The sequence below is a fragment of the Phoenix dactylifera genome, chromosome 7 (assembly GCF_051530095.1).
Source record: "Phoenix dactylifera cultivar Ajwa chromosome 7, Ajwa_hap1_PhDact_Kaust_v1.1, whole genome shotgun sequence".
Taxonomy (NCBI): Eukaryota; Viridiplantae; Streptophyta; class Magnoliopsida; order Arecales; family Arecaceae; genus Phoenix; species Phoenix dactylifera.
Window position 1 is genome coordinate 16085164 of NC_143196.1, and position 144179 is coordinate 16229342.

At 39.6% G+C, this 144179-nt stretch overlaps 3 protein-coding genes across 5 annotated transcripts; 2 read left to right on the top strand and 1 right to left on the bottom strand.

Moving 5' to 3' along the window:
- Window positions 1-50707: 50707 nt before the first annotated feature.
- LOC149753154 (uncharacterized) lies at window positions 50708-55079 on the bottom strand. The gene is made up of 5 exons (XM_089924053.1): window positions 52831-55079; window positions 52500-52575; window positions 51332-52379; window positions 50873-51104; window positions 50708-50711 (listed from the first exon to the last, which is right to left on the bottom strand). The coding sequence occupies exons 1-5, from the start codon at window positions 55077-55079 to the stop codon at window positions 50708-50710; spliced, it is 3609 nt and encodes a 1202-aa protein (XP_089780179.1).
- A 2946-nt stretch (window positions 55080-58025) lies between these two features.
- On the top strand, window positions 58026-70531 carry LOC103696076 (transmembrane 50A-like protein). The gene is made up of 4 exons (XM_008777592.4): window positions 58026-58350; window positions 58446-58542; window positions 70016-70168; window positions 70252-70531. Exons 1-4 carry the CDS (start codon window positions 58215-58217, stop codon window positions 70286-70288), a joined length of 423 nt encoding a protein of 140 aa, XP_008775814.1. The 5' UTR covers window positions 58026-58214; the 3' UTR covers window positions 70289-70531.
- A 2319-nt stretch (window positions 70532-72850) lies between these two features.
- Window positions 72851-118720, top strand: AST91 (sulfate transporter 91). 3 transcript variants are annotated; one of them, XM_008777593.5, is made up of 13 exons: window positions 72851-73305; window positions 73403-73451; window positions 73526-73733; window positions 73820-73991; window positions 74128-74193; window positions 88288-88401; window positions 88508-88624; window positions 89307-89433; window positions 89551-89837; window positions 89927-90117; window positions 90234-90313; window positions 118242-118318; window positions 118399-118720. In XM_008777593.5, the coding sequence occupies exons 1-13, from the start codon at window positions 72982-72984 to the stop codon at window positions 118543-118545; spliced, it is 1959 nt and encodes a 652-aa protein (XP_008775815.4). In that variant the 5' UTR covers window positions 72851-72981; the 3' UTR covers window positions 118546-118720. The 3 variants fall into 3 exon arrangements, with proteins under 3 accessions (XP_008775815.4, XP_026656567.3, XP_026656568.3); XM_026800766.4 differs by having other exon boundaries at window positions 72942-73305; window positions 118427-118600; XM_026800767.4 differs by lacking the exons at window positions 88288-88401; window positions 88508-88624 and having other exon boundaries at window positions 72942-73305.
- Window positions 118721-144179: the final 25459 nt, after the last annotated feature.

Below are 144179 nucleotides of genomic sequence, written 5' to 3' on the forward strand. Positions count from 1 at the left end.
AGCAAAAGACGTAAAAACTGAAAAACCAACATGCTTTCTTTGTGGAAAGAATGGACATAAAGCCTACTCTTGTATTCAAAGAAAAATCCAAACTAACAAGAATACATTTGTAAAAGCTAAAAGCATAACTAAAGTATGGGTGCCTAAGGGAACCAACTACACTAACCACGAAGGACCCAAGAAAACTTGGGTACCTAAGAGCTTCACATGATCATTTTGCAGGTATGCCTTGCAGCCGGGAATAAAAAGAGAATGTGGTATCTTGATAGTGGTTGCTCAAGGCATATGACCGGTGACAAGAGTCTCTTCGTCACCTTGGAATCAAAAGAAGGAGGAGTAGTCACATTTGGAGATAATGCTAAAGGCCGAATTATTGGTATGGGTAAAATCTCCATATCACCCTCCTCATTTATTGATAATGTATTGTTAGTTAATGGACTAAAACATAATTTATTAAGTATAAGTCAATTTTATGACAAGGGCTTTAAAGTGTCATTTGAATCATCACTATGCATAATTAGTAGTCCAAATGATAATGAGATCATACTCATAGGACATAGGCATGGAAATGTTTATATGGTAGATCTTGATGATCTCACCATGAAGGATGGCCAATGTCTTGTAGCCATGAATCCCAAAGTCAATGAGACTAGTTGGTTATGGCATCGTAGGTTAGGGCATGCTAGCATGGACTTAATCTCCAAATTAATTACAAAAGATCTAGTCAAAGGACTACCAAAAATAGACTTTGAGAAGAATAAAATTTGCGCTGCATGTCAATTAGGGAAACAAACAAGAAGTTCCTTCAAGTCTAAGAATATAGTCTCAACAACAAAACCCTTAGAACTAATTCACATGGATTTGTTTGGACCCACTAGAACTGCTAGTCTAGGGGGTAAGAAATTTGGTCTTGTAATTGTTGATGATTTTTCACGTTTTACATGGGTTTCATTTCTTGCACATAAAGATGAGTCCTTTCCTGCTTTTATCAAGTTTCATAATAGGGTTTCGAATGAACTCAATCTTAAACTAAAAGCAATTAGGAGTGATCATGGTACCGAGTTTGAAAATCAGCACTTTGAAAAGTTTTGTGACGAAAATGGTATCAATCACAATTTCTCGGCACCTAGGACACCCCAACAAAATGGGGTGGTAGAAAGGAAGAATCGCACACTAGCAGATATGGCTCGTACCATGTTGTGCGAATCGGATCTACCAAAGTATTTTTGGGCTGAAGCAATAAATACTTCATGTTATATCTTAAATCGTGCTTTAGTTAGATCCATCTTAAAGAAAACACCGTATGAGTTGATAAAAGGTAAGAAACCAAATATAAGTTATTTTCATGTTTTCGGTTGTCGATGCTTTATTTTGAACAATGGAAAGGACAATCTCAGTAAATTTAGTGCTAAATCAGATGAGGGGATCTTCTTAGGTTACTCCTCATCTAGTAGAGCATACAGGGTCTTCAACAAGAGAACTCTCGTTGTTGAAGAATCCATTCATGTTGTTTTTGATGAAACTAATGGAGATTCTTCTAGAAAAGAAGAAGATGGTGATGTAGGTATACTTGAAGACCAAATGAAGGAACTCTCCACTCAAGACAAACAACATGAGGATGAGATCAAAGAAGATACAAATCAGCGAGATGAAGAAGATCAACCTCCATCAAGAAATCAAGATCTTCCTAAAGAATGGAGGTATGCACATGGTCATCCAAAGGATCTAATCCTTGGTGATCCTTCACAAGGTATAAGAACTAGATCCTCTTTAAGAAACACTAGTAATTATCTTGCCTTCGTTTCGCAAATAGAGCCTAAATCACTAGAAGAAGCTGAAAAAGATGATAATTGGATGAATGCTATGCAAGAGGAATTAAACCAATTCGAAAGAAATGAAGTTTGGACTCTAATGAAAAGACCTCCTAATGTTTCAATTATAGGCACCAAGTGGGTGTATAGAAATAAACTAGATGAAGATAGAATAGTAATAAGAAACAAAGCTAGGCTAGTGGCCAAAGGATATAATCAGGAGGAAGGAATAGATTTTGATGAAACTTTTGCTCCTGTTGCTAGGTTAGAGGCTATTAGACTGCTTTTAGCATATGCATGCTTCATGGATTTTAAACTCTATCAAATGGATGTAAAAAGTGCATTCTTAAATGGCTATATAATGGAGGAAGTTTATGTAGGACAACCTCCAGGTTTTGAAAATCACTTACATCCAGATTATGTGTATAAATTGCATAAAGCATTGTATGGACTTAAGCAAGCTCCTAGGACATGGTATGAAAGATTAAGCAATTTCCTAATTGAGAACAAATTTAAGAGAGGAAATGTAGACAAAACCCTCTTTATTAAAAGAAAAGGAAATGACTTATTGCTTGTACAAATTTATGTGGATGATATAATTTTTGGTGCTACTAATGATAGTCTTTGTCAAGAGTTTGCCAAGCTTATGCAGGGAGAATTTGAAATGAGCATGATGGGTGAGCTCAACTTCTTTCTTGGGCTACAAATAAAACAATCAGAGGAAGGCATCTTCATCAGTCAGTCCAAATACATCAAGGAAATGCTGGAAAAATTCAAGATGAAGGATGCAAAGGAAATCAGCACACCCATGAGCTCAAGTTGCAAGCTTGACAAAGATGAAAAAGGTAAAAGTATAGACTGCAAATTGTACAGAGGTATGATAGGCTCTCTACTTTACCTTACTGCTAGTAGACCAGATATATTATTCAGTGTTTGTATGTGTGCTAGATACCAAGCATGTCCTAAGGAATCACACTTGCAAGCTGTTAAAAGAATATTTAGATATCTAGTAGGGACATCTAATGTAGGTTTATGGTATTCTAAACAATCTGACATAAACTTAATTGCTTATTCCGATGCTGATTTTGCCGGGTGCAAACTCGACAGAAAAAGCACAAGTGGCACATGTCAACTCTTGGGTGCCAATTTGGTTTCTTGGTTTAGCAAGAAACAAAATTCAGTTGCCTTGTCCACAGCTGAGGCTGAGTACATTGCAGCTGGAAGCTGTTGTGCCCAAGTTCTTTGGATTAAGCAACAACTTGAAGACTTCGGTATCAAAATGGATAATATACCAATTAAATGTGATAATACAAGTGCAATTAACTTAACAAAAAATCCTGTCCAACACTCTAAGTCAAAGTATATAGAGATTAGGCATCATTTTATTAGGGATCATGTGCTGAAAAATGATGTGATGATTGAATATGTATGTACTGAAAATCAATTAGCTGATATCTTTACAAAGCCCCTTTGTAAAGAAAGATTCAATTTCTTAAGGAATGCCTTGAGCTTGTATGATCCAAGCAAATGAGTTGAATTTGTATTACATTGCTTTGCTACTCAAACTAATAATCAACCTCAAGGTAAACATAAGTGAAAACATGAATTCATCTAAGCTAAATGACGAACTGTTTGACTTTCCGGAGGATGGTTACCCTCCCTTGGACTCTTCATGGAGATATTTTCAGAGCCTATTTCATAGGTATTCGAAATTTGGTCAAACACTCCTCATTTCAATATTAATAATTCAAAAATCATTATCAAATTATTATAGGATGTATCATTAAGGGGGAGGATCACAAACAAATTCACTCTAAGTTTATCAAAAAAAATCATGTTGATTAGGGTGATTAAACAAAAATTGGGAGAAGATAGAATTCAGTCTGAAATTTTTCAGTGCCGGAGACGTCTCTGGCAAATCGCAGAGACGTCCCCCCAGGGGAGACGTCTCGCCTTAGTCGCGGAGACGTCTCGGGGACCGAAGGAGGGCATTTTAAATAGGTCGAAATCGCTCGAGCCGACTCGAGCTTTCTCCTTCATTCCCGACCAAAACGAAAAACCCTAGCCTCCATTTGCTCTCCACCTCAAATCCTAGCCTCCGTTTGCTCTACATCACAAACCCTAGCATCCATGGCACCAAAGAAGGCTAGGACGACCCGTGGAAGGCGGCCTAGGGTAGCGGCCGACGGTGAGGAACGACGGGAAGAACCCTCCGCGCCGTCTCCTCCGGTTGCTCCGCCAACCACGACTATTTCCTGTGCAAATCGCACAGTCACGACAGGAAGGTACATAGATTTCTCCTTTTTAGATCATGAGGGGTTCTCTATTGGAGAGAGACTCCGAGCCCAAGGGTGGGAACACTTTTGTACCCTCAATACCTCGACCTACCCCGGCCTAGTTAGAGAACTTTTTAGCAATATGGCCTTAGGGGACCTAGGGTACACTGGATATGTCCAAGGGACATTAGTAGAAGTCAATGAAGATGTCCTATCCACTGTCTTACAAATTCCTAGGGACGGTGAGGCTCCAACCTCACATCCTCAAAGGGAGTCAGCCCTAAATTTACTTTTAGGAAGAGAGGACTGCGGCCCTCTTGATGTTGTCAATTCCCAGGACCTAAATGCAGAGATGAGACTTCTCTTAAGTATTGTCAACCGGGTCCTATTTCCTAAAACCGGTCGCTTCGATTTTGTTTCGGAGCGAGACTTAGTTATAATGCACCACATCCTACTAGGGATCCCTCTAAACCTCCCTAGACTCATGCTAAATTACATTGCCCTATGTCATAGTTATTCTAGGTTTAGTATACCCTATGGCATGATCTTTACCTTAATCTTTAAACACTTCAAGGTTCCCATTCCAACAAATGAACCTGCAAAGCCCTTGAGAAACACCGACTATTACAATGAGGGCACAATGAGAAGAATGGAATTTCATAAGATAGATGGATCGTGGGTCAAGGTACCAAAGAGAAAAACCCAAATCCTAGAGCCTGAGATCCCACATCATGAGTCTGACCATCACTCTCCTCCACCTAGCCACATGGATATCCCTGATATTCCCTCCAGCTCAGCTGGACCTTCCACATCCATGCCACCACCTCCTCCAGTTAGTGGGCCCTCCTTTCTGTCAGAGGATCAGATGCGCACCTTAGCATCTGCCATTTGCCAGCAGATGAGGGAGGAGATGAGATCCATGATCTCCACAGAGTTGGCCCCCATCAGAGCTTCACATGAAGGGCTTCTACAAGAGATGAAGGATATTAGAAGTCAAATTGAAGCTACAACACAAGAAATAATTGGTGTGGGTGCCACCCAAACCATCAGATCATTAGAGCTCAAGGACAGCTTGAAGAGCATTTCCAAGAGTCTTAAAGAGATAACAAAACCAGATGGCAATGTGAGCACCTTAGTTGCCCAACTCAGAGGAAGAATTGAAATGGCAACTATAGAGTTTGAGGCACTTGTGGCAGGTTTCCACAAGTCACAGGGAGATCAATTTAAGACCCTCATGGATTCCATCAACACATTCATAGATGCAGCTTGTAAGGTTTATGAACAAAATACAGCTGGTAGGGCCCATGAGCAACGTCGCCGATGATGGATATCTTGTAGGATCTTCTTTTTGTAAATCCTAGGCTATTTTTGAAACACTTTTGTATTAGAAATCAATACTTGTAATGATTTCTTCTTTTTGACTATGTACTGACTTCAAAGGTTCACAATGATACATGAATACAATCCCTTTTGAAAACTGTGTACATTGCCAACTCTATGTATATGTTTCTATGAATGTGAATGTGCCTCTTGATGTGTCATAAGAATCTCATAACATACATTAAGTATTCTGATTTGGCACAACGTATCAAAGCATATGAAACAGGGGGAGCACAACCTGAATATCAAAGGGGGAGTAAAATGAACACTGAATATATTGAATATAGAGATAATTTGTCCCCTTCATTGTTGATGACAAAAAGGGGGAGTAGATATTGAATGTAGAGATAGTGAAAGGGGGGAGCAGTTATATATATGGATATTGAATATGGAATGCAAAATTTATAATCATACTCCAAAGTTGATTTAGAAAAGATAAAATTGAAGAATATTGACCTTAAGATAATTGCCCTTCTGGAAAAGAAAGGGGGAGTCAAAAAGAATCTAGCTTTCAATTATCCTCAGCATCAATACTTCATTTTAACTTGATTCAAATTCAGTTGATATGCTAAAATCATTTAAGAACTATAAAGATCAATCTTATGCACAAGGAAAGAACTGAAAATTGAATACTTTGAGTGATGCACATTGTATCTAGTTCTAATCAAAACATTATACTTGTACATCTGATCAAATACTGTGTATATGTTTAAATCTCAAATTTTGCATATACTCAGTGTTTTGTCATCATCAAAAAGGGAGAGATTGTTGACCCCCTAATAGATTTTGATGAATACAAAACACTAGAGTAAAATTCCATTATATCTTAACAATTTAATTGAGGAATTCATGTGTCTTATTAAGAATATTGTTAAGAAATGTCTAGGCAAGTTCCCATAATTTTTATGAATTTATTGAAGAATATTTTGAGTTAAAGAAAACAGATCAGGGACAGCCGAGACGTCTCCGGATAGTTTCAGAGACGTCTCTGGCACAAACAGGAAGAACCGGCACACTTGGAGATGTCCCCGACACCTGCCGAGTCGTCCCCGCATTAGCGGAGTCGACTCTCTCAGTAGCGGAGTCGACTCTCTCAGTGGCGGCAGAAAGGCAGTTTTCAAGAGATATGCGCGAGACGTCCCCACAGTAAGCCGAGTCGTCCCCGCAAGTAAAAAGGAGACTTTCCGAGTCGTCCCCAAGATAGCGGAGACGGCTCTCTCAGGGTTTTCCAGAGAATGGTTTTTTGGGTGATAAGGAAGCGGAGTCGACCCTGAGACAGCGGAGTCGTCCCCATGCATAAAGTGCAGACAACCCGAGACGTCCCCTGAAGGAGCGGAGTCGACTCTCTCAGGAAATACCAGAGGACATGTTCTTCGGAGATAAAGAAGCGGAGTCGTCCCCAGATCAGCGGAGTCGTCCCCATTCAAAAAGTGCAAACAAGCCGAGACGTCCCCTGAAAGTGCCGAGTCGACCCCAGACAACGGAAAAAGTAAAATCTTGTAGCCGAGACGTCTCCCGTTGAAGCGGAGACGTCCCCGGAGTGACTGGGACGCGACTGACAGCTTTTCAGGTTTGGTTTGAATTTCAAATCCTTCTTTCTTTGTCTCTAACGGCTATATTTGCTTTTTGGGCTATAAAAGGGACCTCTTAAGTGCTTCTCAACAACTCTTCACCAACCCAAAGCTAGATCATTCAAGAGAGAAGTAAGAAAGAAAAGTTCAAGGGAGTGAGTGCATTCAAGTGAAGAAATCAAATGTTTTCAAGCTTCCCAAGTGATTTCAAGCTCAATGACTCTCGTGCGCTTGAGATTCAAAGCTCACACTCAATCCTACGCGCTCCACATCGGAAGAATCAATATCTCCCACGCTTCCAACGGCAAAAGGATTCTTCCGGGTTCTATTGTTCATAATTGCAATATTTGCTTTTTAGAGCTTTTCCTTTCTTTTGTAAACTCTTTCGTTGTGGTGCTTGTTCCAGTCAAGGGACTTGGAACAAGGGAAAGGCGTCCCAAGCCTAAGTGAAATTGGGGATTTTAGGGTTTGTTGTGAGCCCGGTGTAAAACAACGAGTTGGGTAGTAAACTCGCAAAACTACCGTACTGTAATCGTAGATTATAGTGGAAATTCCCAAAGGTGATTTGGGGAGTGGATGTAGGAGCAGTGGAAGCTCCGAACCACTATAAAACCTTGTGTTTGCGATTGACCTTTCTCATTCCTCCTTCTTTACTTTAGTGCATATATTCGTGTGTTTTATTTTTATTTAGTCAAAAGTTTTTAAAATACCCAATTCACCCCCCTCTTGGGTGACCATCTCTGGGCAACAATCCTTCTTCCTGATAGTCAACTTTAAAGACCACGCAATAGCACGTATCTGGTAAGATAGTGATTACGGGTATCGATCCACAGGGATTGGGGTACAGTTGTTTTTCTTTTAAAGAAAAATAAAATATTTAAAAAGAAAGAGTTGGTGAAGAAAATTAAACTAAGGAATTTTAATAAAGCAAAATGCATTTAAAAGGATAGCAGTTTGAGGAAAACCTGGGGCAAGGAATTCACCACTAACATCGGAACAAGGGTTATTTATATTTTATTTCGTTCTTGGATTAACATGCAAATTGGCTACAAGCCTAATAAGCATTTAAATAAAAATTCACAAAAGTAATTTGGGCATAATCCATCTTCAGTTGGCATGAAATGTCTACCCTAATCTAAGGTGGCAGCACATTGCATCTTTCCTAAGCATGGACTATCTTATATTTACTTAGTGATCATGAAGAACAGTTGTACGAACATCATACTTAAAATCACAGAAATTAAATATGATTCAAAAGAAGATATTCATTAAAAACAATAAGTTCATACAACTCCAAGAATATAAAATTAAATATAAAACCCGTGTCCCTTTATTAGGGCTGCATCCAGCCCTGGAGAAGAGCTCAGGCTTCCATGCAGTGGTGGACGGCGGCAGCAGCAAAGCAGCAGCAGATCCTTCCTTCTTTATTTCTTCCTTTGGGAAATATTCCCTAAATACCCAAAAGGTTTCTCTCTCCTGGCTCTATGGGATTCGGCCTGTGAACCCAAGCTTCTTCTTCTCCTGGTGGACTATGTGGGATTCCGCCTCTGAGAAGTGATGATGGGAGCATCCTCCGGTGGGGGAAGAGGGAATGCCCCCCGGTGGGGAAGGAGGAATGCCTTCCATGGAGAACTCTCCTCCTTTTATAGGCTCAGCATCCCCTCTCTCTCTTCCTCTCTAGTTGTTCCGATAAGGATGAAGACGTGAGCTGATCCGGGCGTTTGGATGCGGAACTGTGGAAAGATAGGAACAGAGGATTCTTCCGTGATCAATGGGATTAATCCGAATGAGAGGTAGTTTGGATTCGATTGGCAGTTTGGTGAAGAAATCTTTGTTTCGGAATAGAGGAGGTGATTCGAAATGCTAGAGATGGAAACGTGAGAGGATCTTGGCTTGCTGGGTGGAAGTTTGGGATTTGGTTGATTAAGGATTAGTCGGTATGGGATGCAGGGGATGCCGTGAAGGTCGGGAGAATGGAAGGATGGAGTTGTTCCAAAAGCTTTGGAGATGAAGACACGAGAGGAATGAGCTGGGAATGGCTGGCTTGATTCTGTTCGTGGGAGACCTGAGAGGATAAGCATGGGAAGAGGATAAGCTCTGTTTCAGGGTTGATCTGATCCGCCGTTGGGAAGATAAGCTAGGATCTGGAAAAGACCGTTGGGAACAGGGGAGTTGGGACGCAATCAATGGAGATGGAAATGCTGGAGATGGAGCTAATCCAGATGCTGGCCATGGGATAGAGATGAGTCGCCGGGAGGAGATGGATTCGGCTCTGTTTTCTTGGAACACAGGAGAAGAAAAGATCACGGTTGAAGGAAATCTTTGGATTTAGTTGTTTGGAATGCTGGGAGGATAAGATTGGGAAGGATGATACGGTTGCTTTGAACCGTGAGCTGGGATTAATCCGAATGCTGGGATTTGTTTCGAAGAAGGGATAGGATGCAAGCAGCTGGATAGATGTTGGGAGGAGAAGACATGGCTTTGTTTATGGACGTGTGATCGTGGGATAAGGCTTGGTTTGTTCGTGGGAGCTAGGGAGTTGGAATGCGATCGAGATGAAGCTGGGACGCTGGGTTTATGCGGTTAGAAGGAATATTGAGATGCTGGGAGATTCGTTGGGAGAGACGTTGGAACGTGAGATGAAGGAGATTGGGTCGACTCGGGAGGATGTGGGTCATGCACGCGTGAGCTTCTTCCGTGATGCTCGGCATGGCTGGAAAACAGGGGATGCTCACGGGATGAGGATGACTCCTGGGATCAAGCCGAAAGATGGGATTTGGGTTCATCTCGTGGATCATGGGACGCTATTTTGAGATGCAGGGAATCATGTGGTCCTGGAACATATCCATTCAGCTGGGAAGAAATCTAGAACAACTTTGTTCTTCGGACATGGGAGGGAAGGAAGAGTCTCTGTTTGGGACATTTCATGGGATCAAACGTGGATGCTAGGATGAAGCCAAAAGAATAGGATGCGGTTTGGCTCTATTTTGAAGCAGGGGGCTAGGACAAGATCCGTGCACACATGGAAGAAAGGGACTTGTTTTAATGAGTGAATGATGTGAAGAAATTAAATGCGAATGGTTGAGATGTGATGTAGAAGAATTGAGATGAATGGCCGAATCAGAACCGAGAGAATCTACTTCACGGGATGCATGCTATTCGGGTTCAGTGATCATCCCACATGAGTTTGACTTGACCTGTATACATTAGACTCGATCAACAAATAATCAAATCAAACTTGAATTACATCTAATTTATTAAAAGGTGTTGATGAAAGTAATACATTTTTTTTAGTTAAATTTACAAAATATGTGAATTAAAATAATGATAAGTGCTATGAATAAGATATTAATTTATGCATTATTTAGCACTTATCACACCCCCCAACCTACATTTTGCTAGTCCTCGAGCAAAATAAAAACTAACTCACTTTCGCAGGAATCGCGATTGCATTTACCGTTTGCAATAAGGCTTTAAACCCCTAGGTAGCCCTAGTGGACGAGTTTTGTCTCGTAAGGATTTCCGGCTCAGATACCCACAAACTGCTGTCGAAAGAATTTATTTTATTATTTTATAAAATCTAATTTCAAATGCATAGGTGCTAAAAATTTCAAAAGCACACAAAGTTTTAATCACTAAGTCAGCCCAAATCCTAAGTCAGTATGCAACTTAAGTTGAAGTCATTAAGTTTCCGTTAGGAAGTTGTAAGACTTATTTATACTTGGGTGCTTGGTGATATCTGGACCATACACAAGCTAAAGCTTTAGATCTCCAAAATACTGCTAAAGCTGGTAGTTTCCAAGAATTGGTCAGATATGACCTAATCACTGATTCAAAATCATTCTATCTTGCAGGATTTCGAGAGTTGTGGATATTTACTTTAATACCTCATGGGCTTTATCTGTAATATTCCAGTTTACTCGAATTTTTACAACGACGGCTTTCACACTATCATTTTTTCAAGGTCAATATTATTTTCTTTTTTTCTTTTCTTTTTTTTCTCTTTTTTTTATTTTGTATTTATAAATAAATTATGCACTTTTACTCTTGTAATGATTCCTCCGTGTAGCGAGCATTCAGCAACAACTCCCATGCCAGATGGCATAAGGTGTTGGGCATCAAGACTCCCCTACGGACCTATGCTCGGGTTCATCATCACAAGCCCGCTGACCTTTGACAATAGATAGCCCTTTTCGATGTACCTGACTAAATTCACTTTTTTTTCTCTTTTTTTTTATATATAAATATGGGATAATAGTGAATTAGATAGGAATGATTCATCAGGACTCAAGGTTGCTACCAGACTTAACAACATAATGTTGAACCTAACCCTTAGAAGTGCAGGCCATGTGTGTTGTAAAATTCCAAAGTAAAAAATTATCTTACAACTCGCTTAAAAGAACTTTTAATAAAAAGAACTCAAATTGACTTACTCCTGACTAGTTATTGGGCTTTTTTTAGATTTTATATACTTTCTGTATTCATCATTTCAGCACTAAGGCATAGAAATTAGGTTTTTTTTTTGAGATAAAACTTATTTATTTTTTTTTGAGATAAAATTTATTTAAAAATACGAAAACTTTCTTCAAATTCGAATCCTATACCCCCCAACCTAGATCAGACATTGTCCTCAATATTTTTTTTTAAGTATTATTATTATTTTTTATTTTTTTAATAATATTATATTATTATTTTTTTATTTTTTTATTATTATTTTTATTTTGGATAAAAATATGATGCATATGGAGGATAGAAACATTGTACCTTAGTTGCATTAGTAATATGAGGACTTCTGAAAAAAATACGACAAGAAAATGTGCAAAAATAATCTATGAAAATTGGGTTGCCTCCCAACAAGCGCTAAGTTTAACGTCTTCAGCCAGACGCAGTGCATCCTTAATTATATCATGCCGGGTTCATGCCGAGTTTTCCAAAGAAAAAAATTTGTGGGAGACTGATTGTCGAGCACGGAGTTGACTACTCCTATGGTCTTGTCGATATCAAAGTCAAAATGGGCCAAGCATGCATTAAAAGAAAAACACATCAATTCCTTATATTTATCCTAAAATCACTAGACAGCTCCTAACTGGTTTGAAGAGGGCACCTAAGCCTCCAATCCGGTCTAATGAACTAAGTTGACCAGGTAAGCTCCCAGGTAAGTGGGGGGGTCACGATGTGTTGCAAAGGTCCCACTTAAAAACCACTTGCCTCGAACAGATGAACTGTCTCCCTTAAAGGGACAAAGCTCGCCTAGACATCAACTAAGCCACAGAGCGAAATTGGTGCAACTTTCGGTGATCTTCATCCTATTGAGCTCGAATGTCCCTAGGGGCCAACGTCTAATTGATTTTAATTAACGTGATGGCTATGTGAGAATTGATTCACCTAATTTGGGCAAGAATCTGGTGATGAAATCCAGTTCTTATCTTGTAGGGGTGATTGCCCTTACTATGTGCGGATTAATTGGTGTATGTGTATTAAGCATGCATTCACACTTTTGCTGAATTTAAAATCAAACAATCGCAATAATATTTCAGGCTAATTGGAAATCAATTTAAATAAGAAAGGTTCAGATGTTACCAAAGGAAATTTCCCCAGCAATTTTTTTATTTTAAAGCAAACCTCTACAGCCTCCCTTTTCCAGCAGTTCTCTTTTTGATTGTCTCAGATGCTCTCTTTGATTCCTGATCAAAAAAGAAAAACCCACAAATTAGTAAGAAAGAAAAAAGGGATAAGTAAAGTAACAAAAATAGAAAATATTTTTATTATTATTTTTAGATATATATATATATTATTATTATTATTTTATTATTATTTATTTTTTTTAAAATTTTTTTTTATGAAAAGAAAAACAACTATGCTAGCAATTCCCGGCAGCGGCGCCAAAAATTGATAGTCAACTTTAAAGACCACGCAATAGCACGTATCTGGTAAGATAGTGATTACGGGTATCGATCCACAGGGATTGGGGTACAGTTGTTTTTCTTTTAAAGAAAAATAAAATATTTAAAAAGGAAGAGTTGGTGAAGAAAATTAAACTAAGGAATTTTAATAAAGCAAAATGCATTTAAAAGGATAGCAGTTTGAGGGAAACCTGGGGCAAGGAATTCACCACTAACATCGGAACAAGGGTTATTTATATTTTATTTCGTTCTTGGATTAACATGCAAATTGGCTACAAGCCTAATAAGCATTTAAATAAAAATTCACAAAAGTAATTTGGGCATAATCCATCTTCAGTTGGCATGAAATGTCTACCCTAATCTAAGGTGGCAGCACATTGCATCTTCCCTAAGCATGGACTATCTTATATTTACTTAGTGATCATGAAGAACAGTTGTACGAACATCATACTTAAAATTACAGAAATTAAATATGATTCAAAAGAAGATATTCATTAAAAACAATAAGTTCATACAACTCCAAGAATATAAAATTAAATATAAAACCCGTGTCCCTTTATTAGGGCTGCATCCAGCCCTGGAGAAGAGCTCAGGCTTCCATGCAGTGGTGGACGGCGGCAGCAGCAAAGCAGCAGCAGATCCTTCCTTCTTTATTTCTTCCTTTGGGAAATATTCCCAAAATACCCAAAAGGTTTCTCTCTCCTGGCTCTATGGGATTCGGCCTGTGAACCCAAGCTTCTTCTTCTCCTGGTGGACTATGTGGGATTCCGCCTCTGAGAAGTGATGATGGGAGCAGCCCCCGGTGGGGGAAGAGGGAATGCCCCCCGGTGGGGAAGGAGGAATGCCTTCCATGGAGAACTCTCCTCCTTTTATAGGCTCAGCATCCCCTCTCTCTCTTCCTCTCTAGTTGTTCCGATAAGGATGAAGACGTGAGCTGATCCGGGCGTTTGGATGCGGAACTGTGGAAAGATAGGAACAGAGGATTCTTCCGTGATCAATGGGATTAATCCGAATGAGAGGTAGTTTGGATTCGATTGGCAGTTTGGTGAAGAAATCTTTGTTTCGGAACAGAGGAGGTGATTCGAAATGCTAGAGATGGAAACGTGAGAGGATCTTGGCTTGCTGGGTGGAAGTTTGGGATTTGGTTGATTAAGGATTAGTCGGTATGGGATGCAGGGGATGCCGTGAAGGTCGGGAGAATGGAAGGATGGAGTTGTTCCGAAAGCTTTGGAGATGAAGACACGAGAGGAATGAGCTGGGAATGGCTGGCTTGATTCTGTTCGTGGGAGACCTGAGAGGATAAGCATGGGAAGAGGATAAGCTCTGTTTCAGGGTTGATCTGATCCGCCATTGGGAAGATAAGCTAGGATCTGGAAAAGACCGTTGGGAACAGGGGAGTTGGGACGCAATCAATGGAGATGGAAACGCTGGAGATGGAGCTAATCCAGATGCTGGCCATGGGATAGAGATGAGTCGCCGGGAGGAGATGGATTCGGCTCTGTTTTGTTGGAACACGAGAGAAGAAAAGATCACGGTTGAAGGAAATCTTTGGATTTAGTTGTTTGGAATGCTGGGAGGATAAGATTGGGAAGGATGATACGGTTGCTTTGAACCGTGAGCTGGGATTAATCCGAATGCTGGGATTTGTTCCGAAGAAGGGATAGGATGCAAGCAGCTGGATAGATGTTGGGAGGAGAAGACATGGCTTTGTTTATGGACGTGTGATCGTGGGATAAGGCTTGGCTTGTTCGTGGGAGCTAGGGAGTTGGAATGCGATCGAGATGAAGCTGGGACGCTGGGTTTATGCGGTTAGAAGGAATATTGAGATGCTGGGCGATTCGTTGGGAGAGACGTTGGAACGTGAGATGAAGGAGATTGGGTCGACTCGGGAGGATGTGGGTCATGCATGCGTGAGCTTCTTCCATGATGCTCAGCATGGCTGGAAAACAGGGGATGCTCACGGGATGAGGATGACTCCTGGGATCAAGCCGAAAGATGGGATTTGGGTTCATCTCGTGGATCATGGGACGCTATTTTGAGATGCAGGGAATCATGTGGTCCTGGAACATATCCATTCAGCTGGGAAGAAATCTAGAACAACTTTGTTCTTCGGACATGGGAGGGAAGGAAGAGTCTCTGTTTGGGACATTTCATGGGATCAAACGTGGATGCTAGGATGAAGCCAAAAGAATAGGATGCGGTTTGGCTCTATTTTGAAGCAGGGGGCTAGGACAAGATCCGTGCACACATGGAAGAAAGGGACTTGTTTTAATGAGTGAATGATGTGAAGAAATTAAATGCGAATGGTTGAGATGTGATGTAGAAGAATTGAGATGAATGGCCGAATCAGAATCGAGAGAATCTACTTCACGGGATGCATGCTATTCGGGTTCAGTGATCATCCCACATGACTTTGACTTGACCTGTATACATTAGACTCGATCAACAAATAATCAAATCAAACTTGAATTACCTCTAATTTATTAAAAGGTGTTGATGAAAGTAATACATTTTTTTTAGTTAAATTTACAAAATATGTGAATTAAAGTAATGATAAGTGCTATGAATAAGATATTAATTTATGCATTATTTAGCACTTATCACTTTCCGTGGTAACCGGTCTCTCCGCATATTTTGCAAGTTGGACTGAAGGGGAGGGAGGAGGAGGAGGCTCTACACGTGTCTCACCTTGTGGAGGCACTGTAGAAGACTCTGTAGCATTTCTATCAACACGGGTTGTCCGTGAAACCCTCCCGGATCGCTTAGCCACGGCTCGTTTGGGTCCCATTCCTTCAAGATCTTGATCTAACTGCTTGGGGAAGCTTCCTTCTACAGTTTGGAGATGATTGGAAGAGATTTGAGAGTGGGAAATAGGATTTTTGGAAGATGAAATAGTGCCCTAGAATGCTCACGGGTCCCCCTTTTAAAAGTGGGGTCCCGTCGTTGGGTCGACCCAAGCCAGTTGGGTCGACCCCATTCTGGCTTGGGTCGACCCTAGTTCAGAAATTTTTCTTTCTCTTCCTTTTTTCTTTTTTTTTTTAAATTCTTCCTTTCCTCCAAACCTTACAAATTCTTACTGAGACAATGATACATTAGTAAGGAATCTATAGATGACTAGTTTGACTAATGTTTCATGGGTTTTTCGAAATGGGAGGAGAGTATCATGAGACAACTTGCTCCTTTTTATATCTCCTTAATCAAAAGGATCACATATACCTAATTCCCTCCTAAGCATACAGAATCTATCTTCACTCAAAGGTTTTGTGAATATGTCAGTTAATTATTTTTCAGTACAAACATGCTCAATACATATGTTCCCATTTTGCACATGGTCTCTAATGAAATTGATGAGAGCACAAAAGTGCGACCTACATGTTACTAAAATTAGTGTTATTGTTAACCGATAATGATAAATTCACTAGATTAATATTATATTTGGGTTTAACATAGATTAGTATAAATTAGAGATAAAATGCACATTGAGTACAAATTTGACTTCAAATCGGGTCCGAGTCGGGTTCGGATCCGAGTCGGGTTTGGGTCCGAATCGGGTCCATTTCTTTTGTGCTTTTGGAAAATAATTTTGGGCAAATCTAAATTGGCTATATCATAACTATAAGGTGTTGGGTGACCCATGACTTGAAAGAATTGCACTTGACCTCCAGCCAGAATAGATGACCCGTCTACAAGCCAAATTTCATATCACACTATTTTTTTCTATATGACTAATTGGATGGAACTTGGTGTCTCCCAGCTCCTTCCAACGCAGCTATCCTCCTTCCCTATTCAAGCCGTGATCCAAGCTCCCAGCGATCGCATCCGGCTCCTCGCACCAGCCCGCCTCTCAACCAAGGTCCAAAGAAGGAATCCCGAGCCGGAATCCCAGCCTCCGACGCCGCATCCGAGCTCCAACAATCATCGACGCCTTCCTTCCGTGATCCCGAAATCCCAGCACCATTTTCGCTCCTGCCGTCCGCGTTTCTCCCACCGCGTGCCAGCAGCCCACCTTTCGCTTTAGCTCCCAGCAGCACCCGAAGAAGGAAGCCCCAGCGTTCACGGCGTCCTCCCATCGATCTCGGATCGCCTTCCATTCCATGTGCGATCTCGGATGATCGCTTCTTCCATTTCAGCGCATCCCCAGCCGTGATCCACTCCTCCGCATTCTTCTCCCAGCAGCCGTCCACGAAGCTTCCGCCCGTGATCAGCGATCCAGCCAGCTCCCAGCGCCCGAATCTCGTCCGTGATCGACTCCTCCCCGCGTCCTCACTGCGTCTGCCATCTCCCTTCCGCATCAGGCGTCCGTCCGCGGCTATAAGAGGAGAAGGAAGAAGAGGAAGGGGGGTGTGCTCGGTTTTGGGGTTGAGGCCAAGAACCGGGGAAGGAGGGAAGAGCTCGGCTGGTTTTTGTCCAAGGAGAGGGGAACGTTCTGTTTGTGAGAGAAGAAAGAAGGGAAGAGTAATGCTCTGTTTTCAGATTTGAAAACAGAGCATCAAGCTTCCTTAGTTTTTTTTTATTGTTTTTGTTGTTTATTTTTTTTTAGAAGTTATGTTTTTAATTTGTGTATTAGTGATTTTGGGCATTATGTTGTTCCTATTTCTTTAGTTTAATTGAGAGCAATGTTTTAATTTTTTAGTAAGAGTTTTATTTTGAAACATGTTATTTTGGATTTTTTAGATTTAGTTTAAATAAGAGTTTTATTTATGCTAAAGTTTTTAATTTATGTTGTTTCTGTTCCTCAGATTCTGTAATCTTTCTTTAATACATTAAAATTTCTTTCATGAAATTGATGTTCTAGTCTTCAATATTCCTAGCACTGTTTTCATCTATTTTAGTTCAGAGCTTTCTTTTTTATTAAATATATAAATGCTTTTTAAATCTAAGTATATGTCCTCTAGTTGATTTCAATAAAAAATAATTCTCTGGTAGACCAGGAAATCAGTCAATATCCCCGACATAATGTTTTTTCTTCCATCATTCAAAAGTCGATTTTGAATCCGAGTGAATGTTCTAATTTTTATGCAACTCCAATCGCCTCCCTGTGGATCGACCTCTTACAACCGCTATTCTTCGAGTAGAACAGGTAAGAGTAAAAATTTAAATTTAACTTTTGATCTGTTTAGCATATTTTTAGTTAGACAGGAAAAGACGAACAGAATTTTGGCGCCGTTGCCGGGGACCACACACCCCGGGACTTTCCTGGTCACTGATTACTGGATTGCTTAACTGGTAAGCTCAAGCTTAATCTGAAAGGTAGATTAGGAGCTGTCTAATCTAGGAGAGAATTTCAGAAACTTTTTAACCTGATACATCTCTGTGCAACTAGATTTAAGAAGCTACTAAACCTCACTTAGTTCTAAGACTAATAGGGTCAAATTGTTGTGTGGTGTTGGTTGTGGTCATCTGTGTCTAGCCCTTCTCTTTTTTCAGGATTTCGTTCATTGTAGGAGTCAAATCTAATGAAGTGTTGATAATGTATGCATGGTAGAAGGTCATTAAGGGATAAGTTAACCCCATTTGATCCTGAGATTGACAGAACTTTTCATCACAACCTGCGAACTGTAAACCAACCGTCGATCTCTACAATGGGTGAACATATTAGAACCCTAAATGAATTGTTTGCACCCGCATCCGTTAGTCCCCCTACTTGCATAGTATTACCAATTAATAATGCAGCCCAATTCGAGATTCAGGCTGCAACAATAAACATGTTACCCAAGTTTCATGGGTTCGAGAGTGAACAACCCTACATTCATCTAAACAAATTTTTGACAATTTGTCAAACGTTTAGAAATTAAAATTTAGATGAAGAGGGTATTAAATTAAAGTTATTTTCCATGACTTTAGAGGATCGTGCTGCTGCATAGCTGTATTCCCTAGCTTCAAATTCCATCACATCATGGGAACAACTATCTAGGAAGTTCATGGCTAAGTTCTATCCCATGGTAAAAACTGAAAAAAATAAGGATGCAATCAGAACTTTTAGAGGAAAATCTGAGGAGGAATTTTTCCAACTATGGAAAAGATTCCATGATCTTTTGGTCAAGTGTCCCCACCATGGGCTTGACAAGGCTGATCTAGTACATTTCTTTTACAAAGAACTACCTCCGGCACATAGAAACATGATCGAGTCCATGCACAAAGGTAGGTTCATGGACCAAACCCCGAATCAAGCCTATGAATTTCTTGTTGACTTAGCCGAGAACGCCCAAAATTGGAGTAGCTATGGTGAGGAAGTAAATAGAGATGAGTTCGGGTCTAGAAAATCAGGTAATTATGAAATGAAAGCAGACCCAGAACTCAAAAATGTCATGTCCAATCTGGTAACTGGAATGAACAACTTAAATAAAAAGTTTGATGCTTTCACTGTTTCCACTAGTCCGAGTTCATATAAAGAGTTAAATCCCATCATGAAAGTGGATCACGAGTCACATAGTTTATGTATCTTGTGTAATAGTTCTGAGCATCTAGTGGAGTGTTGTCCTAGTTTATCCAACATTAAGGCTGAGCAGGCAAATGCTCTTAACTCATATAGTGCCTTCAAGAAGCCCACTCCCAATTCATTCAGCCCAGTCTACCACCCTGATAATAGGTTCCATCCAAATTTCTCATACAAGCAAAATGAACCTATTCAACATCAAGGTGGTCCACCAGGTTTTCAGAAGAATTTTTCCAGGATAGGTCCATCACAAATAAACCAATCATTGGCTCCACCTATTCCTACTTATAGTACCCCTATCCCTCAGCAAACTACATCATTAGAAGCCATGATGGCTAACATGATGAAGCAGCAACAAGACTTCATCCAACAGCAACAACAGACCAACATAGCTCAAACCCAGACTAATCAATTCCATGTGCAAGCGATTGCAAAACTTGAGGTTAGTCTGAGCCAAATAGCTAACTCTCTAGGGGATAGGAAGAGAGGTGAATTGCCAAGTCAGCCAATACCTAACCCTAGTAGGCAACAGAATCAAGGACCGAGAGGCCAGTTTCAGATTGATTCAATGGAAACCCTAACCATGAAGTCCAGGCAATTACCACTTTACGGTCTGGCAAGCAAGTGGACAACAAAGTCCAACTTCCTATGCAAGAAAAAGAAGAAAAGCATGAGCCAAACCCCATCCAGAAAAAGACACAAGAACAGGGAACACAAGGAATAGAGGAGAAACCAATAGAAACTTACACACCTAAGGCTCCCTTTCCTAGTAGACTACAAGACTCAAAGAAAAAATCTCAGTACGATGAAATCATGAAAGTCTTTAAAAATGTCCAAATAAATTTACCCTTCCTAGATGCCATCAGACAGATCCCCTCCTATACAAAATTCTTAAAAGACTTAACCACGGTGAAAAGAAAAACCAGTATTCCTAGGCAAGCTGTGATGGCTGCACAAGCCTCATCTCTTATTCAACAGCAGATTGCCCCAAAATACAAGGACCCTGGTTGCCCCACTGTTGAAATTAAAATAGGAGAAACCATCATTCGGAGAGCCCTATTAGACTTAGGAGCAAGTGTAAACCTATTACCCTATTCTGTCTACACCGAACTAGGTTTGGAGGAATTAAAGCCCACAAACATTACTTTGTCATTAGCAGATAGGACTGTGAAGTATCCTAAGGAAATTGTAGAGGATGTAATTGTAAAGGTAAATGAGTTTTACTATCCTGTGGATTTTGTAGTCCTCGAAACTGAACCAGTAAAAAACCCAGGAAGTCACATCCCGGTAATCCTTGGTAGACCATTTTTGGCCACTTCAAATGCTGTGATCAGTTGCCGAAATGGGATAATGACCTTAGCATTTGGAAACTTGACCGTCCAACTCAATGTCTTTCACAGTAGTAATCAACCATCTGAGATGGACGATTTAGAAGAAATTCACATGATTGAAAACATAATCAGCAAGTCCTTCGAGGAGTCAAGTTATTCTGATCCACTAGAAAAATGTTTGGCCCAATTCAGTCAAGATTGTGAGGAAGGAGAGACGAATCAGGAGGTTAATGCATTACTAGATTCCATTCCTGTAATGGATACTAGCAGATGGGCTACTAAATTTGAATCATTACCTATACCTGAATCCCAGCTAGTACCTTCAAGTGTCAAACCTCCCCAGCTTGAACTTAAAGATCTGCCTGAAAACCTAAAATATGCATTTCTAGGGGACAACAACACCTTACCTGTTATTATTGCATCAAATTTAACTGAAGAACAGGAAGAGAAGTTGTTAAATATCCTTTAGAAAAATCAAGAAGCGATCGGTTGGTCTATAGCTGATATTAAGGGGATTAGCCCTTCTGTGGTCCAACATAAAATTCATCTAGAAGAGGATGCAAAAACCTCTAGAGAACCACAAAGGCGACTTAACCCAGTCATGAAAGATGTAGTTCTAGCTGAAATCATTAAACTCTTAGATGCAGGGATTATATACCCTATTTCTGATAGCCAGTGGGTGAGCCCAGTTCAAGTTGTACCCAAGAAATCTGGAATTACTGTGATCAAGAATGACCAAAATGAGTTAGTCCCAACTCGAATCCAAACTGGATGGCGAGTATGCATCGACTACAGAAAGCTGAACGCCATGACTAGGAAAGACCACTTCCCACTACCCTTCATTGACCAAATGTTAGAACGTCTAGCTGGCCACTCTCATTACTATTTTCTTGATGGTTATTCTGGATATAACCAAGTTCCAATTGCACGTGAGGATCAAGAGAAAACCACATTCACCTGTCCTTATGGCACTTTTGCCTATCGTCGCATGCCTTTTGGGTTATGCAATGCACCGGCTACATTCCAGCGGTGTATGATGAGTATTTTCTCCGACATGGTGGAGAAATTTTTAGAAGTTTTCATGGATGATTTTTCTGTATTTGGATCCAATTTTGAGGAATGTCTACACCACTTGACACTTGTTGTAGAACGCTGTAAACAGAAAAACTTAGTTCTTAACTGGGAGAAGTGTCACTTCATGGTAGAATCAGGTATTGTTTTAGGACACATTGTGTCACAAAGGGGAATTGAAGTGGATAAGGCCAAAGTAGAATTAATTGCCAAGTTACCACCTCCCAAAACTGTTAGGGAAGTCAGATCCTTTTTAGGGCATGCGGGTTTTTACCACCGCTTTATCAAGAATTTCAGTAAATTGTCGAAACCCTTATGCGATTTGTTGGCGAAAGATGCTACTTTTAATTTTTCCAATTTGTATAACTGCTTTCGAAAGACTAAAGTCTGAACTAACCTCAGCACCCATCATAAGGTCCCCTGATTGGAATCTGCCATTTGAAATCATGTGTGATGCATCTGATTATGCAATAGGTGCCGTCCTAGGTCAGCGAGTGGGGAAGCTTCCCCACGTGATTCATTATGCAAGCAAAACTCTGAATGACGCTCAACTTAACTATTCTACAACTGAAAAAGAGTTGTTGGCTGTTGTCTTTGCTCTTGACAAATTTCGTCCCGATCTGATAGGATCCAAGGTCCTTATTTATTCTGATCATGCCACCCTTAAGTACCTTCTCACAAAAAAGGATGCCAAGGCAAGACTCATTCGTTGGATCCTATTGCTTCAAGAATTTGATCTTGAAATACGAGATAAAAAGGGATCTGAAAATGTTGTAGCTGACCACTTGTCCAGATTAATTGTCGAATCATCCGGAGAATCCATGCCTGTGTCCGAGACCTTCCCTGATGAACAATTAATGATGATTTTCCATACCAATGTTCCATGGTATGCTGATGTAGTCAACTATCTAGTTACTGAACGAATGCCCCGTTCATGGACCAAACAAGAGAAATTCCGCTTCCTAGCTCGTGTAAAATGGTATTTTTGGGATGAACCATACTTGTTCAAATACTGTCCTGATCAAATCATCAGACGATGCATCCCTGAACACGATCAAAGGAATGTCCTTTTCTTTTGTCATGACCATGCTTGTGGTGGTCATTTTAGTGGGAAGAAAACTGCTGCAAAAGTTTTGCAGTGCGGATTTTATTGGCCCACACTTTTTCGAGATGCGCATGACTATTGTAAATCTTGCGATCGATGTCAACAATGGAAAACTTTCGAGAAAGAATGAGATGCCCCTGAACCCTATCTTAATTATAGAAATTTTCGATGTTTGGGGTATTGATTTTATGGGTCCTTTTCCTATGTCGTTTGGGCATCAGTACATTCTTGTGGCAGTTGACTATGTATCAAAATGGATTGAGGCTATCGCGTGTAAGACCAATGATCACAAAGTGGTGATCAAGTTCCTTAAAGAATCTATCTTTGCTCGTTTTGGCACCCCTCGTGCTATCATTAGTGATGGGGGGAAACATTTTTGTAATAAAATCTTTAAAGCCCTTATGAGAAAGTACAACATTAATCACAAGGTCAGTACACCATATCATCCACAAACAAGTGGACAAGTCGAAATTTCCAATCGGGAGATCAAGACCATCCTTGAAAAAACTGTTCATACATCTCGGAAGGATTGGTCTCTTAGGCTAACAGATGCACTGTGGGCATATCGGACGGCTTACAAAATACCAATTGGAATGTCTCCATATAGAACTGTCTATGGCAAGGCCTGCCATTTACCTGTTGAGTTAGAGCACAAGGCCTATTGGGCTATTAAACATTTAAATTTCGATCTTGACAAAGCAGGAGAACATAGGAAGCTTCAACTCGATGAGCTTGAAGAAATTAGAAACGATGCTCACGAGTGTGCCAAAAAGTACAAAGATCGCATGAAGATCATGCATGATAAAATGATCATTCGTAAGGAATTTCACCAAGGACAAAAAGTCCTTCTATATGATTCTCGATTACATCTATTCCCTGGAAAACTTAAATCTCGCTGGACTGGCCCATACACAGTAGAGAAAGTGCACCCGCATGGTGCAGTAGTAATATGCAATACCAAGGATGGTAGGTCCTTTCAAGTCAATGGACATCGTTTAAAACCATACCTTAAGTATCTGAGTCTAGAAGTTGAGGAGACACTTCTGACCGACCCTGTTTATCATGAATGAATTAGAATTGTCTGGCTGAAGACATAAAACTTAGCGCTCTTGGGAGGCAACCCAATATATAAATATCATCTATAAAAAAAAAATTATTACTAACATGCAGGTTTGGGGTATTTTGCTCCAATTTTCAATTTACCCACCCATATCAGGTAACCTCTCCTCTGTCCTCTTACTGCTTTAAATTTTCTTTAACATTGAAGACAATGTTAGATTTAGGTTTGGGGGTATTTTTACGCATTTGAAATTTTATAAAAAAAATTAAAACAAAAGTTTTTAGTTAAAATTTTTGAAAAAAAAAGTAGGTATATATATATATACACAACACACAAGGTATATAAAATCTAAGAGCCCAATGACTAGTTGGAAGTAGTGCAAAATGAGTTCTTTTTATTAAGTTCCTTTTAGTGAGTTGTAAGCTAATTAGTGCTTTGAATTTCACAACATATCTGGCCTGCATTTTCTAAGGTATAGGTTTGACATTGTGTTGAGAATATGGTAGCAACCTCGAATCCTGATGAACCATCTTTTTTTGATCCAAAAAAAAAATGGTGGATTTAGTCAGGTACATCGAAAAGGGCTACCTATTGTCAAAGGTCAGCGGCTTGTGATGAGGAACCCGAGCATAGGTCCGTAGGGGAGTCTTGATGCCCGACACCTCATGCCAACTGCTGTGAGAATTGTCGACTAATTGCTCGCTACATGGAGGAATCATCACAGGAGTAAAAGTGCACAATATATACATTATCATTTCTCTTTAATGCAAAAAAAATGAAAAAAAAATGTATATTGACCTTAAGAAAGACAATAGTGTGAAAGCCGTCGTTGTAAAAATTCGAGTAAACTGGAATATTACAGATAAAGCCCATGAGGTATTAAAGTAAACATCCACAGCTCTCGAAATCCTGCAGAAAAGATGATTTTGAATCAGCAAATAGGTCTTGTCCGACCAATTCTTGGAAACTACTAATATTAGCGATATTTTGGAGATCCAAAACCTTAGCTTGTGCATGGTCCAAACTTCACTGAGCACTCAAGTATAAATAAGTCTTACAACTTCCTAACGGAAAACTTAATAACTTCAACTTAAAGTGCATACTAACCTAGAAATTGGGCTACTTAGTAATTAAAACCTTGTGTGCTTTTGAAATTCTTATCAGTTATGTACTTGAAATAAGACTTTCATTTCACAAACCAAATTTTATTTTGGGATTGAAGTTTGTGGGTAACTTCACTGCAAACCCTCACGAGACAACACTCGTCCACTAGGGTAACCTAGGGGATTAACGGCTTGTTGCACATGCTAAGTGCAATCGTAATGCTCTACGAAAGTGAGTATTTATCTTAGGATATTTATATAATAAATAACACTTTTGCTCTCTTATTTTATCATTTTCGCACTGAATTGCTAGAGACTAGCAATAAGCTAGTTGGGGGTTGTGATGAGAGCACAAAAGTGCGACCTACATGTTACTAAAATTAGTGTTATTGTTAACCGATAATGATAAATTCACTAGATTAATATTATATTTGGGTTTAACATAGATTAGTATAAATTAGAGATAAAATGCACATTGAGTACAAATTTGACTTCAAATCGGGTCCGAGTCGGGTTCGGATCCGAGTCAGGTTTGGGTCCGAATCGGGTCCATTTCTTTTGTGCTTTTGGAAAATAATTTTGGGCAAATCTAAATTGGCTATATCATAACTATAAGGTGCTGGGTGACCTATGACTTGAAAGAATTGCACTTGACCTCCAGCCAGAATAGATGACCCGTCTACAAGCCAAATTTCATATCACACTATTTTTTTCTATATGACTAATTGGATGGAACTTGGTGTCTCCCAGCTCCTTCCACCGCAGCTATCCTCCTTCCCTATTCAAGCCGTGATCCAAGCTCCCAGCGATCGCGTCCGGCTCCTCGCACCAGCCCGCCTCTCAACCAAGGTCCAAAGAAGGAATCCCGAGCTGGAATCCCAGCCTCCGACGCCGCATCCGAGCTCCAACAATCATTGACGCCTTCCTTCCGTGATCCCGAAATTCCAGCAGAAATGATATCTTATTTCAATATATTTGGCTTTAGAGTGTTGAACTAGATTCTTGGTAAGGTTAATGGCACTAGTGTTATCACACTTAATAGGAATGTTATCTAGTTTAATTCCATAGTCCTCTAGTTGTTGCTTGAGCCAAAGTACTTGAGCACAGCAACTGCCAGCAGCTATATATTCGGCTTCAGCTGTTGACAATGCTACTGAATTCTGCTTTTTGCTAAACCAAGATACTAAGTTATTTCCTAAAAATTGACATGTTCCACTAGTGCTCTTCCTATCTAATTTGCAACCAGCAAAATCTGCATCAGAGTATGCAAGCAAATCTAGACAGGAGTCTCTTGAGTACCATAATCCTATGTTTGTAGTTCCTCTCAAATATCTAAGGATTCTTTTAACAGCACTTAGATGTGACTTCTTAGGATCTGATTGGTATCTGGCACAAATTCCCACACTAAACACTATGTCTGGCCTACTAGCAGTAAGGTAAAGCAAGGATCCAATTAAGCCTCTATAAAGCTTCATATCTATACTTTTTCCTTTTTTATCTTTGTTTAGTTTATTAGTGGGATTCATTGGAATGCCTATTCCCTTGTGATTTTCATTCCCAAACTTCTTTAATATTTCCTTTGTGTATTTAGTTTGATGAATGAAGATACCTTTCTTAGTTTGCTTGATTTGTAATCCGAGAAAGAAGTTTAATTCTCCCATCATACTCATCTCGAATTCTCCTTGCATTAAATTAGCAAACTCTTTGCAAAGATTATCATTTGTGGCACCAAAGATTATGTCATCTACATATATTTGTACCACTAGCAGATTTTTATCTTTCCTTTTGAGAAAAAGTGTTTTATCTACATTTGCTCTACTGAAATCATTATTCAGTGAAAATTTGCTTAGTCGATCATACCAAGCCCTAGGTGCTTGTTTTAATCCATATAACGTCTTATGTAATTTAAACACATGATTTGGCAATTCATGATTCTCAAAACCAGGAGGTTGTTCTACATATACTTCTTCCTCTATAAAACTGTTTGAGAAGGCACTTTTCACATCCATTTGATACAATTTGAAATCCATGAAACATGCAAAAGCTAGAAATAATCTAATAGCTTCTAATCTGGCCATGGGAGCAAATATTTCCTCAAACTCTATCCCTTCTTCTTGATTGTATCCCTTAGCCACAAGTCTAGCTTTATTTCTTATAACTACCCCATTTTCATCTAATTTATTTCTAAAGATCCATTTTGTTCCAATTACAGAGTTATGCTTTGGTCTCTCAGTTAATGTCCATACATTACTTCTTTTGAATTGATTTAATTCTTCTTGCATAGCATTTATCCAATTGGTGTCTTTTTTAGCTTCTTCATAAGTCTTAGGTTCTAATTATGAAACAAAAGCAAGATAATCATTTAAATTTCTAAGAGAAGATCGAGTTCTTACCCCTTGAGATGGATCACCAATAATTAAGTCTTTGGGGTGTCCATGTGCATACCTCCATTCCTTTGGCAAGTCTTGAGATTGTGGTGGCATGCAATCATTTTCTTTATCTTGATTTGGCACGTCATCAAGATTCAATTTTTCAAATTCAATAATTTCTGCATCATCATCAAGAATATTTTCTCTCCTAGGAGAATCACTATCAGACTCATCAAAAATGATATTAACTGACTCTTCAACTACAAGAGTTCTTTTATTGAACACTCTGTATGCCCTGCTAGATGTAGAGTATCCTAAGAAGATACCTTCATCTGACTTGGCATCAAATTTACTTAGATCCTCGTTGCCATTGTTTAAAATGAAACATCTACATCCAAATACTCTAAGATATTTAGCAGTTGGTTTCTTATTCTTCCAAAGTTTATAAGAAGTTTTCTTGGTTATTGGTCGTATTAAAATCCGATTTAGAATATGGCAAGCGGTACTTATAGCTTCAGCACAAAAGTACTTTGGAAGATTTGACTCGCACAATATTGTGCGTGCCATTTCTGCCAAGGTCCTATTTTTTCTTTCAACAACTCCATTTTGTTGAGGCATTCTAGGTGCTGAAAATTGATGTGAGATACCATTTTTATTACAAAATTCTTCAAAGTATTGATTTTCAAATTCAGTTCCATGATCACTTCGAATTGCTATTAAGGTGAGCTTCTTTTCATTTATGATATTTTTATAATATTTAAAGAATGCTGAAAATGCTTCATTCTTATGTGCAAGAAATGAAACCCATGTATACCTTGAAAAATCATCTACTATAACTAGTCCATACTTCTTCCCTCCTAGACTCGCGGTTCTAGTGGATCCAAATAGATCCATATGTATGAGTTCAAAGGGCCTAGTGATCGATACTATATTCTTTGATTTGAAGGATGATTTTATTTGCTTTTCTAATGAGCATGGTCCACAGATTTTGTCCTTTTCAAAGGTCAATTTTGGCACATCTTTTATTAATTCATTTTTGACTAGTTTTGATATTAAGTCCATACTCGCATGTCCTAGTCTATGATGCCAAAGCCAACTTGTTTCATTTTTCTTTTCTTCATTAGTAATTAAACATAATCCATTTTTCTTGCCTAATTCATGAAGATCTACCATGTAAATATTTCTTTGCCTTTGTCCTATAAGTACAATGCTAATATCTTTAGGATTTGTGATTATGCATACTGAGGCTTCAAATATGACTTAAAACCTTTATCACAAAATTGACTTATGCTAAGTAGATTATGTTTCAAACCATTAACTAATAAGACATTTTCTATAAAGGTAGATGGAGTAATAAAAATTTTACCCTTTCCAATGATATACCCTTTTCCATTGTCTCCATAGGTTACTACTCTACCCTTTTTAGATTCCAAGATGATAAATTGTTCTACGTCACCTGTCATGTGTCTTGAACAGCCGCTATCTAGATACCATCGTTTATCCACCTTATTAGCTGCAAGACACCCCTGCAATCAAGATCAAGAATAAGCTTTAGGTACCCAAACTATGTTGGGTCCTTTAGGATTAGTACTTGATGTTCCTTTTGGAACCCAAACTTTCTTGAATTTAAACTTATGATTATTACTCAATTTGTTGTTGCTAGACTTTCTATAGTTACATTCATATGCTTTATGTCCCAATTTATTGCAGCAATGACAAGATATATTTTCATTTTTGGCTTTCACAAATATATTCTTTAAGTATTTTTGTTTTCTATTTGTTTTATATCCTAATCCAGCTTTATCATATACGGCTTTTTGACTATCAAGAATCATATTTAATTTGGTTGAGCTAAGTGTAAACTTGTCTACTAAGGATTTGTATTTTTCAGCATCTTCTTTTAACTTGACATTTTCAGCAATTAGATTCTCGGCAACGGCGCCAAAAATTGATAGTCAACTTTAAAGACCACGCAATAGCACGTATCTAGTAGGATAGTGATTACGGGTATCGATCCACAGGGATTGGGGTATAGTTGTTTTTCTTTTAAAAATAAAAATATTTGAAAAAGAGAATTTGTGAAGACTATTAAACTAAACAATTGAATAAAAAAATGCAATTAAAGGGATATCAATTTGGGAGAACCTAGGGCAAGGAATTCACCACTAACATCGGAATAAGGATTAATTATATTTTAATTTATTCTTGGATAAACATGCAAATTGGCTACAAGCCTAATAAGCATTTAAATAAAAATTCACAAAAGTAATTTGGGCATAATCCATCTTCGGTTGGCATGAAATGTCTACCCTAATCTAAGGTGGTAGCACATCGCATCTTCCCTAAGCATGGACTATCTTATATTTACCTAGTGATCATGAAGAACAGTTGTACGAACATCATACTTAAAATCACAGAAATTAAATATGATTCAAAAGAAGATTCCATTAAAAACAATAAGTTCATACAACTCCAAGAACATAAAATAAAATATAAAAACCATGTCCCTGTGTTAGGGCTGCATCCAGCCCTAGAGAGGAGATCAGCCCTGCATAGAGTTGGAGACTGCAGCAGCAGCACAGCAGCGGGCTTCCATCTCTTCCTTTCGCCGGCTTACTCTCCCTCTTGAACTTCTATGGAAATTCATTTCCAAAATGCCCAAAATGTTTCTCTCTCCCTCTATTTTTTATTTATTCTTCTCCCGTGGGACTTGCCTCCGAGAGCTAGGAATAGCCTCCCCCCCCCCCCCGGTGGGGGAAGAAGGAATGGGATCAGCCCCCTCCCCTCGTGGGGAAGAGGAGGAATGCCTCTAGCCTGCATGCATTGATTCCCTTTTATAGCCTTCACAGCCTCTGTTATCACGCAGGGGATAAGGATGAAATGAAGCGAGATGCGGTTGAGAAGATCCCGGCTCTGTTCCTTAATCCTTGGACGCGATGAATTCGTTGTTGGCTCTGATCTGGACGCTGGGGGTTTGGTTGTGCTGCCGTTGGCTGGATGTGGCTGTAACAGAGGATTTAAAGCTGTGAACGGCTTGATACGCCAAGTTTGAATCATCCGGACGCTGGAGAATGGGAAGAACTCGATTCGTGAGCTAAGAAGAAGTTGGAAGAATAAGATCACGGGATAAGATTTGTTCCGCTGGAATCAGAGGGGAACTCGGACAGGAGCTGCCGAAGAGGTTGAACCGAGAAAGCAGGGGATAAGCTTGGAGGAATTTGAGAGGGATTCACGGAATGGTTGGAAGGCGGAGACTTATCCGTGGATAAGGGATGGTTCAGATTCGTGAGAGGAAATCTAGGACCCGGAAGATGATTTGAGTCCGCAAGGGGAGCAGCTGGCAGTTGGTTGCTGGTTAATCCGAACGGGATGATGGTTGGTTGCTTGGAAGCGGAGAGAGCTGGGATGCTCATTCGGCTGAGAGAAGGTGATCCGGAAGCTGTTGGGATTCAGAGGTGAGGATACGGGAGGATGAGGATGAATACGGTTGAGCTGGGGGATGAGCTTGGATGCCGTGAAGCTCGGGAAGATGAAGTCGAATCGTGAACAACGCGGAATGAAGTTAATCTGGAATGTTTGACTTGCAGCTCTGTTCCTCGTTCTGTTTTGGGTCCAAATGAAGGCTTCGAATTAGGAAGGGGCACACGGCTTTGTTCCGAAGGCTATGGACACGGGTTGATATGGAATAAAGGGGAATTTGCATGGTGATATGGCTTGTTTGAAGACTTTAATTTGGTTTGGCTGGGAAGATGGAATTAATCCTATTTGGCCGGAAACATGTGTGGGAAGAACATTAGGTGACTAAGATGTAACGCAGGGAATTTTTGTTGAGCCAAATATGGGAAAGAAACAAGGGAAATTGGGATGAATCTGAAAGGGTCTTGATTTGCAGGGTGTGTGCGATTTGGGTTCAGAGATCATCCTAAATCAATTCGACTTGACCTGCATCCATTAGACTCAACCATTAAATAATTAACTCGAATTACCTTTGATAATTATTAAAATGCAATGATGATAGTAACACATATTTTATGGTTAAATTTACGAAATATGCAAATTAAAATAATGATAAGTGCTATGAATAAAAGGTTAATTTATGCATTATTTAGCACTTATCAGTTTCATTTGTGAATCTCCTAATCAATGTTTCATAGTTATTAGATAGTTTCAGCTTATCTTTGATAAGAGGCTGATTTTCATCTTTTAGAACTTTATTTTTATTGATTAGTTTTTTGTGTTCCTCCATGAGTTCTAAAAATGCATCATGTAATTCTTCAACAGTAAAATCACATTCAAGTTCAAAATCTACCTCATCGTCATTAGCCATATGGCAGATTTGGGCCGTCTCTTGTTGATCTTCCACTTTCGAACTTGACACCTCACTTTCACTCCATTCAGCCATGAAGTTCTTCTTCTTAAGTTTTCTTGCCATCCACTTCAATTTCGGACAATCTATCTTGAAATGCCCGGGCTTGTTACACTCATAACAAATTGGTGTTTTCTTTTCCTTTTCTTTGTCCTTATCCTTTTCTTTGCTTGAGCTACCTTTGAAGAAGGGCTTCTTTTTATGAAATTTCTTCTTTCCTCTCATAAATTTTCTGAATTTTTTTCCAAGCATAGCCATTCCTTCTTCATCAAATTCCTCCTCATCATCAGATTCTTCCGATTCAGTTTCGTATTTTGGAGTGGTAGTCTTTAATGCAATGGTCTTTCTTCTCTTGACCTCATCTTCTGAATTTTGCTTCATGGTCAACTCATGGATCATGAGTGATCCTAGAAGTTCCTCCAATTGCAGTGTATTGAGATCCTTTGCTTCCTGAATTGCTGTTACCTTGGCCTCCCAAACTCTTGGTAGAGACCTGAGAATTTTTCGCACCAATTCAGAGTTAGTATAAGACTTTCCTAAACTCTTTAGCCCATTTATGATTTCTGTGAAATGAGTAAACATTTCAGTTATGGACTTAGTGGATTCCATTTTAAACAATTCATACTTATGTACTAATATGTTTATTTTTGACTTTTTAACTTGATTAGTTCCTTCATGTGTGATCTTCAGTTTATCCCAAATTTCTTTTGCAGAGATGCATGTAGATATTCTATTAAATTCACTTACATCTAGTGAACAGTAAAGCACATTAATTGCTTTAGCATTTAGTTGTGCTAGTCTTCTATCACTCTCATTCCAATCCATTTCTGGCTTGGGAATAATTGTGCCCTCTATACTAATTGTGGGTGTGTAAGGTCCTCTAGTTATAATATACCACAATTCATAGTCTAGAGCTTGAATGAATATCCTCATCCTATCTTTCCAGTATGTGTAATTAGTTCCATTAAATAGAGGAGGTCTATTTGTGGATTGACCCTCACTCATAGAACATCCTACTTGGGTTGTCATGATCTTTGTCTCTTGATTGTGAGATCAACAAAATACTATGTGAGCACCTCGCTCTGATACCACTTGTTGCCCAAGGTGACAAGCCAAGAGGGGGGGGTGAATTAGTTTTTCTAAATTTTTGCTATCTTACTTTAGTCAATTGATGAGTGAGTGAAATTAAACTAATACACAATACAAACATACAATAAGTATAGTAGTTCGATGCTCTCCTAAGCACCTACGTCCACTCTCCAAGCGACCCCTTGGGAATTCACTATAATCCCACGGATTACAGTTGGATTGTTTTCCGGGCTCACAATCCAAAACCTTTACACTTTGGTTTTTCGGGATCACCAAGAACCTATGTTGGTTTTACGGGCTCACCAACGAACCTTCACAATTGGTTTTATGGATTCACCAATAAACCTACACCATTGATTTTGCGGGCTCACCAACAAACCTTTACAAGGTGATTAACAAAAGAAAGAAGAAAGTTGAAGCTCCTAGATGAGCAAATATAACAATTATAAGCTACAAAGAAGAGTTTAGAATATAGTTATCGCTTGATGAAACTTCTCTCTTCTTTGTCAAGAATGTTTTACTCTTCAAGGGTGGATGGAGCTCTTAATATCTCATGGAATCTGCTTTACCACCTCCTTTTGACTCTTGAGTGAAGCACTTGGATGAAGAAGATTAGGGCACTTGTCTCTCTGGTGTAAACTTTGATATTTTGCAAAAAAGAATCTTTTCTCTGATGAATAGTGTCCCTTTAAATAGTTTTCCTCATCCATTGGACACCCCACATTGGTCAGATTTCAAAAACTAGCCGTTACTTGCTGTTGGAAGGACAAAAAGTACTTCTGCAGAACTAGCCGTTATGCTTCTGCCCGTGCTTGGGTCGACCCAATCTTTCCTGGGGTCGACTCAAACCACTGTTCATCAGACTTGGGATCGACTCAACTTTTACTGGGGTCGACCCAACTTTCACTTGGGTCGACTCATGCAACATTGGGGTCGACCCTCTCAGGAAACACAGAACCTTGTATTTCAGCCTTCCTTCACTTGGGTCGACTCAACTCTTTTTGGGTCGACTCAAGGTTCAGTTGGGTCGACTCAAATTCCACTTGGGTCGACCCTCTCAGGGATTCCAGAGAACCGATTTTTGAATGACATAGCCTTTGGGTCGACTCATGTTCAGTTAGGGTCGACTCAAGATTGGGTCGACTCAAGTTCCATTTGGGTCGACCCTCTCAGGGATTCCAGAGAACTGTTTTCTTGAGGCTTGAAGATGGGGTCGACTCAGCCTTTACTTGGGTCGACCCAAGTACTGTTCATCCATGTCATTTTTGCAGAAGTGTGCCAGATGGTTCCTTGATGTGCCAGGGTCGACTCCACCAATCTTGGAGTCGACTCATTCCACACTTTACTGCAACTTAGGGTTAGATTCATCCATATAATCAATGAAATATTCTTCAAGCAATTTTGAATATATATCATGGTGGTGCTACATACTCTTAACAATGAAAATTACTATTGTCCACTTAAGAGTACGTTTTACTTGAACCTTTGCCGAATTAGAATTTAGAATTCACTATCCCTTTTCTATTGCAAATTTTATCTCAATATTAATCATTGAAATACATCTTGATCTCATTCTACTAATGTACCGAGAGTGACGGACTTAGTAATGATGTATCATATTACCTTGTAATATTCAATTAGATATTCCTTCAATGGTTGTGTTAATCATCAAAATACCACTATCATCCTCAATCATCGTGACAAGTTTCCTATAGGGAAGTCTTGGCGAGCCCCGAAACCTCTAATGTTGGTGCATGCTGATTTATGTGGCCCAATGCAAACTCCTTCTTTGAATGGCAGTAAGTATTTCTTAATCCTTGTTGATGATTTTTCAAGGATGACTTGGGTTTATTTTCTAAAGGAGAAATTTGAAGCTTTTGAGTATTTCAAGCAATTTATAGCTACTATAGAGAAAGAAAGCGGTCTATCCATTTCTACCTTACAGACTAATCACGGTGGTGAATTTACATCAACAGAATTTAGAATGTTTTGCAGCTCTCATGGCATCCGGAGATAATTTACTGCTAGTTACACTCCGCAGCAAAACGGGGTCGCAGAACGAAAGAACAGAACTGTTGTTGAGGCAACAAGAAGTATGTTGAGGGACAAAGGGCTTTCAAAAAAATTCTGGGCTGAAGCTGTAGCAGTTGCAGTATACTTACAGAATAAATCTCCGACTCGAGCTGTAGAAAGGAAGACACCTTATGAAACATGGTATGGGGGAAGACCCAATGTAAGTCTTTTAAAAAATTTTGGCTGTATTGCATATGCATTTGTGCCTGCTGAACTTAGAAAAAAGTTAGATGATAAGAGTGTCAAATGCATTTTCATTGGGTATAGTGATGAAACTAAAGGCTACAGGCTTTATGACCTAGAATCTGAAAAATTGATTGTTAGTCGTGATGTTGTCTTTAATGAAAATGATGCATGGAATTGGGAGAGTTCTGAACCAACACCAACCATTATTGAAGTAGAAAATTCTAAATCTGAATCATCCAGCTTGCCGTTGTCTCCCTAATCATCTCCAGAAAGTACTCATAGGAGGGTAAGATATCTAGAGGACATTTATGCTTCATGTGAATATGCATGTTTTGCCATGGAACCTACTTGTTTTGAAGATGCAGTGACACAAAAAGAATGGTGTAGAGCAATGGAAGAAGAAATTGAAGCCATAGAGAAAAACAAAACTTGGGCCTTGGTGGATCTACCACCCAGGAAGGAAGCAATTGGCTTGAAATGGATTTTTAAATCCAAATTGAATCCAGATGGAACATTGCAAAGGTATAAAGCTCGTTAGTTGCCAAAGGTTATGCCCAAGTTCCAGGTATTGACTTTACTGAAACTTTTGCTCCAGTTGCTCGGTTTGATATTGATAGAACTATTTTGTGTTTAGCAGCTCATAATGGTTGGCCAGTGTGTCAATTGGATATTAAATCTGCATTTCTATATGGTGAATTGTTGGAAGAAGTGTATGTTGAACAACCCCAAGGCTTTATAGTGGAGGGGTTAGAAAATAAGGTGTATAAATTACACAAAGCACTCTATGGGCTCAAGCAGGCTCCGCGAGCCTGGTATAGCAAAACTGATAATTATTTTGCTCAAAATGAATTCCAAAAGAGTGCTAGTGAACTTACCTTATATGTGAAATGTCATAGAAATGATTTTTTGGTTGTATGCTTGTATGTGGATGACATGATATATACTGGTAATTCTCCACAAATGATGGAAGCATTTAAAAACAGCATGAGGAAGAATTTTGAAATGTCTGATTTGGGTCCTTTGTATTATTTTTTGGGTATTGAAGTTGTGCAAGATTTGGATGGTATTTTTATTTGTCAAAAGAAGAATGCAGCTGATTTATTAAAAAAATTAGAATGGCCGATTGTAATCCTGCCCCGACACCATTGAACTCAAATGTGAAGCTTTTACTGCATGATGGGGTTGAGAAGACTGATGCAAAGTATTATAGAAGCTTGGTAAGAGGTCTCATGTATCTTACTCACATAAGGCCAGATATAATGTATTCTGTAAGTCTTCTTTCCAGACTCATGCATAGTCCAAGCAAACACCATTTGGGGGCAGCTAAGAGAGTTCTCAGATTTATTCAGGGAACTACTGATTACGGCATCATATACTAATGAGAACCCAAATAATCTTCTTGGTTATACTGACAGTGATTGGGCTAGATGTGCATATGATAGCAGGAGTACAACAGGTTATGCCTTCAGTCTTGGTTCCGGTGTCATCTCTCGGTCATCAAAGAAACAAGACTGTGTGACCTTGTCGAGCATTGAAGCTGAGCATATTGCAGCGACAAGCACTGTATGTCATAAAGTGTGGCTGAGAAGAATTTTAAAAGACTTGAAGCAAAAGCAAGATGGACCAACAGTGATATTCTGCGATAACAAGTTAGCAATCGCATTGTCCAAGAATCCAGTTCATCAAGGGAGAACCAAGCATATTAATATAAAGTACCATTATATTCGAGACTTAGTTGCCAAAGGCAAAGTGGAGGCACAATATTGTAATACTGAAGACCAACCTGCAGACATTCTCACAAAGGCACTAACTGAGAAGAAGTACAAGAAGTTTCAAAGCATGCTTGGAGTATAACCCCTCGCTTGAATTAAAGGGGAGAATGTTAGATAATTCAGCGTTGGTTCTTTGGGTGCTGGAAAAAAAAAAAAAACGTGAACTAAAGATTGGTCTTCTAGACTTAATCTCCTACTAGTTTATTAGTTCCTAATTTTTAGTCACTTAATATTGAGTTGTTATTTGTTGCAAGTAGTTGGAACTATCTAGGAGGTTGTTTAGAAAGTTTAGGGATTTATTTAATATTCTTGTAACAACCAGCTTGCAGCAGCCTATATAAACCGTGCTGTGTAAGCCGAGTGAGTTGAGCTTCATTATCTATCAAAGTTTTTTTATCTAGCAAATATTCCTTTGAGTGTGTGATTACAAATATTGTCTAAAGCCCCTGTTCTATTCAAACTCCTTATATGAGAATTTGAGATTTCTATCTATACAATTTTTAGTCTGTTTTTTCTTCAGATGATTCCATCATCTGAGTGCAATTTTAGTGCGGTGGAAGAGTAATGATAGACGATCCCCACAAGGTAGGTGAGCTGAACATCGCCAGGCTTGCCTAATTACAGCTTGAACTCTAGGGCAAAGTAACTGGAATTTTTCAAACCGCAAAGGCTTGGGCCCAGTTACATGATGAGATGACATAGAAAGCAGTAACGGGCAATGATCCAAAGCAAACCTGGCCAAATGAAGAACCTTGGATTCAGGGAACGAGTCAAGCCATAGTTTGGATGTTAGGGCCCCATCCAACCGTTCCCAAACTCTAGGGTCTTCTACCTTTTCTATCTACTGCATGCAAAATGTTATTAAAATCACCTATCAAAAAATTGGTTAGCCCAAAGAAAGCACTACTTCTACTAACTACCACACTGTCCTATGTATAAGCCCACTCGTACTGGCATAAACCACCCCTAGACTCCAAGATGGACAAGCGGGAGGTGTGACAACACCATAAACCAGAATATCCCTCTATCGCAGCAGTTTTGTCAGATTGTTGTACTTGATTCTACTGGCTATACCCCTACTAGAATAGGGTGAGCAGTTGTTGTATCAAAAAAACAAATAACAAAAAAAAACATAAGTAAAGGTGAATTGATTTGCTCCTTTTACCATATGACAATAATACCCTCTGATGGACCATTAGCATAAACCTTAATTAAAAGTCTTCCAGAATGGACTCATCAAACTTTGGACTCTAGGCAAGGAGTCCTTAGAACGTCTGGTCTCCAAAAAACAACAAATCCGGATTATAGGTTCCAGCTAACAACTTAGCATAATTTATAAAGGGCGTTTTGAGGCGCCCCTATAGTTCCAGAATATAAGGTTCATGGTGAACCACCACCTTAGTAATTAGGAGGGCTTAGAGATCTATCATATTTATATGCACTAGGCTCCCTTAATTCCAAAGAGCGTCCATCAAACCTAGGAGGTTTGATCAGCTAACCCCCATCCATATGTACTACTTTACTAACTTCTAAAGCACATTTCAGTTGGCCAAAATACCATGAGTTAGTATTAGCATTATTACCAGAAGCAACCAAGGAAAATTGTTTCTTCGATGGTATGGGACTGGGCAGTGGTAGATATAGTGGCACCCCCATCAGATGTTGGGATTTTAGTGTGATGAACAATCAGTTGGAATGTGGATGAGTGGGCGTCACTTACAACACCTTCCAATCGCTGCTCCTGCATATGGACCTTAGAATCTTTGGGTTGACCTCCCTATTCCACTGCAACAAATACCTTCACATGTGGTGGCGAATCAGATGCTCTTGAGCGACCAACCCCTTGAGGTTTTGGTGGAGACCGCTTGTGCTTAATAGTCTGACTAATAGGAAGTAGCCTGCCTTATTATCAAGAAGAAGGGGCCAACTCCATTGGTTGACCTCCTTCCCCATCACCCAGGTCCTCTGCCGCGAGTGGCCCAAAGCATGTCTCCTTGTGAGCATTTCCTTTACTAGTGGAATTGGCTAGAGAGGTCGGAGGCGATCGAGACCCAGTCCACTTTGGAGTACTCTGGCCATCGAGTTTAATCGACAATTTGTCCCTACAAGCCACTAAATTTGTGCTTGCTCCCTCTGCCACTCGAGGCTAGGGGCAAAACAGAGGTTTGTCATCTCCCACCTCCCTCGTGTTCCACATCACAACTTTTGGCTGAATGACCAAGCATTCCACATTTATAGCACACCTTGGGCAGGTCTTCATAAGCGAATTCCTGCCAAATGGATGTATCCTACACCTTGATTGTGGCTCCAGGACAAATAAGGTAGAGCAAATCTACTTAATGCTGACCCTTGCAAAACCTGCCCGAGCAATGGTCTCTATCCATTCATTAAGAAGTTGTAGCTCACCTGTCATGGCAGCAATCTGCAATTAGCCCTGCTTGGTCGAGGCGGAGGGCTTGTATCTTCTAGGTCATCCCGATCTGAGAAAGTCGGTTTGCTCATCAAGTCCTTAGCTTGGAGGCGAGTATCTCTGCTTGGGCTGCTCTAACCTGAAGAGGTCAATTAGCTCACCAAGTCTTTGACATGATGGTCGGAACTCTGCTTAGGCTGTTTCAACCTAGAGAGGTTGGTTAGCTCGCCAAACCTTCAATGCGAGGACCAGAACTCCGCTTGGACCGTTTCAACCTAGAGAGGTCATCTAGCATGCTAAGCCTTTGGTGCGAAGGCTGAAATTCAGCTTGGGCCATTTGGACCTAGAGAGGCCGGTTAGCTCGCCAAACCTTCGACGTAAGGGCCGGAACTCCGCTTGTGCCATTTTGACCTAGAGAGGCTGGTTAGCTCACCAAGCTTTTGGCGCAAAAGACGAAACTTTATTTGGATTGTTTCAACCTAGATATGTTAGCTAACTTGCCAAGCCTTCGGCACGAGGGTCAGAACTCTACTTGGGCTATTTCAACCTAGAGAGGTCGGTTAGCTTGCCAAGCTTTCGACATAAAGGCTGGTAAAATGGAGGTGTAGGCCTCCACAAAAGCTTCCTTGGAATATTCCTAGGCATGAAGGCTTGCAAGTAGGGGATGTTGAGTAGCTCGACCAACGAACGAAAGTGTTGCCTCCTCGAGGTCGATAAATAGCTCGCCCGACCTATTGCGCTTGAGTGCATCTTCATCGTAGTCATACCAGGATGCATCCAATTGATGAGATCATTCTCGAAGGCATTCAAATCTGGCAAAGAAAGAAAGTGGGATGTGTCCTCATTTTCCACAAGTTTAGAGGTTCGGGCCCTTCCTCTAGTGCGAATTCTTGATGGCCAAATCCTACCAACCATGTTCTGACAATTTGTGTGGAGGGCGCAGATGAACCCGCTCGACCCACGGTGGTGGAAGACAAAATGCCAACTACCATGGTTTGTTGTAGATATGCACACAAAGAGAAAAGAAAAATCAGGTAGGGTGGCTCCGACTAGGCCTCCTCTGATGCTTAAGTCAAGCAGTGCTTTGAAATAACAGTATGAAATAGCAAGAGAATAAAATGCATTAAAGTAGAGTGATCTTCTTGATCGTTAGGACTTGAGTGTCTCGCTTGGAGTGCTTGGCTTGGAAGCCCGGCTTGGAGTGCTCGGCATTGGAGCGCAGCTTGGAAGCTCAGCATGGCTTGAGTCAACGGATACACATTCTAGTCTCCACGGACTCGTGTCCTAGTCTCCAAGGATGCCTGAACTGGAAAATCGGCATGGCTTTGGTTGGAGGTCTCGTGTCTCGGTCTCTAGGGACTCAAGTCTTAGTCTTTAAGGATGCACGAACTAGGAGTGCATACTGGGAGCTCAGCTCGAGAGCTTGGCATGGCTTTTATCGATAGTCGTGCATCCTGATCTTTGGAGATTCACATCCTGATCTCAAAGGATGCGTTGATTGGGAGTGCAGACTGGAAATTTCGCTCGGGAGCTCGACAGGGATCTAGTCGACTGTCGCGCATCTCGATCTCGAGCAACTTGCATCCGGATCTCCAAGAATGTGCGAACTAAAAACTCGGCTTGGGAGCTCGGCATGGCTTTAGTTGGCGGTCGTGCATCTTGGTCTTCAAGTACTTGCATCCTAATCTTCAAGGATGCACGGACTCAAAGCGCAGACCGGGAGCTTGGCACGGCTCTGATTGGCAATCAAGCATCCCGGTCTCCGAGGATTCTCATCCAAATCTGTAAGGATGAGCAATTTGGAAGTGGCACATCCCAGTCTTCAGGGATTCACGTCTTGATCTTGAAGGATGCGTGGACTAGGAGCTCGGCATCCCTCTGGTCAGCGGTCATGCATCCCGGTCTCTAGAGATTCACGTTCTGATTTCTAAGGATGTGCAGACTGGGAGCGTAGGCTTAGTGCTTAGCATGGCTTAGGTCTGCGGTCATGTGTCACGGTATACAAGGACTTGCATCCAGATCTTCAAGGACGTGGGTCCTGTATGCACCGTGCTCAGACCTCGGCTATCATGGAAGGGCGGCCTCCAAGAACTCACATTCTTGATTCCAAGATGTGGGTCATGTACCCACGATGCTTGGATCCCGGTTGGCACGAAAGGGTTGCCTCCAAGGACTCGCGTCTCGGTCTCCATGGATGCAGGTTCTGTACGCATGGTACTCGAATCTTGGCTCACATGGAAGGGTGGCCTTTAAGGACTCACATCTTAGTCGTCAAGGATGTGGGACATGTACACACGGTGCTCGAATCTCAGCTAGCATGGAAGGGTGGACTCCAAGGACACGTATCCTGATCTCTAAGTGTCGGATTACCGCCACATGCATTACGACGGTCGCAGCGAAAGGACACGCACGGGGTTATTCATCTCATTAACGTTCTAGAAAACGTAGATTTCAAAAATTTCTAGAGTTCTCTAACTCAGATTTATGAAATCTAAAGGGAAGATTAAAATTAAAAGACTAGATTAATTTAAGATCTACTACAATTCCTAATTGTATAGAATTTATAAAGATCTAATCTTTACCTTTGAGCAGGTAGAACTTCACCGCTATCTGATGATCGTAGGATTTCTGATTCTCTTGAAGCCGCTCAAGCGTCCGGCTTCTACAGGTATCCACACGAGGTATAGATCGCTCTAAGATCTCACCGGGGTGCTAGCTCCCTTGCAGAGATCACCTTTGATGGCCGAATTCCTCTCCTTTAATCAACTCCTTGATTACTTTGAGAGGAAGAAGAAGGAAGACGACGAACGTCGAAGGGGTGGAAGAAGAAGACGGCGGCTCTTCTTCTTTCTCTCTTGCTCACGCCAAAGGGAAGAAGGAGGGAGAAGGTGGCGGCAGCAGAGGGACTTCCATTCTTTTTTTATGCTTCATGCCAGGGCCCTTTAAATAGGCATCTCATGCCCATACAAACAGGTAATAATTTCAAAGATCAATCACTTCTTGATTCATCCCTCTAAAATCTGCAACACCCCTTACTTAATTCTATCACAATCCTTACTTAAAAGAGTTTGAAGAGAATCTAAAGGATGTGCATGTGCCATTTGGCAATCCGCGTAAACCAGGAGGAGGAGAAGGGGCATCTGCCCCTCCACATGGCATGGCGCCATTAGAGGAAAGGAGGGGTGGACGCCCCTCCTTTCTTTGTGCATATGGGAAGGAGGAGGGGCGGACGCCCCTCCTTCTTTCCTTCTTTGCTCCACACGCATGGAGGGAGGGTTCCCTCCCTTCCTTCCATGCGTGGGTCCCCTAATCCAATTAGGATTTACATAGTCCCACCCGATCAATTGAATTCTAATCCAATTAGAACCTAATGTGTCATCCAAATTGATTTATATGAATCCTAATCTAATTAAGACTTGAATTGGACTTCATGAATCAAGTTCCTTATCCAATAAAGAGTTCTAATTAATTAGGCATTCCCATCCTTATCCAATAAGGTTCAGTCTAATTTAATTAGGTCCAATTAAATTAATTAAATTGCAATCTAATTGCAATTCCTTCTTCTTGAACTCAGTAACTCTTAGCGGGTTAAATCAATTGTCAATCAAATTGACAAATAATTTTAATTTTGATTCCAAATCGTAATCCAACTTTCGGAACGATCAAAATAGTGTGACCTCGTAGGTTCTATTCTGACTGGTAGTGAGATATATTATGATCTCTATCATAATATCATCGAAACTTCTTTTAATAGGTTGAAACGATTTCAACTATACTCTTAGGGTTCATTGATCACCAAGTGAATGCCTTCGAGTCTCACAATCCACTAGTGACACCTAGCAGCATATAATGACAAACCAGCAGAACGGAAGGGATGAACCTCTAGGTGCAGTTAGCGTATGATACAGTACCTCTATCATGGATCCCGACATGATGGAGGTTATGGATAACTCGTCAAACCCCATCGTCTGTCTTATATCAGATTTATTTGACTCAAGTTCGAGATTGGAAAACTCCTTTTTTAGAACTGCCCTGACCAAGATCTTTCGAGCTTAGTCTCATACATAACATAGGATCTCTTCTAATCTATCAAGGTTGATAGATCCCATCTAGATGCAGCCCTAATCCGACAGTGAACCTACCGCAGCCAATCTGCACCACAAGGATCCTTAGGGCCAATGTTTATGTGCTCGTCAAACTACAGCAACCTCACTGTGATTAGCTGAGGCATTGCAGGTCTAAGTACTAGTCATACAACTGCAGTATCAAGTAAGTCACTGACGAGTGGATAGACATTCAAGTGACTTCTTGCTTTGGTCATGCTCAATATCCTTGTTCTCTAACAAGCACTTGCACAATTATCCCAGTGTCGCCACAGTGTGGACTTAAGACTCGTCCATCAAGAAAAGTGATCTGTGCACTAATCTTATCGGATCGATCACCATCCTTCGTGATGATCCTTCGATCAGGAGCAGTTCAAGAATTACCTAATGACACATGTCTTAAATTCTCAACTCTTGAGAATATGTGTTATTATCTCATTAATTCTTAGGACGATTCATGGACACATAATAACATGAATGAAAAGAAAACCCAATTTTATTGATGAATAAAATAATCAAGTACAATTGTTATGTCCTAGAATTAATATAATGTGTCTGCCATATTGGCTTCTAGGGCATACTTCTAACAGTCCCTAAGTATCAAACTAAATCCAGATGGCAATCGCAGAGGGTAGTTGTCCACAGCAACAGCAGCAACTCTTGCTCCATTGCCAACCCGGAGGGTTATCGTACCTTTCGTAAGCCTTCTACTTTTCTTTAAACCCTACATAGTAGTGCACAAGTGGGCATTAGAATCAGAATCTATAACCCAACTGGAAGTAGAAGAAACCGTTAAATTAGTTTCAATAATGAGCATATCTGACATACCTTCAGAAGGTGTGTCACCCTTCTTGCTCTTTATACTTTCCATGTAGATTGGACAGTTCTTCTTCCAATGGCCATCTTCGTTGCAATGGAAACACTTTCCCTTGTCTGCAGTCTTTTTCTTTGGAACATCCTTCTTTGGCTTCTTCTCGGTCTTCTGCTTCTTTGCAGACTTCTTCTTCTTCCAAGTAGACTTTCTCTTGAAAGTAGAAGTCAACTCGGTAGCGAGAATTGTGCCCCTTGAACTCTTCAAGGCTCCTTCAGTTGTTACCAACATATTTAACAATTCAAGTTTGGTGCATTCAATCTTGTTCATGTGGTAGTTTACAATAAACTGTCCATATGAAGAAGGAAGGGATTGCAGAATCAAATCAGTTTGCAATTCATTATGCATGTTCATGCCGAGCTTCTCAAGCTATTCCAAGTCTTTTATCATGGTCAAACGATGATCATGGACAGACTGCCCTTCGCGCATCTTGGCCTTGAAGAACCTCTTGGACACTTCAAACCAAGCTGTGCGACTCTGTTCACCATACAACTCTTGCAGGTGATGCAATATGTCCCTAGCAGTCCTCATGTTCTCATACTGGCATTGTAGTTCATTGGACATAGATGCCATTATGTAGCACCTAACTTTATTGTCGTCATCCGTCCACTTGGCATGCGTCTTATGTTGTTCAGCAGTCGGACGGGTTGGTAACATAGGGATGTCATAGTCTAGCACATACCCTAATTTCTCACAACTTAAAACAATCTTCAAGTTGCGGAGCCAATCCTTATAATTGGGTCCGGTTAATCGGTTGTTCTCAAGGATGCGGGTCAAGGGATTAGAGGCTGACATTTTATCTGCAGAGAGTAAAGATTCTAATTAGAATTTTGTACTTGAATTTCTATTTATTTTAGGGACCTTTTAAAACAAAACAGGATTAAATATTTTCACTATTTCTCGAATCTCTCACACTCCCCTGGTAAGGATGCGGAAACCTACGACTCTAGGTTTCAAGTGGGGTGCTACAGTCCCACCAATTTACATGCCATCTCACCTAACAGTTATTGGTGATACACAAACGATGAGTGTACAACTCTTTGTACAATGCTTCTCAAGCAAGTTGTAGCCTACTTTGTCTCCAAGTCATAAGGGCCTCACCTAACAGTTATTGGTTCCGTTCCTTGGTTAAGTCAGATCAATTAATCAAATATGGCTAGCTCAATGTATCGTTCATTCTCGACTGATTGAGGAGGTTTTAGGTCTCAAAGGATTTACATCTAATGTAACAATCTATCCCAAACTAAATATTATATAATTACATCTTATGCAAATGTCATATTGGTTCAAGTTTACATCCTATGTAAATATGAAACTCTTTCATATATTATGTGCTTACATCTTATGTAAACGACATAATTGTTTCAGTTTACATCTTATGTAATTGTCCTATTGTTTAAGGATTTTATTTATATCTCATGCAAATAAATTTTGTTTAACTAATACATACATCTCATGCGTACATTTTAAACACATCCTCAAATAGGGGTCGACTCATGTATGCTTGGAGCCGATTTGAGTTAACCTTGAGTCGACTCGAGTTGACATGGAGTCGACTCGGGTGGACTTCAGTTAACCCGAGAGCTCCTGAGTCTCTTGGAGTCGACTCGCGTATACTTGGGGTCGACTCGAATAGAATTAGAGTCGACTCGAGTATGCTTAGAGTCGACCCGACTAGTCTTGGAGTCGACTCGAGTGTGTTTGGGTCGACTCGGCTAGTCCTGGAGTCGACTCGAGTATGCTTGGGGTCAACTCGAATAGGATTGGAGTCGACTCGAGCATGCTTGGGGTCGACTCTTTTCATGTGAATCCTGAATTTTGATTCTATTAAATGCATCTCATGCATCTAATTTTCGATCTAAAAAATTTAGATATGCTATCAACTAAAATTGTGATCATACAAGACATGTTTTAATTATTTGCAATCTCATTGTTTTAATTAAAACAACATGCAAGATCAAGATTTTATATAAAAAAATCTGCATGCTAAAATTTCAGCAAGCATATAAAAATTTTAGATCTAAATTAAATCCTAATCATGCCTTTTAATCTTAATCTAAATCCCTTAAACGCGGATCTGATACCATTGTCAGATTACCCCTGCACGCGTTGCGACGATCGCAGCGGAAAGACACACACGGGGTTGTTCATCTCATGAATGTTCTAGGGAACGTAGATTTCAAAAATTTCTAGAGTTCTCTAACTCAGATGTATGAAATCTAAAGAGAAGATTAAAATTAAAAGATTAGATTAATTTTAGATCTACTATAATTTCTAATTGTATAGAATTTATAAAAATCTAATCTTTACCTTTGAGCGGGTAGAACTTCACCGCTATCTAATGATCGTAGGATTTTTGGTTCTCATGAAGCCGCACAAGCGTCCGGCCTCTATAGGTATCCACACGAGGTACAGATTGCTCCAAGATCTTACCGGGGTACTAGCTTCCTTGCAGAGATCACCTTTGATGGCTGAATTCCTCTCCTTTAATCAACTCCTTGATTACTTTGAGAGGAAGAAGAAGAAAGATGACGACCGTCGAAGGGGAGGAAGAAGAAGAAGACGGCGGCTCTTCTTCTTTCTCTCTTGCTCACGCCAAAAGAAAGGAGGGAGAGGGTGGCGGCAGCAAAGGGGCTTCCATTCTTTTTTTATGCTTCACGCTAGGGCCCTTTAAATAGGCATCTCATGCCCATACAAACAAGGAATAATTTCAGAGATCAATCACTCCTTGATTCATCCGTCCAAATTCTGCATCACCCCTTACTTAATTCTATTACAACCCTTACTTAAAAGAGTTTGAAGAGAATCTAAGGAATGTGCATGTGCCATGTGGCAATCCGCATGAACCAGGAGGAGAGAAAGGGCATCTGCCCCTCCACATGGCGTGGGGCCATTAGAGGAAAGGAGGGGCGGACGCCCCTCTTTTCTTTGTGCGTGTGAGAAGGAGGAGGGGCGGACGCCCCTCCTTCTTTCCTTCTTTGCTCCACATGCATGGAGGGAGGGTTCCCTCCCTTCCTTCCATGCATGGGTCTCCTAATCCAATTAGAATTTACATGGTCCCACCTGACCAATTGAATTCTAATCCAATTAGAACCCAATGTGTCCTCCAAATAGGTTTATATGAATCCTAATCTAATTAAGACTTAAATTGGACTTCATGAATCAAGTTCCTTATCTAATAAGGAGTTCTAATTAATTAGGCCTTCCCATCCTTATCCAATAAGGTTAAGCCTAATTTAATTAGGTCCAATTAAATCAATTAAATTACAATCCAATTGCAATTTCTTCTTCTTTAACTCACTAACTCTTAGCGGGTTAAACCAATTGTCAATAAAATTGACAATCAATTTTAATTTCGATTCCAAATCGTAATCCAACCTTCGGAACGATCAAAACCTCTAATGTATATGACCCCGTAGGTTTTATTATGACTGGTAGTGAGATATATTATGATGTCTATCATAATATCATCGAAACTTCTTTCAATGGGTTGAAACGATTTCAACTCTATTCTTAGGGTTCACTGATCACCAAGTAAATGCCTTCGAGTCTCACAATCCACAGTGACACCTAGCAGCATATAGTGACAACCCAGCAGAACGGAAGGGATGAACCTCTAGGTGCAGTTAGCGTATGATACAGTACCTCTATCATAGATTCCGACATGACGGAGGTTATGGATAACTCATCAAATCCTATCATCTGTCTTATGTCGGATTTATTTGACTCAAATTCGAGATTGAAAAACTCCTTTTTTAGAACTGCCCTGGCCAAGGTCTTTCGAACTTAGTCTTATAAATCAAATAGGATCTCTCCTAATCTATCAAGGTTGATAGATCCCATCTAGATGCAACCCTAATCCGACAGTGAACCTACCGTAGCCAATCTGCACCACAAGGACCCTTAGGGCCAATATTTATGTGCTCGTCAAACTACAGCAACCTCACCATAATTAGCTGAGGCATCGCAGGTCTAAGTACTAGTCATACAACTGCAGTATCAAGTAAGTCACTGACGAGTGGATAGACATCCAAGTGACTTCTTGCTTTGGTCACGCTTAGTACCGTTGTTCTCTAACAAGCACTTGCACAATCACCCCAGTATTTATGTGCTCGTCAAACTACAGCAACCTCACCGTGATTAGCTGAGGCATCGCAGGTCTAAGTACTAGTCATACAACTGCAGTATCAAGTAAGTCACTGACGAGTGGATAGACATCCAAGTGACTTCTTGCTTTGGTCATGCTTAGTATCGTTGTTCTCTAACAAGCACTTGCATAATCACCCCAGTATCGCCACACTGTGGACTTAAGACTCGTCCATCAAGAAAAGTGATTTGTGCACTAATCTTATCGGATCGATCACCATCCTTCGTGATGATTCTTCGATCAGGAGCAATTCAGGAATTACCTAATGACACATGTTTTAAATTCTCAACTCTTGAGAATATGTGTTATTATCTCATTAATTCCTAGGATGATTCATGGACACATAATAACATGAATAAATAGAAGACCCAATTTTATTGATGAATAAAATAATCAAGTACAATTGTTATGTCCTAGAATTAATACAATGCGTCTGCCATATTGGCTTCTAGGGCATACTTCTAACACTAAGGATACAGTCCTGTGCATATGATGGTTAGATCCCGACTGTCATGAAGGGGTAGGCTCTAGGGACTTGCATCCTGGTCTCCAAGGGGATGGATCCTGTATGCACAGTGCTCGGATCTCGACTGGCATAGAAGCGTGGCCTCCAAGGACTCGCATCCAGGTCTTCAAGGATGCGGTCCTATATGTACGATGCTCATATCTTGGTTGGCATGAAAGGCCGGCCTCTAGAGACTCGCATTCTGGTCTCCGAGGATGCAGATCCTGTACAGACGGTGCTCAAATCTCTTCTAACATGGAAGGGTGGCCTCTAGAGACTCTCATCATAGTCTCTAAGGATGTGGGTCTTATATGCATGGTGCTTGGATCTTGGCTGGCATGAATGGGCAGCCTCTAGAGACTCGCATCCTGGTCTCCGTTGATGCGGTCTTGTATGCATAATGCTCAGATCTCGGCTGGCACAGAAGGGTGGCCTCTAAGGGGGCATCCAGATCTGCAAGGAGTAGTCTTGTACATACTATGCTTGGATCACAGCTGACATGCAAAGGCAACCTCCAAGGACTCTTGTCCAGGTCTCTAAGGATGCAGATCTTATATGCACGATGCTTGGATCTTGACTAGAATGGAAAGGTGGCCTTTAAGGACTTGCATCTCGGTCTCTAAGGATGCGGTCCTGTATGGATGACACTCGGATCTCGGCTGGCATGGAAGGGTGGCCTCTATGGATGTGCATTCCGATCTCTGAGGATGCAGTCCTGTACGTATGTTGCTTAGATCTCGGTTGGTAAAAAAAGGGGGCCTCTAGGAACTAGCATCCTAATCTCCAAAGATGCTGGTCTTATATGCATGGTGTTCAAATCTTGGTAGGCATGGAAGGGTGGCCTTTAAGGACTCGCATCCCAGTCTCTAAGGGCGTGGGTCCTACATGCATGGTGCTCAGATCTCGGCAGGCACGGAAGGGTGGCCTCCAAGGACTCGCATCTTGACAAGAACCCACCAGGAGACCTGCCCTAGGAACCCTTGAATCAATTTGCTATACTTGCCCCGAGATCGCTAGAAAAACAAGTTGTAGGAGATCAGATTAGAACTCTAAGGAAACTAAGTCCTTAAAACCCTAATCCTTGAAGACGCCACAAAGGTTGATCACTCCCTTTGATAAGTCAGAATTTTGTATTCTAATCCAAGAACACAAAAGAGCATAGCAAAGCTTGCCAACACTTTAATTCATTCATCATAATCCCTTGGTTACATATGGCAGCCTTTATATAGGCTTCAAACTAAGCTATTGGAAAGGACACCATCCCCTTTCCAAGGCAATAAGTAAAAAACGTTTTCCAAGTCACAACTTCCAAGTTACAACTTCAAAATAATAAATGACACAACTTTCAAGGTTCCTAACTACGAAGTACATGAATAACTTAGGAAAAACGAGTTGACAAGTCAAAACTTCATGTACAAGTAATTAGGAACACAACAAGACTCAAGCCCAAAAGTACCCACGAAAAGTGGGCCTAAATAGCATCTCCACGTGGATCAGCCTTGTTTAATGGCTCCAAGCTTTGTTCTTCAGCATTTACTATGTAAAGATAAGTGATCAATCTTGGTGAAGCCTTAGAGTCTTCTAGAGCAGCCTCCTTCTCTTGAATTTCCATGACTAGTCCATATAAAGCTTCTTTCATTTGTTTTGCCCTTGCTCTAGTCATTGGACCTCCAATTCCTTGTAATGGATCTTTGGAATTAGCTTGAACCATTCGGCCAGCCCCTTGATCTCTATCATTCCCTCCCTCCTCGAAAGGATTCGTCCTCGAATCACCTACATCAAATAAGGATAAATCAGCAACATTAAAAGTAGCACTAATATTACTATAGTTGCTTGGCAAATCCAGCTTGTAGGCGTTGTCATTGATCCTCTCTAAGACTTGAAAAGGTCCATCTCCTCTAGGCTGTAGTTTGGATTTTCGTTGTGTTAGAAACCGTTCTTTCCTCATATGCACCCAGACCCAATCACCAGGTTCAAAAACAATCTTTACACGTCCTTTGTTGGCTTGCTTAGCATATTGCTCATTCTTCTTTTCAATGTTAGCCCGAACCTTGGCATGTAAATCCTTCACAAATTCTGCCTTTTGCTTTCCATCAAGATTAGCACATTCTTTAGTAGGCAAAGATAGAATATCCAAGGGAGTTAAAGGATTAAAGCCATAGACAACTTCAAAAGGTGAAAATGAAGTAGAAGAATGAACAGTTCTGTTGTATGCAAACTCAATGTGCGGTAAACATTTTTCCCATTGCCTTAAGTTCTTTTGAATGATGGTACGTAAAAAGTAGTGAGTGTCCTATTAACTACTTCAGTTTGTCCATCCGTTTGAGGATGTGCAACAGTAGAAAATAAGAGTTTAGTTCCTAATTTATTCCACAAGGTGCGCCAAAAATGACTTAGGAACTTCACATCTCTATCACTAACAATTGTCTTAGGCAAACCATGCAAACGAACTATGTCTTTAAAGAATAAGTCAGCAATATGTATTGCATCATTGGTTTTAGAACATGCAATGAAATGAGCCATTTTGCTAAATCTATCAACAACAACAAATATGCTGTCCTTTCCACTTTGAGACCTTGGTAATCCTAAAACAAAATCCATAGAAATATCAATCCAAGGTTGGTTAGGCACGGGTAAAGGTGTATACAAGCCATGTGGTAAAACTTTAGATTTCGCTTGTCTACATGTAATGCATTTATCATAAACAGCTTGCACATCATGCTTCATGTTAGGCCAATAAAAATGTTCATGCAAGATATCTAAAGTCTTTTGCACACCAAAATGTCCCATCAGACCACCCCCATGAGTTTCTCTGACAAGCAATTCACGGATAGAACAAATAGGTACACACAACTGATTTTTCTTAAATAGAAATCCGTCATGCCTATAATACTCACCAGATGCACTCTTTTTGCATGTATTCCATGTTTGGCAGAAATCAGAATCATTGGCATACAAGTCCTTAATCAATTCAAAACCAAGTAACTTAGTTTGCAAGGTAGTAAGTAAAGCATACCTTCGAGACAACGCGTCAGCAACGATATTTTCTTTTCCATGTTTGTACTTGATGAAATAAGGAAATGTTTCTATGAACTCCAGCCACTTAGCATGCCTCTTATTAAGCTTACCCTGGGATTTCAAGAACTTCAAGCTCTCATGATCAGAATGAATGATGAATTCCCTCGGCCACAAGTAATGCTGCCATGTTTGAAGAGTTCTCACTAATGCATAAAGTTCTTTGTCATATGTTGGATAATTCAAGGCTGCCCCACTTAGCTTTTCACTAAAATAAGCAATTGGTTTTGAATCTTGCATCAAAACAGCTCCTATTCCAATTCCGGATGCATCACATTCAACTTCAAAAGCTTTATCAAAGTTAGGCAAACTTAACAAAGGTGCATTAGTTAGCTTATCTTTCAAATCAGTGAAAGCTTGTTCATGCTGATCATTCCACTTAAAAACAACATTCTTTTTAACAAGTTCATTTAAAGGTGCAGCAATAGAACTGAAATTTTTAACAAACCTTCGATAAAAACTTGCTAAACCATGAAAACTTCTTACCTCGTTCGCATTCTTAGGTGTAGGCCAGTCCCTGATTGCCTTCACCTTCTCCTCATCCATGCTAATACCTTGAGAACTAACAACAAAACCAAGAAATACAACAGATTCCATGCAAAATGTACACTTCTTAAGATTAGCATATAATTAGTGTTCTCTCAATTTGCTAAAAACAGCATGCAAATGTTGTTCATGTTCATCCAAGTTCTTACTATAGACTAAAATATCATCAAAGTAAACTACCACAAATTGACCTATGAAAGCACGCAAAACATGATTCATCAATCTCATGAAAGTACTAGGTGCATTAGTTAAACCAAAAGGCATCACTAACCACTCATACAATCCATATTTAGTTTTGAATGATGTCTTCCATTCATCTCCCTCTTTCATACGAATTTGATAGTAGCCATTTCTCAAATCAATTTTAGAAAACAAACAAGAGCCATGTAATTCATCAAGCATATCATCTAATCTTGGGATAGGATGTCTATACTTAACTGTTATTTTGTTGATGGCTCGGCAATCCACACACATGCGCCATGTTCCATCTTTCTTTGGGACTAGGATGACAGGAACCGAACATGGGCTAAGACTTTCTCTGACAATTCCCTTTTTCACCAGCTCATCCACTTGCCTTTGGATTTCCTTTGTTTCTTCGGGATTAGCTCTATATGCAGGTCTGTTTGGAATGGTAGAACCGGGCATGAAGTCTATTTGATGCTCAATGCCTCTTAAGGGTGGTAGTCCATTAGGAATCTCTTTTGGAAATATGTCCTCAAATTCCTGCAATAAAGTCACAACAACACTAGGCAAGGAGGGGTTAAGATCGTTAGTAGAAAGATAAACATCCTTGTACATAAGTACAAGTAGTTGCTGTCTTGAGAACATAACACTCTTAACCTCATTTTTTTCAGCAAACACACTCATTTTTTTACTTTTCTCTTTTTTTTGAATACTTTTCTCTCTGCTCTCAATCTCACTCCTTTCATTTGCATTTTTCCTCTCGGACTCACCTTTTCTCTTTTTACACTCTCTCGCTATCCGAATCTGATCTTCATAAGCTTGCAAAGGTTTGAGAGGGGTTAGGACTACAGTGCGGTTGTTCATCATAAAAGAATAATGGTTTTTGTATCCATTGTGTGTAACCTTCCTATCAAACTGCCATGGTCGTCCAAGCAAAATATGACTAGCATGCATTGGTGCCACATCACAAAGAATCTCATCTGTGTATTTGCCAATTGAAAATGAAACGAGCACTTGCTTGTTTACCCTCACTTCTCCACATTCATTTAACCATTGCAACTTGTATGGATTAGGATGCTTCATGGTGGGTAACTCCAGCTTATCTACTAACAAAGTACTAGCAACATTAGTGCAGCTTCCGCTATCAATAATCATGGTACATACCTTTCCCTTCACATGACATCTAGTATGGAAAATATGTTCACGTTGCTCCTTATCACCATCATCCTTAGGCTGGATGCTTAGTGCTCTTCTTGTCACCAACATATCTCCATGTACAGGTTCTTCAATGTCAATATCACTGCAATTTTCTAAGGGTGGCATCTCATCCTCACTTGAACTAGCACTTTCAATGTCACCATTCTCCAACATAATCATAATCCTCTTGTTTGGGCATTGGGAAGCAATATGCCCAAATCCTTGGCACCTAAAACACTTAACATTACGTGATTTAGAAGAAGTGTTAGTTTCGGTTTTACCTTTTGAAATAGCAACCGAATCTTTTGGCTTTGCATCTTCTTTTGTTTTTGAGGCAGATTTGTTATCCTTCCAATTAGACTTCCATGTGGAACTAGAAGCCAAACCCGATTTGGATCCTTTGGACTTGATTTGCTTTTCTATTTTGATGGCCTTGTGCAACAGCTCCTCCATCTCCACATAGTGTTGCAATTCAACCACATCAGCAACATCTTTGTTTAAGCCTCCAATAAATCTTGCCATGGTAGCCTCTCGATCTTCCTCTATATTAGCTTTAATCATTGCCATCTCCATTTCTTTATAATAGTCTTCCACACTCATGGAGCCTTGAACCAGCCCTTGTAACTTTCTATGTAAATCTCTATAGTAATGGCTAGGTACAAATCTCTTGCGCATTACCAATTTCATATCTTCCCATGACCGAATTGGCCTTTCTCCAATCCTTCGCCGACTAATCATCAATTGATCCCACCATATGCTTGCATAATCCGTGAACTCAACGGCTGCCAATTTTACCTTTTTCTCATTTGAATAGTTGTGACAATCAAACACATGTTCAACTTTTCTCTCCCATTCCAAGTAAAGTTCGGGATCATTCTTTCCTTGAAAGATAGGAATCTTCATCTTGATGCTGCCCAGATTATTATCTTTTGAATCATCGGCCTTCTTTCCCCTTCTAGAGTAAGATTCATAATCTAAATCTTCTTCATCATCTTCAAACATCTGTCCCCTCAAAGGTTTGATTCTGCTTGGTGATTCCAAATCATCCATTCGTGCACCAAGCTTAGTAAGTTGATCAGCAATGGCTTTCATCCATAACTTCGTATCAACATCTGGTTGTTCACTACCTCCACTACTCATCTTTGTATGCTGCAATCAAAAGATTAGTATAAACAGAATAGGTCCTCACACACTCCTCTCTCGGGTGGACACTCTTTTATGGCTTTTTCTTGATGATGAACTCACACTCTTGCCTTTTACCACTCAAGCCAGCCCTCTTTATGTTCTTGAAAGAATCAAAATCAACAAATCACAAAGAGCGATCAGATGGATGGTGGCAAATCTCCAAGAAAATCAGAATTTTAAGGACTTCGATGAGGCAAATGGTACTCACAAGAAAAATTGTCTTAAAGCATCAAGAACATAAGAAGACTTCAAAAGGAAGTAAAGGATATGTAATAGAAACAACTAGAAAGCAAGGAGAAATAAGAACAAGCTAAGCAGCCTTGTAATACGTAAAACGGTCTTGTAACAAGTGAAACAACCTTGCAACAAGGGGTCTTCAGCTTTGCAACAAGTGAAACAGCCTTGTAATTAATGCCCCTTAATCAATAACCTTCTTTCTTTCTTTCTTTCTTTCTTTCTTTTCTTTTCTTTTTTTTTCGTTTTTTTTTTCGTCTTTTTTTTTTTTTTTTTTTGAATCAAACTAAGTAACAGAAGATTAAAGAACAAAACAGATTAGAGGAAACAAGAAACATAAGGAACTGAAAAAAAAAACAGAAATAAGAGAACGAACAAAGAAGCTTAAAGAAATAAAATAAGAACAAAGGAACAAAGATGATAAAGGATAAGTAACCTGATTTCAAGAACCAAAGCTCTGATACCAAATGACAAGAACCCACCAGGAGACCTGCCCTAGGAACCCTTGAATCAATTTGCTATACTTGCCCCGAGATCGCTAGAAAAACAAGTTGTAGGAGATCAGATTAGAACTCTAAGGAAACTAAGTCCTTAAAACCCTAATCCTTGAAGACGCCACAAAAGTTGATCACTCCCTTTGATAAGTCAGAATTTTGTATTCTAATCCAAGAACACAAAAGAGCATAGCAAAGCTTGCCAACACTTTAATTCATTCATCATAATCCCTTGGTTACATATGGCAGCCTTTATATAGGCTTCAAACTAAGCTATTGGAAAGGACACCATCCCCTTTCCAAGGCAATAAGTAAAAAACGTTTTCCAAGTCACAACTTCCAAGTTACAACTTCAAAATAATAAATGACACAACTTTTAAGGTTCCTAACTACGAAGTACATGAATAACTTAGGAAAAACGAGTTGACAAGTCAAAACTTCATGTACAAGTAATTAGGAACACAACAAGACTCAAGCCCAAAAGTACCCACGAAAAATGGGCCTAAATAGCATCTCCACGTGGATCAGCCTTGTTTAATGGCTCCAAGCTTTGTTCTTCAGCATTTACTATGTAAAGATAAGTGATCAATCTTGGTGAAGCCTTAGAGTCTTCTAGAGCAGCCTCCTTCTCTTGAATTTCCATGACTAGTCCATATAAAGCTTCTTTCATTTGTTTTGCCCTTGCTCTAGTCATTGGACCTCCAATTCCTTGTAATGGATCTTTGGAATTAGCTTGAACCATTCGGCCAGCCCCTTGATCTCTATCACATCTCAATCTCCAAGGATGTGGATCTAGGGACTCGCATCCTTGTCTCTAAGGATGCGGATCCTATATGCATGGCGCTCGGATCTTTGCTGGCATGGAAGGGCGGCTTCTAGAGACTCACATCATGGTCTCTAAGGATGTGGGTCTTGTATGCATGATGCTCGGATATCGACTAGCACAGAAGGGTGGCCTTCAGGGTCTTGCATCCTGGTCTCCAAGGACACTGGTCCTGCACGCACGGTGCTCAGATCTCGGCTGGCATGGAAGGGTGGCCTCCAAGGACTGACATCTTGGTCTCCATGGACACAGGCCTGTACGCACGGTGCTTAGATTTCGGCTGGCATGGAAGTGTGGCCTCTTTGGATGCGAATCCCGGTCTACAACAGTGCGAATCCTGATCTATAAGGACACACATCCCATTTGGAGAGGAGATAGATAGTGTGTGGGAATGGCTTGTGGAAGAAAACTCGGGCGTAGCGGTAGCTACAAGAGCTTAAAAGCCTCTCTGTAAGAGTCTCTTGCCATTAGAGTTTATCGCCATGAAAGCTTGGGAGCCTCTGGTTGCTCCTCTCCTTTGGCTGCGTTCTCTTTCTTTGAAATCCCTTGGCCTTGTTTATAAAAACACATTCTAGTCTCCGAGGCCGCAGATTCTATATGCACAGTGTTCGGATTTCGGTTGGCACGGAACGGTGGCCTCCAAGGACTGATATCTCAGTCTCTATGGACACGGGCCTGTACGCACGGTGCTCGATTTCGGCTGGCATGGAAGTGTGGCCTCCTTAAATGCAAATTCCGATTTATAGCAGTGCGAATTCCGATCTATAGGGATAGACATCCCATTTGGAGAGGAGATAGTGTGTAGGAATGGCTGTGGAAGAGAACTCGAGAGCCATTCCGTGAGAGTCTCTTGCCATTAGAGCTTATCGCCATAAAGGTTTGGGAGCCTCTAGTTACTCCTCTCCTTTGGCTGCTTTCTTCTTTTTTGGAATCTCTTGGCCTTGTTTATAAAAAGAAGAGAGTGTAGATCCATTACGATTTGGAGGCAAAAATCAAGGGATTGTCTAACTTTCTTTCTTATCTGTTTTTAAATTTTCTATAATTTTTTTTCTTATTTCAGCACCACTAAGAATTTAATTTCTTTTAAAATGCTCGCCGGGTATTGACCAATAATGGACGGATCAAATTTAAGCCTTATCAGCTTACAAGTAGGCATTTCCAGAATTACATCAACAGCTGCCAGCAAGCTTTGATTTACATCAGAGGAGGGCAGGTAATATTATAATAATTTAAAAATGCAGAATTAATATCATAGCAATCGTGCACAAGAAAGATATTTTGTAAATTCATCCAAAATGAGGGATTTTTTATGCCTTATTTTAACCACAACGCTGCCAGCTATTCGACTTCGCCGATAAAAAGATCGGCGCAAGCAAAAGCGACACAGCCAACGACAGCCTGAACGAGAGGCGATACCCCGTAAAACCCTTTAAGATTGGTCGCTTTTCCACCCTCAGCAATTGCCATCGATCGAAGCCAGAGAGAGCATAAGAGATCAGAGAAAAAAAAAGGGGGCAGAGCGAGCGAGCGAGCGACGCTATGGACAACTTGTCGCTGATGTGGGAGATCATGGGCCCCGGTATTGCCGGCGCCGTGTTCGGCGCTGGCTGGTGGTTCTGGGTCGACGCCGTCGTCTGCAGCGCCGTCAAGGTCTCCTTCCTCCATTACCTCCCCGGTACGCCACCCAGTAATCCCTTCCTTTCCCAAACCCGATGCTCTTCATGACTTCCTGCGCTCATTAGGGTTTCCTCTCTGGCCGTAATTCCCTAGGAATCTTCGCTTCTCTGGCGGCTTTCATGTTCAATTGCGTCAACAGAGACGATGTCAGCTACGATTACTACTCTCCATACGGGGATAGCGAATGGAGGTCCGGTCTTCCAACCCCCTAATCCAACCTTTCCTTGCTTTATTTATTTCTTTATTTCTTCCAGTTTGAGATTTTTTGATTCCGCTTTCTCAACTAGTTTGATATGAATTTTAGTTACTCTTATAATCATCACGCAGACAACTGAATTGCTTGATATATGTGGTAGAACAAGATTCTGGATGTTGAACTCCTTAATTTACTTATTGACTAGTTTTACTTGGTATTTAATTGTAATGCTGCACACTGAGTGGTAACCTTCTGTACATGCTGGGACAATTGATACCTTTGATATTGTTGATAGAACATCTCTTTGGCTTCGCCAAATTGATCTTTACTCAAGGGGAAAAATCACTTGTTTTCTTAAAGCTTGATCTTCCATTGTGTCTTTAAGATCAGTATAATGGAGGCCCAAGTAGGACTTTCTTGCTACAATGTCACAAGTTTGTTGTTGTGGTGCTCTCCAATTTATAAACCCAAAGCTTTTGAAGACCCATTTGCTAACATTCCTCTGGAATCTGCAGAATCAGCAAGAATATATCTTTGAAGTGCCTTGGAAAAACTACGTTCCATGATCAATTGATCTATTGATCTATCCATGCATTAATCAATTGCAAATTGCTCTACAGCTGTATCTTTAGGGTTTTTACTCCTCTCAGTTGGATTCTCTAGGCATGATGCATTTCAATAGCAGTCTCTTGATGCGAAGGACTGCTGCTTATAGGACCTTCTATGGATATATCTTTGATCATAGGATTCTTGTTGAATGAATCTTCATTTGCAATAGTTTTGATTTGTTGTTCTTCATATAACTGGATTTATGGTTGCACTAGAATAATTTGTTTGATAGCTTGTTGAGGTTGAAGGCCAGAAATAACAAAACTGCATTAACGCATTGTCCGACACCTTAGGCTATTGCCGTTGCTTGCAACATAGCTTTTGTTGATGCTAGATCACTTTGATAAATGTCGTACCGTCACATTTGTGCCCCAAAACCTTCATTTCATATTTGACATATTTGACATGCTAATGGAGAGCATTGATCTTGAAGCATAACTCCTTGTTTTATGCATGCTTGAGAGGGGAAATAAATAAGGAAAGAATAGATTGGGGTAAATGAAAAGATAGGAACATTCAGCTTACCAAGTTATGCGGGAACTATTGATCTGCAATATGTTAGGGGACTTGAAAACAAGATTAGATTAAGGTTACATTTGATTTAGGTGCCTGCATTCTAGAATTTGAGAACCAGGCAGTCAATGATAAAATGTGAAATCAGGGTGTAATGGTTGTTAAATCGAGAAAAATCTGCTTTTGTGCATTCTAGGCATGGGTGTGTAGATGGGATTAGAACAAGAGTATACTAGGGCTTGACTAACAGGTTGGAAACTATCATTTATTCATATCCCAGCCAACAGAATTATCAAATTAGCTGCAGTTTAAAATAACAGCCAGCAAATAGCTAATATTCAACACAGAAATTATCTCTACTATTAAATAGATAGTCTGACAGAGATCTCGTATATAGAAAATCGCCAACATTATGTCCTTGGAACAGTCAAAGAAAGATGAACAATTTGCTGGTAAATTCAGGCAGCAGCATAAATAATTGAATCATTTAAAAATGATTTAGTTAAAGAATAAGAAGGGATGGGGGAATAGATTAATGGAGAGAATTTAGAAGTAAAGCAGACAAGGAGAAGAGATAGAGTGACAGAAGGAAGAGAGAAAGGACAACTGAACCAATGGAGAGAATAAGAAGTAGAAAGGGAGATGAGATAGAGAGAGAAAAGCGAAAGAAAGGGCAACTGAACCAGTCAACCAGGCTTCACACACTCTATTTTGCTTCAAAAGTTTCTATAAACGTGACCTTTCAATTGGCTTTTCTGGACTCTTGTACACTTAGCTGGTCCCCTAGAAAGTTTCCATTTAAGTTATATAGGACTCTTACAGATATAGAAAGATATCCTCTTGGAATCTCACAAATCGACTACTTATTTGAATCTTTGCTCTGACTAGAATTCATAACTGGCCATGTTTACAATAGCATGTACTGTTCGCACTGTAATAATGTGAATACTAGATCTCCTAGATTCTTTTCTAAGATCCATCTTCTAATGAAACAAAAAAATAAAAAAAGGCAAATCAGGCATCTGAAGCAACTTTTGAACAGAATAAAATAGAAACTGTTAGGACTTTTCTTGACATCAACCTCTATCATGAAGATGGACCCAAAGGATGCTCCATCTTCATGTTGGGCAGGTTATATATTGTGTTTCTACTTTCTAGGTGGACCACTGAGCGCGACTTTCTTATCTTGAGACTTTGGTCTATACAACTAATAAGATCTGCACCACATTTATCATTACACATTGCCAATTTCTCCATGTTTAAAAGCCTTTTTTTGGGTTTTGATGCCCTTCATCATGACATTAAGGAGCTGACTACTATAATTTTGGCTATCTTATGTTGCCATATGATGATATTGCTTTTGTAGAGCTCGTTCTATCATTCCATGGGCCTGTATGAATAGGCAAATCTATTATCTGCAAATATATTATTCTCAGTGGAAAATTATGTATAGAAGGGAAGCAACACGACAAAGGATTCTTAGAGGTTGGATGGTTGGTGGAGTCTGTTATCCTCACTTGTTAGGGATATAATAAGTCACCCTTTTATCAGGATGATTTTATCCAGAAGGACCAGAACTTAGGGATTTTCATTCCCGTGTTGCCCATGATCCCTCGAACTTCTCTTTTACTTTCTTCTCCTCTGCAACTCCCTGTCTCATGGCTACTTATCCGACAGATAGGGAAATCAAACATCCAAAAGGTCCTTGCCACCTCAAAATACAGTGTTGCTTGTTGTTCTATGCAACAAAACCTTCAGAAGGTGTATGCATGGCAACCAAACATTGAAAAATGGCACCAAATGACCAAAGGTGGCTAGAATGAGCACAAAGAGTGGCACAAGTGTGTCAAGACAATTGGCAACACTTCCAGGAATGCAAGAAAACCTAAAAGATGCCATGAGCTCATTGCTTTGGCTAGAAGTCGAACTTGACCAAGAAGGCCTATTGGTCCATATCCAAGCCTTGGGTACAAAATTAGCATGCTTTTAGAGCTTTAGTTTTCAAAAAGCAGTCCATGTTGTTCATTGATTAAAGAGACCAAGAGTCCAAGTTTCTAGGAGTTGTATTTACATTAAAGTCTTTAGGAGTCAAGTCACTGTAGCATTCCTGTAAGCTGTAGTATATACTGCTTATAGTACTAATTACAGTACTCGTACTAAACTATACTCATCACACTATTATGGTGATTTACAGAGGGCTTTTCTGTCTTTTTATCTTCTTTTTCATGTTCTAAGTAATGATTAGAATTTATTTTAAGATAGAAATCTGCATTGAATTTTGTAACCATCGTTTTGAAGTGGTTCATTTTCCTGTTTTTAATTGATCGAAGAAAAAGCTTAGGCCACGTTCAGGTCATTTTTCTCCACTCTTTCAACTTTCTAGTGCCTTTCTGCCCTTTATTTACCTTTTTAATCTTTCAACCTGCAATTTTTGTCTTTCATTTCTGCTTTAATATTTTTTTCATATCATGCAATAAATAGTGGATGTATTCATCTTGTGTTCAATTTTGATCTGGAAAACCAATCTTGTTTGTGTGATTTGATTCCTTTTTTCATCCATAGTGCTGAAGAATTGATTTCGAATCATAAGTATCTTTGAGTTTACATTCTTTCTTTTCTTTTTACCATTTGTATGCAAATTATCCATTGTTTGTAAAAATCTGCAAGCAATGGGACCTGAGGTTCATTTAAAGGTCGACACTGAACCTACTTTTTAAAACCTAAAACTTTGGAACATGATTTCTACTTCCCATTATCTGAACTATAAAGCTGGTTTATTTGATTTCCCATTTATGCTAAAAAACTTCTGCTCTCTTTGAAATGACCCTGCATTTATTCATTTTTTGTCCCAATCTGCAAGTAGTGGGACCCCAGGTTCCATCAAGGGTTAACACTGGACCTACTTTTTAAAACCTAAAAATTTAGGATATGATTTCTACTATCCTTTCGCATTATCTGAATGGTAAAGAGGTTTATTTGATTTCCAATATGACTGGAGTGCTCAAAAACTTCTGCTCTCTTTTTGAAATGATATTGCAAGCTAATAGCTATTCATAAACCTAGACTAAACTACTTTGCAGACCTCCCATGCATGCATGGGGACTGTTTTCCACTTTTACATCACTGTTCTTTTTCAAGCTTCACGTTTAGTGTCTCAGTCTCCCAAGTCCTGCCCTTCTTATGTGTGTCTCATCTTGTTTAGCTTGTCATGGATTCTACTTGATTCCAGTATTTGTCTGCTATTGACTCCTTTAGCATTGGAAATCACTTATTGTTGCCTCTAGCTTCCTTGGTGCTGATGCTCATTATTGAATTCTTGACTTATAAGCCAGCTTTATCTTTTTCTTATCTTTATATTGTCTTAATTCTTCACTTTCTAAATACTACTATTGGTTCCTTATCTTTCAAGGTTCTTCGGCCATCACACAATGCCGTTGGAATTTTTCCCCTTCTGTCTTCTATATCTTAAACTTTCCACAAATTTGTCCTTTTTTGTCCAACTCATCATGATATTGTCATTTGATGTCTCTTTTTTTCCTCTGCAAGATGGCACCCAAGGTTTGCGATATTGGTGGGTATTGCCCTTTACTGAGCATACCATACTATATCGGTATCGAATTGAGACTTGGTACAGGGGATGTCCTGAGTTTTGGCACACCAAACCGAACCCCTTTACCGTGTGTACCATACCGTATTGGTATCAAACTGAAACTCGGTACGGGAGGCATCCTGAGTTTTGGTACGCCGAACCGACCTCCATACCAGGCGTACCAATGCTATACTAATATAGTATTGGTATAGGATTTGGTATCGAGATGACGAACTTTGATGGCATCAGTAGGCGTCTAAGCTAGGGATTTCACTAGGCGTGGGGGCCTCTATCTTATGGGCCTCTTTGTCTTTCAAGTAGTAATGATTAGGCATCTTGTCACTTGTGAAAGATTTTATAAGTGGTACATGGCTCAGCTATATATTGCAGCTACTTGAGCTTTTGTGGAGTGGCCAGGGCATAGACTAATTTTAAGACAGCGGTTCAGTGGTTCTTTTAGTCTTTGTAACAAAGCTTGTATTTAGACAAGAAAGATAAAAAGTGGCATTCCTTTTACAGCTAGACTAGCCATGCATCAGATCAAAATTAATTAGCACTTAGATGGTTAAGTAAGAAATGTAATCACTTGCTTTAAATGACTGTTTAGTTTGTATAATATATCTAAGGGCGTTTATGTTTGTTTTGATAAATAGGCTAGGGTGCTATTTGGCATCATTTTCATTTTTCTTATTTTCAAAAATAGAAAGTAGAAATTTTTTTTTTAATTTTTAAAAATATAAATATGGTTATATAGTCAAATATTTCTAAAGACATAAACATGATGGTGGCTGACGCGATGATAGTGGTGGCAGTGATAATGAAGACCATAAGCGGGGTTGTGTCTAGTGATGTGTTGGTGGTAGTAAAGATGAGGGCACCAATAATGTGATGGTGGTGGTCTGGTAGAGGCCATGGTGGTGGTAGTGTGGCACAAGTAGTGGGGGTGGCGATAGTAGCAATTGTAGTGGTGGTGGGGGCAGCGGTAGTGGAATGGTGACGATGGTCGCTGTCAAAACGATGGCGATGGTTGGCAGCTTCAAAGGAATTTCCAGTAGCATGGGAATTATCAACAAGATCAGCCAGTTTCTCAGTGAGAGTTGGTGTCACCTCAACCTATATCTACCAAATAATGCATATGATTAGACAATCAATTCTTAAGCACAAGACTTGACTTCTTAAAGAAGGAAACAAATGTGTCCTAGAATACCCTAAGTTTCACCCTATTTATAGCTAACCTAGGTCAAACCCTAACAATCTTAAACCTAGGCTCTGATATGACATAACTTGTCATGTCCAACCAGATTGCATTAACTTGGCATGTGACAAATCTTCGCATATCACATATGGTTCAGCTGTACGAGACATAAGGCCTTAATACATGCCATTCACTTTTCCAACAACAAATAACTAGGACAGTCTGCTAAACCTCTGGCACAACAGGTAGTGGTTTAACATTAGATCATCTTAAATCCAGATAAGCAGTATTAAAAGGGAACACTTCCATATCTAATGCTCTGAGAAGCCTTGAAGGATTGTATGAATAATTGCTATCATATTCGAGAGAAACTCAATTTTTCCCGTGGATATACCTTAGTTATATGTCCTTACAGAACTACCAGATGCATTTCATTATTTATTTATTCAAAAACTTGTGTCTGTGATCTCCACGTTCCTGGAAAACAACACCTTCAGCTTCAGAAAAGACAAACTTTGGTGTGGTGAATGCTCTGCACCTTATGCGGAAATAGTTGAAGTTTTCTGAATGCTAAGGAACAAAACCTCAGACCATAAAAAGTGGTTATTGTCAGGAATGGATGGGATTATTAGCAGTAAAGGTCATCAACCACCATCTTCTTGTCTTGATATGGTAAGAGCGCATCCAATCATTTTCCCTTCCATATTTTTTGATTGTAGAACAAATTCAGGACAACCTAATATGACAAGACGAGACATGAAAATATTGATTTGACATGCTAACATGGTATCTAGTGGTATGCCTGTGAAATTTGCAATGAATAAGCTATATTTCAGAGGTTATGAAATTATCTAATGACTCTCAGATGTCTCTTGATAGTTTAAAATATTGCTTGACTCTAGAAGTGATGTCCTAGTGCACAATAGATAGAAACAGGTAGAGATTCTTGTTTCCGTACATTCCCTTAGTTGAGATTTATTCATTAAACTACTCTGCCTAATTTCTTTCAGATTCATATTACCCCTGCTATAAATTGGGTCTGTGATCCTAATGATAGATGGCCCTCTTCCGCTATATGTTTTGAGGCTTTTTTTCCTTCATAGGGGTCTGTCCCCAATGTGGCCACAAATAAATGTGGTGCTTATACAATGAGATGTTGAGACAAAAGCAAATTGGTCACTGGTTTTTATAATAATTTGGATCAATTGTCTTAAAATCATTTTGGACAACTAAGGTGCCTTTTTTTTGTTTCCATAACCATGATCATTTGCTAATTGCATTAAATGTTACAAATTTCATGTCTAAGGTGGGATATATATGTATGCAACTTGAAAGATCCTATAGCTAGATCAAGTAACCTTCTCTAAAGAAAGCTCTTTTAACATATTTTGTTTAGTTGTAATTGGGTTGTGCTGATGAAGATCTTTTTATTTTATCGATCAACATATGATCTTATTAAGAGCATTTCTGGCCTATAAAAAGGAAATCCCCTAACTCCTAAAAGTTTCATTTTGTCTCTAGACATCTTTTTCATGATGCACATTGTAAAATGTGCCTCAAGATGGGCTGGCTAGCAGTGAGGTCAAGGTTTGGAGTTGCCACCTTCTTTTTATGGTTTTGTCTAGGTCAAGAAATAGGAAAACCTGAAAAAACAACCGAAAGGGAAAAGGCTTGTTAGGGAACAAAGGGTAGGGTAAGGCCAATGATATAGCTGATGAAGGGATCCACTTCGAACTGCCCTAGCAAGTGCTAGTCTGTACTCACCACTTAGAGACTAGGGCATGACTGCAAATACCTAGTTGATTGGTGTTCATGGGCATTGCCTATACATCCGAAATAAAACCTTGTTGACCTCAGATCTGGTTGCATTTAAGGTTTAGGGGGTCTGACTTAGGGTTCCGAAGATGGCTTCAGTGTGAGGTCAAAGGGCCATACCTTCCCTTAAACATACGAATCAAAAGGAAAATTCAAGAAAGAACAAGAAAATCAGCAAGAAATTAATCTAGCAACTCAAGAAAACTCAAGGAATCAAGTCTAAGTTTATTCATTGAGCATGAAGCAATTAATTATAGAGAATTGCATGTTATTGATCTAAAAATTTACAAGATTCAAAGAAAAGAGGGGAAAAGGAAGCGAATCTCAAACAATATGGTGGTAGTTCCGGGGTGCTCTTTTTCTTGGAGACGACAGTTTAAGGTCCCCCTCTTTGTTGAGACACTCTTCAAAGGCTCCTTGCTCCATTTTTCAAGATCTTGGACTTGCTTGTATCTAGACTATAGATCTAGGCTTGGAGAAGTTGATTCTTGGTTTCTTGGAGGTCTTTAATGGTGAATTCAAGATTTTAGAGGGATGGAGAGAGAGGTTGTGAAAATTCATGGCAGCAGGTAGGTATGGAATTGAATCTAGAAGTGTAGATTATGATCTATACAGTGTAGGTATGGTTTGACCATAGTTTTGACATAGGCTTGACCAAGGGTTCTATTGTATTTGGGGCTTCTCATGGCTTTGGCTAAGGGAGTTTGCGTGAATTAAGTTTTTTTGTGTCTTAATCTTGCATGGAGCATTATTCATGCAAAAAGCCATTAAAGAGGGTGCCTGGGGTGTCTACACACATTAGGTTAAATCTCTACAAGAAATATTGTTTTCAAATCCCCAAAACAATATTGTGATGCATGTGTAGTGATGGTTGATTTGTGCTGTGATCAAGGTTCATTTCAGTAGCATGGTTGGGAGCAGACACAATTTAATCAAGCAAAGTTCAAGTGTTGCGTTTTGTTGGTTAGGCCTGTGGGTGCTCACCTACACCAGTTGCTTGGCCATAAGGTTGAGTTGGTGTTTGGTTGATTTTATCTTGCACTGGCTGTGATAACTGAAAAGAAAAAAGGGGTCTGGCATTGTATTAGTTTCTTGTGAGATTTCCAAAGCCTTAACGAGGGATTTCTTGAACTTTTAAGAGGTTTCTCACAAAATTATACAATATTTTGTGGTAGCTAGGATGTCTTTTTTCCAATTTTGCTTCTTGAGTTCACAGGAAAAACTTGTATCTTTAGTGGACTGTTCAGAAGTAAAAGCCTTTGATGTCCATGTGGAGTCATGTAGGGTCTCTTATCTAAAATTGGTAGTTAAGTGCTAGGAAGCTCCATTGTAGGCTTAGTGACAGGTCTTAAAGTAAAACACAAGGCTTCACCTTGACCCAGTTCTAACGAGCTATAAAGTGTCTTTCCTGATTACCCAAAAGCTTTAGGACTAATAAGGAAATTTTCCGAGGAACATCAAGAAGTGCAACATTATCTTCACTTGATGTCAGACTAGCTTAAAGGGACTGTTTTAGACAGCATGAGGAAGAACAACAACGAGAAAAAGGGATTGCTAGTCCCTGTTTAGGACAGCAGCAAGGAAGAAGTGGATTGTGCACCCTTTTTTCAATTAGCAAGACAAAATATAATGAAGAAAAGGATAGCAGGTTCCTGTATCACCCAGAAATAAATAAAAAGAAGAGAAGCAGGTCAGTCCTCTGTTCCATGCAGCAAGCAGAAGAAGAAGAATAGGAAAAGAAAGGGGGCGCTTCAATCCCCTGCTTCACCCAGCAGGAGGGTTCCCCAGAGCAGCAAGAAGAGCAGTAGAAGTATAACAAGAAAAAAGAAAAAAGAGGGGACTTCCGCCCCCTGTTTCACATAGCAGCATGCATGAAAAAAAAGGAACTTCAGTTCCCTGTTTCACATAACAGCAGGGACACCTCTGTGCAAAGGAAAAAATGAAGAAGAGAAGAAAAAGAAGGGGAAGCAGTAACAGGGAAACCCATGTCCAAAGAAGAAAAGAAGAAGAGCAGGAGGAAACTTCAGCTTCCTGTTTTACAAGAAGCAGGGGCAAAAAAACAAAAAAAAAAAAAGAGGTGGGGTGGGGTACTTAAGCCCCTGTTTCGCACAGCTGCAGGGAAGTCCAAAGAAGGGAAGGATGAGTAGTACACTTCAGCGTCCAGTTTTCTCATAGCTGCAGACAATAAAAAGGTAAAGGATTTTAGCCCCTGTTTCATGCAGCCACAGGGGTACCCCAGTAGAGGAAGAAGAAGCCAACCACCTCGCAAACCCTAGGTTTCTGATGCACTCTTGATTGTTTCTCATGGCTTTTTAATTTTTGAGCTTTGATCAACGGCCGAAAACTGTTCCTGCAAATCAGATCAAGTGATTGGGCTTAACATGAACAAGGCGACCTTTTTTGGCACCTTGGAGCGTCAATTAGGCGTGCCTATATAAAGAGGCTGCCCCTCACTATAAGCGAGGGACCTTTCAAAACACCGGAGTAGGATTCAGATTTTCAAGCCAAAATTATGGCCTAGCCTGATATGCAGTTTCAAATCGGTGAACAGGGATATGCATTGGAATGTGATGCAAATCTTGATTTATATCCTCATAGGTGGATGAATTGTTAAAATTTTGGTGCTGTTGAAATAAAGGTCAGATCCGAAGTGAATTTCATATATACATATTTGAAGAACAACTTGCAAAACAAATCATGAATAATTTGATGGTGTGTATTTGATTATCAAATTCTAATGTGTTCTACATGTTCATATTACATGGTATTGATGAAATAAAAGATCTTGTTTTCAAGTCTTTACTAGTATAATTATGTAGAATTTCGTAATCAAATATATAAATGAACTGATTACAAGTCCACTTGTCAGTTTCTTCAGGTAACCACATGGTATTGAAACTGAAGCAAGGTCCTCACGTAAAAACATTATTAGCATTAGAATCTTGGTTAGATTCAAACATGATTATGATTTCTTCATTAGCTCATCTTTGAAGTGAGATCATATCAGAGTTTCATACTTAAGTAGCGCCATAACAATTAGACTAGGATATTCTTTGGGAAATTGAAACAAAGTTATGATTTGGAAAAAGGGATTGTGAATGGTATATCAAAGACTGAACAACACCTTCCTTCTTACAGACTGAGTACATAGTCTCTAGAGAAAATTATAAAAAGGGGAAATTAAGACTAGTAATGTGCCTCAGATGTCAGGATCAAATACTTTCTTGAGAAGCCAAATGATTTGTTCAAGGACCGGGATTGCATTAGGTTCATGACAAACTGATGATTCCGAAATCATGATCATGATTATTATGCTCATGACTGGTGGACCTATTGCACTGAGATCATGATTGCATTTTAGATGACCATGAAAGATTTTTATTTTTTGTTTGGTGGTGATAAATGAAAGATGGTTTTGAAGATTATGAAAGCGTGTTTTCTCTTTTAATGGCAAATAGTTCTTAGGATTGTTATGAAAAGGATATAGTTGATTAGCCTTCTATTGATGCACAAAGTATGGTAATATGTCGGTTGGCTGGCTGAATCAAGCAATATTGGGGGTATTTTTCTTTCTATTACTCTTTAGATTGGTCTTCTTATTCTCTCAACATTTAGTCTTGACTTTTCATATAGATATTTGTTTAGTTCTTGCCATTTGATGATGAATGTTTGATCAGCATTTCAGTTTAGAACCCAGATTACATTTTTCCTCCCTCAAGATACTGATACCGCTATTGCAATTACAGGTTGAAGCTTTGGCTTTTTGTTGCATACGTCGTATCCTTTGTCTCTCTAGCTGCAGCAGTGGGCTTGCTAATACAAGACGCCCTCACAGATAAGGGCCCTTCTGTGTGGACAGGTGTTGCTGGTGTCCTTCAATGCGTGTTTGTCTTAATCAGGTATTGCTGCATAGAATTCAAATATATGCATCTGCATCTGCCATCATGTGCTGCTGCCTTGCTAACATTGTTCTCACTTGCAGTGGGCTGATTTATTGGACTTGTCATTCTGAAGATTGAGATGATAAAATCTGTTCCGCGTGAATTGGACGTGTAAAGATGAAGTGAGCATGAACTTGTCATTGAACGAATAAAAAACAAAATATAAGTTAAAAAAACCATTTGTAGTTTTTATCATTTTGAATTTCAGTTGTATTCTGTAAATGGAGATGCTGTAATTATCACTTGGGTATCTGAGGTTATCACTTGGTGTGTAACTGTATGGTGATTAAGAGGTACTTGGGTGTGGTGCTTTCGTTGTCACTGCCTTGAGCGCTACTTTGTATCCATCAGCTCGGATTTGTTGGTGAATGACCAGGTGCTGATTCTATTAGGGGTATATATGATTTTCGGTCAACATGAGAAGTAAATTGAAATCGGCTTCACGAATTAATCAGTATGGCCCAGGTTATAGTTTCTGAAAATTTATTGCCAAGGCCGACTCAAATCAAGTAAATGCTTATCATGTTCTCTGCTCCACCTTTTCATTTAGTATGTTTTATTCTTAATCATGAACTACATAGTTTCCCTAATAATTTGAACCGAGAAATGAGCAGCCTACAACCTATTGCATTGTTGCTACTATTCTCGGTATCTAGGAATGGGCTTTACTGGTTTATCTAACCATGATATCATATCAAGTTGGGGGTTGGTGTGAGCTTTGCCCTTGTGGTATTTCCATATGAATCCTTATCCGAAACTTCTATTTTAGGCAGCTCCGTGGGTCGCAGGTCTGATTAAGAAAATGCTGCTGCTAACATACCTGTCTTTTTCCCTCTTTTCTTTTGCTCGTTAATAAATACATGCTGTCTTGTTTCAGATTTTATGAATTTTCCTGAGCAAAAGAAACGAGGAAGCACGGCAGTGTATAGCTTATCGAAAAGTTTTCGATAGGAGATCCTTTGATACTTAAGTCAGAATAGAGAGGTAACAATATAAAGAGGAGAGAGTTTAACAAAGTTTAGTGCTTTATGAATAATATATTGTATGTTCTTGAGTACCTGAGGTTCCGTGGATTGTTCCTTTATATAGGAGAGTCGGATTTATCGTTATCTGGGCTGATTGGAGTGCACTGATGGCCAAGTATTGGATGGTAGTATGGCTGTGATGTGGAGTCAGTTTTCGTGGGCGGCGTGCAGCGTTGATCGAGCATAGATTGTGGTATCGCCACAACTGCAGGCTGCCAAGGCAGTCGATTGTTAGGATTGTCAGTCTTTATCGACATGTGCTGATAGGCTTTTTGGTAGGAGCCAAAGTAGCTCATCTCGGGTGGTCGGATTTTCGGCTAGCGCCGAACTCGCTCACCTCAGGTGGTCGAATCGTCGGCCGGGGCCGAAGTCGTTCACCTCAGGCGGTCGACTCTTTGGCCAGGGCTAAAATTGTCTAAAGTTATAGTTGGTCTTGTTTGAGGTGGAGATATTCAATATTTTTTTCATCAAATATCATGCTTTCATCTTTTAAAAAATGCATATGTAATGTGTTTAAACAATGTGTGGGTATTTTTTTAAACTCCAAGGCCATGAGACCTTTGTTCAAACCTTCAATTTGCTCGCCCGTAATTTGAGGACAATACGAGGACGGGACTGCAGGAAGCCTTCCAAGAAAGGTTTATTTATTTGAGTCAAGGTCGGACAAGGTTAGACGTTTCGATATAACAAACAGTCGGCAGAAAGCCTGTAGGAGAATTAAGTAGTGCGGTTGCGCTCGTACGACGAAGTGGGGTTCAGTTTCCTCAGGCTTCAGAACGGTTTGGAGTTAATTATAAATCATTAAAATTTTCTAACAAGCCAATTATGACATAACAACCACGGCTTGAAACTAACCCAAGAAAAAACAAAAAGATGAAGACGGGTCTCTCCCTCCCTCTCTCCCTACGCCCCCCATTCATTGATCTTTATCTTCTTTGCTTTAAGGTGAAGACCAGTCGCCACTACCAGCCACAAAATATACCAGCACCACGCCCACTCCCCACTTCTCTTTTCATAAAGTACCAGAATCTTTCTTGGTGGATGTCTAATTTTGAATATTTTCTTTGGTAAGTATTTGAATTGTTACATAAATGCTTCCATAAATGTTTGCTTTTGAAGAAGTCTAAAGCCAGTCCCTTGAAATTTTAGCGACACCACCCGTTAATGTACTGAATTAATTAACTATCACTGCGTTCCATCCCACCAGGACGAAACATGAAAATCATCTCCTCGTCTTGTGCTGCAAATTCCATGGCACACCTGTCGATGCACTTTGCAGAACATTAACTCCTCACCTCTCCCTTCGCTAACGCATTTGCCATCACGCAATGGGGACGTATGCTAAAGGTGGGAGGAATATAAAGGCAAAGCCAAGAAAACAACCCTGGTCCGGGTTTTTCTTTCCATCCCACCGAAGTTTGTGTTGATAAGGCTGATCTTCCCCCAGATTCCATCCCTTTCGCCACCACCAAATCATTCATCTCACCTCCCACCCCTTCCCCCTTCCTATCTCTTCGCTAGGCTACCTCTCTTTTTTTCTTTTTTTCCCCTTACTTTTCCATCTTGCCCCACCTCCTTTCTCATGCACCTTTTGTTCTTCTCTTTTGCTGCACAGTACTTTTGTTCTCCAGCGGTCCGCCTCTGACAGGGACTTAATAGATGCGCGGAAGAGGCCTCAAATAGGAGTTGGTGGGGGGGGGGGGGGGGGGGGGAAGGAATTCTCTAATCAGGAAACTAGACCTAGATATGGAAGGAGCCCATGGTGCAAACGGCAACATGGGAGGAACACAGGAGGACTACCAGGTGGAGATTGCGGTGGTGGAAGTGATGCACAAGGTGGTGTCGCCACCGCCACGGAGCTCTTTGGATAAGATTAAGGTAAGGCTGAAGGAGACCTTCTTCCCTGATGACCCATTCCGCCACTTCAAGGGCCAGCCGCCCAAGAAGAAATGGATTCTTGGAGCCCAGTACCTCTTCCCTATCCTAGGCTGGGCCCCCACCTACAACCTCTCCCTCTTCAAGTCCGACGTCGTCTCCGGCCTCACCATAGCCACTCTGGCCATCCCACAGGTATCAGTTTCATATCATCGATCCTTCTTCTTTATCTCTTTCTCATCTCTTTCCTCTATTCTTGATTCCATTCTACTTGTGCTTTGTTTTGCTGCAGGGAATCAGCTATGCCCAGCTTGCCAATCTGCCTCCAATCATTGGCCTCTGTAAGCCTCGTTAAACTCTCCCGAATAGAATTTATGGGAAGAAGTAGACTACATTCTAAGAGGTTTGATGACAGATTCGAGCTTCGTGCCACCGCTTGTGTACTCAATTCTGGGGAGCTCGAGAGATCTCGCGGTCGGTCCAGTCTCCATTGCCTCTCTCATAATGGGGTCGATGCTGCGGCAAGCGGCGAACCCGAAAACCGATCCATATCTCTTCCTTCAGCTTGCCTTCACTTCAACTTTCTTCGCCGGCATTGTCCAGGCATCTCTCGGGATATTCAGGTCATCAATCTAGTCCCGAAAGCTGCTTCGTCGATCTTGTGATGCCGATTCTTGTGGATTGTTTACTAATACTGGTTCTTCATCAGATTGGGCTTCATCATTGATTTTCTCTCCAAGGCCACACTCACCGGGTTCATGGCCGGTGCTGCCATAATAGTCTCTCTCCAGCAGCTCAAAAGCATGCTGGGTATCGTTCATTTCACCAAACAGATGGGTCTGGTTCCTGTTATGAGCTCTGTCTTCCACAAGACTGATGAGGTTGGTCAGTTAATGCATCAGAACAAAACAAAATAAACTCTCCTCCATAGTCATCCTTCAGTAATTTTAAACAAAACTATGCTTACTAAGCTAGGAAGTTGAGTAGTCTTGAGAAGCTTTGGGTGGTTTTGTGCAGTGGTCATGGCAGACGATACTGATGGGGATCTGCTTCCTGGCCATGCTTTTGCTGGCGAGACACGTCGTATGTTTTCTTCTTCCCCTTCTTGCGCTCGTCTCCATATACGTAAGATAATAAAATACAAAGGACAGGAGGATTTGATGTTGCGTTATAAACGGCATAGTGGTGATTGGTGGCTACTCACCGTCACATGGCTGACCCAACTGCTGCTCTTTGCTGTTCTTTACGAAACAACAAATCCTTGCTCGGCTACCAGATCGCTAAAAACCACCTTGAATGGCCGGTTCCCTCCGATTGATGAACGCATCATACGTACTTTAATAGTGATGTCACGACTGGCCCAATTGAAACGGGTCTAGAGGGCTCAGGTTTAGCTTATAATGGCAATTGGATCAGGTCGATTTGGATCCAACTTGGACCCAACCGACAAGACTTGATCGAGATTCGCTAATCGTCCCGATCCAACTCGGAGAAAAAAGGTCTGGGTCATCCTTTTACTAACCGATTCAAATTTAGGTCAACTCAAATCGACTAATAATTTTTGTTATTTTATTTTCTTATCTTTATTTAAATATTAAATTCATTTTCCAAGCATGATCCAAGCCTATTTACTTGATCTAATTAGATTGAATAAGGTCCAGTTTAGTAATTTCTGATAATTATTTGGTGCAGTGATAAAAGCTTAGGCTAACAGGTATAGTTGGAACTAGAGTTGTAAAAATATTTTGTTTTGGTTGTTTGTTATTTTGACAACTATAAATGCTTTTATAGTTTTTTGATTGACACTAAAATGGGTTAGCAATCCAGGATTGATAAGATTAACCCGCTTGTGCATGAGTTCATTGTTTTTATTATATTTGATCTATAAACAACCAACTATTGACTCTTTTATAATATACTATATATCATATAATATAAAATAAAATAATTTATTATGCCAATATATATTGTAGGATATTATTAAGGAATAATATCTATTTACTAATAATAAATAAGCGATATTTATACTAATTGTACATTATAATGATAATAGTAACAATAATAAAATAATAGTAATTGCGCCGTTATAGTGAGAACAATTATTATATTGTTGTACACTATATCATAATTACTATACTATATTATCATCATATATAATTATTGCATTGTTAGATAATAATAATTATCATAAAGAATTATTTAATATCATAACAACTTATCATTGTTAGAGTTATAATAATAGTTAAATTCAAGTATTATATAAAAATAATTATTATAAGACTTATTATAATACAATAATAAATGCATATTTATAATTTGTGTTACCATAATAACTAATTGGTATTTGACATGTTAAAATCTTAAAATTATACAATATTAAGATGTAATTTAAGTCGAGTAAGTAAAAAGGTTAGAGGATACAAGACAATTGGGATAGTATTTACAATTTTAATTGCAATACAAATTTTATTTATTTTTAACTATATCAAAAACATAAAGAGGTATTTTTTTTGCAAATCCAGTTGTTAACTAATAAAGTTGCAAGAAGACTGCTAGCAAGTCTAGTTGCTTCAATTGAATTTGTATGACTATAATACCAAAAACAACTTTTGAGACATTTGTTGGAAATCTAAATGCATTTTGCACTTGAACTTTAGACAATCAAATAGCAAAAGACTATCCGCAACTCAAAAATTGAATTTGCAACCTAATTATAGGTAAGTAAACAACCCTTCATTTGGTTTCGAGTATCCATTTATATTCCAATAATAATCAAATGAGAAATTATCTCCCTTTACTATGCACACGCTACAAAGAATGAGATGACAATTAACCTCAATAGAGAATATTACTTGAGCTATGCTCTATAAGGGCCTTTATTGGCTATAGTCTTGGTACTAACTACCAATAATGAAAGAAAATATCTTTGAATGTAGTTTGTAGCTCCTCTTTTTGTGGAAAGATGGAGGTGGATTTTAGAAATCGGTGGGTATTTGCACATGTATATACTATTGAATAATTGTAAGAAATTTTAGTATGGCCACATATTTTGTTAGATATCATCATAAATTTTTAATATTTTCATGGTTTGTTCATTTTTCACGCATCCCAAAATTTTAGAATTTTTATCCTTTTTATACATGTTGTGTTAATTTTCTTGAAAAATTTTCAACTTTTACATTTTATTTGAGAGAGCTATATCATTATATAAGTTTGAAACAAGAAAATAAAATCAATTTATACTTAAATAACAACTTGTTAATTAACACCATAACTAGAAACCAATGTGAGGATGATAGTGTTATTTTGATGATTAACAAGCAATTATCTAGAGCATGCTATAAGTTAAATTGATACTTCATTTATAAGTTCATTACTCTCAGTATATTTGTTTAAATTGAAAATATATATATGTTCTTGTTCATTTGAATGGATCTAACCTTGAGAATGCAGCAAAGTGTGGATTGAGTCGACCCAAAGATTGTTTGAGTCGACCCCGGCACATCAAGAAATCATTTGGCACACTCCTGCAAAAATGGCACAGATGAACAGTTGGTTGGGTCGACCCAAGGTAAGCATGAGTCGACCCAAACTTCAAGAACCTCAAAACATGAAGGAAAAATGGTTCTCTGGATTTACTGAGAGGGTCGACCCAAGATGAAGTTGAGTCGACCCAAGCTTGAGTCGACCCAAAGAAAGGTTGAGTCGACCCAAGTGAAGAAAGGCTGAAATTCAAGGCTCTGAATTTTCTGAAGCTGACCTTGGGTCGACCCAAGAAAAATGTTGAGCTGACCCAAGGTTTGAGTCGACCCAAAGAAAGGTTGGGTCGACCCAAGGCAACAGAAGGCTGAATTTCAAGTTTCTGTGTTTTCTGAGAGGGTCGACCCAAGGAATGTTTGAGTCGACCCAAGTGAAGGTTGGGTCGACCCAAGGACAGGTTGAGCCGACCCAAACACGGGCTGAACATAACGGCTAGTTGTGCAGAAATGCTTTTTGGACTCCCAACGGCTATAAACGGCTAGTTTCTTCAATCCAACGGTCAGAAAGGACTATTTGGAGGTTGGAGAAGTATTTAAGAGGGAGTATTCATCAGAGGAAGCAAGCTTTGGGGAAAATACATCAAGTGCATTCAAGAGAGAACCCTAGCAAGGCAAGCTTCATCCAAGGGCTTCATTCAAGAATCAAAGAAAGGGGTTGAGCAGATTCAAAGAGGCATCAAGAGCTCCATCCTCCCTTGAAGAGTGAAGCATCCTTGACAAAGAAGAGAGAAGCTACTTCAAAGCGATAAATATTTTCTAACTCTTCTTTGTAGTTCATATTGTTTCATTTGCTCATTTAGGAGTTTGAATCTTTCTTCTTGTTTATCAAACTACTTGTAATAGGTTGTTGGTGAACCCGTAAAACCAACATAGGTTCGTTGGTGAGCCCGTAAAACCAACATAGGTTTTTGGTGAACCCGGAAAACCAAAGTGTATAGGTTCGTTGGTGAGCCCGCAAAACCAACAAAGGTTTTTGGTGAACCCGGAAAACCAAAGTGTATAGGTTCGTTGGTGAGCCCGCAAAACCAACAAAGGTTTTTGGTGAACCCGGAAAACCAAAGTGTAAAGGTTCGTTGGTGAGCCCGTAAAACCAACAAAGGTTTTTGGATTGTGAGCCCGGAAAACAATCCAACTGTAATCCGCAGGATTATAGTGAATTCCCAAGGGGACGCTTGGGGAGTGGACGTAGGTGCTAAGGAGAGCACCGAACCACTATATATTGTTGTGTTTGTGTTGTGCTTGTGCTTACGTTTATTTTTGCATCATCTTCTATCTTTGCACTAGTTTAAATCATTCAAATAGTTTAAGGAAGCATCCACCGCACTTAATTAAGAAAACGTTTAAAGCACCAAAATTTAGAAGAAACCAATTCACCCCCCCCCCTCTTGGCTTGTCACCTTGGGCAACAAGTGGTATCAGAGCAAGGTGCTCTAATAGTGCTCATTGATCTAACAATCAAGAGTTAAAGATCATGACAACCCAAGTGGGATGTGCAATGAGTGAGGGGCAATTCACAGATAGACCTCCACTATTAGATGGTATAAACTACACACATTGGAAAGCACGCATGCGCACTTTCATTCAAGCACATGACTGCGATCTATGGAGTATCATAGTCAATGGGCTACACACAAATGATAATCATGATAAGAAAATGGCTCAGCAAAATGCAAAAGCCATGAATATTCTATATTGTGCATTGGATGATAGTGAACTTGATGACATATCTTTTTGCATGACTGCTAAAGAAATATGGAGTATACTTGAAGCTAAATATGAATGCACTAATGTTTCTAGTGACATTGAAATTATCTCAGAAGAAGAAGAGCAGCAAACTGAAAATGAAGATCTTTGCTGTGTGGCACATGGAGATGAGGTGTGTACTCGAATACAAAGTGATCTCTCATTCAAAAATCAAGTACATACTGAAACTCAATCTGATTTTACATTTGATGAACTTTATGATGCTTTTCATGATCTATACTTTGAATATAAGAAGCTTAGGTTAAAGAATAAAAAGCTAAATCAGAAAAATCTATCTCTTGCTGAAAGCTATGATATAACTCAGAAAAATAATAAATTACTTTCAGAAGACAATGAAAGGCTAACTAAAGAAGTTAACAAATTTAAGTCTATAGTTGAAAAATCTACTATCAGCTCTGAAAAACTGAACTTAATGATAAATAATCAAAGAGCTGAATTTAAAAAGGCTGGATTAGGATATCAATCTTGGTACACACAAAAATCCCTTAATGATATATGTGTTAAATCCTCCACTATCTATCCTAAAACGGATTCTAATTTATCTGGTGAAACTAATAAACAGAAACAGAAAACTGAAAATTCATTATCTGTTTTTGCTAAATCTATGTTGTTTAAATTTAGCAAAAGTATGCAGAAGTATATTACTTGCAATCCTAAAACCTGCAAACTAATAGACAAAATGGTAATTAAGAGAATATGGGTTCCAAAAGGAACAATTATAGCTAACCTGCAAGGACCCAAAAGAGCTTGGGTTTCTAAGTTGAAAACATAATCATTTTTAGCAAATGTGTCTAGCTATCCAAGATTCCAATGAAAGATGTTAATTTAGACATTGGGTGCTCTAGACATATATTAAAGAATGAAACTTAAAATATACTTGAGAAAAGTAATTAAAATAAAAAGAATAATGAAATTAGTAATCCTTGCATCTCATCATTCTCTTTGCCTTAGTATCAAATTAAAACATGAATTGCAGGTATTAATCAATTTTGTGATATAGGTAATATTTTTAAAAATATAATCAAATCACTTCATTTTATAGTATGCCTTATTTACTGCTGGATAAGTTGCTAAATGATTAATCAATTTATTAAGAATAACTCTATGAATTCTCTATATGCTTGATTGAGAGTTTTTATCAATGGTATTATCTTATTGATCATAGACATGAGAATGTATACTTGGTATGCTTTTAAATATATGCACTATGAATACCAAGATTAAAGAAACCATCCTTGGCACATAGAATCAACTCATGCTAGTATGTACTTACTCCCAAAAGATCTTGCCATAGGCCCACTTAGATTATCTACTTAAAGGTCAAAGTTTTGCTATGCATGCTAACTAAGGAAACAAACAAAAATCTTTTCTAAATCTAAAGATGTTGTTTCCATCTCTAAGTTTTCAAAAGCTTACGTTGGATTTATTCTTGGAAAATAAAACTGAAGTATTTTTCTGTATTTACTAAATCTTGTAAAAGTGTTTCAAATGATAAAGGTTTCCAAACTGTGAAGATAAAGAGTATCATGGCACAGTGTTGAAAACCAAAATCCTGATAAAGGTTATACAGAAAATAATATTAAATCCAACGATTTCAGCACCAAGGACACCATAAGTAAAATAGAGTTAATAGAATTCTTGAAGAAATGCAAAAGATAATTATGTATGATAGTCATCTACTTAAATAATTTTTAAAAGACTATCATCACTGCGTGTCATACATATGATCTCTCTTAAATCTATTTTTTTGATGAAAACTTCTTTTGATCTTCTGAAAAATAGAAAAAGAACTATTGCATATCTCTCATATTTTTCAGTCGTACATGTTATGCTTGATATGTTCCCATGAAAATAATGCCAAATCTGATAAAGATATTTCTATCCTTGGATATCATTCATCAAGCAATGCATATAGAACATTCATGAAAACTTCTAGTTGTAGAAGTATCAATTCACTTTATTCTTTATGAGACTAATGATTTATTATCAAAATACTAAAAACAAATTATATATATGTATATGGTTAATCTTTTACATATAACAATCTGAAAACATGTTAATAATTAGAACCAAATTGAGTTTTTCAGAAATGCACTTAATGAAGAAAAATTGATGACTACTAAAAGACTAAATCAAGAAAAGATAAAATAGATCTTGATGAGATTCTTGTATGATTAGAAGTAAAGATCACCATTATCATTTGCTTGCTTTATGAGCTTTATATGCTATCAAATGAATGTGTAGAACTCACCCCTATGTGGTTATTTCATTAAAAAGGAGATCTATGTAAAATAACCACCATACTTAAAAATACACATTACATATATGATAAAGCAATATGTGATTTGGTACAAGCATCAAAAGCATGATATATAAAAGCTTAAGTAACCTTTTTGATAGAAAGTAATAGTGATAAATCTATGCATCAAAAAGAAGAATTTGTAATATCTTATTTGCTCAAAGTATGCATTGATGACATCATTTTTGGGTTCTACTAATGAAGAATTATAATGAAGATTTTACTTAGCTCATGTAAGGTGAGTTTGAAATATGTGTGATGAATGAATTAACATCTTCTCTCAATCTCCAAATTAAGACAAACAAGAAAGGGGATCTTCATTGACCAACGGTAGTCCACAAAAAAATTCTTATAGAAGATTGGCATGAAGAAGGTACATCTATGACCCCATCTTGTAGAATTTGAAAAGGATGAGCAAAGTAGATCTATTGTTTAAAGCTGTATTGAAGCTTGATAGAATAATTATTTCATCTTACAGCTAATAGACCAGAATGTATGCTCATTATGTGCACTTGGGCAAGACTTCAATCTAACTTTAATGAATCTTATTTTATTGATAACAAATAAATCATAATCTGAATTTTTGATAGAAACAACTGATTAAGATAAAATTGATTAAAACTTAGCTAATATGTCTTATTGATAATTATCTTAAGGAAGTAGAATCTAAGCAAAGGCAAATACTCCAATCTTAAGGAAAAGTAAAACAAGCATAATATATTCGGGACATTTGGAAGGAATAAAATCCATAATTAATTACACTAAAACAGGAAGAATTCGAAGTAAACATTTTAACCCTTCTATATTGCTCATCATAGGGATGGTGCCAATGGGGAGGCTAGTGGTAGTACCCGGCACTATTTGACCCAACTATTCGGTGTAGGGCATATTAGGGACGGCACAAGAGGGAGGCTAGTGGTAGTACCTCGTGCCCCTTCCCAACTCCACCGGATAGGGAGCAAATAGAGTATAGAGCATAAGAAAGTAAAAATGAAAGACAAAGTAAATGAAAGTATATAAGAAGAATCAAGTCAAAATGGTTAATCACTTGAAAACATACTTTAAGGAATATATCAGTGCGAAATTATATTTAAATAGGGAGAGTTTATTTGAAAAGAACTGATTTTGATCCTTGACATTCTTGTTCTTAGTATTTTAATGCATGACTTAACACATGATATATTTTACTAAATAAAATGTTAATGTAAGAAAAACAGAATTAATTTTGATGCCTTGGTTGATTGCTCTGATACGCATCCGAAACATATCTTTTCTTATCATTAAAATGTACTAATATTGGTCTAAATGATGTGTCTTTCAATGATCTTGATTACAAGCAAACATTTTTAAATATATGATTATGTTTTGATATTTAAAAATTCATTGAGCTTCATGTATACATTGCTGAAAAACTGTGATTAAGAAATTGAATTCTATAAATACACGTACCTCAATGATCATCTATAAAAACTGTGATTTAGAAAATCTCTTTTGATATTCACTAATGAATCCTAATTGACTTGATCTTTAGAACTTAAATTGTGTGCCAATTCATATTTTTATGTATCAAATTGTGCTTATTTTCTAAAGGGATAAAAGAAAGTTTGTAAAAGAACTCTAAGATGTATCAAAAACTACATGAATTCACATTTTGGTACTTGTGCCCCAATGCTCTTTTTATCATAAAAGAACCTTGAAGTCATTAAAAGTTAATGATCCAACATGATGATATGACTTTCAAGTATATAAGTTTTGATCTTTCACTCTGAAAATTAATTAAAATTACTCTCCTGTTGATAAAATACTTAATAAATTGGGCAAAAGGTCTTAAACGAACAAGCTTTCATACTTAGTGAAGAGAGAGTAGATTTTCACTCATGTCCTTCCTTGAATATCATTCATGGTACTCCTTGAAATAACTTGAAAAAGATTTCATCTACACTTGATTTCAAAACTATCTTTGGAATCTACATTTAGAGATCACTTCTGGCTTATATCCTAAATATCTCATTCCTAAAGCCAAACACATAGAAATAAGATATGATTTTATTAGGGATCATGTGCAAAATGGAAACATATGTATTGAGCATATATGTACTGAAAAACAATTAGCTCACATATTCACAAAATCCTTGAGTGAAGATAGAGTCTGCACGCTAAGGAGGAAATTAGGCATATGTGATCCTTTTTATTGAAGAGATATAAAAGGGAGCAAGCAATCTCATGATACATTCCTCCCATTTCTAAAAACCCATGAAACATGAGTCAAACTTGTTATCTATAGATTCCTTACTCATGTATAATTGTTCCAGAAAGAATTTATAAGGATTGGAAGCAAGAAAAATTTTTAGAAGCAAAAAGGAAGAGAAAAGAAAAATTCTGCACTTGGGTCAACCCAACCCAGAATAGGGTCGACCCAACGTTGAGTCGGATTGGAAGCAAGGAAAATTTTTAGAAGCAAAAAGGAAGAGAAAAGAAAAATTCTGCACTTGGGTCAACCCAACCCAGAATAGGGTCGACCCAACGTTGAGTCGACCCAAGAAGTTTCTTGAGTCGACCCAACGTCGGGACCCCACTGTTAAAAGGGGGACCCGTGAGCTATCTAGGGCACTGTTTACCCTTTGTCTTCTTCCGAAAACCCTATTTTCCACTCTCAAATCTTCTCCAATCATCTCCAAACAGTAGATTACTTCAATATCTTGGAGAAATGGGACCCGAGAGAGCCGTAGCCAAGCAATCCGAGAGAGTCTCACGATCTATGTTTAGAGCCTAGGCTAGATATCTAGTTCTCATATGTATCTTGCTTTTTCCCATATGTATCTTGTTTTTTTCCTTATATCTTTAAATCTTGATTGAGGAACATTGTACTTATCTTTATTTTGGGCATTAATGTATGAAAATGTTCCTATTTTGATCAATGAAGTCTGAAGTTTATTCCTTATTGCATCCTTTCCCATATATATGTTTTTGATGATAACAAAAAGGGGGAGAAGAGAAGAAAAGAGTATATAAAGGGGGAGAAGAAAAGATAGAGTATTCAATTTAAGAAAAGAAAGAGCACTTCATTTGAGAAGTAAAGAAAGAGTATTAATTTTGGGAGAAGTAAAGATATGTATAACAAAAATGGGAGAAGTAAAAATAGTGTTTAGAGTATGTTAAGAAAAGAGGAATAAATGGGCAAACAAATTGGAAATCATATAAGAAAGCTTATACATTTAAGGGGGAGCAATTTGTAACAATGAAAATCATCAAATCAAAAATTTCTATCACAATTCAGAATTTGGCAAATAAAAATTCAGAATTTGGCACGCACCTCTAGCACCCCGATACATAAGCTGAAACTCATATTTTATCTCAAATTTTTGAAGTTTCATTGCTAATGAATTATAAATGAAAGGGGGAGCAATTCAAAAAGTCAAATTGGCAACATTTGAATGATATAGGGGGAGATTTCACAAGGATATATGAAAAGCTGAAATTCAGCAACTTAATCCCTTTTATAAACTGATTTTAAAGACAAGTATCAATAGGCTTATACTCTTTATTTTGTAATCATCAAAAAGGGGGAGATTGAGGATGATAGTGTTATTTTGATGATTAACAAGCAATTATCTAGAGCATGCTATAAGTTAAATTGATACTTCATTTATAAGTTCATTACTCTCAGTATATTTGTTTAAATTGAAAATATATATATGTTCTTGTTCATTTGAATGGATCTAACCTTGAGAATGCAGCAAAGTGTGGATTGAGTCGACCCAAAGATTGTTTGAGTCGACCCCGGCACATCAAGAAATCATTTGGCACACTCCTGCAAAAATGGCACAGATGAACAGTTGGTTGGGTCGACCCAAGGTAAGCATGAGTCGACCCAAACTTCAAGAACCTCAAAACATGAAGGAAAAATGGTTCTCTGGATTTACTGAGAGGGTCGACCCAAGATGAAGTTGAGTCGACCCAAGCTTGAGTCGACCCAAAGAAAGGTTGAGTCGACCCAAGTGAAGAAAGGCTGAAATTCAAGGCTCTGAATTTTCTGAAGCTGACCTTGGGTCGACCCAAGAAAAATGTTGAGCTGACCCAAGGTTTGAGTCGACCCAAAGAAAGGTTGGGTCGACCCAAGGCAACAGAAGGCTGAATTTCAAGTTTCTGTGTTTTCTGAGAGGGTCGACCCAAGGAATGTTTGAGTCGACCCAAGTGAAGGTTGGGTCGACCCAAGGACAGGTTGAGCCGACCCAAACACGGGCTGAACATAACGGCTAGTTGTGCAGAAATGCTTTTTGGACTCCCAACGGCTATAAACGGCTAGTTTCTTCAATCCAACGGTCAGAAAGGACTATTTGGAGGTTGGAGAAGTATTTAAGAGGGAGTATTCATCAGAGGAAGCAAGCTTTGGGGAAAATACATCAAGTGCATTCAAGAGAGAACCCTAGCAAGGCAAGCTTCATCCAAGGGCTTCATTCAAGAATCAAAGAAAGGGGTTGAGCAGATTCAAAGAGGCATCAAGAGCTCCATCCTCCCTTGAAGAGTGAAGCATCCTTGACAAAGAAGAGAGAAGCTACTTCAAAGCGATAAATATTTTCTAACTCTTCTTTGTAGTTCATATTGTTTCATTTGCTCATTTAGGAGTTTGAATCTTTCTTCTTGTTTATCAAACTACTTGTAATAGGTTGTTGGTGAACCCGTAAAACCAACATAGGTTCGTTGGTGAGCCCGTAAAACCAACATAGGTTTTTGGTGAACCCGGAAAACCAAAGTGTATAGGTTCGTTGGTGAGCCCGCAAAACCAACAAAGGTTTTTGGTGAACCCGGAAAACCAAAGTGTATAGGTTCGTTGGTGAGCCCGCAAAACCAACAAAGGTTTTTGGTGAACCCGGAAAACCAAAGTGTAAAGGTTCGTTGGTGAGCCCGTAAAACCAACAAAGGTTTTTGGATTGTGAGCCCGGAAAACAATCCAACTGTAATCCGCAGGATTATAGTGAATTCCCAAGGGGACGCTTGGGGAGTGGACGTAGGTGCTAAGGAGAGCACCGAACCACTATATATTGTTGTGTTTGTGTTGTGCTTGTGCTTACGTTTATTTTTGCATCATCTTCTATCTTTGCACTAGTTTAAATCATTCAAATAGTTTAAGGAAGCATCCACCGCACTTAATTAAGAAAACGTTTAAAGCACCAAAATTTAGAAGAAACCAATTCACCCCCCCCCCTCTTGGCTTGTCACCTTGGGCAACACAATGGGATGAGCAATGATACAAAAATAGGATGAAATGTGGCATGTGTGTGTGTGTATATACATATGTATGCATATATGTACACACATACACCACATATATATATACATGCATGCATGCTTGCATGTATTTATACCTTACATAAATCTTTGAAATATATAATAATCAAACTTGAAAGAGAACATATGCAAAAAAAAACTTTTTTTTTTGTTTGTTTAACTTGTGGTAAAAGCAAGATCAAATTTAGGATATTTCTAGTACCATCAAAATTAAAGAGAAAATGGTAGAAATTCTCAAGTTCTTGAAAATATGATTTATAGGTCATTGCAATGGCTAGTGATTGAAAGAAAGACAAAATGAGATTTGATTTGTCTCAATCGATATAAAAAGAAGGGAATGCTTGAAATGTTCAAAGATTTTCAAAGATCTTGTCTTGTATTTTGAAAAAAGATATCGGTATCCAAGTTGACATGGTCCATCCTAAAATAGCTACTACTATTTTTTTTTTTTGTGAGAAGATCCTTGAATTTAATTATTAATTCGTAAATTTATTAATTAATACATCCATTCAAGAAAGTAAAAAAATAATTGAAAAATAGCAATTAGTATATTTACATTGTTCTAGCTAATATTTCAGGATTTATTAGGTTATATTGATCAAGATAATAAAACCCAACATTTTTTATATATTAATAAAAGCTATATACTGATACAAGCTAAGATCTTAGCCAACATGTCCATGTTTCACCCAACTACACTTGTCCATCTATAGTTAGTATATAAAATATCTTCTGATACATGGACACCTCTTTTTATTTTGAAAATAAATGGAAGAGTGGCTACAAAGTCCCATCTTTTTGTTACAATGAAAATGAAGCTCCAAAACATGCCATTGGGGATTATTTTTAGCGACTTTACCATCTCTACCATTGGCCAAATTATATGGGATCTTAGCCACCATTCTCCTAAAAAAAGTGCATAAATGCACATTAGACAAGAGTCATAGGTATCCATGCTTTCTTTCATATGCATCACATGTGCGCAGTATTGGTACTTGGCGAAATGCACATGACTAATTAAAAGACAAACTTAAAGAGGTGTTCTTTTAGAAAGTTCTGCAGATGCCCAATGCTAGAAATATTTCAAGAAATGCACATGACCAATGGATCAGCCAAAACTATTATTTGGAAATAAGAAAAATCTTACAGAGAGCTCGTCATTATAAATGATGCCTCTATTTTAGATTGGGTCAAGCAGACCAGCCTCATTCATACACCGGTGGAGTTGCATCAGAGTTGGATCATATAAGATCCAAGCAACACTGGGCATAGTCTGTTTTCAACCAGTGGGTACAAATTTTGGGCTCTGAGTTGGTTTATATGTGGTCCAAGTTTGCTCTAACTGAGCCAACACAACCCATTTTCGTAATAATTTAACTTAAATTATCAATTTTGCTACTGTGCTTCCTTAGTTTTCTCCAAAAGATAGATGCTCCGCTCAGTTTATGGCAATACTGAATTCACCTCCAAGCTGGATTATATTTACTTATTTTGTCTTGAAGTAGGATGCCTCCTTTGCTTTTATTAGTCTTGCATGGTGTTTTTTTTTTGACCGACATTATGCATCAAACAGATGGAAGAAAATATTTTACAGTGGTAACGATTAATAAAGCAATTATAATCTTGAGCATCTTGTCATGTTCTGATAGGCTCTGAGGGGTTAGTCTAAATGCACTGACTTTTTTCCACCGAGTTTTGCAGATAAATTACAGCGGATGGCTTTGTCCCATTGGAGAATGCGAACAGAATTGCTCTTATAAAACTATTTTCCTTGAAACATTTTTTCGTGTTAGATGACAAACATGAGCATGATGCTGTCTCGAATAATGTATTAAAAGAATTAAGGTCCCTAAAAGATCTAGTGAAGAGGAAAACCTCTACCAGCATAGATACCTTAGCAGCAAGTTAGCACCTCCCCGACAGAGTTAGTGTGGTTATGGTTCTTGGTTAGTGCGGTCTTTGAATGTGGGACATGTAAATACTACGAGTATCAAACAAAATAATAAATGAAATGCCAATGTCACGTAATCCAAACTACTTATCCTTGTACGTTAGCCTAATCTCTTTACGTCCTCCATTTTTTCCCTTAATATTAGCTCAAAGAGCAAAGCCATTTCTTAGAAGTTAACCGCAATATACACAAGATGAGTATACTAGATAAATTTTTCTGAAATGGTATAAAACGAAAAGCTAAATACAAGTAACTATTACTTTCTTTCCTGAAAGTAAGCACTATAATTAGCTTATTGGTGAGAATTCTTTTTTGTAACATATGATCTGACACAGAGCATGAGAAGACCAAAGCTTTTCTGGGTATCAGCTGGAGCTCCACTGACATCTGTTGTCCTTTCTACTCTTCTTGTCTTCCTTTTCAAAGCTCAGAATCACGGCATCAGTATTGTTAGTATTCTTAAATGACCAACTTCATAAACTCTCTTATTCTTTATCTGTACTTGCTAATCTTTTTTTTTTTTGTATGTACAATCTTCTTTGGATGGTTATACAGATTGGACACCTGAAATCTGGACTCAATCGTCCTTCCTGGGACAAATTACTCTTTGACAGTACCTATTTAGGCACTATAATGAAAACTGGGCTTGTTACTGGGATTATCTCCCTCACCGTAATTCTCTTCACATATTTAACTTCTAGTTTATTGTGCTGTGTATACTATTTGTATCCATCATGCACACCAACACACACAAATATACTCGCATAAACAGAGAAATTAAGTACAAGCCACAAGATGCTTCAATGGTTGTTTTTTTTTTTACTTCAATCGATTTTCTGATAAAGCCATATGAGTAGTTATGTAAGAGTTTGCTCACATTTAACTCTATCTTGGAAACAAGCCTAATATTTTTTCCATAGGATAGTCGAAGGCATCCATACCCATGTTTTGCTTATAGTATTTGGGCTCATTGCGAGTGCAAGGAAAATAAAAGGGCTACTCCGTTTTTTCCTCCTAAACAGTGAGGAAGTAGTCTGTACTGACATCTACTTTAGACAACTATCTCATATCCAAAATAGACTAGCAGTTCTCATACTTTCTAATGCATATGTTATATATATGATTTTCCTGGCACTACCTAGCATATAGACATTGAAGATGCAACTGGAACTGTGCATCATAATGTTTTTTACAATAGGAAAGACAGCATAATCTTGCCCCCAAAATGAAGGCTTGTCCTTTTTCAAATATGTGACGTGTATCATGAGCATGCATGTTCGGGCGCACCACTATAGTCATAGAGTTGTTTCTCCCTAAAAGAACTAAATAAAATTTACTCTCTGTGTTTGTTCAGGAAGGAGTTGCAGTTGGAAGAACTTTTGCTTCGCTCAAGGACTACAAAGTAGATGGGAATAAGGAGATGATGGCCATAGGGTTAATGAACATTGTGGGTTCCTGCACTTCATGCTATGTTACAACAGGTAACCTCAAGAGAACATTGCAGTTAAGGAAAGCTCTCATTAGTGATGCGTCTCATTGCGTCTTCTCAAGGCCAAAGGCCCTCTAATGAAGTACTACGCCAAATGCGTGAACTGTAGGAGCTTTTTCCCGTTCGGCCGTGAACCATCAAGCAGGATGCAAGACTGCACTATCCAACATAGTGATGTCCATGACGGTGATGTTCACCCTACTCTTCTTGATGCCGCTATTTGTGTACACCCCCAATGTTGTGCTTGGTGCCATCATAATTGCAGCTGTTATGGGACTTATTGATGTACCTGCGGCGTACTACCTATGGAAGATGGATAAGATTGACTTTATTGTTTGCTTATGTGCATTCCTTGGTGTCCTCTTCGTTTCTGTACAAGATGGGCTTGCCATTGCTGTAATGACTGTGTTTGTTGTGCCTGTTTCATTTGATGCATTGTAGCTGCTCTATGACGACTGATATTATTGTTGGTTTGATGCATGTAGGTTGGGATATCAATATTCAGGATTCTTCTTCAGACCACCAGGCCTAATATAGTAATACTAGGGAACATTACAGGGACAGACATCTATCGAAATCTTCAACACTACAATGATGCCCGAAGAGTTCCTGGCTTCCTCATCCTAGCCGTGGAAGCTCCCATTAACTTCACAAATACCACCTATCTCAACGAAAGGTTTACTACAAATGACTTGTTAATCAACTACATCTGCAAGCAACAGTTGATTTTGGTTCTTGGAGTTTGACTGAAATGGAACCACCTAAATGGAACTTTAATGCTTATGTTGTTAGGATAACAAGATGTATTGAAGAGGAAGAGGATGTAGAAGATAATGAAGCTGGCCTACGATTTGTTATCTTGGACTTGTCTGGTATGTTTCTTTCTTTAAGTTACCTTTACTTTCTAATTTCAATGAAGATTCTAATGCATTAAAAGCTCAAAACATCATTTTGGTAACCATTTACACTTTAAGCTGATGCAACATAATAACTTTCTACTAGACTTGGAGGATCAATTTAGTAATATGGTATAATTAGCAAGTTTTTCTGTTATGGTGGAAAAGAGCCATATCACAACGTGATAGGTTGTTATAGTTGACTAGTTCGTCTGGAATCAACTCAGACACATAGAACAACGAAGAGGTTGGAGGTACTTCATGCGGAAGTCAAAGTGGAGGGAAAGAACTCTGAACTATTTATCTGTCCTCTCATGGAAATGCCCATGGTCATGCATTTGCAATCAACTAGATCTCTCCTCCAAGAATAGTTACGCTGGGATTCGTATTATGTATGAGAGTCAAATACTAGAAACAAACCTTAAACCTCATAGCTCCATCAAAGTGTATAATGAGAAAAAGGTATAGTTGATCGTAGTTTTCATTGCATTTAATCTCTAATTCAGAAAGTTCCATCCAGGGTATATTGCAAGTAAAAGATTAACTGATCCTAGATTCTATTGTACTTTCAAGATTTATTTAAATAATTTTAGAGTTCGTTTTAGATTCTCAGTTTAATAGGATTGATTTGAAAGATGCATATTGAATCAAGAAAGTTATAAAGTCATTAGGATTTTATGTTTCATTGTTTTATATATCTTTCTATATAGAATATTGTGGGGTTTCAAATTTTCCATTCCTAGTTTTCTTATTCTATATATGAATAAGAGAATTTTTGACTAGCGGATTGGTCCTTCCTATCGTCTTTTCTTCTCTATTGTGTTGTCTCTCCATCTCTTAATATATTATCAATTATTTATCTTATTTTCTTTGTTTACTATCCCCTATATTATTTGTTTTTTGAAACAAATATTCCCATTCATTGTTTTCCAAATTTTACCTATAGGTCAGTTATGGGCCCACTTATCTAATCTGGAAACTATGAGAATATTATTCTGCCCGTCATCCTCTATCAGCAAAAGCTCTAACAGGTTTATTTAAATACTTATTTGATCGCAATATCCTTATGCAAGCCAGGACTGATCCAAACATAAAGATGGAACCATAATAGGCTGGAAGTATCTGATTGTAAACTAAGCACTATCACCTAAAGCTCTAGCAGGTTCATTTAAATATTTATTTGATTGCAATATCCTTATGCAAGACAAGCCTGATGCAAACACAAAAATGGAACCAAAATAGGCTGGAAATATCTGATGGTAAACTATGCACTATCAGCAAGCATATGATGATGTCATGGACACCATCAGAAGGGAGTTTATAGAATGCTTGCATGTGAAGCAACTAAGTTCGAACATACTACAACAATTGGGACTGGGTTGGAGCCTCTAGGATACCATCCAAAAGATTAGAGGACAATCCAAGGTAGACCCCAAGCTATGTGGATCTGAAGGCAAGAGTGTAACAGTCAAAACCCTCATGAGGGTGCACTAACTGCCACCCATGCCATTCCAATGGCAGTTAGATCGCTGTCAAAAGGATTTTCTTTTCTTTTCTTTTCTTTTTCTCTAGTGGATTTAAAGCTTAGTTTTTGAGTTTTTCTTGGACTATAAGGATAACCAGTTGACTCTATCACTTGTAGAGGGCGTTTGGTAACCCCAACAGGATCACCACGGTGATCTAAGATCCCCGGTAATCCAAATATTGGGGTGATTTGATCCCCAGTAATCTAAGATCAATGTATTTGGTAGGCTATGGTTCAGTGATTAAAAATTTTCGGATATCCATGTGTAACTTGTTTGGTATGGTATGGAGATCCAAGATCACCGACCACATAATACCACAAATACCCCTGATATATCTTAGATAGATTTTTTATGTGTTTTTAATTCTTATGAATCAAAAATATAAGTCAATATGTTAATTCCTATAATAACTCCATAATTTTGTCACATATTCTACTTTTAGTAGCCCTTATGATATATTTATTAATCATATAAAATATATTATAATAAAATATTAATATATTTATCAATATATTAATTATTAATATATTCTATAAAAATATATTTATTACTTCTATAAGTTATTAATTTTATAAAAATATATTATTTTCATTATAGAATTAATATTTTATTTATAATTAAAATATATTTTTTAATACTAATAATTATTTTGATTAGAAAAATGAGGTAAATAGGAGTAATATATTAAATATTTTCATTATATAAATATAAATATAAAAATATATTTCTACTATAATTTAAAATTATCCTTCAATAATAATATGATAATAATATGATTAGTAATATATTATAATATAATATATATCATTAATATAATATATAATATCATCATAATATTATATATATATATATATATATAACATTGACATAATATATTGATGGTATATTGATATCTTAACTTTTCTGCTAAATTGAGAGGTATTTTTATCTTTAACTTTCAACCCAGGATCACTCTCTTAGGGTGATCTTGGATTTCCAACCTCAAGGACGGGTATCCCATCACCGAGTTGGGCGGTGATTTGAGGTGTGAAGGTAATTTAGAATCATTGCCACGTAGAATCACCGTGGTGCAACCAAATGCGGTGATTTCATCACCTCCACCCACATCATCCTTGATTCTGGGACGATCACCCCATACCAAACGCCCCTGTAAAGAATCTCAGAGCCTATAACCACCCATGTTGCCCAGCTATGGAACCCAAAAGGAGGGGGGGAGAGGGTGGGGGGGAGAGGAATTGGGTTTTTCAAAAAACTTTATCTAATAATACAGCAGAATTAAATCTTTAATAAATGAATGTTGATATTAGCAAATATGTACTAAATAAATATACAAGGAAATAAAGCAACAGAAACGAACAAAGCAAAAATAGTGGTTTGGTACTAACCCTGCACCTACATCTGCTCTCCAAGACTTTCTTCTTGAAAATTTTACTATAATCTATAACCAAGATTACAACTTAGTTGTTTTATGAGTTTACAATGAAATCCAACTGATTTTCTTAGGTCAATCAACTAAACCCCACAACCGATTGTTTTCTGGGTTCACAAACAATCTAGTTATTTTTTTTAGAAAATTAACCAAAATCTAAACTAATTGTTTTTTGGGTTTACAATTAGCCTAGTTAATTTTTCAGGCAATCAACCAAAACTTTTACAATTTAATTTCAGATTTGGATGGACCTTTCCCCTAAGTTTCAATCCCTAAAATTTATCCAAATAATTTAAGCACAAACAGTACAACAAACAATGAATACGAAAACAATAAATGGAGCTTGATAGTAGTGGTTGGCTTTGATTGCTCTAGAAGGCGCTTTACTACCTTAATCAGATGTTAAAGATGTGATCTTTCCGCTCACAATGAAAGCTCTTGAATGATATTTTCTTTGAAGCTCTCTCTTTCTGCTTTCTTTTTCTTCTCTAGTAGATTTATCTTTGTCGTGCTTGAGCTCCTTCTTTTTCTTTAGTTTTTCAATGCATTTATACTCTTTGGAGAAGGTTGGAATACTTTTCTAGCTGTTAGATAGTTAATAGGGCTATTATGATATGAAAACAACCATTTGGACTTGCGGAAAAATTAGTGGCTTCTGTTGTCAAATGCAGAGGGGTCGACTCGCCATTTTCTGAGGTTGACTCAAAATTTTTAGAAGTCGACTCGTGATCTTTAGAAGTCAGCTCGAGTTTGATATCTCATGCGATGTAGAGAATGTTCATTGTACGTGTTAGAGAAGATCAACTCATAGGATATTTCACCCACCAAGTCTATGTTGAAATTTTGAAGATCTCTATGAGTATTAGACTGTAGGGCAGTGGAGACTTTGTTCTTGAGACAACTTCACGCATTCTCTATATTATCAGAATTGGAAGATTAATGGAAACTTTCCTAATGATGTGGAACATAATACTCAGTTCCCTTTCAGAAATGATTTCAAATCCTTCAGACTTTGGATATATGATTAAGCTAGTTATGTGATGCAATAGCCTCATTTCTACGTTAAGTTGGCTTCCTTTAATCTTGGCATTTTTATTCACTGTTTCTATCCCAAGAATGACTGCACGACAGTGAGCCGATCCTCATCCTTATCCACTGGATCACCAAGGTTGGGCATATGAAGGCTTTGCCAGAGAATATGATCATTCAACTCAATGCCGACATTTCTAATGATAGAGGAGGCACTTGTTAGAAGTATACTTTAGAAGTCAATTTGGCAGACGCACTATATTTATTCTGGGACATAAATTTGGACTATATCTTTTTATTAATTAATAAAATTAGGCATTCTTTTCATTTATGTTATTATGTGTCCATGAATCGTCTAAGAAATTAATAAGATGATGACATATATTCTCAAGAGTTGAGAATTTAAGATATATGTCATTGCTGATTAATTCCTGATTTACTCCTGATCGATGGATCATCACGAAGGATGGTGATTGATTCGATGAGATTAGTGCACATATCACTTTTTTTGATAGATGAGTCTTGAGTCCATAGTGTGGGGACACTAGAGTGATTGTGCAAGTGCTTGTTAGAGAACAAGGATACTGAGCGTGACCAAAGCAAGTAGTCACTTGGATGTCTATCCACTCGTCAGTAACTTACTTGATGCTGCAGTTGTATGACTGGTCCTTTGACCTGCGATGTTGCTGTAGTTTGACGAGCACATAAACATGGGCCCTATCCATTTGGATTCTTGTGGTGCAGATTGGCTGCAGTAGGTTCATTGCAGGAGTAAGGGTGCATCTAGATGAAATCTATCGACTTGATAGATTAGGAGAGATCCTATGTAATTTATGAGACCGAGTTTGTAAATCTTTGGCCAAGGTAGTTTTTGGAAAAAGAGTTTTTCAATCTCAAACTAGAGTCGAATAAATTTTACATATGACAGATGATGGGGTTTGATAGTTTCAGCTTAGTTTCATTAGATTTTTAGTTTCATTAGTGAACTTCTTACTTAATGTTTCATAGTCATTAGATAGTTTCAGCTTTTCTTTCATAAGAGATTGATTTTCATCTTTTAGAACTTTATTTTTATTAATTAGCTTTTTGTGCTCCATAAGATCTAAAAATGCATCATGTAATTCTTCTACTGTAAAATCACACTCAAGTTTAAAATCTACCTCATCTTCATTGGCCATGTAGCAGATTTGAGCCGTCTCTTACTGATCTTCTTCTTCCGAACTTGACTCCTCACTTTCACTCCATTCAGCCATGAGAATCTTCTTTTTGAGTTTTCTTGCCATCCATTTCAATTCTGGGCAATCTATCTTGAAATGTCCGGGCTTGTTACACTCATAGCAAATTGGCACTTCTTTTTCTTTCTCTTTGTCCTTTTTCTTTTCCTTGCTTGAGCTGCCTTTGAGAAAGAGCTTCCTTTTGTAAAATTTCTTCTTCCCTCTCATGAATTTTCTAAATTTTCTCGCGAGCATAGCCATTCCTTCTTCGTCATATTCCCTCCTCTTCATCAGACTCCTCTGATCAATCTCTTGTTTCGGAGTCGTGGACTTCAGGGCAATGATTTTCTTTTTCTTGACCTCTTCTTCTGAATTGTGCTTCATGGTCAACTCATGGGTCTTAAGTGATCCCAGAAGCTCTTCAACTGTAGTGTGTTGAGGTCCTTTACCTCTTGAATTGCGGTTACCTTGGCCTCACAATTTAGAGTTAGTATAAGATTTGCCTAAACTCTTTAGTCCATTTATGATATCCATGAATCTAGTGAACATTTTAGTTATGGAGTCAGTGGACTCCATTTTAAACAATTCATATCTATGTACTAATATATTTATTTTTGACTCTTTAACTTGATTAGTTCCTTCATGTGTGACTTCTAGTCTATCCTAAATTTTTTTGGCGGAGGTACATGTAGATATTCTATTGAATTTATTTACATCTAGAGAGCAGTAAAGTACATTAATGGCTTTAGCGTTTAGTTGCGCTAGTCTCTTATCACTGTCATCCCCTCTATGCTAATTGTGGGTGTGTGTGGTCCTCTAATTATAATATTCTACAAATCATAATCTAGAGTTTGAATAAATATCCTCATCCTAGCTTTCCAATATGTGTAGTTTGTGCCATTAAACAAGGAAGGTCTATTTGTAGATTGCCCCTTGCTTATAGAACATCCTACTCGGGTTGCCATGATCTTTGGCTCTTGATCATGAGATCAACAAATACTATGAGAGCACCGGCTCTGACATCACTTGTTGCTCTAGGTGACAAGCCAAGAGGGGGGGTGAATTGGATTTTCTAAATTTTTAATCCCTTAATCAAATTGATAGATGAATGGATAGTTTAGCTAATATTAATTAAGTACGTGTAGTGAAATTAGAAAGGCACACAATACAAACACATAAGAAATATAGTGGTTCGGTGCTCTCCTAAGCACCTACGTTCACTCCCCAAGTGTCCTCTTTGGAATTCATTATAATTCCGTGGATTACAGTTGGATTGTTTTTCGGGCTCACAATCTAAAAATCTTTACACTTTGATTTTTTGGGATTACCAATAACCTACGTTGGTTTTGCGGGCTCACCAACAACCTACAATATTGGTTTTACATGTTTACCAACAACCTTACAACTAGATTAATAAGTAACAAAAGAAAGCTCCTAAGAGAGCAAATAAAGCAATTATAAACTACAAAGAAGAGTTTAGAGAATGTTTATCGCTTTGGAGGAGCTATTCTCTTCTTTGTCAAGCTTGCTTCACTTCATAAGGGTTGGTGGAGCTATTGATGACTGTTTGAAACTGCTCAATAACTTTCTTTTGGCCCTTTCGATGAAGCAATTGAATGAGGTTTTCTTTTCTAGGTTTTGCTCTTGAATATTCTTCTTTTATATCAAAAGTTATTTTTCTCTGATGATCTTAAATACCTCCCCAACCTTTATTGGTTACTCTCCAACTGTTTGAATTGAAAAACTAGCCATTTCTAGCTATTGGGAGCTTAAAAAGTACTTCTGATGGCTAATATGGTAAGGGACAGTGGTTTTAAGTACCATTGGCGTTGTGAAAAGGAAAAGATCTCTCATTTGTGCTTTGCAGATGATCTTATGATTTTCTGTAAAGCGGATTTGGTTTCTGTGCCTTTGATCAATGGTTGTCTTCAGCAATTTTGAGACTTCTCTGAACTTATACCAAATCCAGATAAGAGCAGCATATTCATTTGTGGAGTGCCTTCCGAGCTTCGAGTGCAGCTTTTGGATATCCTCGGGTATAATGAAGGAGTGCTTCCGATTAGGTATCTTGGTGTGCCACTTATAACGACTAAGTTAAAGGCTACTGATTGTAAGGTGTTGGTGGACCGGATTATTGCCAAAACCAAGAGTTGGACTTGCCGTGCTCTCTCCTTTGCAGGTAGATTACAACTCATCAAATCTATTTTGTTTTCCATCCAAATTTATTGGTCCTCCTTATTCATCTTGCCCAAATCAATTATTAAGAAGGTGGAATCCACTTTACGCTCTTTCATTTGGAAGGGTTGTGAGCTTAGCACTAGAGATGCGAAGGTAGCATGGGATAATATTTATTTGCCTAAGGAGGAAGGGGGTTTGGGCATTAAGAACATGGTGACTTGGAATAGGGCAGCCATGACCAAACACTTATGGGCTCTCTATAATGATGATGATAACTCTCTTTGGTCTTCTTGGATTCGCTCTTATCTTTTGCGAGGCAGAAGTATTTGGGAGATCAAATGCCCCAGGGATTGCTCTTGGAGTTGGCGGAAGATTCTTAGTCTTCGCAGCCTTGTCCGATGGAAGATGAGATATCGAGTGGGCAATGGGAGTATTTCACTTTGGTTTGACCATTGGCATTCTCTTGGTCCTCTTATTGAGGTGTTTGGGGAAAGGTTTATCTATGATTCTGGGCTTGAGCAGAATGCGAAGGTGGAGGCTATTATTGACGGCCAGGAGCGGCACTGGCCTATCTCTCGCTCCCCTACATGGCTTGAGCTCATTAGTAGTACTCCTACTTTATTCTGGCCAGATAGCAGAAGACCGGATGTCCTGCAGTGGATTGATGCTCCGAAGGGTTCCTTCTCTATTCGTGGTGTTTGGGAGTCGTTGCGCCCGCATCATAGTAGAGTGGACTGGTGGAAGCTTATTTGGCATAGCCAAGCTATTCCAAGGATGTCCTTTATTCTTTGGTTAGCCATCCGGGATGCCTTGTATACTCAAGCTAAGCTTATATGCTTTGGCATTATTCAAGTCGCCCAATGTGTTTTGTGTGGGGGTGGGCATGAGGATGTGGATCATTTATTTTTTGAGTGCCCATTCTCTTAGCGCATTTGGTCCATTCTTTGTGCCAAGTGTAATATTCCGTGGGCCTCGCGTAGATGGATGGATACGACCTCTTGGCTTTCTCACATGGATGGTCGTTCACTCTTGGGTTGAACTGCAAAGCTTATGGTGGCAGCTGCGGTCTACTACATTTGGAGGGAACGTAATGCTCGTTTGCATGGCGATGGCCCTACACATGAGTGTGTTCTTCTGAGAGAGATTACTTTTTATATTGTGACTCGGATTAATCTCACACGGGGTGTGATTCCATCTCCTGCTAATAGATGGCTTCACAGTTCGTGGAGATTCTCTGATGATATCTTTTGACACTCTCGTCATTTTGTTATTACAAGCTTTAGTTGTTGTGGCTAGAGGGGTATGCCCTCCTAGCCTTTGATTTCTAGGATATGCTCTTGTGCATTTGTACGTAATTCTTCAATTTGGATATATACACACTTACCTTTATCCAAAAAAAAACCATTGGGCTATCACTCGTGCTGGGGTCGACCCAAGCTTTTTTGGGGTCGGCTCATGTTACTGTTCATCAGTCTTGGGGTCGACTCAAACTTCTCTGGGGTCGACCCCTGGTACAGTGGGGTCGGCCCTTGCTACAGTGAGGTCGGCCTTCTCAGAAACCACAGAACCTTATTTTTCTGACTGTTTTCACTGGGGTCGACTCATGCTTTCTTGGGGTCGACCCATGCTACAGTGGGGTCGACCCAAGCTCCATTGGGGTCAGTCCTCTTAGGAATTCCAGAGACATGATTTTTGAACACTCATCCTGGGGTCGGCTCATGTTCTCTTGGGGTCGGCTCAAGTCTTCCTGGGGTCGGCTCAAGAAAACTTGGGGTCGGCCCTCTCAGTAAATTTCAGAGAGTTGTTTTCTTCGAGGTTACAAGTTGGGGTCGGTTCATGGTTCTTTAGGGTCGACTCTTCTCTTGGGGTCGGCTCAAGGATACTTGGGGTCGGCCCTAGTTACTGTTCATCTGTACCATTTTTGCAAGTAATTGCTAGATCGTTCCAAAACGTGCCAGGGTCGACTCCACCTCTTCTAGGGTCGACTCCTACTCTGTGTCAAGTGTGTCACTCCGTGCCAGTGCATGCCATATGTATCAGGATCGACTCCAAACCTCTTTGGGGTCGACTCAACTCATAATTTTTTGCATCTTAAGGTTAGACTAGTTCATAGGATCAATAGAACATATTTCAAATAATTTTGAGTGTATGGCACGATAGAGCTTCATACCCTTAACAATAAAAATTACAGTTTTGCCCTTAAGAGTATACTTGACTTGAAACTTTGCCGAAATAGATTTAAAAGCTCTCTATCATTTTCTATTACATATTTTATCTCGTTGTTAATCATTGAGAGTCGTCTTGATCTCATTCTCTTAATGTATCGTGAATGTATCGAGGGCGTGGCATTCCTTAGTGATGTATCAAGTTAAACTGTGTTGTTAATTTGATTTTTTCTCAATTGTTGTGTTAATCATCGAAATAACATTATCATCCTCACTTTGCTTGATAATGAGTATCCTAGAAAAATACCTTCATCAGATTTGGTATCAAATTTTTTTAAGTTATCTTTTTCATTGTTTAGAACATAGCATATGCAACCGAAAATATGAAAATATGCAACATTTGGTTTTCTATTTCTCATGGGTTCATAAGGGATTTTCTTTAGGGATTTTCATGGTTTTCTATTAATAATATGACAAGCTGTGTTGACAGCTTCAGCCCAGAAATATTTAGGCATATTACTGTCATAAAGCATTGTCCTTGCCATTTCTCCAAGGATTCTATTTTTTCTTTCTACAACCTCATTTTGTTGTGGTGTTCTTGGTGCAGAAAAGTTATGTTCAATTCCATTTTTTGTGTAGAGCTTTTCAAAATCTTGGTTTTCAAATTCTGTACCATGATCACTTCTAAGTTTTACAGTTTGTAAATCTTTTTTATTTAAGATTCTTTTATAAAGTTTTGCAAATGCAAAAAATGCTTCATTTTTAGGTGCCAAGAACAAAAGCTATGTAAATCTTGAAAAATCATCCACAATCACAAAACCATAATGTTTGCCTCCTAAGCTTGCAGTTCTAGTAGGTTCAAATAAATCCATGTGGATAATTTCCAAAGGCCTAATGGTGGAAACAACATTTTTAGATTTAAAAGAGGTTCTAGTTTGTTTCCCTAGCTGACATGCATTGCACACTTTGTTCTTTTCAAACTTTAATTTAGGTAACAAGATCTTTTCGAATGATCTTTGAAATTAAGTCCATACTAGCATGAGCAAATTTTCGATGCCATAACCAGCTAGCTTCCTTGGCTTTCATAGCCACTAGATATTGCATATTTTTCATGAATATATGATCTAAATCTACCATGTATACATTCTCATGCCTATGTCCAGTAAAAACAATGTCATTATTATGAGGATTAGAAATTAAGCACATAGAGGATTCAAAAGTTATTTTATAGCTTTTATCATAAAATTGACTGATGTTTAGCAAATTATGTTTCAATCCATCAATTAGTAAAACATTTTCAATGTAAGAGGATGGAGTGATTCGAATGTTACCTATACCAATTATTTTACCTTTGCGATTATTGCCAAAAGTAACCACTCCATTTTTTTTCAAGGGTGATGAACTGAGTTTCATCCCCTCTCATGTGTCTAGAACACCCATTGTCCAAGTACCATCTTCTGTTGGATCCTTGGATAGCTAGACACACTTACAAAACACCAATCAAATTTTCATCCTAGGTACCCAAGCTCTTTTAGGTCCTTGCTGGTTAGCAATAATGGTTCCTTTTGGAATCCAGATTTTCTTAAAAGATATGTTGCTTACAAGATTGCATGTTTTCAGATTACAAGGTGTATATTGTAGTGTGTTCTTGTTGAATCTAAACAGAATGGTTTCAGCATACACAGATGACAGATTTTCAGGGATGTTTGTAACAGATTTTTGTTTCTGCTCATCAGATTTGTAGTGAACTATTTCAGGATAAATAGAGAAGGATTTAACAAACATGTTTTTGAGTGATTTTATTTGTTCCAAGGATGATATCCCAAACCAGCCTTGTCAAACACAACTCTTTGATTATCTAGAATTAAGTTCAGTTTTTCAGAGTTAAGGGTAAATCTTTCAACCAAAGGTTTTAACTTATTAACTTCTTTGGTTAACTTTTCATTAATTTCTGAAAGAAGCTCATTATTTTTGAAAGTAGCTCATTATTTTTCTAAAGTTTATCATTACTTTTAGTAAGAGATTGACTTTTTTGTTCTAATTCTTTATTTCTTAAAACAAGCATTTTGTATTCTAAGAGAAGATCTGAAAAAGCATCATGAAGTTCTTCAAATGAAAAATCTATTTAAGTTTCAGCACTTACCTCTTCTTCATATGCCATAAAGCACAGATTTGTTGATTCTTGTTGCTGCTCTTCGTCTTCTTCTGAGCTTGTTTCATCACTGCCACTCTAAGTGGCCATCATGGCCTTCTTCTTAAACTTTTTAGGAGTCTTTTTGAGCAGAGGGCATTCGGTTATGAAGTGACCCGATCTCTTGCATTCATAACAGGTCACTTGCTACTCCTTTTCTTTTTCTCTACTTTGCTCCCGCCGGATCACTGGGGTTTTCTTGAATCCAGATTTCTTCTTTCTGAAGAACTTTCTAAATCTCCTTGTGATCAAGGCCATTTCCTCACTGTCTTCAGAACCAAAACTACCGCTCTCATTTTCAGCTTGAGTTGACTTTAAAGCAATAGTTCTGCACTTCTTGGATTCATCTTCTTCGAGGCTCTGTTTCATGGAGAGTTCGTGAGTCATCAGTGAGCCCAAGAGTTCTTCTAGTGAGAGTGTGTTGAGGTCCTTGGCTTCTTGGATGGCAATGACTTTTGCTTCCCAAGTTCTTGGAAGTGACCTGAGAACTTTTCAGACAAGATCACTGTTAGAATAAAATCTGCCAAGACTTTTTAGACTATTAATAATATCAGTGAATCTAGTAAACATTTCAGATATAGACTCATTGGGTTCCATTTTAAACAGTTCATATTTGTGCACTAACATGTTAACTTTAGATTCTTTAACCTGGTACTAGCCTTCGTGTGTATCTTCCAGCCTATCCCAGATTTCTTTTGCAGACATGCAAATGGATATGCGATTAAATTCACAAGCATCTAATGAACAATATAAAACATCATGGTCTTTGCATTTAGCTGAGCCATTTTTTTATCATGATCATCCCATTCCCCTCCAGGTTTGGGTAGTGAGATGCTTTTAATGATTTTTGTGGGTGTGTGCGGCCCATTGACTATGATGTTGCATAGATCATAGTCAAGTGCTTGGATGAATGTGCGCATGTGTGCTTTCCAATATGTGTAATTTGTGCCATTAAAGAGTGGTGGTCTATTTGTGGATTGCCCTTCGGCAATAGAGGTTCCTAATGGCGCTACCGTGATCTTTAACTCTTGATGGTTAGATCAAAAGAAGTTGAGTATCGAGCTCTAATACCACTTGTTGCCCAGCTATGCAGCCCAAGAGAGGGATGAATTGGATTTTTAAATTTTTTTTAACTAGAATGCAGCGGATAAACTATAATTTCAACTTGAAGGATATAATGTGCTTTAAGCAATAAATGAATAAAGGCAGAAGTTAAAGTGCAATAGTGTAAAGAGAAAAGCACACACAAACACAAAAAAATTATAGTGGTTCAGTGTAACCCACACCTATATCCACTCCCGAAGACTCTTAGAAATTTTACTATAATCACCCAGATTACAGTATGGTTGATTTTCGAGCTTACAATCCAACTCCCTATTTTTTCAGGATCACAACGAATATAGTTGGTTTTCACAGGATCACCAACCACAATCTTAACACGTTTGTTTTTCGGGTTCACAAACAACCCAATCGGTTTTCACAGGCTACCAACCAAAACCTTATACGATTGTTTTTCAGCTTCACAAACAACCCAATCGGTTTTCACAGGCTCACCAACCAAAATTTTACATGATTGTTTTCTAGGTTCACAAATAATCCTGTCAGTTTTCATAGGCTCACCAACCAAAACATTAATCCTTGTTAAATTCTCTAATTTAACAACTTCCAATTAAGGTTTGGAAGAACCTTTCTTAGTTTTAGAGCAAATATAACTGTTACAGTAGAAATAAAGCTAAGTAATAAATGTTGTAACAATGTAAATAAAGCTTCAAAATAAATGTAACAATAAAAGTAAAATTGAAGCTTTGATGATGGTCATTCACTGTAGCTGAAGATCTTGAATGCACAGCAGCAACTTCTCTGTTGAATATTTTAACTAGTTTCCTCACAATATAGTTTTTCCTGGAAGGCTCTGTTGTGAGGATTTTTTTCTTTTAAAGCTTGGATTTTGGGTGATATGATATTCTCACTTGATCCTCTCCCTCATCATCTTTTTTTCTTGGTGTTACTTTGAATTTATAGATTGTAAGCTTTTTAGGAGTACTAGATAGTTATCACACCAAGAAACTATCCATTGTCACCTAGAAGAAGTACTGTTAAAATAGCCGTTGGAGCTGTCAGGATGCCATGGGTCGACTCACCAAGTTTGGGGGTCGTCCCGTGTACAAAGAGAGACGGCTCACTAAACATAGGAGTCGGCTCTTTTCTTCAATCCATATAAAGTTTCTGCGTTTGCCTCTAGGGTTGACTCGTCAATGTCGGGAGTCGACTCATGTAGATATTGGGTCGGCTCTTCAAACACAAGAGTCGCCTCATTCCTTTAGTGCTCATAGATTACCTGCGCTCCCCCAAGGGTCGACTCAATAATGTCGGGGGTCGGCTCGTGTATAAATTAAGTCACCTTTTTAAACATAAGAGTCAGCTCATGTAGTTGGTCTCAGGCAGTGATTCTTCTCTATTTTTTTTGAACTACATAGTGGTCGACTCAGTTTCTGTATGGGGTCGACTCATTAAGTTTTTCACAGATTTTCCAGAGAGCTTTGATTTTATTCTTCTTGATTCTTGGAGGTTGTAAATGCAACTTTTGTCTTGAAGTCTAACTCTTCACATTTAAGCCAACATCATTAGAGTAACACATTTAACTCAATTGTTTTTGTGATCATCAAAATCCATCCTTTGATTAACATTCACCATCAAATTCCTACCAACTGCAACCTTCCCATTGTTGAAACCAATTAGTGGCCATAAGCTTCCCCAATTATTGGTGAAACTCTAGCCATTGTCCATGACTCGGCATGCACCATTACAATGGCCATAAGCTCAACCAACCGACACACCGGTAGCATCAAATTGAAGCAACCCTAGACCCAAATAACAATAAACGCTCTGGTTTAATAGCTCGAGAAATAGATGGCTGAGACCAGTATGACCATGACATTGATTAGGCCTCTTTACAAAATGGCCTGCCCATATGCACTCCCAATGTTGTAGCGAGCAACATCAGTAAACCTCTACGAGGTGTCAAATGTTGCAACTCATCATGCTAGAACCAAGACCACAACTAGTAACCTATCAAGGACGAACAGATAGACATCATGACAATAGCATGTTTCATCGTTTATAACTTCTTAGGAAAGTTGGAGTCTACAATGTTCCAACATTGGCTAGCCTTGATTGATGACTATTTTAGTTCGCACCTTTTATTTGATTGGAAGCAAGTCCAATTCTCCCATTAATTTGTGGCAAGGGAAATTCATCCAAGCCTAACACTAAGAAGTATATCAACCTGACTGCCCTAAATGCACCAAAATTTGGAGCATAATGACAAGGGGTAAGGCTATGTAACTACGAAGTATTTCACCAAAACCCTCAACCACTGCCAACCAGGTTGGGAAGAGCAGACCAAATTACTTAAGGAGAAGATTGAGTCTTCTACAAAATACCTTAACGAAGAACAAGAAGTCGAGTGCATTTTTCAGGATGAAGAGAAACCTAGCTATCACTCCTTTGCACTTCATAAAGTCCTTATCATACCTTGGGAGGAGGAGAAGGTGGACTGGAGGTGCAATAACATCTTCAAATAATATTTTTTGCCAAGAGTGCTACATCACTATCATCATTCATAGTCGCGGTAGCAAGAATTTGGTCTCCAAAGAACTCATGGAGAACTCAAGCTTAAGACCATATGCCAACCTACCTCTTATTGAGTAGCTCGGGTCAATGACTAATCCATATAGGTCAACCACAGGTGCCTCAAATTCTTTAGATGGAACAAAGGGTAGGAGAATGAAGTTTGATGCATTTTCATCCCTATGAAGGTTTGCCATCTCTTTCTTGGGCGTATGTAGCTTTATGATCATGGTGTCACCTATTGTGGTCACGACAAAATCTACACATTTACTTTCCAGAGAAAGAAGATTAAGATTATGCCTTGACCTAATAAAGAGATGAAGAAGAAGATGGAGCTAAGGAAGAATAATGTTATGAGCCCTAAGTTATTTTTGTCCAATTGTTTGAGTAGGGGAAGAAGACTAGCTTTGGCTCGGCCTTGGTAGCTAAAGAAGCCAAGGCACACATGGAAGGCAAGTAGGAGCATCCACTAGAGATTAGGGCTGGAAGTGGGCTCGGGCCGGCCCGAAGCCCATCGGGTCGGGCCGCCCGCGGGCCGGGTTATGGGCTGAATAATTAAGCCCATTCCTATTTCGGGCCGGGCTCAGGCTGAATAATTAAGCCCATGTCTATTTCGGGCCGGGCTCGGGTATCTCATTGGCCTGGCCCGGGCCCAACCCAAGCCCGAGCGGGGGAGGAGGAGGTCGGCGGGGAGAAGGGGCAGTCGGAGGCGAGGGAGAGGAGGGAGGAGCGGAGGAGGAGGAGGAGGTCGGCAGGGAACATGTCGACAGCAAGAGGGTCGGCGGATGGGAGGCAGGGGAGGAGTTGGAGGAAGGGGGAGGGCCAGAGGGTGGGGTCCTCGAGGCGGATGAGGGCGGCGATGACCTGAGCGAGCTTATTGCGGAGGAAGGAAGGGGATGAGGGTGGGAAGGGGCAGTCGGAGGCGAGGGAGAGGAGGGAGGAGCGAAGAAGGAGGAGGTCGGCGGGGGAACATGTCGACAGCGAGAGGGTCTGCCGTCGGGGGATGGGATGCAGGGGAGGAGTTGGAGGAAGGGGGAGGGCCAGAGGGTGGGGTACTCGAAGCGGATGAGGGCGGTGATGACCTGAGCGAGCTTGTTGCGGAGGAAGGAAGAGGATGAGGGTGGGAAGGGGCAGTCGGAGGTGAGGGAGAGGAGGGAGGAGCGGAGAAGGAGGAGGTCGGTGGGGGAAAGGCAAGAGTACCGGCCTCGCACACGATGGACCTCCGCGAAGACCTGGGTCTCTCCACCGCCGGGTTGCAAGGAAGATCGAGGCAGGAAGCAACTGCTGCCATGGCGGCTTCGTCTCCGAGCTCCAAAGTTTATCGCTTTATCCCCAACAGGCAGCATCGGGCGATAGACCGTAGACACGGACAGAGAAGAGTTATTTAAAGAGACCGACTCCGATCGGCCAATCACAGCCATCCGTCTGATCGGGCCTAGCGGAGGAAGTGGGCTACTCCTCGGGCTCGTGATCGGGCCTAGCGGACTTTAGTCCAATCGGGCTGGCCCAATTGGGCTCGGGCCGGGCTCGGGCCGGGCTCGGGCCGAGTTTCTGTAAAACTGTTCGGGCCTAGGCCCGGCCCGAAGCCCGGAAAATAATTTCGGGCTGGGCTCGGGTAGAGGTGTGGCCCGGCCCGGCCCGGCCCACTTCCAGCCCTACTAGAGATCCACCAGTTCCTCTTAGATATTTGAGGATGTGGTCCTTGAGGACTGTGAAATGGGCTCCCACGCATAAGGAATATATGCATACAGTCAACCTAGTTGTGGAGTACCATTGCCAAACCATCCACACCACTGCATGAGCATCAGTAAACAAGAATAATTAAAGCGACAGTTTGATGGATGTTTACAAAAGGAGCTTCATTTGGGAGAGCCTTAGTTAGCATGGAGTACTAGCCTACTCGATCCCAAGAATGATGGATCTTGTAGGGGTTGCATTGATGGTCGAGCAACAAATAAAATAATTGTCAAGTATTGGTTTGTATTACCAAGACTCAACGATAAGCTTGACATTCTAGCTGGCTCAACTACCTTCTAAAAGAATGACCTAAAGAGTGGCTACCATCGAATTGGAATAAGGTTGGAAATGAATGGAGGATGACATTCAGGACTAAAGAGGGGCTCTATTAATGGATAGCGATGCTCTTTGGTCTTACCGGTAAACCCAACAATTTTATTTGGGTCATGAAACACATTCTGAAGCCTTTCATTGTCTATTAATGTCAACTTTATCATTGTCTACTTTGATGACATGTTTATCTATAGTAAAACTCTAGAGGAGCACTTGGACCACCTTTGGCAAGTCATGAGGACCCTTACATGAATCCAAAGAAATGCACCTAGATGCAACCTAAAGTATTCTTCCTCAAGTTCAACATCTTCAAGGATAGCATTAAGGTTGATCTACAAAGGTCAAAGCAATTACTGAATAGCAACACCCACAAACATCCATGAAGTCAGAAGCTTTCATTCAATTGCTACTCTCTATGACCAATTCACCTACTACATCAGCACCAAGATGACTCCGACCACTAAGTGCATGAAGAAGGAACCTAGAGCTGCTAAACAAGCATTTAAAGACATCAAATGGTGAATGACCAGACCCTAGTACTGTGCCTATCCGACTTGTAGTAGGTGTTCAAAGTCCCATGTGACTCCTCTCACATAAAGATTGGAGGAGATAGTCTTTTAGAAGGATATCTAGTGACACGTACGAAAGGATTACAAAGCGAATCCCAACAACGTGCGGCTCGGTCTATCGAAAATAACCGATCAGCCTTCCTAGCGTGGGTACCTAGTCTCTATGACTTAGGTCATGCCTAACAACAATAATGCAGCGAAACACAACACCAGAAAATACCACGAAGGGGAAGGAGAAATGTAGGGGAAGAGAACTTTATTGAATAACCACTCAACTGATTACAATAAGCTCTCTTGGCCTCTCCAGCTCTACCGGATCCTAATCCCTCCCCTTTGAGGGTCCTCTTATAGAGGAGCAACCTCCAGTTACAAGTCTCTCACGAACTCAACTTCCCATGCACAAGATAAGGATGAATTTTAGATAAGATAGGAAAACCCCGATTCCTGCAAGATTCTGCGCAATCAGATAAAACAGCCAAGTTCATGCCTCAAATGAACTCGGATTACCATGAAACTAGATTCGTTGGATTCGGGACGAAAAACCCTTCTAGATGGCACCTTTTCCACTTTGAACGGACTTCTGTAGAGTTCCCGAAAAGCCCCTCAAAGTGAAAGTGCGTGGAAATAGCGTTACAACCACGTCTTCTAACCATACACATTTTCAGTTATAAAAATGTGTTAAAATGTGTCCCTTGCCTTCTGGAGACTTATGCCACGTTCCTCCATCAGTGGCATATATTTTCATGCATCCCAATTTCCCGGATTCAGTCCATGCTTCGAGATAAGCCCACAACGCTGAATCAGTCTCATTGCAGCAGCTTTCCTCTTAATGATGAACCAACATGTATTCTCAACAATACACGCCTTGGAGCACGTGCCCACGGCCCCATGCTCTTGAGTATTCCATCTACATCTTGCACACGTTTCCCTAGATGATCCTAGGGCCTAGATTTGGTCTCCAAGATGCCCAAATCTCTAGAGAGCACCGTCAGACCTCGAACCCGTCCAGCGACCTGATCTGGTTTATACCTTGATCCGCATCCGGTCCAGCCCTGATTCGAGGAGCCGTGACACCCTCCCCCACCTAAGCCGAAGTCGCCCCTGACGAGGCTAGGCGGTACTCGTTGATGATATCCTCGAACTGCCATAGTTCGTCACCATATTCCCAGCTTGCTTCTGAATCTGATAGTCCTTTCCATCGGACTAAGTATTGCACACGGTTACCCTTTTTCCTGTCCGCCTTGATTTCAGAAATCTTCTTGGTGTAATGAAATCGTACGGCCACTAGAGCTCGCCCGCTTCAAGCCCGAGAAGGGTTAGTTGTGTCCTCTTTGAACGGTTTCAATAGGGACACATGGAACACCGGGTGCACTTTCAGCTTGGAAGGCAGCGACAATCGGTATGTTGTCTCTCCAATTCGATGTGTGATGATGAAGGGACATTCATACCTCCTCACAAGTGCTTTGTGGTAGCCCGACTTCAATTTCATGTGATGGTAAAGCTTCACTAATACCCGATCACCAACCTGAAATTCAGCTGCCCGCCGCTTTATGTCAGCCCACTTCTTCATCCATTTGGTCGCCTTCCAAAAGGAGACCTGAACCAAATCTGTATCCTCCTTCAGATCCCTCACGAATCTGTAGGCGGTCGGACTACGTCCCATGTAGTCCGCTGCGATACTTCCCGGAGTGTCTGGTTGCAGCCGTGTAATCACCTCGAATGGTGATTTACCTGTCGACTCCGATCGCTATAAGTTGTAGCTGAATTGTGCTTGGTCCAAGAGTCGCACCCAATTCCGCTAGTTGGCACTCACATAGTGCCTCAAATACATCTCCAATAATGCATTGGTTCGCTCTGTTTGGCCATCGGTCTGAGGGTGGAAGGCCGTGGACATCTTCAGCTTTGTTCCAAGTATCCGAAATAACTCCGTCCAGAACCTCCCCGTGAAGCGAGCATCGCGATCAGAAACGATACTCCGCGGTATCCCCCAATATTTCACCACATATGTAAAGAATAACCGCGCCACGTCCTCCGCATGGCAAGTAGTAGGTGCTGCAATGAAGACTCCGTACTTCGAGAAGCGATCCACCACTACCATGATAGAGCTATTCCCATCCGCCAGAGGTAGCCCGATGATGAAGTCCATGGAGACACTCTCCCACGGATGCTCTGGTATAGGTAATGGCTCCAACAACCCCGCAGGCCGTCAATGTTCAATCTTGTCTTGTTGGCATAGTAGACAAGTGCGAACATACTCCTCGATGTCATCCCCCATCTTCGGCCAATAGTGGTTATGTTCTATGAGAGCTTGGGTCCGATGCACCCCCTGGTGTCCCGCCACATAGAATCATGGTGTTCTCGCAACACCTCGCGTCTCAGCCCTCCACCTGAAGGCACATAGACACGTCGCCCTTGTGTCAAAATCAGCCATCCTTCGGTCCAGAAACGGTGCGCCTTGCCGTCTTTGATGAGTTCACCCATGGAAGTGGCCCATTGATCCTTCTCCATCTCGGTCTTGACACTCTCCATTAGGTTACTTGCTGGTCCGGAAAAGGAAGAGACTGCAGCCAGCTGTGCCTTTCTACTCAAAGCATCAGGGACTGAATTAGTTCGGCCCGGCTTGTACTCGATGTCGAAATCGAATTCAGCCAGAAACTGCTGCCATCTCGCCTGCTTGGGGGTGAGTTTTGGTTGGGTTTGAAAGTAGCTTGTGGCCACATTATCCGTGCGCACCACAAACTTAGATCCGAGGAGGTAATGACGCCAGGTTCGAAGACAGTGCACAATTGCAGTCATCTCCTTTTCATGAACCGTATACCTGCGCTTGGTGTCGTTCAACTTCCGACTCTCGTAGGCCACTGGGTGCCCTTCCTACATGAGCACCCCTCCAATGGCAAAATCTGATGCGTCGGTGTGGACTTCAAAAGAAATAGAAAAGTCCGGTAGCACGAGGACCGGCTCCGCCGTGACCGCCTGCTTGAGATGATCAAATGCCTCCTGACATTGGTTTGACCACCGCCATGGTCGATCCTTCTTTAACAAATCCGTCAGTGGGGCGCATAACTTCGAATATCCGGTGATGAACCTCCTATAGTAATTTGCCAAGCCAAGAAAAGAGCGTATGTGTGTAACACGTGTAGGTACCTCCCACTCGGCTATGGCTGAAATTTTTGAGGGATCGATCATGAGCCTTCCATCCCCAATGATGTGCCCGAGGAACGGCACCCTCTGCTGCGCAAACACACACTTCTCCCTCTTCACAAAGAGTTGGTGCTGCCGTAGGGTAGAGAAGACTTGCCTCAGGTGTGCCACATGCTCATCCAATGTCCAGCTATATACAACAATGTCATCCATGTATACTACCACGAATTTATCAATGAAGTCGTGGAGTACACGCTGCATCAAAGCACAGAAAGTTGTTGGTGCGTTGGTGAGGCTGAAAGGCATGACAAGGTACTCGAAGCTCCCGTACCTTGTCACACATGCAGTCTTCTCAATGTTCTCCTCCACCACGCGAACCTGATAGTACCCGCTGCGAAGATCCAACTTGGAAATCCATCGTGCCTTGCCAAGTTGATCAAACAAATCATCAATCCGAGGAATGGGGTACTTGTTCTTCACCGTGAGCTTGTTGAGGGCCCTGTAGTCGATGCAGAGTCTCAACGAACCATCGTGCTTCTTCTGAAAAAGTACCGGTGCTCCATACGGACTCTTCGAAGGTCAAATGAACCTGCTGTCCACCAACTTCGTTAGCTGCCTCCTCAGCTCCTGGAGTTCAGGTGGGGCCATCCTATATGGTGCTTGAGCTGGTGGACGTGCTCCATGCACCAAATCAATCCGATGATCGATTTCTCTTTTTGGCGGCAATTGCTTGGGTAACTCGGGGGGCATCACATCCCCGAATTTAGTGAGAACACCCTCGATGGGCGCTGGAATCTCCTCTCCTTCCAGTAGTTCTTCCTCCTGAAGGGACGCAATATATGTTGGAAGTCCCCTTCTCAGCCCCCTAGCAAGTTGCATCGCCGATAGGACTCGCTGCGGAGTCCCTTTAACTCGCTTTCCTGGAACTACGCAAGCTCCACTCGGATTCAGGACCACCACCACATCTGAATCCGGCTTTATCATGGCTTGTAGCTAGGTAAGCAAAGACATGCCGATGACCACCTCGTAGTCGTCGATCGGGGCGACCACCGCTGTCACCCGTCTGGTCCATGCGCCGAATTGGATCTCAACATCCTTCGACGTTCCGCTGGTAGCCACTTCTGTGGAGTTGACCGTCTTGAACGTGTGTTCATCATGTTCAATCTTCAGATTTAACCTCTTTGCCGTAGCTAGGTCCACGAAGAAGTCAATGGCACCCGTATCAATGAGTGCCTGGAAGATGTGACCACCAATGCAGATAGGTGCATAGAGCAGACCTCGTAGCCCCTTGGCCTTCAGGGCATTGAGACTGAGTGAGCCCATCCTTTGGTCGGTCTCTTCCTTCTCCTCCACCACCATAGATGCTATCTTGCCCCTCAATGGACAGTCCTTCACCTTGTGCGGTCCATTGCAAATATAGCATGAGATAGTGCTGGTACCTTGTGCCACCCCTTTGCCCTTCGCTTGGGAAGCCCCTCCATTCGAGGAGCTCGGATTCGAGCCTTTTGTACCTCCTTTGTGACCTGATTTCGCTCCCCCACCTTTGCCCTGTTTCGATGCTTGGGCTTTGGGAGCTGTGGGTTGAGTCTTGAACTCGATGAGAGCCTCCGCTTGAGCTATCGCCTCGTTCAAACTCTGGACTCCTCTTCGCTGCAATTCAATCTTTGCCCACGGTTTGAGCCCGTCAAGGAAAGTGAAGAGAGAGTCCTCGTTGCTGAAGTCTGGTACCTCCAACAACAATTCGCTGAACTCTCGCACATACTCACGCACATCGCCCTTTTGCGTGAGTTGCCGTAGTCGTGCTCGAGCATCATCCTTAGCGAACGCGGGGAAGAATTGCTTTCGAAGTTCAGTTTGGAACTGTACCCAAGTGGTGATTGGAACAGCCCCTCGCTTCACATCGTCGGCCCGACGTCGCCACCAAAGCATCGCCACGTCCCTCAAGAACATGGCTGCCGTGCTCACCTTCATGGCTTCCTCCCTCATGCCGGTAACCTGCAAGTATTGCTCCAAGGCGAAAAGAAAGTTATCCACCTCCTTCGCGGACCGTCGTCCGCAGAACTCTTGTGGCTTGGGAACATCAAGCTTGTGCAGGGTGCGGGGGCGCGTAGCCTCTCTTGTGACCTCCATTGTCAATGGAGAAGAGGATACGCCTGTGGTGGTACTCTCCTTTAAAAGGTCAACCACCTGATTTTGGAGAGCCTTCACCATGATCTCCAACTCCTTGTTACGCCGCAGCACTTCCTTATAGCGCCACTCCATATCGAAGGAATTCTGGTTCAGCTGAGCGGCGATTTCACCTCGGAGGGTTGCGTCCCTACCCTCAAGGTCCTCCATCCGTCCTTCAACCTCAGCTATTTGGGCCTCGCACCTCCGTAATCGATTGTCGGCGGAGATAACCAGAGATGCAATACGTAACCCATACAGAGAATCATCAACTGGATGCGCTCCACCCATCGCCGTGCCTCCTCCTGAGTCTAGATTAGGATCCATGGTCGAGGATGATGCGTCCGCCATTCCCACTTTGGAAGTTACCGTAGAGGTCGTCTCCTTCATTTCTGGTATGGCTCTGATACCAAGTGACACGTACGAAAGGATTACAAAGAGAATCCCAACAACGTGCAGCTCGGTCTATCGAAGATAACCGATCAGCCTTCCTGGCGTGGGTACCTAGTCTCTATGACTTAGGTCACGCCTAACAACAATAATGCAGTGAAACATAACACCAGAAAATACCACGAAGGAGAAGGAGAAATGTAGGGGAAGAGAACTTTATTGAATAACCACTCAACTGATTACAATAAGCTCTCTTGGCCTCTCCAGCTCTACCAGATCCCAATCCCTCCCCTTTGAGGGTCCTTTTATAGAGGAGCAACCTCCAGTTACAAGTCCCTCACGAACTCAACTTCCCATGCACAAGATAAGGATGAATTCTAGATAAGATAGGAAAACCCTGATTCCCGCAAGATTCTGCACAATCAGATAAAACAGCCAAGTTCATGCCTCAAACGAACTCGGATTATCATGAAACTAGATTCGTTGGATTCGGGACGAAAACCCTTCCAGGTGGCACCTTTTCCACTTTGAACGGACTTCTGTAGAGTTCCCGAAATGCCCCTCAAAGTGAAAGAGCATGGAAACAGCGTTACAACCACGTCTTCTAACCATACACGTTTTCAGTTATAAAAACGTGTTAAAATGTGTCCCTTGCCTTCTGGAGACTTATGCCACGTTCCTCCATCAGTGGCACATATTTCCATGCTTCCCAATTTTCCGGATTCAGTCCATGCTTCGAGATAAGCCCACAACGCTGAATCAGTCTTGTTGCAGCAGCTTTCCTCCTAATGATGAACCAACATGTATTCTCAACAATACACGCCTTGGAGCACGTGCCCACGGCCCCATGCTCTTGGGTATTCCATCTACATCTTGCACACGTTTCCCTAGGTGATCCTAGGGCCCAGATTTGGTCTCCAAGTTGCCCAAATCTCTAGAGAGCACCGTCAGACCTCGAACCCGTCCAGCGACCTGATCTGGTTTATACCTTGATCCGCGTCCGGTCCAGCCCCGATTCGAGGAGCCGTGACATCTAGTGGCATCTGTAGCAAGAAACTAACTTAATAGTGCAAAGCGGTGCTACTCTACAAGGAATTCGTACCCTACTCTAACCACAAAGCTTTTATCTACCTGAACTCCAAGAGGAAGTTGAAATACAAGCATGCCAAGTGGAGCATATTTCTATAAGAACACACCTTCAAATTTCTTTACAAGGTAGTAGTTGAAACCAAGGTCGCTGACACCCTAACTTGGTGAGCTTTTCTAATTGGGTAGATGTCTGTTGAATAACTGGGATCAGCCAACTCAAAGGACTTTGGTAAATCTATAATGCCTTGAAAGAGGTAGAATTGACTCTGTATTCTAGGGACCTCAATGCATGATGTTCATCCAAGAGTTGTAGGCACGAGAACTAGTTGGATATTCTAGCCAAAGTTGTCACTTTTGAAGGAGCATTTCTACTATTCTATATCAAAAGGGAAATAAGAAAAGCTATTAGGAGGTGTTACATTTGCTAGATGACCAAGTCCAAGATGTTGACACTTAGATCCTACACTCTCTTGCTTGTCCTTGAGAGGCCATGAGAAGCCCTAAGCATGGGCCTTGACCTAGGGTAATGCAAGACCGAATGAGGATACGGTTCCATGTGGTGGTGGATCGATTTCTAAAATAGCCCATTTCAACCCCTATAGAAAGCTTGTCGATTCTTCAAGGAGGTAGCTTGCCTACATAGGATTCCATGAAAAAGATAATAGTGTCCAACTCTGACATCAAATTCACTAGCTACTTTTAGAGAATATTGCGGGGGCCAAGCTAAGCACTAAGCTAGACATTTTAGTTCCTTTTATCCCCAGAGAAATAGACGTACTAAAGTTGTAAATAGAAGTTTGGGGAGCGTCCGCAAGCAGATTTTGCTTGCAATAGCATCATCAATTGTTTAACAAGATAATTTACCTTTGAGATACTATTAGGACTAATACCATGATAGCTAGCAGATTTGAACCCACTGCCAATATCCAATGGGCCTTCACTCAAGTGATCAAATTTCTAGCACCACATCTAGCAAATCTATAAGGAAGTTAGGAAGATGATCGCAAACAACAAGTAGTACTAAGAGAAAACAAGAAGCACCAACAAATCCACTTCAAACCTATGATAAAGTGCTCATAAGTAATAGATTAGAATGGCATCCACCTATTTCTCATAACAAGTTGTAGCCTAATAAGTATCTTGGGCTCATTAGCATTATTAACTGAGTAGGACATAATGTATCTTCACCTCAGCTCCACCTTCAACATCATCAACCATGCACCCTATTTCATAGGATAAGAAGCATGGATGACAAACATAATCAAGAAGAGGTATGGGAGGGCTTATGTGGGTGCAAAAGGTGGATGGAAAATAGCGAAAGTATTCACTTGGTCTCTTATGCATGTGAGTATAATCATGGCTTTTAAGTGCTTAAATAAACTTCTCCTCAGAATATATAGACTTAGAATCTTGCGGTAACTTTAATAAACTCTATCTAAATTGTAGAGGATAAAAAAGATAGAATACATATATAGAACCAACTAATCCAACTTAACACCAAAGCTACACTATATGAAGTCATAAACTGTTGGAAAAGGTTGGCAAAGCTTTGTTCCCAAGTGATGGTTGGAACCTCGCCTTCATATTAGACTCATTCACGATGCTAGAAAAGTAGCTATGGAAGTGGGCTTGGATATCTTTGTGCTCTTGAAGAATAGAATCACAAAGCACTCACAACATTGTTAAGATTGTAAATATTGTTGGGTGTGAGAAAATTTCCTTCTAGTGTTAGATGGCCATAAAAGAACTCGGTGATATGCCTTTTGTCTAATAGTTGGAGACATATGAGGGCATGGTGTGACATGAGTTAGGTAGTTATCATAGAAGATCAGATGAAGTCATTCAAATAGTGAGGCTTGGGCTGTGCCCAAATTCATTATAATAGATTATTCAATACATGATTAGTACCTATAGGTCTCTAAAAGAAAGCTTTCTAATTTTTGAAAGATGTAATGGAGACTGTCTTCCACTTTTCTTAACATTATAAGAAATTCTCATTTAATTATCAATTATTTCTTCTCATATCATTTAATTTAATCATGAGAAGAATAAGAAAATTTACATTTTTTGAGTTCATTCAATTATGATATTAAATAACAATTATTATCTCAAAATAACGTGTATATAAATTAAAACTTTCTGATTTTCTTATAGCAAAATTGTTATATCAAGTAGCACTATCATAAATTTTACTTTTTGAAAACTCCTAATTATTTAAGATTTAATGCATTATTCTATGAATAATTTTTAAAGTAAAGTAAGATATTGAACCAAATATTTTTGCATTATAAAAGATCTAACTTAATAACTATCAACGAGCATTAACAAATAAATAACTATATTTTGTACTAGAGTACTAGTCCAAATTTAGGTATGTTAGTTATGGTGATTTCTCTCCCATTTTTATTAAAAAATATCTCACTTACCTTTATAATAATAATGAACTAAATGCCTCTACTTTTATCATTTAATTTATGCATGAGAAAATATAAGATAATCTATATTTTTGATGTTACTAATGCTATAGATTGAGAACCCATCAAAACTGTGCTAAACTTAAACATTGCCTATCAAAATATGAATTTAGATCTACAGAATATAGATTCTACTATAACATTCCATCATAAATATTCTCTTGTTTATAAAAAAAAAATCATAAATATCCTCTTAATAATAGCATGTACAAAATCAAACTTTTGATTTTCTTATAGCGAAAAGGAAGATGATGATTGCTTCACCTTATCCCTAGTGTGGAACTATCTAGCTAAAAAACTCCTAGTTAATGTTTGGAGTGAGGTAAAAAATACAAAATTTTATTTTGTGGCTGGTTTGGGTGAGCCTTCGCACAACAGTTAGGTTGCTTCTATGATTTGTAGGTCATGGATTTGAAACAAGAAAACAATCTTTTCATGCATTGAGGTAAGGTTGCATACTTCTAACCCTTCTTACACCTTGTAAGTGTAGGATCCTCATGCGTTGGACTTCTCCTTTTTCATCATATAGCATTAACAAATAATTAGCTATACTTTGTACAAGATTACTTCAAGTTTAGGTACTTTAGTTAATACTATTATACATGTTATGTTGGGCATTAATGCCTCTGATAATTGATTTCAGCTGTATCTACAATAGATACAAGTGGAGTTTCATTCTTAGTTGACCTAAAGAAGTCAATGGAGAAACATGGACTTGAGGTATTTTATGGAGATAAAATTATTTTTATTTCTTGCTAGTAGTATGATATATGAAATGGTGATGGTTAATTTGGTTACAGCTTGTTCTCATAAATCCTATGGGAGAAGTGATGGAGAAATTACAGCGAGCAAATGGTGTTCACAATTTCTATGGAGTAGATTCTCTTTATTTGACAATTGGGGAGGCCATTATTTCACTTTCTGCTTTGCAAAAGGAGTCTGCATGAAATGATTAGACAAAATTTTTAACATAAATCTACATATCAAAACTGTTGTCTGTTACACATTTCTCCATTTGTGATGTACTTGTTTTACTTCCTACCATTTTTTATTAATATACCCATATAAAAGTTGTGCATCTACATTTTGTATTTCATGCAATATATAAAGCATTTTTTAACATTTTGCTTTCTTGCGATATGCATTCTCTTGAGACAATCTACCTTAACCACTAGCCAAAAATTATAATAAGTAAATATCCTAATAACTGGCAGAAGATAGTTGTATTTTCCTTGTAATTCCGAGGGGAAGTTCTTTTATGATGATTGCATTTTTTAGCAAAAAATTGGTTTGCATCATTATTTATTTCATTTTGAAGTTTAAATGAAAGGAGAAATAGTTGTGTCATACATAATCTTTTAAAAAAAGCATGGTCACCTAATGATTTGCAAGAATCATAGTCATTTATTAAAGCTAAGAATTCTTAATGTTAAACACCTTAAAAGCTGCCCTAACTGAAAATTGAAAGATCCTTGTATTACTTTGAAGCCAAAAGTTCCATCACAAGACTACAAAAACTTCAAATTGTTAGAAGTATAGTATGCCCTAAAAGTCATTTGCAAAACTAGCCTAGGTATTGATGACATATCAATGCTATTTCATTTATACACAGTCATGAACAATATTGGGTCATGTCACATATAAGAGTCAGAAGTATCACTATGTTGGAAGCATGATCAAGTGGATCGAGTGTTCTCCATAGAAAGAATTGGATCATTTTGGCAATTAAAAATTCTTGACAACTAAGGATGAGGATGGGTATTGCATTCATATGCCTGCCATTATGTAGACTATCCAATAATGATTTGGGGTGGATATTTTCTCCTACTTATCATAGTTGCTGACTCTGCACTAGCACAGTGGTATGTTTCATAATAAATGGCCAATGCAGAAAATCATTATCAAGATTTATTCTCACTGCGTAGCATGAAATTGATCCCTTGACTTGAATGCATGACTGCCCACATTGATTTTGGTTTAGTAAATTTGGGGCCGAACCCATACATCAATAGTGATGCTCTAGATTATTCTATTTTATTATGCATTGTCACAAGAGGGAGGATTATTTCCATAAGAAATCCACCTGTAGTATTTTATTCATATTACAACAAAGATATATCAAACATGAGCCCTAGTGCTACGCAATGTTTTAACTAGATCTATTTTCATATTATTTATTATTTATCATTTATTATTTATTCTAGATGTATCATAATGCAATCCAAATTGGTTTTGGATGTGCATTGGTTTTCTATCATGCTTGTGACTTGATCCAGGGTTTTGATGGGCCAAAGATTGATTGTCTATGCATTTGATTGTGCTAAGATTTTTCCAATGATCAATCAAGGATAAAGGAAGGTGAAGGGCTTAATTGTAGGAACAATTACTATGCATGAAGAGTGTTGCCCAAGGAGACAACCCAAGAGGGGAGGTGAATTGGATTTTGATTAAATATTGACCAATTAAAAACTTGATGAGTGATTAACTAAACCTATTGCAAGTGAATTAGTTAGACCACTAAATGCAATGAGTGAAGAGAGATGAAGAGACAAGGACCAATACAAACACAGAGAGGTTTATAGTGGTTCGGAGCCAACTCTTGCTTCTACGTCCACTCCCCAAGCCACACTTGGGAGTTCACTATAATCTCTAGGATTACAGCTGGTTGTTTTACAAACTCACAATCTAACTTGTCGTTTTCACGAGATTACAACGAACTCGGTCAGTTTTGACAGGCTCACCGACTAGAACCACTCGATTGTTTTTCCGAATTTACAATCAAGCCCAATTGGTTTTTTCCGGTTCACCAACCACAACCTTACACCGTTGATTTTATCTTTGGCTCGCTAACAAATCTTACAACCCTTGATTCAATCCTCTGATTGAATCAAGTATACAAATAAGAGTTTAAAGTTCACAAGAAGAAGCTTCTAAAAAAGCAAATATGAAATAATATAAGCAAGGTTGAGTTAGAAGTCCTCAAACAAATTTGAGATGAGGAAGTGGGGCTTCTCGATTTTCGAGTCTCCTCTTGAATGAATCGAAGGATGGAGGACAGTAGATAGAGCCTTGAATGCAAAGAAAGCCTATTTGGTTTGAGTTGAATGCACTTCTTCCTCCTTTTGCTTGGATTCACTCTTCGGAAGCTTTTAGTGGTTGAAAATACTTTAATGCTCAAATGGAATAGCTCTCTTGTTGGCTACTACTGTTCACTCTAGCTATTTAAGTGATTCCTTTCGATAACTAGCCGTTAGAGAGGATATTAGAGCCGTTCTGACCCGTCTGCACATTCTGATACTGTATCCGTTGGGATCGGAGTCGGCTCGCGTGATCTGGAGTCGACTCGGCTGTTACTGGAGTCGACTCGGCTGTTGTCTACTACTGTTCACTCTAGCTATTTAAGTGATTCCTTTCGATAACAAGCCATTAGAGAGGAGATTAGAGCTGTTCTGATCCGTCTGCACATTCTGATAGTGTATTTGTTGGGATCAGAGTCGGCTCGCACAATCTGGAGTCGACTCGGCTGTTACAGGAGTCGACTCGCGCTTTACTGGAGACGATTCACCCACTGTTCCAGATTTGAATTAAAGTGCATGCCTTGTCCTGGGGTCGACTCAGACCAAACTGGAGTCGACTCGCCAACAGCTGGAGACGACTCGTGCACTTAGGGGTTGGCTAGTTCTCAGGGTTCCAGAAACCCAACTTTCTATTTTTCTTCCTCGAGTCGACTCGGGTTTACTTGGAGTCGACTCGGCTATCTTGAGAGGCGACTTGCGATCTTCGGGAGACGTCTCGCTCTCAGAGACCGAAAAATTGATTCTCTATCTTTTGAACATATCTGCCTCGGAGTCGACTCGGACCTTACTAGAGTCGACTCGGCTATCTTGGGGGTCGACTCTGGAACATCTGGAGTCGACTCGTTCACAGGGTCTCCGAACTACTTCTCTGCCTTTCAGCTACTTTTCTCTGGAAGTCGACTCGACTAATATGGGAGACGACTCGTAGTCTTCGTGAGTCGGCTCGCTGACAAGGTTTCAAAAACTAACATTCTGTCTTTTTGTCAGCTTTTCTTTGGAGTCGACTTAAGACCATCTAGAGTCGACTCGCTAACAGGGTCTCAAATTCCATCGTTCTGTCTTTCTGTCTGTTCTCAGTCGAAGTCGACTCGGCATGTTCCGGAGTCGACTTGAGCTTGTACCAGAAACTTTAAGTGTCCCGGAGTCGACTCGCAAAGTTCAGGAGTCGACTCGTGATGTAGACTTTGGTTCAAATAGAGTCCAATACTTAACCAAAATACTTTGAGCCAAAGCTCGAGGCACTTAGACAGAAATTTATAAAAATTCATCTGAAACACTAGATTGAATTCATTAGAACAACATAAGATATACTCAAAAGCTTTGTGCTCATCAAAATCAATTAGGAAATACTCAATCACTCCACAATCTCCTCCCTTTTGATGATGACAAAACATTGAGTATTTGTAAAGTGAATTACTCATCCAAAGAATGATTCAAGGTAAAATTTTGAAATGAATTCAAATGTCTTGTCATTTAGTGTATCCAAAATTGAAAGGTATGAGTCAGTAAACTCTGAAATTAAAGCTCCCCCTTTCATTTGGAATTATATAAGCCTTCAAATCATACAATCAATTATTTGGCTTATATGTCTTTAATAAATTTGCTTTCTTAAAATTTCATATTCTTCCCCTCAACATGTGCATTCAATTTTGTTTGAACTTTGTTCAAATTTTCTGGATTTTTTTTTAATATTTTAAACTTGAACTTAAGTTCTTAATTATAGAAGGAAAAATCTGACGATTATATCATATGTTCTTAAACTTGAACTCCGAATATCCCTTAAAAATTTTCTTGTTTAGTGATTCCCTTTACTTGCAATTATATCATATGTTCTTCCCTTTTTTGTCATCGTAGCAAAAAGGTGAAGTATCAAAGAGTCAAAGACATACAAGAAGCATAGTTAATGAGACAAAAAGATATGCTTTTCATTCACTGTAAGCTTAAATACATAAAAGATGTTCAGAAAGTACATAGTACTCAAAACACAAAAAGCACAAAATACACAAGTTCTTAGAAAAGACTTTTCAATTCATTGTACGTATTACACAATTGAGTACAATGATTGAAAGTCCAAAAGGATTTTAAAAGATTTTCAAGAAAAATACAGGTTTAGGGAGGTGGACGTCTAGAAGAAGATGAGGCTCCCAAGGTTCGTCGTTGACACTCCATAATCAAATGAACTGCCTCAGTGATATTTTTCAGTTGCTGAATAATTTCTGAAGTAGTCCTATTGTGGGTTTGGGTCAGCTGGGTTACGCTGTCGATGTTTGCGTCAAGCTTATCTACAACAGCGTTTGCTACTCTTTCAGCTCCTTTATTTAGCTTTAACAGATATCTCATGTATTGACCCTGAATAAGACATCTCAGACTAGATAACTCCTCCTTCACTTCAGCAATCATCATTGAAACAGCTACAGTGGAGGGGGTCAGATCAGTAGAGGGTGTACTTGTGGTACTCCTTAGTTCTCTCAAAATATCATCCCTCAGTGCTCTGAGCTGCTCACCACTAAGCCTAACCTCAAGGGGCTGCTGAGATGGTGGCACAGTGGATGAAGGGCCAGTAGTGGATGAAGGTCCAGCAGTGGATGGAAAGATGGAAGGATCTGCGGAGGTATCCGGATCATGGTCAGAAGTGGGAGAGTGAGGAGCAGTGGGGTCAGATGGTATGGCAGAAGAAGTTTTTCTAACCCAAGTACCCTCCACCTTATGGAATTCCATTCGGTGGAGAGTCCCCTCGTCCATATGGTCCGTGTAGCGAAGTGAACGAGAGGGTTCCCCCTCAGGGCTAGGGACCTCTAATTCCCTAAAGATCAGGGTGAAGAGCATACCATATGGAAGACTCAATCTTGGTTTTTCTAGGGGATCACAGATATGACTGTAAATGAGTCTTGGAAAGTTGAGAGGGACGTCATGTAGGATGTTGAACATGATAGCTAGGTTTCTCTCAGAAATAAAGTCAAACCTATCCGTTTTAGGGAAGAGGGTGCGAGAAATAATACTTAGTAGGAGGCGCATCTCAGCAGAGAGCTGATTTGCGAAGACCTCCTCAATGGAGGACTGGGGTACTCTCCCTAGAATGGCCGTAAGGGCCTCGGATCTATCAGAGGGGTGAGTGGGAGCTATACCCTCATGAGAGAGGTGGGCAATGAGGTCCTTCGAAATACAGAAAGGGACATTGGCTACCCTCCCTTGAAGATCGCCGCTACCCCGTGTGACGGTGCCATAGAATTTTTGGACTAACCGAGGGTATGTGGGAGGATCAAGGGAACAAAAGAAATCTAGACCTTAAGCCCTAAGATGATGCCCTAAGGTAAACCCTTCTCGGAAGAGGAAGTCAAAATCGACTTTCCTCCTGGTAGAGACAACTCTTCCGGTGCACGAGCGCGAGGGAACCGATTGAGGCGGGGAGGGAACCGGAGGAGATGGTCTCACGGGTTCATTCCTTGCCTTGGATCGTCTCTCAGCGCCGCTCACAACGAGAGGCCTCTTCCGGTGAGATACAATGGCTTTCCTAGGCATCCCGACCTACTAAAGGAAAGAGAGACATGAAATGGGAGGGAAATCAGAGGAAAAAATGAAAGGAGGAGGTGGAGACGACCGTGGGAGACAACTCGAGGGTTTTGAAATAGTGACGGCCGAAAAGAAGGATTTGGGAAAAGTCGGTTCGTTTAGGATTAAAAGATGGATTCCCGACCTCAAGTCGACTCCTGAAAATTCGCGAGTCGACTCGCCCATGAGTCGACTCTCGGAATCATCCGAGTCGACTCGAACTCTGGCACAAACCTAAATCTCAGTTAGAACCGTGCCAAAAGAGAGAGAAACGATAATTTTTAGAGTTTAAGAAATGATTTGATGATTATAGACGTGGAATACTATAAAAAACATAGATTAATGATCAAGATCAATAAATGAGAGAAAAGAATCAAAAAATGGATCAATCACTCCTAACCCTCTTCTAAGAACACAAAATCGATCTTCACATAAGGATTTTGTGAATATGTCAGCAAGTTGATCATCAGTACAAACGAATTCAAGCATCACATCACTATTTAACACATGATCTCTTATGAAGTGATGTCTTATCTCAATGTGTTTAGTTCTTGAGTGCTGAATTGAATTTTTAGTTAGATTTATGACACTTGTATTATCACAGTTTATGAAAATCTTATTTTGTTTAATGCCATAATCTTCAAGTTGTTGCTTGATCCATAAAATTTGAGCACAATAACTTCCGGCAGCAACATATCCGGTCTCCACCGTAGATAGTGCAACCGAGTTTTGTTTCTTGCTAAACCATTAGATTAAGTTCTCTTCTAAAAATTGACATGACCCGCTGGTGCTTTTTCTATCAAGCTTGCAAATAGCAAAGTCTGAATCAGTGTACCCTATTAAGTCTATGCTTGATTTTTTAGAGTACGATAATCCTATATCTTTTGTTCCTATTAGATACTTAAAAATTCTTTTAACTGCAATTAGGTGTGATTCCTTAGGATTAGATTGATATCTAGCACACATGCATACACTAAACATGATATTAGGTCTACTTGCTGTAAGATATAATAATGATCCGATCATACCTCTATACAGCTTTTGATCTACTGACTTACCTGATTCATCTTTGTCTAGTTTGCATGATGAGCTCATGGGGGTATCGATTGACTTGTTTCCATCCATATCAAATTTTTTTAGCATCTCCTTGATATACTTAGCTTGATTGATGAAAATTCCTTCCTTAGATTGTTTAATTTGAAGTCCGAGGAAGTAGTTCAGCTCTCCTATCATGCTCATCTCAAATTCACTCTGCATTAATTCAGCAAACTCTTCGCAAAGACGATTGTTAGTAGCACCGAAAATAATATCATCTACATAAATCTGTACTATTAGCATATCTTTGCCTTTCTTTTTCAAAAACAAGGTTGTATCAACATTTCTTCTAGAAAATTCATGATCTAATAGAAATTTGCTAAGTCTTTCATACTAAGCTCTAGGAACTTGTTTTAGACCATAAAGTACTTTATTTAATTTGAAAACATGGTTAGGGTATTGATGATTTTCAAAATCAGAAGGTTGTTCTACATAAACCTCCTCATTAATATACCCATTTAAGAAAGTACTTTTACATCCATTTGAAATAACTTGAAATCTTTAAAACATGCAAATGCTAGTAACAATCTAATTGCCTCGAGTCTAGCCACAGGAGCAAAAGTCTAATTAAAATCTATACCTTCTTCTTGATTATAACCCTTTGCTACTAGTCTAGCCTTGTTCCTAATCCCAACTCCATTTTCATCAAGCTTATTTTTGTACACCCATTTAGTTTCAATTATTGAGTATTCAGAGGGTCTTTCAACTAAGTCCATACATTGTTTCTTGTAAATCGGTTAAGTTCCTCTTGCATAGCATTTATCCAATTTACATTATTTTCAGCTTCTCCAATATTTTTAGGTTCTAAATGTGATACAAATATAAGATGATTATTTAAGTTCCTAAGAGAAGCTCTAGTTCTAACAGGTTGAGATAAATCATCTAAGATTAACTCTTTAGGATGACCGTAAGCATACCTCCAAACCTTTGTAAGCCCATGATCAGTAATTACCTCTTGGTTTGTTGAAGTATCTTCAATTTGCTTCGGTTCATCCTCTTGTAAGATCATGTCATCCATCTTTTCTTCAAGTATCCCTGCATCATCATCAAAAGCTTGGATTTTCTATCTCTCCAAAGTTCATAAGGTGTTTTCTTTATAATTGGTCTCAACAAAACTCTATTTAGAATATAACATGATGTGTTAATAGCTTTAGCCCAAAAGTACTTTGGGAGATCATTTTCACACAACATGGTCTTAGCCATCTCTTCTAGGATTTTATTCTTTTTTTCTACCACTCTGTGTTGTTGTGGAGTCCTAGGTGCATAAAAATTATGAGTTATCCCTTTTTTACTACAAAATTTTTCAAAGAGATGATTTTCAAATTCTGTTTCATGATCACTCCTAATAGCTATAACTAAAGTATTTTTTACATTAGTTACTTCCTTATGAAATTTTTTAAATGCTGAAAATGCTTCATCTTTATGAGCCAAAAATATGACCCATGTGTATCTAGAAAAATCATCTATTATCATGAGACCATACTTCTTTCCACCAAGGTTTGTGGACCTAGTTGGTCCAAAGAGGTTCATGTGAAGTAGCTCAAGGGGTCTAGTAGTAGAAATACAGTTTATAGACTTAAAAGAACTTCTAGATTCTTTGCCAAATTGACATGCTCTACAAATTCTATTCTTCTCAAATTTCAGCTTTGGCAAACCAATCACAGAATCTCTTTTAATTAATTTAGATAGTGTATCTATGCTTCTTGCATGACCTAATTTATGATGCCATAACCAACTTTTCTCATTGCTCTTAGTATCATTAGCTACTAAGCAGCGGTTGTTTTTAGCAAGATCATCAAGATCTACTACATACACATTGCCACGTCTTAGTCCTTTGAAAACTAAGCTATTGTCAACTGAATTGGTTATGATGCATAAAGATGACTAAAACAAAACGTCAAAACCTTTATCACATAATTGACTAACGCTAAGTAAATTATGCTTGAGACCATCTACAAACCAAACATTATCAACAATGGTTGAAGGTGTGATTTGTATTTTACAGATACCAATGATATGACCATGGTTATTGCCTCCAAACGTCACTACACCTCCTTTTTTAGATTCTTGAGTGAAGAATTGCTCCTTGTCATCCGTCATGTGTCTTTTAAAGCAGCCACTATCCAAGTACCAACAGTGTTTATTGAGTTTGGCCATAAGACACTCCTATACACAAAGAAATCAAGCAGTTTTAGGTACCCAAGTTTTCTTGGATCCTTTTAGGTTAGCTATGTTAGTTCCTTTTGGAACCCAAACCTTTTTAATCTTTCTTTTAGCTTCTGTTTTTCTATAGTTGCATACATTAGCTTTATGTCCTATTCTATCACAACAAAAATAGATTACATCTTTAGCTCTACTTTCACCGGCTTTTACAAAGAAGTTTTTAAGAAATTTCTGTTTGTTCTTAGGCTTATACTCTAACCCGGCTCTATTAAATACAGCTCTTTGACTATTAAGAATCATTTCTAGTTTTTCAGAGCTATAGGTAAATTTCTCAACAATAGGTCTATATTTTTCAAGTTTTTTAGTTAATTTCAAGTTTTCTTCATTCAATGATTTAACATTATTAATTAAATTATCTTTTAAAGTATGATTACTGTTTTTAAGTTCAGAATTTTCTTAGTTAGTCTTTCTTTATCTTTAATTAAAGTATCAGTTTTTTGAGTTAGCAATTGGTTGCTTGTTTTAAGTTTTAAATTTTCTTTGATAATCGAGTCCTTATCCTTAATTAATTTATCAGTTTTATGAATGTAAGATTGATTAGTTAGCTTCAATTCTTTGTTCTTAAAAGTTATTATCCTATATTCATCCATTAGTTCATAAAAGGCACCATACAATTCTTCAAAGATAAAATCTAAATGATTTTCAATACTTACCTCATCCTCGTTGGCCATAAGACAGAAATTGGCCTTCTCCTCTTGTTCCTCTTCCGATGATGATGATGACTTATCGGAGTCAGTCCAGGTGGTGAGAAAGGCTTTCTTCTTCTTGTGCTTGTTGACTTTCTTCAGCAGGGGCAGTCGGCTCTAAAATGATCTGGTTTCTTGCATTCGTAGCATCTGATTCCCTTACTTTCCTTCTCCTTACCCATGTCCTTGTGGAAGGAGCTTGAAGGGAACCTCTTCCTATGAAAGGGCTTCTTCCTATTGATGAATCTTCTGAATTTTCAGACAAGGAGAGCCTCTTCTTCATCTTCCACATTGCCTTCTTCTTCACTACTGCCACTGCAAGAAAGATCTTTGTTAGATGAAGTAGACTTAGGGAAATTATCTTTTTCTTATGGGAAGATTCTTCTTCGCTGTGTTGTTTCATTGTGAGTTCATGCGTCATTAGAGATCCAAGAAGCTCTCGAGTGGCAGCGTGTTCAAATCCTTCGTTTCTTGAATCGCCGTGACTTTGGCTTTCCTTGACCTAGGTAACGAGCGAAAAACCTTCCTAACAAGATCACTGTTAGAATAAATTTTACCAAGGCTTTTTAGACCGTTGATAATATCAGTAAATCTGGTGAACATGCAAGTAATAGTTTCATTAGACTCCATCTTAAAAAGTTCATACTTATGAACTAGCATGTTAATTTTAAACTCTTTGACTTGATTTGTACCCTCATGGGTCACTTCAAGTCTATCCCATATTTCTTTTGCAGAAATACAAGTAGAAATTCTATTGAATTTATTTGGGTCTAAGGCACAATATAGTACATTCATTGCCTTAGCATTAAGTTGTACTTTTCGTCTATCAAATTCATCCCAAGTTTTTTCAAGCATAGAAATGGACACATTATCTATCATGTGTGTTGGAATGTGTGGTCCATTTACTATGATGCTCCATACATCATAGTCTTGGGCTTAGATAAAGATTCTCATCCTAGCCTTCCAATAGGTATAATTTGTACCATTGAAAAATGGTGGCCTATTGGTGGATTGTCCTTCACTAAGGGAGGATCCAAATGGGGTTGTCATCTGAATCTTTTACTCTTTTTAAGGATTGGAACACCAATCGATATGAGAGCACCTGCTCTGATACCACTTGTTGCCCAAGGAGACAACCCAAGAGGAGGGGGGGGGGGGGTGAATTGGGTTTTGATTAAATATTGACCAATTAAAAACTTAATGAGTGATTAACTAAACCTATTGTAAGTGAATTAGTTAGACCACTAAATGCAATGAGTGAAGAGAGATGAAGAGATAAGGACTAATACAAACACAGAGAGGTTTATAGTGGTTTGGAGCCAACTCTTGCTCCTACGTCCACTCCCCAAGCCACACTTGGGAGTTCACTATAATCCCTAGGATTACAGCTGGTTGTTTTACAAGCTCACAACCTAACTTGTTGTTTTCACGAGATTACAACGAACTCGGTCGGTTTTGATAGGCTCACCGACTAGAACCACTCGATTGTTTTTCCGGATTTACAATCAAACCCAGTTGGTTTTCTCCGGTTCACCAACTACAACATTACACCGTTGGTTTTTTCTTTGGCTTACCAACAAACCTTACAACCCTTGATTCAATCCCCTGATTGAATCAAGTATACAAAATAAGAGTTTAAAGTTCACAAGAAGAAGCTTCTAAAAAAGCAAATATGAGACAATATAAGCAAAGTTGAGTTAGAAGCCCTCAAACAAATTTGAGATGAGGAAGTGGGGCTTCTCGATTTCTGAGTCTCTTCTTGAATGAACCGAAGGATGGAGGACAGTAGGTAGAGCCTTGAATGCGAAGGAAGCCTGTTTAGTTTGAGTTGAATGCACTTTTTCCTCCTTTTGCTTGGATTCACTCTTCGAAAGCTCTTGATGGTTGAAAATACTTTAATGCTCAAATGGAATAGCTCTCTTGTTATCTACTATTGTTCACTCTAGCTATTTAAGTAATTTTTTTCGAAAACTAGCTGTTAGAGAGGAGATTAGAGCCGTTCTAACCCGTCTGCATATTCTGACAGTGTATCCGTTGGGATCGAAGTTGGCTCGCACGATCTAGAGTCGACTCGGCTGTTACTGGAGTCGACTTGTGGTTTACTGGAGACGACTCGCCCACTGTTTCAGATTTGAATTAAAGTGCTTGTCTTGTCCTGGGGTCGACTCGGACCAAATCAGAGTCGACTCGCCAACAGCTGGAGATGACTCGTGCACTTAGGGGCCGGCTCGTTCTCAGGGTTTTAGAAACCCAACTTTCTATTTTTCTTCCTCGAGTCGACTCGGGTTTACTTGGAGTTGACTCAGCTGTCTTGAGAAGCGACTCGCGATCTTCAGGAAACGTCTCGCTCTTAGAGACCGAAAAATTGATTCTTTGTTTTTTGAACATATCTGCCTCGGGGTCGACATGGACTTTACTGGAGTCGACTTGGCTATCTTGGGGGTCGACTCTGGAACATCTAGAGTCGACTCGTTCACAGGATCTCCAAAACTGCTTCTCTGCCTTTCAGCTGCTTTCCTCTGGGAGTCGACTCGGACAAACTGGGAGTCGACTCGACTGATATGGGAGACGACTCGTAGTCTTCGCGAGTCGGCTCGCTGATAGGGTCTCAAAAACTAACGTTCTATCTTTTTGTCAGCTTTTCTTTGGAGTCGACTCGGGACCATCTGGAGTCGACTCGCCAAGCATCGGAGTCGACTCGCAATCTTCTGGAGTCGACTCACTAACAGGGTCTCAAATTCCATCGTTCTGTCTTTCAATCTGTTCTCAGTCGGAGTTGACTCGGCGTGTCCCAAAGTCGAATCGAACTTGTGCCAGAAACTTTAAGTGTCCCGGAGTCGACTCGCAAAGTTCAGGAGTCGACTCGTGATGCAGACTTTGGTTCAAATAGAGTCCAATACTTAACCAAAATACTTTGAACCAAAGCTCGAGGCACTTAGATAGAAATTCATAAAGATTTACCTGAAACACTAGATTGAATTCATTAGAACAACATAAGATATACTTAAATGCTTTGTGCTCATCAAAATCAATTAGGGAATACTCAATCACTCCACAAAGAGTGTTGACCCAAAAGATTTGATTTTGATAATGCAAAATATTTAAATAAAAAGTTCACTAATCAGTTGCTTGGAGTATGTTTGAATATTTATAGAAAGCCAAAAAAAAGTTTTTTATTAACTTTCAAATGAAGATTATTTATTCAAATCTCTATACAAATAGATCGACTCCAAAGAGACTTTGAAGTAAACCTTGAATGTTCCCATGCAATACAATAAATTTCAACTTGGGCTATATCAAGAGTCGGTCCCTAGATTACAACGAGTCAAACTTAGCAAATTGATATGGATTAATACACCTTCATGAGTCGACTTCGTAGATCACAAGTCGACCTCAGAATAGTCTTAGAAGATAGAAACAATGCTACAAAATTCATCGTATTGGCGAGTCAACCAATGAAGAATACGAGCCAACTCCAATCAAACAAGAGTTGATCCTAGAAGCAAACGAGTTGACCCCTAAATGGCCACAGAAAAAAAGATAGAGAGCTTAAAATTCATCATATTGGTAGGAAGATCCATAAAAAAATCATCATATTAGCGAGTCGACCCTTGAATATTACAAGCCAACTTTAGTGAGACAAGAATTGACCCTAAAAGCAAACTAGTTGATTTTTGAATAGCTACAAATAAAAAATAGAGAGCACTAAAATTTAGTCTGTTGGAGAGTCGACCCATAAAGATAACGAGTCGATCCTAGTCAATGGACGATCTAACCTCTAACCAAAAGAGTCGACCCTACAATGGTCGTTGGAGAAAGACAGAGTGTGGCAAAAACAATAGCTAGTTCGAGTCGACCCTTGAAGATTACAAGTCAACTTCTAGAGATCGTGAGTCGATCCCTGAAAATGTCGAATCGACCCGTCTATGCCCAACAATAGTGACAACTAGTTTTTCTGTAAATTAGAGTGGTCGTTTTTATTTTATAATGTCTTTTTCTATTTATGTAACAGTAGAAGTATCTTCCAACCATTCTCCAGTGGTATAAATGCATGGAATACCAAAAGGAAGATAATAGAAAGAAGAGAGAATGAATGAGAAGTTATTGAATAGCCAAAGAAAAGAAAAGAGTGTTAGAAAGAAAAATATTCAAGTTCATTCTTTACTCTGAGAGCAGAAAGAGTAGAAAAAGCATATCCTCCAGTATTCTGAGAGTTGGTGAAGTGCAATCAAGTATAATCAAGACCAACAAACTAATTTAGGGATTCATTTATTTGGCGTATATTTTACTTGGAGGAGCTGTAATTCTATTGCTTTGTATTTTCTTCATACTCTCTGGTGACAAGTTTTAGGGTTTGAAAATTAGTTAAAGGTCCATCCAAATCTTGGAGTGTAGTTTTCGTTGATTGCCCGAAAAAATTAACTGGGCCGATTGTGATCCCATTTAAAATAATCATATTGTAATATTGAAAAGATGATAATAGAAATTCTCAAGAAAGGTATCTTGGAGAGTAGACATAGGTGCAGGATTGGCACCGAATTACTATAAACTTGTTGTGTTTGAGATGCATGACTTGTGTGCTTTGATCTTGTGCATATTTTTTTTATTAATTACTCATTGCAACTCACAAATACTCATCAAGTTTTATTCTATTGTATTTTTCAAAAAGTTTTTGAAAAAGTCTAATTCTTCCTCCTCTTGGGCTGCATAGCTAGGAAACAAAGAGAGATTTCTCTGTCCATTCTATCCATCATTAATTAGCACGATTCTATATCTTTACGTATAAAGAGGCACCATCTTGCTTCGTTGTGACTATGGCACATCAGCTGAGTAAGATAGTACATGATAGATAAAAGCCCAAATTATCATCGAAGCTCCACACTTATCCATCATCCTTGACCTTCTTAGATCTCTCTTGAGCTCTCATCAAGCTTTGGCTTAATTTTGTTGAGCATGTGAACCAAGCCATTGCTATAGTGATTGGTTTATACAAACAAGCATAAGAAGTACATTGGGTTGGTATTTTGGACCTAGACTCAAAACTTACCTTGCATTTTGGACCTAACACTTTCTATTACAATTGATCTATGTTTCATATTAGATTTATTTTGATTCATGCATATATAGATTACTTTTTTTTGTGCATCATGTAGATCAAATGATATATGGTCAGTTCTTTATTTTTCATCACTAGCATAAGATGATTGTAACAATAACATGATCGCATAATACTTTTAGATAAGATCTATATTGATTAATAGCAATATTTAATTGATCATGCATAGTATTGCATAGTATCATACAATGGCTGCATTTTCTACGACATAGATCTCATGGGATGAGAGAGGAAACCCATTGATATTATTTTAATCCAAAAGAAAAGGATCAAATCTAGATTAATATGTAGATGTGGGGGTTGTTTTCTTATTTTTTGGTCGAAATGGGATAGCAAGCTAATGGCAAGTCGGGGAATTATGCGGTATACCACCGGCTGTTTGTTGGAAATGAGAGGAGTCGATGCATGGTTCAAGTGCCACTAAACTTCAAGGACTTTTAACTATAGGAATGCCGCTTAAACTACTCCTAAAAGTTACTGATAAAATAGAAACAGAGCAGCAACTATGAAAGGAAAATTAGCATTCATTTACTAGGAAAAAGCCTTTTTCTTTTGTACAATTGTTCCTTTTACACTTCATGTACTCGAACCCACAACTATCCGAGAATGATCTCACTTACACATTTCAGTTAGTTCCGCCATTAACCCAATTTCATGATCATTGTTAACTAATATGAGATTTGAATATAATCCATTGCAATTTTCCTGCTTATACTATTGCGGTGCTAGAACTCACGGATTGTGGGCTTTGGACTCCTTGGCCCAATCGGTTCAGCCTTCTCTGAAAAATAATTGGTTTGAAGTCGATACTTTTCCCATACTTCAATTTTTCCTCCCAACTTGTTCATTTTTGGCAATTTGGTCATGTCATCCATTGAACGTAAGTCTTTTTGATCAATGAACATGTTAGCTTGCTTAAATTACTAAGTGGCATGTATTTAAGATGCAGTTCAAACAATACGCTCCACATCACATTATCTGACAGACAGGAGACTGATGGGACGTACTTATTACTGCATCTTATTCTAGGCCAATGTTCGACCAAACAATCTACACCTTATTCATCTATGACTACATAATTTGACATTATTGGCCTAGTTTAGTCCGACTATCATGGTCGAACAATCCCATGATTTAACTATTTTAGCTTCTGTGGCCAGACTGATCCAAAATTTAAATTAATTACTATAAATAAAAAAGATGAATCTTCACCCGATAATTAATTTTTCCTCAAACTAATTCAATTATCTATAGAAATTAAAGTTAAATTTCTTGATAAAATGGCTGAATCCTTGCCCAATTAATATAATTAAATCTGCTTCAAATTTTTATCCAAATTCCAATAGATATTATAACTAAACTTCTTTTAACTAGTTGGCCTGAATTGGCTGAATCTCAAGTGGCTTAATTCCCATCAATAGCATAGCCAAATCACCAAAAGCCCTTCGTAGTTTGGATTTTAGATGAAACAACTCCTGTTGCTTTGTTTTTTCCATTGTATAAAGGTACTGTTTCATGCCACACGCCAAAATCTCCTTGGGCTATCTCTAGGAGATATGAAAGGTTATGCACAATAAGCACGGTCTAAAATGATTCACAATCACGACTATCTTTTTCCCATTCTGCTGTCCCATTATAAAATTGGATTCCACCGCTTTCATTTTCATCATCTATTTGTAAAAAGTCCACCCAATTCCAGCTTTCAAACGCTTTTCTTCGCATCCTTCTGTCACCGTGAAGCTTCAGTCCTCATTCTCTACGTTAATGGATGAAATGGTTGAGTGAAGGAGAGAATATCTATAAAAACCCAGTACCCTTGTGGTCGTAAATCCTTAGGTACTCTTTCTCGATTCTATATCTTTAACTATAAAGAGGCTGGTCCATCTTGCTTCATTGTGACTATGTCACAGCAGTTGAGTAAGATAGTACATGATAGATAAAAGCCCAAGTTATCATTGAAGCTCTACACTTATCCATCATCCTTGACCTTCTTAGATCTCTCTTGAGTTCTCATCAAACTTGGGCTTAATTTTATTGAGCATGCGAACCAAACCCTTGCTATAGTGGTTGTTTTATACAAACAAGCGTAAGAAGTACATTGGGCTATTATTTTGGACCTAGACTCGAACTTACCTTGCGTTATGGTTTTCTGGTGTAGCCTACTCCTTGGGCAACCAAACACACCTAGGGTTTACTAAGGACAAGGGGGCCAAGGGATTCTATTCTAGGTTGGACCCTCCAATTAAATAAGGAAGGAGGGGGCATGGGGTTAGAGGAGCTAAAGGTGCTTGATAAAAATGAAAGTGGCTCTGCTAGGGGTGCCCAAGTAGAGGTGTACAAACTCTAATGTGCTGCTCACAAAAGAGAGTCAAGGAGAGAATGAAGAAAAGGAAGATTGAGATGAGGACGAAGCTACTGAGTAATTCTTAAAGGGCTCGCCGAGTATGAGTACTTTTCATGTGCCTAGAGTTCCTTCTATCCTTCTTTCACCTCTCTATGTTTTTCCATCATATTTTTGGGTATATATCTCACCAGGGATCATTGGCCATCAAGATAATTCCTGTAAGTCTCACCATCCACCAGTGATACCTAGAAACATGTAGTGACAATCTAACAAAATGGAATAGATGAAACTCTAGGTGTAGTTATCATATGATACAATTCTTCTATCATGGATCCCTACAAGACGGAGGTCATGGATAACTCGTCAAATTCCATCATCGGTCATATGTCAAGATTTATTCGACTTTAGTCTGAGAATAGAAAACTCTTTTTTCACTGTACATACTACCCCGAAAATTCTTTCATGTGCAGAGCACGAGTCGACTCCAACTGTTCACAAGTCTACTCTTACAAAAAAGTCAGAGAGCAGATTTTTAAGGCACAGTGCTCGAATCAACTCCAACTATTCACGAGCCGACTCTTACAGAGAAAAATAGAGAACGAGTTTTCAAGCTACAGTGCGTGAATCGACGTCCAGAAGTTTCGAGTCGTCTCCCGCAAATTGAAGCTACAAAATAATTTCTTCGGCACAGTAGCCGAGTCAACTCCAACTGTTCACGAGTCGACTCTTATAGAAAACTGCCGTGAGCATTTTTTCCATAGACCAGAATGCGAGCTAACTCTGGAATTAGTCGAGCTGACTCCTGAAAAGGGCTGGTAGTTCATATCTAAAGATGCCATGCACGAGTCAACTCTTAACTCCTTCGAGCCAACTCTTACAGGATCGATAGAGAGCTTATTTGTAAGAGCTCGAATTTGAGTCAACTCCAAATTTTTACGAGGCATCTCCTATTTTAGCCGAGCCGACTTTAAGACAGGCAAGTTAACTCCCAACGGATACTTTGTCAGGATGCACAGTTTTGTCAGAATAGCTCTTTTCTCTTCTCTAACGACTAGTTTTCGGGGAGATAAGTTATAAAAAAGGTGGTTCTAAGAATTAACAAAAGAGAGAGAGAGATTCCATTGAGAGCATTGAAGTCTATCAAGTACTGAAGAAGAGTTAGAGCCATTCAAAGCGAAAAGAGGAGTTATTGCATCCCAAGAGATTTCAAAGCGCTCCTCACATTAAAGGCTCATTGAAATGATCCTCAACTACCAGCGCATTCAAGAGAGGATCCAGTAAAGGAGAAGTAAAGTCTTCCATCAGCAAAATTTGTTTGAGGGCTTCTTCCTTTACATTTTGATTTTATTGCTATATCTGCTTATCTAGAAGCTTGTAATCTTTAAATTTTATTACTCTGATATTTGTTACTTGATTCAATCAGGGGATTGAATCAAGGGGTTAAGGTCTGTTGGTGAGCTCGTAAAACTAACTGGGTTGTTTGTAAGTCCGAAAAAACAAACGGGGAAGTTTTTTAGTCGGTGATCTAGGAAAAACTGATCAGGTTCGTTGTGATCCTGTGAAAACATCAAGTTGGGTTGTGAGCTTATAAAACAACCGGGCTGTAATCTTAAGATTATAGTGAACTCCCAAGGAAAGCTTGGGGAGTAGACGTAGGAGCAAGGGTTGGCTCCGAACTACTATAAAAACCTTGCATTTGTGTCGTGATTTATCTTGCTCGACTTCTTTACTGCTTTCTTATAGAACATTTAATCACATTTGTTTAAAATTAAGAAAGCTTTCATAATCCTTAATAGATAAAATTAAAAGAATCTAATTTTAATTAGAACACAATTCACCCCCTTTCCCCCTCTTGGATTGTCTTCTCGGCAACACCCGGGGTTCTACTTACTCAATTCCAATCCCTTTTTTCTTACATCTCTCTCCAAGGTTGTTCTAAATTAAGACAAAAGGTCTTCTTTAAGACAAAAGGCTTAGGAGAAGAATTAGGAAAGATAAGAAAAATTAGAAAGAGGGAGAAGGAAGCCAAAAGGAAGGAGAGAAAAGCAAAGCACTTGAGAAGTGTTATCTTGCCTAGAAGCCAATTGAATTTTTTCAAAGAATTCAACATTAAGAACCAAGATCTTTTGGAGTTAGAATCTTAAAGTAAGTTCCCGTGTGGATCAACATTGGAGGGTGAACACTTGGGCACTTAGTAAAAATTCTGAATATTGGAATTAGCGTTACAGGTATTTTTCTATTCCTATATTTATTTTATAAGTTTGATTGTTACCATTAAGGTGATCTTGGGTTTAGGATTTGATGTTTCGGAATTTTATTATGAAAAATATTTGAAATCATGCGCTTCCGCTGTGCCTCTACATCATAGAAATCCTAACACCCATATCAGCATGAGTCGACACCCTGCTGTTCCTGGCACGCACTTCTCTGTCTGATTTTCTGGAGTCGACTCCATCTCTGAATGAGTCGACTCCAGCTCTATTCCCACTACTGTTCCTTGCATTCCTTGCTTTGGATATGCCACACTTGTGCCAACACAAACTTGGGCTTATTTTTATGGAGCATGTGAACAAAGCCCTTGCTATAGTGGTTGGTTTATACAAACAAGCGTAAGAAGTACATTGGGCTGGTGTTTTGGACCAAGACTCGAACTTACCTTACATTGGTCATCAACTCGGATTAATCTCACATGGGGTGTGATCCAATCTCCTGCTAAAGATGGCTTCATAGTTCATGGGGATTCTTTGATGATATCTTTTGACACTCTCGTCATTTTGTTCTTACAAGCTTTGTAGTTAGTTATTGTGGCTAGAGGGGTATGCCCTCCTAGCCTTTGATTTTTGGGGTATGCCCCTGTGCATTTGTATGTCATTTCTTCAATTTGGATATATACACACTTATCTTTATCCAAAAAAAGAAGTCATTGCAGGCAAACCTGCTAATGGAGGAGAAAGTAGCTCTTCTCGAAGAGCTTATGTCCACTAGATTAGGATGGAGGACCACCTCCCCAAGAGGCAAAGAACATTAGAAGTCATTACATTCTCCAAAGGAGACTTGCAAGGTATCCAGGCCCCCCATGATGATGCTTTGATCTTTTCAATGACCATTGCAGACTTTGAAGTAAAGAAGATCCTCGTAGATAATGGTAGCTCAGTCGGTATCTTGTACTATTGAGGTACTGGAGAAGATGAAGATTTTGAAAGACCGACTCAAGCTAATCTAGGTGCCTCTAGTTGGCTTCATAAGGGATTCAATGCAGCCGGATGGTATCATCATGCTTCTCATTACTAGTCAGCCACCTCAGCAAGTGATGGTGGTGGTGAATTCTTGGTCATCTAGATTTCTTCTATCTATAATGCCATCATCTGGAAGCCAACCCTTAATGCTGCGAAAGCAGCCACCTTAATGTACTACCTGTTAGGAAACCATGCATGCCGCAAAAAATTAAAACGGCTGCAGAAGAAGTATGCATGGCTCGTTCATCGCATGACCGTATCTTAAAACCGTTCGTAGATAAATCGATTATGATTAATTACTTTAGAAGGGAAAGATCTAATCTTCACCTCGTGCGGATAGATGTTCACCGCAATCTGATTATTGTGATAATGTTGAAAGGCTCGATTAAAGCAGCATGTGTCCGGCATCTACGGGTATCCACACGAGGAAGAGGATCAATCCAAGCTCTTGAATCTCCCCGGGGTGCTAGCTCCCTTGTAGAGATTGTTTTTAATGGCTGAAATCCTCTCTCTTTCAATCAACTCTTGATTGCCTTTTGAGAGGAAGAAGAAGGACTAGAGAGGGTGGAAGAAGAGCCACCACTTTGCTGCCTTCTTCTTTCAAGCGGTGGAAGAAGGAGGAAAGGGGAGAAGGAGGCCGCATAGCTTGAAAAACCAAGGAATTGTCACGGCTCCTCGAATCAGGGCTGGACCGGATGCAGATCAAGGTATAAACCAGATCGGGTCGCTGGACGGGTTCGAGGTCTGACCGTGCTTTCTGAAGATTTGGGCAACTTGGAGACCAAATCTGGGCCCTAGGATCAACTAGGAAAACGTGTGCAAGATCTAGAAGTAATAACCAAGGGCATGGGGTCGGGGGCACGTGCTCCAAAGCGTGTATTGGCAAGAATACATGCTGGTTCATCATTAGGAGGAAAGCTGCTGCAACGAGTTTGATTCAGTGTTGTGGGCATATCTCGAAGCATGCATTGAATTCGGAAAATTGGGATGCATGAAAATGTGCGCCACTGATGGAGGTACGTGGCATAAGTCTCCAGAAGGCAAGAAACACGTTTTAACACATTTTCATAACTGAAAGATGAATGGTAAGAAAATGTGGCTTTAACATTGTTTCCAAGCGTTCTCACATTGAGGGGCATTTCGGGAACTCTACAGAAGTCCGTTCAAAGTGGAAAAGGTGCCATCTAGAATCATTTTTTGTCCCGAATCCAATGAATCCAGTTTCATTGTAATCTGAGTTCGGTTGGGGCATGAGCTTAGCCGTTTCATCTGATTGCGCAGAATCCTGGGGGAATGGGGTTATCCTATCTTATCTAGGATTCATCCTTTTCTTGTACATGGGAAGTGGAGTTCGTGAGGGACTTGTAATTGGAGGTTGCTCCTCTATAAGAGGACCCTCAAAGGGGAGGGATGGGTATCGGGTAGAGCTCAAGAGACCAGGAGAGCTTATTGTAATCATTTGAGTGGTTATTCAATAAAGTTCTCTTCCCTTGTATTTCTCTCTCTCTCTCCTTCGTGGTATTTTCTGGTGTCGTGCTTCGCTACACTATTATTGTTAGGCGTGACCTAAGTCATAGAGACTAGGTTTCTATGCCAGAAAGGCTGATCGGTTATCTTCGGTGGACCGAGCCGCACGTTGTTGGGATTCGCTCTGAAATCCCTTCGTACATGATATGGTGAAGGCTCTCCAAAATCAGGTGGTTGACCTTTTAAAGGAGAGTACCACCACAGGCATATCCTCTTCTCCATTGACAATGAAGGTCACAAGAGAGGCTACGCGCCCCCTGCACAAGGTTGATGTTCCTAAGCCACAGGAGTTCTGTAGACGGCAGTCCGCAAAGGAGGTGGATAACTTTCTTATCGCCGTGGAACAATACCTGCAGGTTACCGGCATGAGGAAGGAAGCCATGAAGGTGAGCACGGCGGCCATGTTCTTGAGGAATGTGGTGATGCTTTGGTGGCGACGTTGGGCTGACGATGTGAAGCGAGGGGCTGTTCGAATCACCACTTGGGCACAATTCCAAATTGAACTTCGGAAGCAATTGTTCCCCACGTTCGCTAAGGATGATGCTTGAGCATGACTATGGTGACTCACGCAAACGGGCGATGTGCGTGAGTATGTGCGAGAGTTCAGCGAATTGTTGTTGGATGTACCAGACCTCAGCAACGAAGACTCTCTCTTCACCTTCCTTGACGGGCTCAAACCATGGGCCAAGATGGAACTGCAGCAAAGAGGAGTCCAGAGTTTGAACGAGGCGATAGCTCAAGCGGAGGCTGTCATCGAGTTCAAGACTCAACCTACAGCTCCCAAAGCCCAAGAATCGAAACAGGGCAAAGGTGGGGTAGCAAAATCAGGTCACAAGGGAGGTGCAAAAGGCACGAATCCGGGCTCCTTGAGTGGAGGGGCTTCCCAAGCAAAGGCCAAAGAGGTGGCGCAAGGTACCAGCGCTATCTCATGCTATATTTGCAATGGACCGCACAAGGTGAAGGACTGTCCATTGAGGGGCAAGATTGCATCTATGACGGTGGAGGAGAAGCAAGAGACTGACCAAAGGATGGGCTCACTCAGTCTTAACGCCCTGAAGGCCAAGGGGCCGCAAGGCCTACTTCATGCACCTATCAGCATTGGTGGTCACATCTTTCAGGCACTCATTGATATGGGTGCCACTGACTTCTTTGTGAGCTTAGCTATAGAGAAGAGGCTCAATCTGAAGATTGAACCTGATGAACAAGCGAAGGTAGCAACAAGCGGAACGTCGAAGGATGTTGAGATCCAATTCGGTGCATGGATCGGACGGGTGAGGGCGGTGGTTGCCCCGATCGACGACTACGAGGTGGTCATCGGTATGTCTTTGCTTACCCTGCTACAAGCCTTGGTAAAGCCGGATTCAGATATGATGGTGGTCTTGAATTCGAGTGGAGCTTTCATAGTTCCAGGGAAGCAAATTAAAGGGACTCCGCAGCGAGTCCTATCGACGATGCAACTTGCTAAGGGGCCGAGAAGGGGACTTCCAACATATATTGCGTCCCTTCAGGAGGAAGACCTACCGGAAGGAGAGGAGATTCCAGCACCATCAAGGGTAGTAGTCTCACTGAATTCGAGGATGTGATGCCCCTCGATTCACCCAAGTGATTGCCGCCAAAAAGAGAAATCGATCATCGGATTGATTTGGTGCATGAGCACGTCCACCAGCTCAAGCACCATATAGAATGGCCCCACCTGAACTCTAGGAGCTGAGGAGGCAGCTAACGGAGTTGGTGGACAAGCGGGTTCATTCGACCTTCGAGGAGTCCGTATGGAGCACCGGTACTTTTCTAGAAGAAGCACGATGGTTGGTTGAGACTCTGCATCGACTCCTAGGCCCTCAACAAGCACACGGTGAAGAACAAGAACCCCATTCCATGGATTGATGATTTGTTCGATCAACTTAGTAAGGCATGATGGATTTCCAAGTTGGATCTTCACAGCGAGTACTATCAGGTCCGCATGGCGGAGAAGGACATTGAGAAGACTGCATGTGCAACAAGGTATGGAAACTTCGAGTACCTTGTCATGCCTTTTGGCCTCACCAACGCACTAGCAACGTTTTGTGCTTTGATGCAGCATTTACTCCACAACTTCATTGATAAATTCGTGGTAGTATACTTCGATGACATTGTTGTGTACAACCGAACGTTGGATGAGCATGTGGCGCACCTGTGGCAAGTCTTCTCCACCTTACGGCAGCACCAGCTGTTTGTAAAAAGGGAGAAGTGTGTGTTTGCGCAGCGGAGGGTGCCGTTCCTCGGGCACATCATTGGGGATGGAAGGCTCATAATGGATCCCTCGAAAATTTTAGCCATAGCCGAGTGGGAGGTACCTACACGAGTTACACACTTACGCTCTTTTCTTGGCTTGGCAGATTATTATAGGAGGTTCATCACCGGATATTCGAAGTTATGCGCCCCACTGACGGATTTGTTAAAGAAGGATCGACCATGGCGCTGGTCAAACCAATGTCAGGAGGTGTTTGAGCGTCTCAAGCAGGCGGTCATGGTGGAGCCTGTCCTCGTGCTACTGGACTTTTCCACTTCTTTTGAAGTCCACATCGACACATCAGATTTTGTGATTGGAGGGGTGCTCATGCAGGAAGGGCACCCAGTGGCCTACGAGAGTCGGAAGTTGAATGATACCGAACATAGGTATACAGTTCATGAAAAGGAGATGATAGCGATTGTGCACTGTCTTCGAATCTGGCATCATTACCTACTCGGATCTAAGTTTGTGGTACGCACGGATAATGTGGCCATAGGCTACTTTCAGATCCAGCCAAAGCTCAACCCCAAGCAAGCGAGATGGCAGCAATTTCTCACTGAATTCGATTTCGACATCAAGTACAAGCTGGGTCGAACTAATTTGGTCCCTGATGCCTTGAGTAGGAAGGTACAATTGGCTGCGGTTTCTTCCTTTTTCGGACTAGCAAGTAACCTAATGGAGAGGGTCAAGACAGAGATGGAGAAGGATCCATGGGCCACTTCCATGGGTGAACTCATCCAAGATGGCAAGGCGCGCCGTTTCTGGACTGAAGGAGGGCTAATTTTGACACGAGGGCGTCGTGTCTATGTGCCATCAGGTGGAGGGCTGAGGCGCAAGGTGTTGCGAGAACACCATGATTCTAAGTGGGTAGGACACCGGGGGGTGCATCGGACCCAAGCTCTCATAGAACATAACTACTATTGGCCGAAGATGCGGGATGACATCGAGGAGTATATTCGCACTTCTCTGCTATGCCAACAGGACAAGGTTGAACATCGATGGCCTGCGGGGTTGTTGGAAACATTACCTATACCAGAGCGTCCGTGGGAGAGTGTCTTCATGGACTTCATCATCGGGCTACCTCCGGTGGATGGGAACAGCTCTATCATAGTAGTGGTGGATCGCTTCTCGAAGTACGGAGTTTTCATTCCAGCACCTACTACTTGCCATGCGGAGGACGTGGCACGGTTGTTCTTCACATACGTGGTGAAATATTGGGGGATACCAAGGAGTATCGTTTCTAATGGTGATGCTCGCTTCATGGGGAGGTTCTGGATGGAGTTATTTCGGATACTCGGAACGAAGCTGAAGATGTCCACGGCCTTCCACCCTCAGACCGATGGCCAAATAGAGCGAACCGATGCATTATTGGAGATGTATTTGAGGCATTATGTGAGTGCCAACTAGCGGGATTGGGTGCGACTCTTGGACCAGCCCAATTCAGCTACAACTTACAGCG

Bases quoted from the DNA above. Each gene is read 5' to 3' on its own strand.
- AST91 (XM_008777593.5), top strand. From the start codon at position 72,982: ATGGAAGGAGCCCATGGTGCAAACGGCAACATGGGAGGAACACAGGAG. The intron at 88,625-89,306 runs GTAATTCTCTTC...GTGTTTGTTCAG, and splicing joins CTGGGATTATCTCCCTCACC to GAAGGAGTTGCAGTTGGAAG. The intron at 89,838-89,926 runs GTAATGACTGTG...TGATGCATGTAG, and splicing joins AAGATGGGCTTGCCATTGCT to GTTGGGATATCAATATTCAG.
- LOC103696076 (XM_008777592.4), top strand. From the start codon at position 58,215: ATGGACAACTTGTCGCTGATGTGGGAGATCATGGGCCCCGGTATTGCC. The intron at 58,543-70,015 runs GTCCGGTCTTCC...TTGCAATTACAG, and splicing joins TACGGGGATAGCGAATGGAG to GTTGAAGCTTTGGCTTTTTG. The intron at 70,169-70,251 runs GTATTGCTGCAT...TCTCACTTGCAG, and splicing joins TGCGTGTTTGTCTTAATCAG to TGGGCTGATTTATTGGACTT.
- LOC149753154 (XM_089924053.1), bottom strand. From the start codon at position 55,079: ATGAGTAGTGGAGGTAGTGAACAACCAGATGTTGATACGAAGTTATGG. The intron at 52,576-52,830 runs GTTAGTGATGCC...TTTTGTTGTTAG, and splicing joins AAATATGGATTGTATGAGTG to TTCTCAAGGTATTAGCATGG. The intron at 51,105-51,331 runs GTCATTTTTGGC...CACCTTTTGAAG, and splicing joins TAGAGATGTGAAGTTCCTAA to TTGTCTATGGCTTTAATCCT.